The sequence below is a fragment of the Physella acuta genome, unplaced genomic scaffold (assembly GCF_028476545.2).
Source record: "Physella acuta isolate Inbredline_101_S28 unplaced genomic scaffold, ASM2847654v3 ptg001096l, whole genome shotgun sequence".
NCBI lineage: Eukaryota > Metazoa > Mollusca > Gastropoda > Physidae > Physella > Physella acuta.
Window position 1 is genome coordinate 2,613 of NW_026732613.1, and position 136,577 is coordinate 139,189.

At 36.1% G+C, this 136,577-nt stretch overlaps 8 protein-coding genes and 1 pseudogene across 13 annotated transcripts; 6 read left to right on the forward strand and 3 right to left on the reverse strand.

The window, feature by feature from the left end:
- Positions 1 to 1,071: 1,071 nt before the first annotated feature.
- LOC131955710 (protein IWS1 homolog) lies at positions 1,072 to 1,462 on the forward strand (annotated as a pseudogene).
- Positions 1,463 to 7,876: 6,414 nt separating this feature from the next.
- Positions 7,877 to 22,117, reverse strand: LOC131955714 (UDP-glucose 4-epimerase). 4 transcript variants are annotated; one of them, XM_059319941.1, is made up of 10 exons: positions 22,094 to 22,117; positions 13,523 to 13,669; positions 13,199 to 13,296; positions 12,929 to 13,045; positions 12,494 to 12,670; positions 12,024 to 12,204; positions 11,715 to 11,800; positions 11,351 to 11,428; positions 10,226 to 10,340; positions 7,877 to 9,710 (listed from the first exon to the last, which is right to left on the reverse strand). In XM_059319941.1, exons 2-10 carry the CDS (start codon positions 13,659 to 13,661, stop codon positions 9,637 to 9,639), a joined length of 1,065 nt encoding a protein of 354 aa, XP_059175924.1. In that variant the 5' UTR covers positions 13,662 to 13,669; positions 22,094 to 22,117; the 3' UTR covers positions 7,877 to 9,636. The 4 variants fall into 4 exon arrangements, with proteins under 4 accessions (XP_059175924.1, XP_059175922.1, XP_059175923.1 ...); XM_059319939.1 differs by lacking the exon at positions 22,094 to 22,117 and adding an exon at positions 19,448 to 19,541; XM_059319940.1 differs by lacking the exon at positions 22,094 to 22,117 and adding an exon at positions 16,908 to 17,015.
- Positions 22,118 to 25,191: 3,074 nt separating this feature from the next.
- Positions 25,192 to 26,604, reverse strand: LOC131955716 (uncharacterized). Its single transcript, XM_059319945.1, has 3 exons — positions 26,258 to 26,604; positions 25,390 to 25,505; positions 25,192 to 25,248 (listed from the first exon to the last, which is right to left on the reverse strand). The coding sequence occupies exons 1-3, from the start codon at positions 26,406 to 26,408 to the stop codon at positions 25,192 to 25,194; spliced, it is 324 nt and encodes a 107-aa protein (XP_059175928.1). The 5' UTR covers positions 26,409 to 26,604.
- Positions 26,605 to 29,160: 2,556 nt separating this feature from the next.
- On the forward strand, positions 29,161 to 38,807 carry LOC131955713 (sterol carrier protein 2). Of its 2 annotated transcripts, none has more exons than XM_059319937.1 (8): positions 29,161 to 29,360; positions 34,333 to 34,449; positions 34,808 to 35,035; positions 35,559 to 35,830; positions 36,127 to 36,300; positions 36,402 to 36,530; positions 36,984 to 37,185; positions 37,953 to 38,807. In XM_059319937.1, exons 2-8 carry the CDS (start codon positions 34,347 to 34,349, stop codon positions 38,114 to 38,116), a joined length of 1,272 nt encoding a protein of 423 aa, XP_059175920.1. In that variant the 5' UTR covers positions 29,161 to 29,360; positions 34,333 to 34,346; the 3' UTR covers positions 38,117 to 38,807. The 2 variants fall into 2 exon arrangements, with proteins under 2 accessions (XP_059175920.1, XP_059175919.1); XM_059319936.1 differs by having other exon boundaries at positions 29,161 to 29,314.
- Positions 38,808 to 45,625: 6,818 nt separating this feature from the next.
- On the forward strand, positions 45,626 to 52,681 carry LOC131955711 (peptidylprolyl isomerase domain and WD repeat-containing protein 1). The gene is made up of 17 exons (XM_059319934.1): positions 45,626 to 45,769; positions 47,286 to 47,388; positions 47,690 to 47,793; positions 47,964 to 48,059; positions 48,231 to 48,318; positions 48,567 to 48,672; positions 48,834 to 48,977; positions 49,281 to 49,355; positions 49,451 to 49,531; positions 49,809 to 49,902; positions 50,066 to 50,119; positions 50,455 to 50,695; positions 50,944 to 51,010; positions 51,123 to 51,205; positions 51,427 to 51,539; positions 51,830 to 51,981; positions 52,356 to 52,681. Exons 1-17 carry the CDS (start codon positions 45,637 to 45,639, stop codon positions 52,497 to 52,499), a joined length of 1,878 nt encoding a protein of 625 aa, XP_059175917.1. The 5' UTR covers positions 45,626 to 45,636; the 3' UTR covers positions 52,500 to 52,681.
- A 5,204-nt stretch (positions 52,682 to 57,885) lies between these two features.
- Positions 57,886 to 68,054, forward strand: LOC131955712 (polyadenylate-binding protein-interacting protein 1). Its single transcript, XM_059319935.1, has 13 exons — positions 57,886 to 57,925; positions 58,211 to 58,419; positions 61,769 to 61,899; positions 62,337 to 62,468; positions 62,756 to 63,022; positions 63,372 to 63,484; positions 63,579 to 63,690; positions 63,957 to 64,082; positions 64,271 to 64,383; positions 64,792 to 64,909; positions 65,019 to 65,227; positions 65,639 to 65,831; positions 66,068 to 68,054. The coding sequence occupies exons 2-13, from the start codon at positions 58,221 to 58,223 to the stop codon at positions 66,224 to 66,226; spliced, it is 1,872 nt and encodes a 623-aa protein (XP_059175918.1). The 5' UTR covers positions 57,886 to 57,925; positions 58,211 to 58,220; the 3' UTR covers positions 66,227 to 68,054.
- An 8,710-nt stretch (positions 68,055 to 76,764) lies between these two features.
- On the forward strand, positions 76,765 to 78,975 carry LOC131955715 (uncharacterized). Of its 2 annotated transcripts, none has more exons than XM_059319944.1 (2): positions 76,765 to 76,931; positions 77,789 to 78,975. In XM_059319944.1, the coding sequence occupies exon 2, from the start codon at positions 78,446 to 78,448 to the stop codon at positions 78,953 to 78,955; it is 510 nt and encodes a 169-aa protein (XP_059175927.1). In that variant the 5' UTR covers positions 76,765 to 76,931; positions 77,789 to 78,445; the 3' UTR covers positions 78,956 to 78,975. The 2 variants fall into 2 exon arrangements, with proteins under 2 accessions (XP_059175927.1, XP_059175926.1); XM_059319943.1 differs by having other exon boundaries at positions 76,765 to 76,905.
- Positions 78,976 to 94,636: 15,661 nt separating this feature from the next.
- Positions 94,637 to 96,115, forward strand: LOC131955717 (COP9 signalosome complex subunit 5-like). Its single transcript, XM_059319946.1, is given in 4 exon segments — positions 94,637 to 95,007; positions 95,009 to 95,213; positions 95,358 to 95,469; positions 96,111 to 96,115. Coding segments are annotated over 4 exon segments (693 nt in total).
- A 22,894-nt stretch (positions 96,116 to 119,009) lies between these two features.
- LOC131955718 (collagen alpha-1(I) chain-like) lies at positions 119,010 to 120,104 on the reverse strand. The gene has a single exon (XM_059319947.1). The coding sequence runs from the start codon at positions 120,102 to 120,104 to the stop codon at positions 119,010 to 119,012; it is 1,095 nt and encodes a 364-aa protein (XP_059175930.1).
- Positions 120,105 to 136,577: the final 16,473 nt, after the last annotated feature.

Sequence of the window (136,577 nt, forward strand, 5' to 3'; positions counted from 1 at the left end):
ATGTACATAGGGGGCGCCAAAATGGGTCGGAAAAAATTATAAATATTTATAAATATAAAAAATATATGGGGGGGGGTGCGGCAAATTGAAGAGATGCCTGGAAGAAACTCTGCATCTGCCTAGGAGTTCGAACTCGGGACTTTTCGCTTTGGCTACCATAAGCTAACCAGTCCAACCTCTGCGTGGCTTTCAATACGTCTTGTTTACCCTGGCGACCACTTATCGCTTCTTTAAGATTATTGTATCACAACATTTAGGCTAGATGACTCTGTCAAGCACACACATTTAAAGCTTAGCTTGAGCTGCTACCTTAGGTAAAGGCTACACTTCTGAAGCTGTAACGTTTGACAAACAGCACAAATGCTAAAGTGGGCTGACTTTTTGAGACAAGGCCCCTCTTTCTGCCTGGCGCCCAACTACGCGCTGAGAATTAATCAAGCGACGAGTCGTGGAAATAAATTATATTTACTTAATTACACATAACTTATAATTGACAATTGAAATACAGTTGCTATCTAATAATTTCAAGTTCATAGTTGTTGTAAATACAAAAAAAAGGAGATGGTGTATTTTTTGTCATTGGAATACATCTTTAATTGAATTAATCAACGAAATATTGTCTTATGGGGGCGCTTCTCCTGCTCCTCCCCCCCCCCCCCCCCCCCCACAAGTCAATATCTACCAATTTTAAATTAATCAATGTATTAAAATATCAACGATTGATTATCTCCCTTTTACAAAACCTCAATTAAAACAAGGGAGATAGCAAATAACAATGTTTTCTACACTAGTTTAATTTTGAAAAGTTAAAGTTATTATGAAATTGCTTTTTTCTATAACAGCAATTGTGACGTCTATAGTAGAAAAATAGCATTAATACATAGTTTACTTCAAAAGTATTACATCTTAATGTTTTATAGATTTAATTTTGAGAACAAAAAACATTATTTTTACGAATTCTTTTCTTTTACATGTTCAATCCAGATCAAATTATTGTACTTTTGACTTGTAACTTTCTTTAGTGTTATAGAGACGAGATGTCAAAATACTATTTAATCGTGGAAAGAACAACAGCGTTTCTGTCGTCGTCCGCTGAAAACCACACAATTTTACAATGCCTGGAACAAAGGATGATGTTGCTGTTGAGTCAGAAACAAAGAGACAACAGAGCCAATTGTAGCAAAGACAGTTGAAGATGTGAAAGGCAAAGCTGATGAGGCTGATGCTGAAGCAGAAGAACAAACAGAAGAAAACACAAAAACAAAAGATTCAGAAGAAAATACAAATGAAAATGCTAGCTCAGAAGAGACAGAATCAAAAACAAGAAGAAACAACGGCAGAAAAGCGATCAGTAGATGAAAAAGAAAGTGAAGATGCAGAAGATGAAAGTCCGAAGAAAAAGGCAAAGACAGACTCAAATGAATCATCGAATGGCACCACAGAAACAACTGAATTTGCTTAGTTCTATTATATATATAATTTTTTTTCCTTTTCATTTTGAACTTAATCACAAACTTGTAAAAATGTGTTTATCATCATGATCAGGAAAAAACTGAGATATTTATAGTCAGGTTGTACACTTCATCATGGTTCTCATCATTTGTACTGTTCTTGTAATAAACATCTTAATGTATTTTTTTTTTAAACTATTTAATCAAATTTTGGTTCCCTATAAATCAAGGGATTTAAAAAAAAAATAGAGAAAAATAAAAAAGAATTTCAAAACAGACTAAGTCCTAAGTCACTGATCTCTTCTCACTTTTTAAATCATTACCAATGTATATGTTCAATAAGAATTAATATTGGATGGCCGACGTAGCATGTGTTTGTATATAGTGCTCCGTATATTTCAACTTTTAATATTTTATTCGTCACAATTTTTTTTTCAAAATATATATCTTAATGACAGTGATTCATTAGAGATACCCTTGTTATCTTAATTTAATCTGCGTGTTTTTATTTCGCTGTGTGGACTTCATTTGTAAGGTGATTTTTCATACTAAAAAAAACAATTGAAATTTGCTGAGTGTATTTTGGTCCTGGTGGGCCAAATCACAAAAACAAAGAATGGATGAAGATAACTTGTTCTTTGATGTCTGCATACCAGGTTTCAAAGCCTTCTACCACGAAGCAAATACGGTAGAAATTACAATCATTCAAGGCCGTTGGTTAAACACGATAACAAATGCTGAATTTCAAACTCAATTTGATAAAAATTTCAGGTTGCCAGGAGTTCAAAAGGGTCTATAACTATGGAGAAGTGAATGTTTGGTATGCCACATTGGGTTCAAGGAAAATTTACGAGAGTCTCATGATCACTGAATTCTACGAGCCAAAGACACTAACCAATGAAAGGACCCAGAGGTTAATAAGAGTAAGCGTCACTCCTGTAGACAATAAGAACTGTGTTAAAGGTACACTGCGATGTGTCCCCCCCTCTATATTAGTAAAGCTGAACTGGAAACAGCCCTTGAGGGCCTGTGAAAAGGGGACCACCCCAAACATCAAGACCGAAGACCGAGGGAACAACTATGAATTTATTATTAATCCCAACATGGAAAAATAAAGAATACCTCACTTAATAAGATTTAAATATGCTGAATGGGCGGCATAGGTGGCAGTTATCCACTTCTCAGAGAAAAGGATGTTGTGCCCCAATTGTAAAACAGATAGTCACTACCCCATCATGTGTAACCTACTTTTCGCCCGATTCATGGGCGGGATTCAAAAGAAAGACGGGATGTATAATGTAATAAAGCCTTGGGGAGAACAAGAAAAGGCAGCTCAAAGACAAAGCTTACAAAATGACTAGAGAAGTTTGGAAAGTTGGGACGAAGACGATATCTTCTTATGTTCTATGACTTTTTTTTTCAGTACAAGACTTTTTCTTTCTAAAATATGTGAGTGAAAAACCACAATCCATACTTTTAAAAAAATGATTGTAGAACAAATACTTTTACCAGTCTGAAACCTACCTAGTCCTTTCATTTGCAAGGATGCATTTTTTTTTGTTTAATTTATTAACTTAAAGTGTGGTAGTTGTAAATGCAATATTTCAAAGCGCTTGTTTGTGGCACATTTTTAAAAAAAGAGTATTTAATTTGGTCCAACCACCCCCCCCTCCTCCAAATCTGTATTTTAACAGGATAAAACATTGTTTTGACAGTAAATTACACTTTTATTCGAATCGTCGTCACCTCGTTCGGTCCGTACACCCCCCCCCCCCCCTTGACCCTACTATGTAAGAAAGAAGTCTAATTATCTCCTAATTATCACTTTAATTTACTTTGTGCCATTTTCAATTTCTTCTTTTCTTCTTTAATGTACTTCTTTAATTTATACTTTTATCTTTTAAAGTTGACTAAACTTCCAATTTAAAAACAAAAACAGTCATCTCAGAAGGAGCGTTGTTGTGAAAACAGCTGATTGCAGGTTAGAATGTCTGATTTGAGGTATCTCATTCTATTCACATGCCATCTCTGCTACTGGGAATATTATTTTCTTTTAAACCTAAATTTACATCAGCTCTAAGCTGTAAACACATCATCTTTTCCCGTTCTGGCCCATGGGGGCAGATGAAGTAGAGTTCATCTGTTTCAGTGACCTTGGCATATGAAGGGATAGCGTGGTCAGAACTTTGCTCTCACTAACGTGAGATAGGTACCCATCAGAGCTGGGTGGACTCACGGACGTTCTGCAGAATGAATTCAAACTCGAGACTTCGCATTAGCAGTCTAGCGCTCTACCGCTAGGCCACGTCGTCCCATCTGAACTAGTCCGAAAATGACTAAGATGTATAAACAGTGGATTTAAGATGTAAAATCGGTACTTTTTTCCTTAACCCTTGTCTATATTACCTGTATGTTTAAGTTTAATGCCTATTATTTTTTTGTTCTATTTTGTAACCTACTTATTTATTTGTCATGCTTTCTTATACATGTAAACATACTTGTACAGTTTGGACTGCCTGTAAACATACTTGTACAACTTAGACTACTTGTTAATATAGTAGTACGATACGCGACACCAGTTGATCGTGTGGAAAAATAGAACACATCACCTAGATTACTCCCCTGGGTATGTTTCAGATCGTTTTTATGTGCAAACGATATTCACCTCCCTCACTCACAAATACATCACGGTCAAGATACGCAAATATGAAAAAAAATAATTAATGTCAATTATAGTAACAACTGATTACCTCCCATTTACAAGAATTATTTAAATGAAATTGAATAAAGGGAGATACTTATAAAATATTTTCTGGAGCAAATAAAAGTGTAAATAAAAATATTATATCAAACATTACCTACAGTTTTTACTATAAAAACTGTTACATAAAATATTGTTCAAACATATTGAATCCTAATAAAAAAAATTCTTATATTACATTGAAAACAAACTTTATATTTTTAATGGTACACTTTAAATTTACAACTATTCTTTTCGTATTTATAATACACCACACTTAATTGTGTTACTATGTACACAAAAACGGTAATTACAGTAGTTTTTAAAAAGTTTCCAGATCAGATCAAAATACCAAACCCCCCACCCCCAGATCATTCTCAATAATTATTCTATAGACCAGGGGTCGGCAACCTTTTGAAGCAGAAGAGCCAAAAGTTACAATTTTCAAAACTTCCCTCGTTTTAAAGAGCCACTAACATTTTTTTTATTTCAAATATTTTATTTTTTTATTAAGATTAGTATTTGTTCAAGGAGCTGGAGAGCCGCATCTTGATATCAAAAGAGCCGCATGCGGCTCGCGAGCCGCAGGTTGCCGACCCCTGCTATAGACGATCTGCATTATCTCCCCAGCATGTATTCACCCCCCCCCCCCTTCCCCCCTCCCCCCCCCCCTCGTTTACCCCAATTTAAGCAACCATAAACCTTAAGATATCAGAAAATGGATGTGTTAAAATTTAGATGTGTTAAAATGTGCGTTGTTCTAAACTTAAGATGTGTTAAAATATGAGTTGTTTTAAAATTAAGATGTATCATAAGGATAATTTAATTAAAATGCAACCTACTCCTACTGCCTAAACCCCTGGCTGGAAGGGGAAAGCAGTAATAGAAGGGGGGAAAAACTATGTTTACAATTTATGATCATGTCTTTGAAACTGCTTGAAACTACAAAATACATTTTGAATTTATTATTATTTATGATTAAATTTGAAAATAAATTTATTTATAAAAATGTGGGAAGAATGTTTGATTTGATGTGTTTCATTGTACTCTGCGTGTCATCCAGTGCTTATGATATTTATAAGATTATTTTTTCTTTACTCCCAAATTTAGTTCAGATCTAGTCATGAGCCCATATCATACCCTCTCAACCCACCCCACCAAAAAAAAAAAAAATTCTATTCAACAGAGCACTGAATCACCATTTAATTACACATTTGCATTTTCAGGTTTTAAAATATAATTGTAATTAGACTTTTTGTATTATGTATAAGTTAATCAGTTAAATGAATGAAAGTACCTTTTAGAAAGAAGTATAACTATTGCAAATGAGTATCAGTCCTCACAAGCCGATGATGAAAACTGGAATACTAAAGCAAAAATGGCAAGGCAAACTGACACTGTAAATTACATGTCTGAAGCAACAACAAAAAAGAGAAAAAAAAAGAGAAAACAAAATATTAACTCCCCACAAAACAATAGTGGCTCAGGCAAGCGACCACCGCCCTGCAGTGGCTCACCAAAACAACGCACTGAGAAAAACAACAAATAGATAAATTCAGCTATCTTATATTATTATCAACAAGAATGGCCAGTACAACAATAATAATCATTAAAAAAGTTTTTAAAAAACCCACGTTTTCTGATTGAACTAAAAAGTAGAAAATAAATACTATACATCACAATAATGCAAGCGATCACTCTACTATAAGCTATCAAAAACGTGGGGCGCCGAAGTAAAAGTTATATTACTATTGATTAGATAATACTATTGACTTTTATTAGGGAGCTTATAGAGAGTCAACAGTATTAGAAACTGTAAGAAAATCACGGCGCCCCACGTTTTTCATCGCTTATAGTAGAGTGATCGCTTGCATTATTGTGATGTATAGTATTTATTTTCTACTTTTTAGTTCAATCAGAAAACGTGGGTTTTTTAAAAACTTTTTTAATGATTATTATTTTCTACTTTTTAGTCTTTGTCTGTTTGTTTGCATTAAAATCTTGCTATCGATTTTATCTTTTCACTTTTTTTTTGGGTAAACGAAGACAACTCGTAAAAAAGAACCCTCGTAAAAAACACGTTGTGTGAATACGTTACTGACTAGAAAACATAGATTTGAACCCGTGTCGAGTGGGATAGCAATCGTGTGCCCAACCACTCGACCATATAGTCTCCCCCATACTGGCCACCAGTTGTTAGGTTATGGTTGTTTGTACACAAACACCGCGTGACAACTACTCAATAAGCAAAAAGAGGGGGAGTGCCGAACCTTGTTTTCATCAAATTACAGTTACTGGGTAATGTCCCTTTTTCCCCACGTTTTTTGGTACAATTATATAGCGGTCTAAAATGATCAATAAAATGTTTCCATGGATTAATTTAGTAATAAAAACAATAGAATATTCAATTGTCATCCAAAACAAAGCTTCCCTGAAAATTTCAGCGCGCTAGCTAACTGGGAAGTGCCAGAAATTTCGATCGCAAGATTGGATTGGAAAGACAAACACACAGAGAAAGCAAGTTAAAGAAAACGTGGGAAAAAGGCTAACATACGACAACTCACAATAATTACCATATCGGGGAGGGGGGAAAGCAGACCTAATAATCTCACTTTCAACAGACTACATTCTTCTACAAGAAACCAACTTGTTAAATTCACCTATTACTTTTTTGGTTTCTACCATTGGTTTACATATTAGTGTATATTTTTATTCAGCAAAGGGTGCATTCTAAAGAAAGCAAGGTGTGAGAGACTTTCATGTTTAGAGGAAATAATGGGCTCGAACACAAGCACATGTTGTGATGTGTGCATGTATGTATTGGGGGGAGTACACATATTGGGAATGATGTATGGTAAATCACGCTGTTGTTACAAAGTTAATTTAAAAGTTTAACTTCACAAAACTTCTTACAGTAACAATCTTCTAGGCCACACTCACATAAAACAAAAAAACTTAATTATCAGTGAGATCACAGTAACAAAACTATTGTGATTAAAAATTTTTTTTATTGAAAATCAAAACCACAACCTTATGATAAGTGTAATAAAATAATATTTGTAAACCCATTTCCCAAAAGTTAGCAAATGTATTAATAGACAAACATTTTATAAAATTAAAACTAAGAACAAAAAACTGACCATAAAAATGTGGAAGTAAGGCCTACATATCTTGTTAACTTTTTTTTACTAATAGTAATTTAGATTTAAACTTTGGATTTTTTTAAAAACTATTTTAACAATAACCAAAAGAAAAATAATGAAGCTATTTAAAATTGTCTTGTTAAATGTATTTAAATGTTAATTAAAGTTTAATCTGAATCACAACCATGGGCACACTATTTCACTTTTTTAAATACAAGGGAAACAACTGCATTAATAAATTAGTTTAAATAAAATAAATTTTGTAAAACTAAAAGTATTATTGTTTTAAAAGTAATCATTCAAAAAACATTAAAGTATAGATACATTTGTAAACATATATATTTGTAACCATATAATAGTATAAAAACATTTGAAGGAATTTCTTTTTCATGTAAAACATTTTTATAAAATGTATTAAAACATGTCTATAAGATGTATTAAAACATGTTTGAAGGATGAATTAAAACAAGTTGAAAAGGTGTATTAGGAACTGGACAAGTAATCTTTGGTTCATATGACTGACTAGATCTAATGGTTTTGTAAAAAAAAAAATCTTGTCTTAGTTGCTTATTATTCAAATTTTTTCTTATAGGATTAGAGTACATAAATTATAGATCTAATATCAAAATGTTTAAGAAAGGACTAAGTATTTGTTGCAGTTATTGAAGATATGTGAAAAAGTGTTACTATGTTTGAGAAATAATCATCCCAGCAACATGAAAAAAGCTTAAACTATTCAAAACAATAAATGACTGAATCTAATTTTTGTATACATGATACATTTTTAAAAGACAATATAGAATAAAATGTACAATGTGTTTTCACATTAGTAGCAAAAAATGAAAAATGCACTCTTCTTAAATTAAAATATTTAGCTTAAGTTAAGCCTGAAAAGTGTAAAGAAACATAAAATATGTCATTTAAAATATCTGCTAAGGAAGATGAAAGTATCTAGTTAGTCATGGCTACAGGTCAGAGACCACTATTCTAAGTTATATCTCACTCTTTTTATATTTAACATCCATTCAGAAGAAAAACATTTCTGAACACTAACATCATATACAAGTATAAGTATAAGTAGCATAGCTAGTTGTGTTTTTTTTATAATCTCAGTATATAAACATGAGTTGGCTGTGTGACGAAAACAATAAAAAAATGTAACATACACAAAGCTAGTTGTTTCAAAAAATTTCTTTTAAGGTAACAAATTTTAGTCATTTTGATTCACCAGTAACATTGTGACATCCAGATGATAAATCGTTAAAAAAAATTATAATTTTAACAAAACATACATAATGCTAATATACATGTAATGTAAAAATTCAGTATGTAGAAAACTAGTTTAAAGGGCAAGTGTGGCATATTTCAAAACATGTGAACACATACAATTAAGAGATCTGATGTATAAAATGCATATAAAATTTTCGCAAAAAGATTGTGTGATTTTTACATCAAACTATCAGAATAAACCGATTAGAAACCAGAATTAATTAATATTTAATTAAAACATAAAGATGTTTGTTTTCTGTTTAAAACTATATGTTGATTAGGTATATATAATACACAGACAATGTGATACCTTATAAAATACATTAAGGAACTTGTTTGAACTACGAACTTCTAATGATTTATTCTTAAAATGATTCAAGGAACATCTTTTTGTTCCCAAAACATTTTTTTTAAAAATCAACAATATAATTAAAATGAGACAATTAATAGAAGTGATTCTTAAATTAAGTCCAAGATCCAATAATAAAGTAATAAATGTATTTTATATGGTGTATATTAGGATAATTAACAATAAGTATAATATCTTTAATTAAAATCTTTATCACATTTAACAATAAATTTGTAGGGATTTAACTGACAAAAAATAGACTATTTTTAGCAAAGTGCAAGGTGGAATTCTTTAAATGTTATGCAGAATTTTGAAGTGTTAGTACTATAATAAACAAAAACATGCACAAAACAGATCAACTCTCAACCCTCTCACCAAAAAAAAGTAGTTCCATGACCAATTAAAAAACACAATTAAACATCTTGTATAAACAAACATGAACAAATTTAAAAAAAAAAAACAGCAATTGTTCATCATTTTGGAAAAAAATACAGTGGCACCTGTAAATAGGAATGTTGTTTTTTCTAATAAAACTTTGATTTTGCTTTGCAGCAATGAAACATAACATCAAATGCAATAAAAATTAAAAAAAGGAGTACACAAAAATATGAGAGTCAGTGAAGTGTTAACAACCAACCATTAAAACAATTTTCTTAACAAATTTGATCCCTAGAACATTGGACATCAGTGTTCTGTCACACCATTCACTTTCTTAAAACCATTTGGGTTTTTGGTTTGCCAGTTCCAAAGGTCACGACCTGCATGATGTAAATATATGTATTAAATAAGGCTTTTCCAATTACGAGCCTTTTAAAATACTATGGTATTTACCGGTGTATTAGACGACTGGGTGCATAAAATAACCCCCAAACTTTCCAAGCTAAACTATAGTTTGATATTTAATCTACCTGCCTCGCAACACAAACCCCGATTTTTGAGATAATTTTCCTTTTTTAAAAAATATCATCTTATATTCCCGAAAATATGGTCAATCCAATTTATTTATTTTTCAAACAACTTTAAAAAAGAAAATAGCAAAGAATTTAGAACTTATTAGGGTACAATAAAAGTTTTTTAGAATAAAGTGTGCACATAAAGTTTAAAGTAATAAAATGATCTGAGATTGAGAAAATAAAATGTAAGCTTTCAACTTTTTATTTTTGGTTTATCAATCCTTCTTTAAAATTATTATTGAATAGTTGCAGGCTCTGAAATATTTAACACACAAAACTTTCTGTCCTTGACACTTAAGACTGACAGAGAAGGTACTCACACATATCATCAAGACTGTACTTTGCTGTCCAGCCCAGCTCAACCTCAGCCTTGTGGGGGTCAGCACACATGGTAGCCACGTCCCCATCTCTCCTGGCCACGATCTTGTAGTTGATCTGTTCAAACAAAGTTCTTTCACATTATACATGTTTTAATATTCAAAATGGGAGGCAATAAACTTAGAGCAAACAAATTTGCTACATTTAATAGACAATGTCATAATTTTTAAGTTAGATTTTTTTTTGTTCACTAGCATAAAAAATTTATGTACATTTTAATGGAGAATAAGTAATTAGAAAACACTAAAATTTATTTTTAAGTCAAGCTTATATTTTTTAATATATTTTTTTGTGTTTAAAGCAAACTAAAAAAAAAAATGTGATAAATAAAACAGTATGTCACAAATAATACACATTTTTTAAAACTGTTTTCTATCTGGTTCATGATTTAACATTCTACCATATTATAGAAAGTACAAATTATACATTTTGTTTACTGACTCAAAACAAAATAAAAAATATTTTGGCTACGATTTACTAGTTTAACTCTTTAATGTGGATTTTAATACTTGGTCACTTGTGATCCTCCATGATGGAATGAGTTACTTTGAATTGCGAGCTATTTTGGACTAGAGACAAAGATATGAGGAATCGTTTGGGATATTAAATTTAGGATTTTAGTTATTGCTAATTATTTATTTTATTTTGTAAATATGTTCTCACATTTGTGGAGCATTAAAAGACACTGAACTGAAAAGTTATCAATTTGTATAATACTTGGGATAAAGAAGCCAGAAATTTTTCAGAATCGTATTTTAAATGGAGTTAATAGTAAAGTTATTCACAGGTTATGATCTGATTCCTAAACAGTTTTCACCAATACAATTAGCATTAATGTTTTCAGACAGACTGAAAGACTCAAAATCAGTCAAGTGTGCTAAGCAACTCAAACTGTCGTGGAAGGTCCTGTTTTGAAAGTAATGTTTCTTTAAACTCCCAATCATTAGTAGGATCAAAGCATTCAGAGATTTAACACAAAAGAAAAAAAACCTTTTTAGTAATTTTAGTTACTTTTTCAAATGAATAAATTTTATCCAATAACAGAATAAAAGACAACTTGTACTTACTTTCCTACCAGAAACTTTCTCAAATGATTTAATGACATCTAAAACAGAAGAGCCCTTGCCTGTCCCCAGGTTGTATGCCTAGAGGTAAGATAAATATTAACAATTTTTAACTTAGAATTGTTTAGATAGAATATCTACTGTACAATGTCCACTCAACGCTACCAAAGAAGAAAAGAATCTACCTAAATAGAGTTGAATTTATATAGGACATTTAAAACTAATGGTTAAACTATAAATATTCTGTTGATAAATGATATGACAACACTTTTACAAAACTTTAGTTGAATGAAATTCAATCATTGAAATGATAACCAAAACTAGGTACAAAGAAGAATATAATAGTGCTAAACTTTGGAGAACATACATTAAATCCTCTGGTTTGTTTCACTTTATTCATGGCCGCAATGTGTCCTCTAGCTAGATCTGTTATGTGTAGGTAATCTCTGACACCTAAAACAGAAAGAAAATCAGGCTTACTGTTTTCCAACCACTTTCATTGTTACTTAACATTATTTTCTGAGTTATTCATAAAATTACAATACTAGGGAGGGTCTCAGATGTCTGTGATATAGTAGTTATATACTAATTTTTAAAAAGTAGTATATAATAAAGTACTCACCATTTAATGAAACTATGCTAATTGTTTGTTTGTTGTTTTAGATAAAAATCTCACCTGTGCCATCAGGTGTATCATAATCATCGCCATAGACCAACAGCTCATTGCGTTTGCCAATGGCAACCTGTGAGACGTAGGGCGTCAGGTTATTGGGTACACCTTGTGGATCTTCACCAATAACACCAGAGCTATGAGCACCAACAGGGTTGAAGTAGCGAAGCACTACAGCACTCCATTCCTAAAAAACAAGTTTCAAATTGGAAATAATAAACTATATTTTACTATATAAATGCTAGACTGATCCAACTGGGAAAATAGAGAGATTTCTTTAAAAGCCTTCCATTTGTAGCAAGTTAAAATTTTAGTAAGAAAAATGAAAATAAATTTTTCTTTTAATGCTATAAAAAATTTCAAATGTCATTTTAAATGTCAGTGATAAAGCAAACTTGACTTCACATGTTCGTACAAATGTTTTTTTAAAACTATGTACTTTTTAAATTAATAATTTTAAACTTTAAAATAATTACTAGCTTAATCCTGCAAATGTCAAACAAAATTTCCTCCACAAAGTGTTTGGTTTTGGCATAGGGACTAGTACAGTTCCCCACAGGGTGCTTCTCATCCATGGGCAGGTACTTGGGGTCACCATACACAGTGGCTGAACTTGAGAAAATGATACGAGTGACTCCACTTTCATCCATTGCCTGAAAGGAATAACAGCTTGCAGCTAAAAAAAATAAGTCTACTCCACAGGTACTGACTTAACCTTTATCAGTTACAAGAACAAAATTATAAATAGCTAACTCATTCTTCTCCCTCATAAGTTTATTTGCAGTAAAAGAAAAGAAAAAACATTCACATTTTTTATTACTGTCTCAGAATTTAAAAAATAAAAAGCTTTTAAAAAATATAAATAAACTGAAAACTCAAAAGTTTTCGTGAAAATTAAAAGAGGATATTACCTCAACTAAGTTGATTGTTCCGAGGACATTCACCCTATAGTAAAGCAATGGCAGTTTCACTGATTCTCCCACGGCTTTCAAAGCAGCAAAATGTATGACTACAGATATCTCTGGGTGCTGTCATGAAAATGTTTTAGATTACTACAAACACTTTAAAATTGCTTTAACAAACAATTTTAGATAAAAGAGGCCAAAAAGAAAGACTACTGGTATTGAATTTTAATGGGCGTAAACAATAGTTTAAATAAAACACTAAAATGACTTCCTTACTTTATGAAATACGCTAAGTATTTCATTTTTGCGCAGCAAATCAACGTTGTAACAAGGTACTTTTTTTTTGGTCAGAGATTCTATTCGATGTATACTCTCTGTAAACAAATAATGAATGTAGTTTAGATTACACAAGATCAACAATACTAAAATGATATCTTGAAAAATACTGTTTCAAAGAAATAAAATGTGCATAGTATTTAAATACAGAAAAAAAAAATTTCAGATTTTTTATAATGTAATGAGAATTACAAAAATAAACTTATAAATAAGCATTTTCATATTGATTAAAACGCTAACAGCTGTATACATTGCTTTGCTTACCTTCATTCCCATTAGCAAAATTATCTATAACGACAACATCATAATTATCCTCCAACAGTGTAATCACAGTATGGCTGCCTACATAGCCAGCCCCTCCAGTCACCAAGATGGTTTCCTTCTTTCCAGCACCAGAGGCCATTTTCTTATCTGTTGGGCAAAATACAATACATAATAGCAACTATAAAAAATATTACTTAAAATATTTATATAGCCCATATAATTCAGTTTAAGATTTTAATCACTGGATTACCAGTCAGTGCCAGATTTTAATCACCGGATTACAAATGAGTCCCAGGTTTAATCACTATATTAAAAAAAACATTTAGACAAGAACAGAATGGCCTAAAGGAAGACTATATTATCCTGCATGGATTAGCATGAGTTCCTAAAACCTTATAAATACATTTTTCAAAAAAATAATAATTTCTTTTTAAGCAAATTAAAATACACATCAACACTGGCATATATCATGTCACTACAGCTGGTGACTTGTGAGAAACCTCTGAAGAAAGTTGACACTACTGCTTTTGCTTCATCACCTTAGCTAAGCTATGGGCCAAATAAACTATTACAAAATAACTAAAAGCCAAAAACTGATATCATGAACCCTTTACACATTGATTGCTTTATCTTGAAGTAGTTACATAAAACAACACAATCTTTGGTACAGGTTCACATATGTTAAGTATGTGGTAAAAAACATCAAGGAAGAAAGTCAGAATAGAGGATATATTTTTAGATAGATGTATGTTCTTTCTAACTTTGCTCCACTCTTTAGACATAACATAGCTGTAACAGTTTTATACAGGAACCCTGTATGAAATTTAAAAATTAAATTTACAGACAAATGAAAAACAAATAATATGCTAAATTAAATAAATATTAAAACATTGTGAACATACAGTGAAATCTAAAAATCACAACAGCAGGATTTGTTGAAAACTATTATATTTTAGAGATACAAAATTGTGTACACATGCTCGTGACGCTCTGAAATCATCAATACACAATTACCTGCAAGTTATGTATATAAAAATCAATAAAGCTTTGACATTTATAGCCTCAAACTCAAAAATGAATAATATAATTTTTCTTCTCTAACAAATGTCATTATTTCATTAATGCACTTTTTACAAAAAATATATTCATATTCAGATTTGTTTGGTAAATTTAAAAAAAAACAAATGGTTGGCTTGTTTTAAAAAAATAATTAAACTTATAGTTCTCAATGAATGGTACAGATTTCTTTTTAGATATAATTAAGAGTGAGAGCCATAGAAAATTAATTTAAGAAGAAAATTTAAAGACTACATTTGATTTTTGCTTGTCTATGCATGTTTCAATTATAAAATAATCAATATAAGTAGTAGCATAGCCTAAATTCATATTGACCCATTTCGTGAGCTTGATAATGATGCAAACTAGGGTTAAGTGTAGTGGTGGGAATTCATGTTCACTGTTATGACACATGGGGTCAAGGGATTGATTTATTGGGGATATGAGGGGTAGAAGAGTGGGTTAAATATAATATATTGTTGTGTAATATTATAAGCTACAACCCTCCAAGTCCTTAATCCTGATACCAGTTTGTTCAAATAATTTAAGATATTTTATAATCATCTTTTCCCATTCAAGTCCAAAACACCCAGGGGAAGGTGAAGTAGAGCTCATCTATCTCAATGACCCAGGCAGAGTGTGGTCTGTGGAGGTTATTTTAATATACATTGTTTGTATAGTTGGTCATTACCCTTCAGTGCGGTGTGTGACAGTTTCTGCAGTGTGAAATTACAACAAATGACACAGTTCCAAGTTCAATTATAGCTAAGTTTTTTATTATTAAAATTAATTAGACCCTATCTCTAAAGATAGGGAGGATCATTTTTGCTACTGTTATGGCCCAACACACAACACTATGCAGTGCATTTACATTTTTTAAAATCTATATTTAACTGAATGCAACAAGCCAGCTGGTTGGTTGAGGCCAAGGTTTGTTCTGTTAGGGATACAAAGGGTCTACTCAATATATCTACCCCTCCATCTAATTTATTATAATATATGATAGAAATATATCACAATATACTTGTATTAAAGTAGCCATATTAATGTGTCACTAAATGTGCAAGAAGAAAAGTTATAAAGTACACAAGTAGATCTAAATATATCACAAGCATTGTATGTTGTTCTTTTTTTTTAAATTTTCGTGGTTTAGGGCCTAGTTTAGATTTTTATAAATATTTTTAAATCTAAACATTTTTGCTCCTATTAATGCTTGCTCATGTTTTCTTGTCAGCAGGAGAAAAATCTCATGTCAGTCGACAAGTCACTGTGAGTTCATAAAGAGAATATTATAGTAGACAATATTTTTAAAAATCTAGATCTATATTTATTATCTACATCTATGTTTTAAATTCTAAGCATTGCTGCCCACTTCTTGCCCCCTCACTTTTCCTGTGAGCATGAGAAAAATAGGTCATAGCTTGAGCAATAACAATATGACAAAATGTGCTTGGGGTCATTGTGAATTGTCTGCTGGAAAAATTCAGCACCAATTTAAACTGTAAACATTTTTAAAAATCAACAAAATTTGATATTTATATGATTAAAAAATAAATCATAGGCGGCAGTAATAATACAAAATTTCTTTGCAACAATCCAATATAAAAGCATGTCTAGCAACGGAATATCAAAATTATAGGCCTAACAATACAAACTACAAACTAAACATGGATGATATTAGAAGTCTGCAGTTCCATTGTACGTCGGAGGGGGGGGAGGGGGCAATATAATTTTCGCAGATATCTTCGCATTTTACCCCCATAGAATAGAATATAGATGCAAGAAGGGAGGGTGAGGATAACGGATAATCATTAATCATCCTTCACGAGCTACTGATAGTGTTTTAAATAATAAAATATTTTTAATCAAAGCAATATTTTCATCAGTCGCAGCATACTCATTGGTAGTGTTGAATTCACAAATTATGAATTACTGAAAAGTAGAAAATAAAACAACTAGGCCTAAATACCTAATAATAATAACTTAAATAACTAGGCCTAAATAGTAAATAAACTAAATAGCTTCTTTCTACTAGAGATCTAGATCTAGATTTAGTAGTAAATGAGTAAATAGATTCTAGCGGCGTTTGCGTACGGCGCGGGTCAGTTCCAGAGTTCCTAAACAAATATTAGGCCTAATTTAATAATAATAATAGGCCCTAATATAAATATTTAATAGGGCCTAATATATAAAATAAAAATATATAGTATACAGTTTATATGCCTAGGGAGTATTTCAAATAAAGCAGAAACCACACAGTGACACACGCACAACACACCGCTAACTAATGATCACAAGCAAATCATATTGAATAGATATTGATTGGTACCTGCAGAATGAATAAGGCTTGTATCCCGTTAAATTTAAATCTAAATCTATAATAAGTAAGAAGATTTAATCTCAATCACACGATGGACCCGACTAAAATCTTAACTATTCTTAACTACTAAGATTAAGAAATCTTACTTGTTTTGTTTTTTTAATTCGTATCCGGTTGGGTTTTTTACTATTTATTTTTAGGCCGTACTTGTAGATCAAGTAGATTCGACTTCTTTCGAATAAATCGAAATTTATTTAAGCCCATTTTGTTTACTATCTACATTTTAAATATTTCGTAGGTCTATTTTATTTGAAAACAAGTTTAAACAATAACTTGATAAATGATTTCAAGCTTTTAAAATCCCCCCTCAATTTTTATTTCAATTTACATTTTCAAAGACATTTATTAATGCAATAATTTAATAACTACCTGAATCTTATCAGATTTTTATTTTAAAAATATGGCTCCATAGTCAACTCTAATAGATCTAGAACATTGAATGATTGCCCATTGGAAATCCAAGCTCAACATCTATACGACTTTTAAACGCAAAAAAAGCCTACATAGCGAAATTTTCGTAACTCCGCCTTATCATCGTCACCAGAGTTTCTTCCAGGCATCTCTCGGTCTAAAAGAAACACTATGATCGTCACAAAACACCAAATCTCCTTTCCCCCCCCCCCCATCAGAGTTTCTTCCAGGCATCTCTTCGAGGGGGCAAAGCCCCCCCCCCCCCCCCCCCCCGAAATTTTTTTACCACCCCCCCCCCCCCCGAACGAAATGAAATTTATATAATTTATATAGAAAATATATACTTTTAACAGTGTCCGCCCCCCCCCCCCCCCCCCGAAGAAAGTTTACCGCCCCCCCCCCCCCGAAGATATCAAGTGCCCCCCCCCCCCCCGGAGAAAAAAGTCTGGAAGAAACACTGCCCCCCACCCCTAGCCCTAGGCGTTTGGCGGCATTAATGGTGGGGGGGGGTGCAGCGTTTGTTTGGTTAGGCCTAATTGGCGATTTTTTAGCGTAGGCATTCAAAAAGATGTAATAATTATACATCGGGGTTAATACCCCTCCCCCTCCTTTGTCCTTCACCGCTCGCTTACCGCAAAACGCACACTTTAAAAAAGTTTCACTAGCTACTGATTAAAAAAAAACAACAAGCATAATTGTTCAAAATGTATAGGCTATACATTTGGTATTCAGCATAAATTTTTTTTTTGTAATTTATTAAAAGCATTTTGTCAAAAAAAATTTATGATAAATTTCACATGAACCGACCCTTCCCTGTATAAGATGAACCTTTACAAAATAACTGTGGGGGAAAAACAACCTTTAAGCCTCCTAGGTCTCGTTGCAGACCTATTCAAAACTGTGATAGATATAGATAGCAATCTGATCTATGCGGATCTACGTTTTATTTTATAAAGCCTGCCCGTTGATCCCTTAAGTCAAAGGTCAATTGTCGCTGTCATCCTGTTTAGTGTTCATGTTAGACTTCACCTGGGATAAACGGACCACTACACCTTGTTTGTAGCTTGATCAGGAACTAAAATACTTAACTAAACCACTTCACCTATGATCGTGAATGTTGCTTATATTGTTCTATGTGTGTAAGCGCAACAGTGCAGTAAGATATGGTGAGATTTATGGAATGGAAGTGGGACATAACAAACATAGAAACGTGGGTTTTCCAGTGTTAGATTGGGGGATTTTGGGAAGGTTGCGGAGGTGTTGCGTTAAAAATAAAATCTGTAAATTTTTTTATTACATAACATAGCACATTAAAAAGGAAGAAGTGTTAGTGTGTAAACTTTGTAATAAAAGCAGAAGGGTGGGATGTGTGTGGATGTGTGTGTGTGTGTGCATGAGAGAGAGAGAGAGAGGTGAAGTGGTTAAGATAAGTAACGTTGCTTACATTTTAATCTTTGAAAACATTAGTGCCTTAAACATTTCAAAATGATAGGCTAATTAAGTAAAAATCCACTTACAAAGACTGTCAAGATTTTTCGTATAACAGAAAAACGTTGTTTTGTGTGTGTGTGTATATAAGCAGTCCTTCTTCTTCACCGTTCTTAACTTCAGTGTTGAAAAGGATTCTCTCCAACACATTTAAGACCGTTGACTCCGATTCCAGCCTGCTTTTCTTTTTGGATTTCTTCCATAGCTTTTGTCCAACAAAGAACAAACTACAAGGCAGTTTGATTGTGGAGTGGCTGTCCCCATCTATCGAGCCTCGTCTGCCCGGGGGTTCGAACTCAGAACTTATCGGTTCAGCAGCCATATTTTTAGAGAAAAAAAAACTTTCCTTCTAATTCTGTCTGCACAAATTATTATACTGAAAATGAAATCACACTTGTTTTTTTTTTCTCAATTAGCCATTATGCTAGATAAGAACAACTTTAAACCCTACATCCAGTGTGTGTTTCTTCAGACGTTTTGTCTAAGGGAGGGGGTGGGGCAATGAAGTAGGTGGCTGAAAGAAGCACTGTTAAAATCTGTAGGGTATATATGACAATATGACGACTGATATAACGTAAGAAACATTTTACCTTCACTAAAGTCTTATACTCGATACAGCGTGTGGACTGTGGTATAGCATCTCGATATCACAAGTAGACCTACTCGATGAGAGGGTATTTTTAAGGGAGTGAGGAGGAAATTTATGACATCTGTAAAGTAGTCAGATTTTTTTAATCCCATGTTAAATTGGCGAGAATAGGTAGCAGCCATTGGCTGAAATCGCGTTGACGTAATTTAATGAACTAGCCCAAAGCCAAATTACATTGTTTTGTTTAAATGCGAAGTGGAAGGGACGAACTAGTTAAAGTACGGTACGGCTGTAAGTGCAGTGTTTCTTCCAGGCATCTCTTCGGGGTGCTCCGCCCATCCCCTCCCTCCCACCCCCCCCCCCCCGACCCCCCCCCCCCCCGAAGAGAGTCTACCGCCCCCCCCCCCGAACGAAATGGAATTTATATAGAAAATATATACTTTTAACAGTGTCCACCCCCCCTCCGAAAATTTCAAGTCCCCCCCCCTCCCCCATCGGAGAAAAAAGTCAGAAAGAAACACTGCGTAAGTGGGTGAGAAAAGAACAATAAATACTTTAAAATACTGCCGTTATTTTGGTTAGGCTATATTTTTCCATGACAAAAGAAATGAATTAATTCATGCGTTACAGTTAGTGGGCCTATCTTTAAGTTTATGGGGTCATCCATAAATGACGTCACGCTTTTTTGACGATTTTTACCTCCCCCCTACCCTCCATCACACGTCGTCACGAAAAGCCAGACCCCCCCCCCTAAAATGACGTCACACCTCAGCCTACAACCCCCCCCCCCCCCTCAAAATTGCAGTTGAATTTTTTTAAACAGCTATTTTTCCAAAATCTTGTCTGAACTCTGTCAAAATAGAGTATTTTAATCAATTGTTATTACAATTTATTAAAACAGTTTTCTAAAACGCAAAATAACGTCTAAAATTCGTTTTCTAACATTGCTTTTTTATAGTGCAAACGTGTGACGTCGCACCATCTCTCCCCCCCCTTCCCTCCCCCTCATCACACACCGTCACAAAATTACGGACCCCCCCTCTTATGAGTGTGACGTCATTTATGGGCGACCCCTATGTATTAGGATTGCAACATAACATTTTATAACCGATCTGCTTTTATCGCACGCACTGCCATCTTTGTTTGTAAACAATGTAGCTTGCTGGGTTGAAAAATGCTAGATGCAATGCAGTAGACAGTGGCGCAAATTTTTTTATTTACTCTATATAATATATCTTGCAATTTTTTTGTCTTGGTGTCACCACCCTAAATGGTGTCACCTGGTGCGGTCCGCACACCCCGCCAACGCATCGCGACGCCTCTGGCAGTAGGCTTTACTATTTTACTTTGTATGATGGTAGGTTAGATTATTGGAGGGGCAAGCAGGCTTCTATTAAACGTATTAGGAATAGGATATGATATTTCACTGTCGCCCGAACTAAAATAAGTGCTGTTTTAGTTTTGAGAATTATAACTGGGACCTTAAACCTTATTTCTCGTTACTTTCTCGTAATCTCACAGCCTCCTGGGGGTTCGGGCCCTAACTCGTACGACCCTCCGCATCGACAATCTCACAATTTGGAAAAAAAAATCGATGCAAAACGGACCACTCAATCAAGTTGTGAAGGTACCGTTTTCTTTTAGACATTTTTCTCCAGGGTGAAACTATGGGGGGGGGGGGGGGGGGAGCGGATACTTGTTGAAGTATATATTTTGTTCAGGGGGGGGGGGTATGACCCACATCCGCCCGTAATGTTGTGACGATGTGTGATTATGTAAAGAAAAAAAAGGGCGCGGGGGGGGGGGTCAGAAAGTGTAACATCACACTTCTACGTTTGCGTTTTAAAAAGTGAATGTTAGAAACTGATTCGTGGCCGCTATTTCGCGTTTTTGAAAAGTGTTTTTGTAGATTTAATGGAAATTGATTCATATTCTGTTAAATATTTAAGAAGAAAAAAAAATGTAACTGCAATTTTGAAGAGGTGGTGTGTGTGTGTGTGGGGGGGGGGGGGGGGGGGGGGGGGGGGAGAGGGTACTAAAAATCCAAAAACTTTGAACTAGAATTGCTGTTTCAATCATGTTTTCCAACAACTCAATGAAAATACTTGAATACTGTCTGAAATTCAGTGACTAATTCGTTAAAAAATCAATCAGAGCAGAACCCATCCATCCATCCTCATCCATTACAAACTTAATATCGGGCTTTAAAATCTTTAGTTGAAGTCCTAAGAGTCTTAAATAACCTCAGAAAATTTTAGACCCTTTCCCCTCACCTTGGGGAGAATAAATAAAACCCCGCCGAAACGGGCCTCTCTCTAAAACTACAACACCACTTGTAATCCCTCACCCCCTTTTCGTTACAATAAAAATAATAAATATTTCATAATTTAAAAACAAAATAATTGAAATACAAGATATACGCAGCGTTATATTTAACACCCCCCCCCCCCCCATTGTCAATAAAGCCAGAATGCATAACGACATTATTTTTGTTTGTTTGGACGATCGCTTTGCACTATTTGTGTAAGATTATGAGCATTACGCTACACAACACACCCAACTCCCTACGCTTACCTTGCCCTTCCCGTCCTTTATACTTATACGGTAGGCACCTACCTTAGATATTTTAATTATTTAGTAGGCCTACCCTGTGGTGTGGATCCACTCAGTACCGTTTAGTTTAGTTGCATCGCTGATTTCAAACTTCTTATATAATGTTTCTATCTATAAGTATACTCTATAGATAAACCTTTGATTGCTATGAATTATGAATAGTATGAAGGAGAAGTACGATCTAGGAATCTATATTTTTTTACTGCTAGTTCTGCTTAACAATAACGCTCGCATAAGTGCCATCATGATGTTATTTTTATACAGTATCAAAATAAAAATATTATTATTATAGAGAAAATGGATTATACAATTTGGGATTTACCACATAACGAAGAAACCGCTATCAAATTTCTACAAGAAAAAGGTATTATCCACAAGGAACGGTTCTGTTCGAATAATCATCCCATGAAATTAATTATTAGTGCTAACACCAAAAAAGTAAACACGCGATGGCGTTGTGGCAGAGGTGGTTGCCGAGAAACGAAAGGGCTGCGTAGCGAAACATGGTTTGAAGGTTCACGCATCCCTATCCTTACAGCTGTTCGATTTATTTATTTATGGTGTCAAGAATTAACATCAGGGGAGTTTTGCGAAATGCAGCTCGACATGGACCGCAGCACAACTGTGGATTGGAATAAATATATGCGTGAAGTTTGTGCTAACGCTTTGATGTCTCGTCAACAAATTAAAATCGGTGGCTGTGACAAAATTGTTGAATTGGACATAACAGTTTTTACTCGTGGAAAGAAAAAAGATAATCTACCACCACAATGGGTGTTAGGAGGACTATGTAGAGAATCAAAAGAATGTTTTCTTGTTCCAGTAATCGATTGTTCAGCTAAAACGGTAATGACATTTATTGAGGGAAATGTAGCTGATGGAAGTATTATTTATTCTGATTGCTGGAGGACTTATAATGAAGAAGAACTAAGAGATGCTGATTATGAACATTTTGCTGCTAGTCATAACTACAATTTTGTTGACCCAGAATCTGGTTCAACTGGTTGCCACACTGTAAATCAATTGTGGGGCAGTGCAAAGTGGCGCAACAAGCGACAGCGAGGAACAGCTCGACAACATTTAGAATCCTATTTGGTAGAATTTATGTGGCGTCGTTTACATCCAAAAACTGAACTCTTTACATCTATGATGTATGATATTTGTAATTTTATGCCTGCTGCTTAATTTATTTTTATATTTAATATAACAATTAATAAATGATCTCCTGCCATAAAAATTCCAGTATCTGTGTATTTGTGATGACAGTTTTTTCCTGTATTTAAATTTATTACTGTATATTGTAGAAACTATTGCTGAAAATAATTAACTGTTTATTTTAACCCTATTGTAAACAAAGGGAGACAACTCTCTTACTTGATTAACACAAACTACCTTTTCCTGGTCCGTTTACTCTGCACATATCTGTCATATATGTAGTAAGCAATGAAAGGGATGGAGGAGGGGGGGGGGGGGCACGTAAGTCATGATCAAGACCAAATACACACTCATCAACCTCTGCACAATCTAGATGTCAAGAGCACTGTCTACATGTTCCAAGATCTGACTATGCCCGATGATAGTAACATGAGTTAAATCTGTTTTTTTCTATTGTCCAGAGAGGTGAAGTATAACACAAATAACAATCAACACCAAACTGGGAACAATCAGCCAAAACCCTGTAGGACATAATATACATAGGTGCAAATGGGGGTGGCTTGAATGCAAAAATTGTGAAAAAAACATTGTCACACAGATATTAGACTCTAGACAAAGACAAGAGAAAAGGTGGTAGGCCAAAATAAAAATGGGAGAAGTCAGTTTAGTGTGGCACAAGTTGTCAGAATGACATGGGCTTAGCTTAGGGAAAACCCCAAAACTGAGTACCCTGGAGAGTCATACATATATGAGTAGGTATTCAAAATGAAATTTTTATAATGAAATTAAATAAAATTTAACACTTCCACCTGATAGAGACTGTTTTCATCAGAACAGAAACACCAAATTTATTGATGTATGTCCATTTTTAAAAAAGTTATGAATTTTTTAAAACTCAAAAAATGCGTTCGCTTTTTGAACAGCAAAGGGTCTATTTGAGACCCCTACTAACTTGTACAATAACTAAGTTAGAACTCTCAAATTTTCTTGCACACACAGCCAGTAATACAAATAGCAAACCCAATTTTTTTCAAGGTAGTCAGACAGATATAAATAGAAAATTTATTCACATAAAAATGAGCCAAAGCACAATTTTACCGAAGTACGAAAAGGGAGACAAAAAGTTAATTTACAGTCATTTTTAAAAAATCATAGAAAATCAACTAATTAAGCCACATTAATAATATAAATGTTCTAAGAAAGGAAATTCAAACCATGTTAATATAAAATAAGCAGGTAAAGAATTAATAAAGAAAGTAATTAGCGAGACCAGATTTAGCAAGGTCAGTTTATAAAAATTAGAAATTTCATCCTTTTTCAAAAAATTATTAAAAAATATGTAAGTAAGGTATCTTAATAAATTTTACACAAACTTAAAGCACATGATGTTCTTAATATATAATAAACACAGAGACATAAAATAATCATTCTGCAAAACAATACAAGGCATCCTTCCTTAACGCCCAAAATCAAGAATTTTCACTACCTAACATTTTGCAAAAAGTGTTCTTACTTTTAAGAAATTAATATAAATTGTGTAGGAAACATGTTAGCATTACTTTGTTATAAAAAAACTAAATAACTATACTACTACTTTACTTATATACTATAATAAGAAATTCCATGCATTTTAAAAACTGACGAAGTAAGATAACTAATTAAACTGAAATTCTTTTTAAATTACCCTAATAGAGTTGTGATGTTCACCTAGTTTTGTTACTCTGGTTCCTAATCATGACTTGTTTAGCATAAATTTACTTGTTACTAGTATATTTATTTCTTCTAGTTAGTTATTGATCAAAGTCAACTTCTGGAAATGTCTAGGTCCTAACTTATACAATTATCAGAAATCTTAGAGCAGGTTCAAAAAGACAGGTCAATATCCTGATTGGGAAAGTTCTCTATGAGGTTGGGTAGCATTGTAATTAATAGTCAATATCCTGGTTGAGTTTGTCTTCTTCAAGGTTACAGATCAAATTATGGAATCCAGTAAGAGTAAGGGATCCTTCCATTGGTCCAGAGTATAGAAAATGTCTGTGAATAAAAACAATTAATTAGCATTTCAAATATACTGACTTATATATAGCAGGCCTGTATATCTTTATACCAACTTAGATATCAATCATGTAACATTACATCATTATAAATAATAAGCAAAGTGCATACAATACTAACATTTGACATATGGTTTCCTTCAAAAGTATTCAGGAGTCCTGTTGTTGCTTTCACAACAATACAAAATTTTTGGTAGGCCAATGAGTTTCCCCTTTCTTTTATGCTAATATCTTGCTCTGTAAATAGAATAATAATAATATTAAAAGTAAGGCTGCTCAATGCTTTTTAGATATTAAATGTAAGCACTATAGATAGTTCTACTACTAGATCTAAATATTAACATGAAAGCAATAGTGAATCTAACTAATGTTAAGTAGATCTAGACTAAATCTAGAAACAACTTTGGACTAAACTATTATGGAAGGGGGGCTACATTTTATTTTAAGTCGTCTTTACAATAAATCTAGAGATAAAAAAATGTAAAAGATCGTAATATTCTAAATTTAATGTAACTACTGCACATATATAGAATAATTAACTATTAAACTAGGAAAGACAGAAAAAACCAATGCTACAATAAATTGAAAGTATGCTGTTAACCGCTGCGGTAATATAATAGTTGAACCCAACACTACGAGAAAGTAAAAAAAAACATGGCGGACAATCGGCTTGAAATATCGACAAAATATTGATAGTTTAATAGGCCGATGTTATTAACTAACATAATTTACTAAAACAAATTAAATTCTATCATCCTTTTAAACATCTTTTTGATTTAATTGTGCATTCCTTTTTTATTTCAGTGACCATAAATTAAATACAACTGACTTTTAAAACAGGCTAGATAATTTTTTGGGAAAAATTTTTTTAAGCGTGGAACGGTGGAGCAATTACCGATAAGCGGACACTAATATTCAAATGTATTAAAGCAGCAGTTAATCATAAATAAATAGAATATAGCTAGTAATATAATGTGCATTCAACTTACCTGCACGTGTTTTTAAATCCACTGTAATCAACGAATAAACACAAAATCTTGCTCTGAACCGATGTCGGGTGTTCCGGAATTCAACAAAATCTTGACTCAAGCCGGCGAAATTTAGATGCGGGTCGTCGCGATTTGTATACATTGGTTTCATTTACTGCGGTCCGACCCCATACATGGAGTGTTCATTAAATCGTAACAGTTTTATGGCAAATTGGATGCCCTTTCGGAATATATAACTTTGGCGGCTGTAAAATTATTTTTTCATGGAAAAAAATCATTTTAAAATTTTAAATTGAACATTTTTAGCATTTAATTATATTATACAGCTGGTAAAGTTATACCATCTTAAAGAGCTACCACTCTTCTTTCTAAATCAGTGGTTTCTAATTGCGTATGTGTTATGGGGTCGGACCGCCGCGCGATGCCGCAACGCGACCAAAAAATTTTAAAACCGGCTTAAATTTTTCGGCTCATTTAGAATACCTAATATGAGGTCCATATTAGTAATGATGATTTACAATTTTTATAGCCTACTCACTTAAGTCTAAGGATTATGTATGTGTAAATTGTACACTAACATGGGCATTCATTTTAAAACATCTCTATTCAAATTAATACAATAACTTTGATAAAAAAAAAATAGCTTTATTTACAATCTTCTATTTCATACTTCTACCCTTTACTAGAGATTGGACCTAAACGAAATAACATGATTTATAATATCATTCAAAATTTTAAATGCCCTTAGGGGTCGTCCATAAATGACGTCACACTCGTATGGGGGAAGGGGTCCATAATTTTGTGACAGTGTGTGATGAGGGGGAGGGGGGGGTTAAAATGGCGTGACGTCATACTTTTGCATTACAAAAAAAAGCAGTGTTGGAAAACGAGTTTTAAGCCGTTATTTCGTGTTTTAGAAAACTGTTTTGATAAATTGTAATAGGAATTAATTAAAATACTCTGTGTTGACAAAGTTCAGACAAGATTTTGGAAAATATATCGATGTTTTAAGAGCAATTCAACTGCAATTTTGAGGGGGGGGGGGGGTTTGTAAGCTGAGGTGTGACGTCATTTTAGGGGTGGGGTCTGGCTTTTTGTGACGATGTGTGACGGAGGGGAGGTGGAAGGCAAAAATCGTCCAAAAAAGCGTGACGTCAGTTATGGATGACCCCTTAAAACAATTACAATATAGATCTAGAATAATTGTGAATCTGGTAGTTTTTTGTTTAAAACATAATCCCTTATTTATTGCTGAAACAATCTTACTTTTCTAAATAAAGGAGTTATCTAAACTAATGATAATTAGAGGGAAATTGAGGAAAGTAACTTTTCTGCTTCTCTTAATTATTATTTAAATAACACATATCTAATAAAGAATGACAGCTAAAAAAAAGGAATTTAGGATCATGTCCAGATAAGCCCCGCCACTAATGAAAAAGTGCTTTTTCGTTAGTGCTCGCCACTAATGAAAAAAACTCATGGCAAGTCCCACCACTAGTCCAATTTATGCACGCACGCAACCTTGACCAATTTCTGATGTCTAGACATTGCGCACATCATTAAAAAAACAACCCATCCGCCGTTAGGGTTGGGTTAAATGGTGTTTTATTTATTTATTATTTTTGTTGGGTGCCGGGGGGGTTAATTTTCTTGCGGGGCTAGATCCGAAACGAATCTGTCGAGCACAAAATGAGCTAAATCATTCTTTACACTCGATTATTTCGGACCCGAAATAAGCTTGGGGCTATTTTTGTGTGGCCTGTTGTCTAGTTCTGCCACTGCTGCTCACCCGAAAAGTCTTGAGTTCCGAATCGGGTTCAAGTCCTTAGATCGTCCCGGAATCCACGTGAGGGAAAGTAAAGACGGCGGGTCATAATGCTGACCACGCATATGCTGAGGTCACAGAAAAACTACTTCACTTGCGCCATTGACCGTCAGGTTCGAAAGCCGAGGGGTCATCCATAAATGACGTCACGCTTTTTTTGACGATTTTTACCTCCCCCCTCACCTCCATCACACGTCACAAAAAGCCAGACCCCACCCCCCTAAAATGACGTCACACCTCAACCTACAACCCCCCCCCCCCCTCAAATATTGCAGTTGAATATTTTTTTTAAAAATCGATATTTTTCCAAAATCTTGTCTGAACTCTGTCAAAATAGAGTATTTTAATCAATTCCTATTACAATTTTTTAAAACAGTTTTCTAAAACGCGAAATAACGTCTAACATTCGTTTTCTAACATTGCTTTTTTATAATGCAAAAGTGTGACGTCACACCATCTGAACCCCCCCCCCCTCCTCCCCCTCATCCAGTGTTTCTTCCAGACTTTTTTCTCCGGGGGGGGGGGCACTTGAAATCTTCGGGGGGGGGGGGGGCGGTAAACTTTTTTCGGGGGGGGGGGGGCGGACACTGTTAAAAGTATATATTTTCTATATAAATTATATAAATTTCATTTCGTTCGGGGTGGGGGGGGGGGGGGCGGTAAAAATTTTTCGGGGGGGGGGGGGGCTTCGCCCCCCCGAAGAGATGCCTGGAAGAAACTCTGCCCTCATCACACACCGTCACAAAATTACGGACCCTCCCCCCTACGAGTGTGACGTCATTTATGGACGACCCCCGAGGGAACTTAACAAAATAAATTGGTACACCGCGTTTACATTTGCGAGCTGTAGGCTATAGGCCTACTAATACTTATAGGTAATTTTATCAGAACATACAAAATATAGCCTATAATATGGGGGCCTACTCACTTATTGCGAAGTTTTTTTTTCCGCTCTTACAAAAGTCGAAAAAAAAAATCAAAATCCGACTCTCGCTTTAGCATTCCTATGTGGCAACTCAAAACGCATACACGCGTAGTTATACGCTTGACCTCGTCAACTTTGAACCCAAATGTTTTTATCAACTTTGAACTTCGATTACGATTAGGATGCACATTGAACCGAAGTCTGTGCAAAGTGTAGTGTAGAGAAGTGTCAGCCAGTAGTACAGTTGGATCTACTAATCTACACATTCATAACCTGCACACAAACAATAACAAAGGAGGGTGTATTGGTATTACCTAGATCTAGACTAGATCTATGAATTCTATGTACTAGGTGTACGTCACAATAGACTATAATAATAATACTAAATAGGCCGGTAATCTATCGTTTTGGGTACGTAAAATCGCCCGCGACTAGTAATGTGAAAAACAGGTGACTCCTTAAATTTTAATAATTATTTCACATTTTGAGGAGGATTTGTGTTTTGAAAAATACAAAAATGTTTCCTTGTTTCATTTATGTACCTGTTTTCAAACAATTGAATTAAAACTTTTCAATAATAAATGAATACTAGCGATGTTTCCAACAGATGCAACCATGCTCATTTACTCTAGCAGCCATCTTGTTTAAGTTCTTTCTTTGTTAATTTATAGCGCGAGATCAGGGGAAGGCAACTCTATTTTACAAATGGCTGCTGTTTATATAGGAAATCCTGCTCGCAAACACTGCTGTTAAAAGTTAATTTCTTGCCTATATTGATATATTTAGCTATTGATTTAGGTTATTTATTCATTTATCTATAATATTTGACACAAATATATCAAAATATACTTCTATTAAAGCCTTGACAATGAGGTAACTTTTTCGTACATTACTAGCCGCGGGCGATTTTACGTACCCAAAACGATAGATTACCAATAGGCCTATTACTAAATATAAGTAAATAAACAATAAATAGTAATTACTAATTACTAATTAGGCCTAATACTAATATATTAATATAGTAGTTAATATAGTTTTAGACTTTAGAGTTTAATAGAAGCCTTTAGCCTAGGGCTTTAAACTTTAATATTTAATATTACATAGATTCTAGGAGCCTAGGCCTAAATAATAAAAATTAATAATATTGAAATAAGTAATAAATAATAACTAGGGCCTAATTATTTATAAATAGTAAAAGTAGGCCCCTAAAATAGAGCTCTACCAGAGCTGATTGGCAGAATCGGTTACACGTCTGACTTGATGCATGGAAGGCGAGGTGATTCGGTGCCGTGTGGAGTGGTAGGTTCGGAACCCGTCGGGTCTGTCTGTTCTGTCTTAACTTGGACTATATTCTGTACCTTTGTCTACCCTTGGCGTTGAAATAACACTTTCTGTTTACATTGCTATTTCAGTCACAACGCCTGCTTCCACCCCTCACCACGTTTTAGTGATGAGTAGTGAGTAGTAGTAAATCTAATTTAATAATAATCTAATTGTATTTAAAATTAAGGCTAAATTAGTACTAAACAGTGCTAGGACTTTAGTTGGACTTAGTGTCTCAGGTTCAAATCCATCAAATCAGTGGCGGAACTAGAAAAAAAAGGCCCCCCCGCAGAATTTTTTTTTGGGCCCCTATATATATATATATATATATATATATATATATATATATATATATATATAATATATATATATATATATATAATATATATATATATATATATATATATATATATATATATATATATATATATATATATATATATATATATATATATATATATGGCCCCATTAAGTTTTCGAAGTGAGAAACACCGACTCTCTAAATCTAGCCCAACACACTAAACTGACGATGATTTTTAAGAGGCTTTTATCAAAACGTTACCAACCGTGTATTTTTAGACGTGTGCACTGTTTACCAGAAGTTGAATTAAATATTAACAATTTCGGCAGTTCATTTCTACCAACTAGACACGACAAGGCATGCTGTAAGTCCTTCAGCGACGGCCCAGGTGTCAGGGGAGTCACGGGGCTTTTGGGAGCTACCGGTTACATTCAGAGTTTCTTCCAGGCATCTCTTCGGTGGGGCCAAGCCCGCCCGAAAATTTTTTACCGCCCCCCACCCCCCCCCGAACGAAATGAAATTTATATACTTTATATAGAAAATATATACTTTTAACAGTGTCCGCCCCCCCCCCCCCCCCCCGAAGAAAGTCTACCGCCCCCCCCCCCCCCCCCCCCCCCCCGAAAATTTCAAGTGCCCCCCCCCCCCCCCCCCCCGGGAGAAAAAAGTCTGGAAGAAACACTGGTTACATTACTGCACAGGGGATGGGCGCGACATATTGTTTCTTCCGGCAGTCTGGAAGAAACATTGGTGCAACACTTGATTAGATTTAGTCATCGAGTGTAGTAGCGAGACTTATTCCTAGTGTTGTGGGAACTTTTAAACGACTGTCTGTGGGGGCCAACCTGCTCATATGTGATGCGCTCAGGATGACACTGTCGCCGGTGATTTCAAGTAGTAACCTCATCCGCTTATGCAAGATCTAGGGGCGCTAAATCACATATTTCCGTTGGGCGTCCCCACTCCAATATGTAAACAAATGTTAGCCTATGACAGAAACCTTTGCGTGGCTGTCCTCAACAGCTTCCAAAGTTTTCATGGCGATTGGGTAAATGATGCAGTAATGCAAAATAGACAGAAACATGTTTTTCACATGTACAACTGTATGTGGCCAGCTCACGCGTCGGATAACCTTCTGATTTAGGGGGGGGGGGGAAATCCACAAATGACGTCACATTTTTTAACGACTAACAAAAAGCCAGACCCTCACACACCCCCACCTCAATAACGTCATTTATAAATAGTAATTGACTATTAATTATATCATAATGTTCAATTAATTCTAAACGTTCTAATTAATTTCTAAATAATTATATAAAAAATAATCTTACCTTCCCTGTTTTGTGAATTAGATGTGCCTAATACTAATAGTATGCAAGCAAATTAATATCTGTTGACTAGTGCTGTCTAGTGTCTGACAAAATGTGCTAAAGTGGTGAATCGTACGGTTAGGAAGTAGTTCATAAACGATACATTGATCTACTCGATACTTGCGAGGCTAAAAAAGAGGGATGGGATGGGGGTCGGCTCGGGAAAAATCTTGAAAGAGACAACAAAGCGCCTATGTACCATCGCCCATTGTAAAACTTACTCAGGGGAGATAATTCCAAGTATAGGCCTTAAAAGTTTACTATGATATTTCTTGTAAAAGTAAAAAACAAGTAAACGTATATAAAAATGAAGTTTCTAGTATTATATTCTTTTTTATTATTTGTAGGATACAAGATAGTACAGAATACAAATTCAACCACTATCACTAACACATATTAACATTGAAAAATGTTCAATGGATTTCGGCGGGTCCCTAACTAATGCCGCAAAGAAGAACCGCGCATCATTAAAGCCACTTCATATGTAGCGGCTTCTCGTGCTATGGTCTTTGTTTTTTTTTTAAAAAGAATTTTGCCGGCGACAGCGTGGGGAAATAGAACTCGGCCTTGACGATGGTTAAAAAATACAACTATAAATAAAAAGAAATGTTATCCCCATCCCCTGCCCCATCCGCCACAGTACACTTTGGAGGATCGGTCAAACAGTTACGTGTCCTCTATTTAGCTATCAAAGGGGAGCAACGAGTCAAATGTGTCATTCAAATTTGAAGCGTTGCCTATATTTTACACTGTATTTTGTGTACTGGATTTTATTTTTTTTTTGCTGAAGAGCGTGGTATAGTGACTGTAAAATAAAGATAATCGTACCGCAGCTACAGTGTTTTTCTTTTACAAACTGAATAACAAGGCAAAAATGCACGAAAATTAAATTCAAAATTAAAAAAAATACTAATTATGGTCAGCAGTGGGCCCCTAAACGGCCTGCCCCCCCCCCCCCCTACCCGCATTGCGGGGTCTGGGGGCACTGTAGTTCCGCCCCTGTATAGATCTTTTGGTTGTTTTTAGGCTTAAAAGCTAGATCATTGTATCCTAAAAAATTTTAACTTTAATGTATTTAGTGTTAATAACTAATGTTCCATTAATACGTGTACTAATTATAAAACGATTAATAATATAAAGACGAGTCTTACCTTCCTTGTTGTGTGAAATAGATTCGTCAACGAAATACTTCATCAGGTAAATGAACAACTACTGACTAGTGTCTTTAACAAAATGTGCAGAATTGGTCAGTTTACAGTTCAGTAGTTCATAAACGGTTCGTTAATCTATGCATTACATCTTATTGTAAGAGTAAGGGTGTGGTGAGGGGTAGAGGTTAGGGGGATGGGGGGAGGGTAGAGAGTTGGGAAGGTTCAAGGGAAGGGGACAAGAAAGCGCCGATGAACATCTACATCAATAGTGCCGACTTTTTTCCGGTCGTCTAGAAGACCAGGATAGTCGCCGCACCATTTCCCCAGCCCGATTTTCAAAGCTTTTTTGTTCTCCTAATCGACGCCACTAAAAAAGAACGGTAGGCTGCGTCTTTGAAGTTGTCTATATGTCTGGCGGTCTCTCGAGCAATAGTCTGTGCATTTTTCTCAAAGACGTTTGCCGACTATCGTGTTTGTTTGTAACTGTAGAAGAAAGATAACTCGACATCCACCTATTTTTTTAAAATTAAATTTAAAAAATAAAAATAAATTTGTAATAATTTAGCCAGGATTTTTGGGCCCCCAATCGGTCTGGGCCCCCCCCCCCCGCATTGCGGGGTCTGGCGGCACTGTAGTTCCGCCCCTGCATCAAATGCTTGCTTCTATAAAGGTGTCATTTTAAAATCACAACATTGATTTTTACTGTTATTCTGTAATATACTGTTATAAAAGGGTGACTTTACTTTTTTGTAAAAACAATTTAAATTGTGTAGGGCTAATTGTAATTTCTTCTCACTGTGACGTGATTGTGAGCATATTTGTATGAAGAAAGGAAAAGTCTCATTCCCTAGAGTAAAAATAGCAATTAATATTATTAATATCTAATTAAAACATACATGCTAATTCACCTTAAAATTACTCTTAATTAATATTTTCCACTAGAGTAAAGTATAATATGTTATTTGATTTTAGTGACATAATGTCAATTATTCCTACAGGCCATTAATGTTAACACATTTCTATAAATTGAGTATTTCCCTATAAAATTTGAGTATAAATTTAAGATGATATTTTAGCCAAAAACCATTAAGGCTTTTGGTATGAATTAGCAATTGAGTGTTTAATAATACAGTGCTAGTGTATGAGCTTTTTTAAAAAAATAAGTGTGTACTCCTTCTAGGTTAACAGATAAACATGGCGTTGAGCAGTCGTACATACATTATAGGAGTTGGAATGACCAGCTTTGTCCGACCATTGACTAAAAAATGGGATTACCCAGATATGGCACGTGAAGCAGGTTTGGAAAAAACAAACTTCAAATCTTCAAATACTCTATAATTGTTACAATATTGCGTTTTGTACATATTATGTGAACATTTATGAAAAGTCTATACTTAAATCTTAAATTATAGCGACATAATTATTGCAATTTAGTACCTTTTTTAATAAGCATAATCAATTATTGTACACATTCCTAATCTTCTTATATACTTAACCAATGCTTGGTAATCTCCCTTACTTTAACCATTTCTCTTGCTACCATGATAAGAAAGCTGTTTTGTGCTTGTTAAAGTTTTATTGTAATTCTTTCTAAAATTTATTTTGTATGATGTTGTTGCAGGCCATTTTTACAGTAAACCTTTAATGCTTGTTAGGTCAGCTTGCATTACAAGATGCACGAAGGCAATACAAAGATATTAAAGCTGTTGTTGCCAGCTACTGCTATGGCGAACCAACCTGTGGACAGAGAGCTGTCTATGAGCTAGGGCTGACTGGGGTACCTGTTTACAATGTGAACAACAATTGTTCGTCTGGATCTTCTGCGCTGATGCTGGCAAGAAGATTGGTCATGAGTGGAGTGGAGGATTGTGTCATGGCTGTAGGTAAGTGCTTCAAGTGATGGTCAGTGGTCAGCTTTGGTCATGATGGTCAGTGGTAAGCTTTTCACATGATGGTCAATGGTAAGCTTTTCACATGATGGTCATTGGTTAGTTTTTCACATGATGGTCAGTGGTAAGCTTTTCACATGATGGTCAGTGGTCAGGTTTTCACATGATGGTCAGTGGTAAGCTTTTCACATGATGGTCAGTGGTAAGCTTTTCACATGATGGTCATTGGTTAGTTTTTCACATGATGGTCAGTGGTCAGGTTTTCACATGATAGTCAGTGATAAGCTTTTCACATGATGGTCAGTGGTATGCTTTCACAGTGAACTTCAATTTGAATTTGATAATTTATGTGTAAATGGCTAATCAATATTATCATTTAATATTTTTGGGTGATCGTTCTGAAGATAGATTGGTATTAACAATTTTTGTTACACTAAAATTTTGCATAATTTTCATTTTGACTATTTCACATGTCGGCTAAAAAATTATAAGCCAAAAATTTATTCTTTTTAAAAAGGGTTTGAGAAAATGGAGAGTGGACTTAGTGAAAAATACACAGATCGTGTGTCACCAGTGTCCAAGCACATGGAGCAGATGGTCAGTTTAGGGGGTGATAGAGAACTTATCAACCCTAAAGTAAATCAGTTTACATCAGATGTCATCAAACTGTTTGCCTATGCTGCAAGGGAATATGAGAACAAATATCCAACAAAATTGACTGACACCTTAGTTGACATTGCTTTCAAGAATAGAAAACAAGGGACAAACAATCCCAGAGCATCCTTTCAGGTATTTAAGAATTTTCTAATGTCTGTTTATTTTATTCATAATTTTTTAAAACAATTGTTTTGTTATGTTTTCTAAATAGTGTAATAATTTTTTAAACTTCAGTTTATGCTATACATTAATAATTATAATCTTATTTTAAATCAAATGTGTCTAAAATACTACTCCAGTTGTTATAAATAAAAAATTATAATAAAACTATGTATATATATATATATATATATACACTTTCTAAATATGTATATAATGATCTGCAGAATTAACAAACCATTCATTCTTTGTTATTATTTTCAATAAAGAATTTAATGAGTAAGGAAGCAATTGCTACCAAATCAATGCTGTTTCCACCCATTACATTTGGGATGAGTTCTGCAACAGCAGATGGCAGTGCAGCTGCTATTGTGTGCAGTGAAGAGTACATGACAAGAAACAACTTGCAAGACAAGGCAGTAGAAATATTAGCCCAAAACATGGTTGGTAAAATGTATTTTTTGTTTATTAATGTTCGTAGTCTTAGCAAGAAATTTTTTTTTATTACTTAAACTTAAAGATAAATATTATTTCTATGTTGCAGGTGACAGATCTTCCATCTTCTTTTGAAAAGTCTTTTATTGAATTATCTGGCTTCTCCATGGCAAAACTAGCAGCAGAAAAATGTTATGCCGAGACTGGCCTGAAACCAGATGATGTGGATGTCTTAGAGGTACATCTTACTTTTTACACACAGGTTTTGGTACTATAGATCAAGGTGTCAATTAGCTTTGAGAAATTTTTAAAAAATCAGCACACTTTTAGCTTGAAAATTTTAGAGAGCTATGAGCTTTATAACTATAATTGAAATCCTATCAGAGTAGCAAGTTACCTCCCCTTTCTGTTGATTCTTTTTTTTTTCTTTTCTCTCCTCTTCTTCTCCCCCCCCCCCCCCCCCAGCTAGATACTTAGTATTTATGGAATGCTTACATTGCGGAGAGAATTTAAATACACAAAAACCCTACTTGTTTTCCTTTACCCTTGATTTACTGATTTATTAAATTTTTTTTGATTATATGCCTGTCTTAAAGAAGCTTTCACTATGATTATCAATCATTGTTTAGCCAGTATTAGTCTTAACACTATATTAAAGCTAATTACTTACTAATGGATATTTTTTTATCAGGTGCACGATTGTTTTTCTTGCAATGAGCTCTTCATGTATGAGGCTCTGGGTCTGTGTCCACCAGGGCAGGGTGTAAACATGGTCAAGAACTCGGAGTGGAGAAGCAATAAAGATGGAGGGGAATTGTTGTACCTCAACAAAAAGTGGGTTGTTAATCCATCTGGAGGTCTTGAAGCCAAAGGTCATCCAATTGGCGCAACAGGTTCGTTAACACACAGGTGTAATTATAATTGTTTACCTATAAAGTTAATTAATTAATTAATGCAGCTGCAGAAGTGATTTAATTGTTAAAATATGTTGGACATAATAATCAAGCTGAAGAACACTAGATTACTAGCATAACTAGTTTGTGTAAATTGACATTCTGTTTCGAACCCAACTTCATGGGACAATTGAAATTAGGTCAACCAGTTCCAATGGGTATCTTACTTGAGCCTGGGATTATATATTGCTGACCACACAATCCCTTCAAACAAATAGTGTTAAAAAACAACTTAGATGTACTGTACTTCCTTTGCCCTTCAAGTCTAAAAAAACTCTCAGGCCTACTAATGGTTAAAATTGACATGTGTTGGATAAAATGACTTCAGGAAGCATATACAATAGTAAATAAGATTCTGTTGAGTTTTTTTGTGGTATATAAAAAACAAAAGATTCTTATTTAGAACTAGCAATCCATAAGGCAGATGTAGTAGAGTTTGTGTTTCTTGACCTCGGCATTTAAAGGGGAAGTGCAGTCAGCAATTTACCCAGCCAGCTTTACTTTCCCTAACATAAGTTAAATACCCATGAGAGCTGGGTGGACTCAGGGACATTCTACTGACTTAGACCCATATTTGAACTCAATACTTTTGGGTTAGCAGCCTAGAAAATGGTAAATAGATGATAACAATTTATTACAGTAAATATCTAGGAAGTATTCTTTTTATATTCTGCTTATAAAATATTTTTGTTTGTGTACCATGGCAGGGCTGGCCCAGTGTGCTGAACTAGTGTGGCAGCTTCGTGGTGAAGCGGGCAAAAGACAAGTTGAAGGTGCTAAAATAGCATTGCAGCATAATTATGGGATAGGTGGAGCAGCGGTTGTCACAATGTATGGTAAAAACAGAATGGAAACTACAGCAAAGCTTTGATTTAAAAACCAAGCTGTTTCATGTTATGTGTTAATTTTTTGCCTTTTGCTAAATTGTATAAACTAATAAGGCTGTGAGTGTGCTGAATGATTGTTTTAAATTTTACATACATTCAGGCCAAATGTATAACTTGGTTTGAATCAATTTTAAAATCTCAAAATCACATTGATTTTTTTTAACATTCTTACTATGAGTGCCATTCTATTTTTTGATTTATTGTTTATGTGCAAATATTAAAAACTATTTCAAAATTTTGTTTTTAAGATATATTAGGATCAGAATTTTAAATTGTACTTTTAGAAATTATAAAATCATGTTACATTCAAATGAATTTAGAAATTATAAACTCATGTTACATTTAAATGTATTTAGAAAGAATACATAGAATTTACAATTTTCTTTAACAGTTACATTAGTTTTTATAATTGCTAAGATCAGCTGTCATGTTTACATTGTGATTAGATTAATTTATAGGACTAAGTACTTCTTAAATTTAACTAAAATCCATGTCATGCTAATTGATTTTATGAGTTTTTGATATATGTAGATGACATTTTGTTTTTGGAATTTTGTTATATTGCCATGTTACCCATATATGAATCAATTTTAAGAACATTAGGAAAATAAGTAAAAACATTGGAGCTGTAGAGAACTTTGACTTTCTTAATTAAAATACAATGAACCCCATTGCTTTAAATTTTTTTGCAAGCTTTTTTGTCAGTACTAAATAGTTAATACATTATACTATTAGTTATCATGACTAACAGCCTATCCTGATTTACAGACTCCATTTTATTTCTTAGGTTTTCTTTGCTATAAATTTATTTACTTTTGGACAAAGTCGAAGATGACTTAGGTAAATAGTCCATCCATAGGAAATAGAGTCTTCAACTAGTTATAAAAAGCAAAGAGATTTTGAGACCACACTGAGTCTGCTACCTTTTATGTGGTATTTCGTGTCACAATAACAAAGTGGATTTTTCTTTAGTCAAAAACCTGAAATGACCAGTATTTTAACCAAGAAGTCATTATCTCACCTTCACATACAAGATGTTTCACTGATTTGGCCAAACATAAATACTTCCAATGCATGGTGAGAGGTTGTTAATTTTGTAAAATTAGTATTACTATAGGTGCCTGTGATAATGTACTGCATAATGTAGTATTCCAAGACTCCTGCACAACTTTAAAATAGTATTTTGAGTGATCTCTATATAACACACAATGGACTAGCTTAAAGCTGTGCATATGTTTTGTTATTAAGTTGTATACAATTTTTCCTCTCCATCATTAACACATCACTGACATCACAAGCTAGAATCCTGCTCCATAGAATGTCACCAAGTTCTACCCTCCTTCCCTAAAACATTGTTAATTTACTCTGCTAATGTAAGCCAACATGTCACACTAGTTCTGAGAAAAAACAAAATACATGCCCATTCACATGTGTGTCACCAATGGACAGCCCTTTATTTATTCAGGTCATTATATTTGCAAATATCAAATTTTTTCTTAGGTGAAGAGCTTTTCTCTAATAGCTAGGCCCATAGATCTACAGGGGTCTCCAAACTTTTCAGTCCGAGGGCCGCACTAACTATCAAATTTCAGTTCGGGGGTCAGTTTCTTCCAGGCATGTCTTTGATTTTTCTGGGCAAAGTTCCTCAGCCATCACCAACAAACGATTTTTCCTTGGACAAAAAGATCTCAGCGGGCCGGATGAGAGGACTTCGCGGGCCGCATCCGGCCCGCGGGCCGTAGTTTGGAGACTCCTGATCTAGAATAATGGTATAAAAACTAAGTTTTTAAAAAATTCAGATTGCAACATTCTAGTCCTACTAAACTGCTTGGTTACCGACTGAATATATTTGTTGCATAGTCATTATTAGTATAATTAGTCAAGAGTGATCTTAGTCAAAGGCAAGGGTGCTAATATCTTTAATGGCGTCAACTTGTTTACTTCCGGAATTGATGTCAACTTTCTTTCATAGTTTTTAGTGTTTTTATTCACTATTTAATCCAAATAAATCTAAGGGAAGTACTACTCATCCATTAGGGTTGAGAATGTAGTTTAATACTAATTTACTAGCCGGTTCTTATTGTGATATTTTAAGTTTTTATATTATTGTCTCATCCATTGTTAAAATGTAACCGGATATCTATATTCTTAGTTGTTGTAGATCTACTGATGATTCGTTTTCTTTTTCATCTATTTCTACTGATGTCAGCATGATATTTTAATTTTACTGGTGAGTGAAAATGTTAGGGACTGGTGTTGTCACCAGAAGCAGCAGAGCTAAGAAGTATCGTTTAAATAAAGAAAAAGCGATATCAAAAAAGATTGCTAACATTTGTGCAGCGGATGATATTCATTTTCAAAAGAAAGATGGAGGACAATGCGTTATCGTTGCCTTTAGAAACTCAATTAGCTATGAAAAAGTAAAAAGAATCTTCAAAACTAAATATGCTGGTGTTGTTGAGGAAAGAAGGGATGATGATGGCGCCAATGTTGAAGATATTTATAAATTACCAGGGCTATCTGTCCATCTGTACCACACGAATAGCAAAATTATGGTACAGGGAAAATCTAACGTTGTGTCTGTTTGGGTGGATTCGGAATTTTGCTGTATTCTAAATAACCTAATTACAACAGACAAAGCTGTCGACATGCCTCTACCCATGTCGCCGCCACTATCACTGTCACCACCACCTTCACTGTCCCCACCCAGAGTATTGGAGCTACCCATTTCACCGCCCATGATTATGTCTGCTTCCAACAGTGACAATCAATGTGCAGAGGATACGATCAATACCAATCCGTTAGATTGTGTAACACCTATAAATAACTATACATTTTCATCAAACCTATCTCAACCAACTGATTTGCTTAGTCCAAAAATATCATTTCTTCAAACCACACAACTGGATAATAACTTAAGATCGTTTATTCTTAACGAGATCACCTGTGTTAAAAAAGCTTTTAAAGCGGAGAAATTGCTGTTTAACAGCCAACTAGAACAACTCCGAGTCGAAAACGCTGTCTTAAGGGATGAAGTCAAGAGACTATCTAATGAAGTGCATAGCTGCAAAGATATACACGTTAACCTTAAGAAACGTTTGATTGATCAAGAAAATATTTCTGCGTCACTAAAGAAACTCCTCACAACCAAGAATCCCTCTTGCAGCACAATATCCACCTCAACATGTGAGGATAATCAACAACAACTAATAAATGATACAAAAATCACATCGGCAGGCATCATGCAAGAAGCTCCGTTCCCAATCCCTGTTAAAATTACGCAACGTGATGACAGAGCGCGAATCAAACCATCGGAACATTCGAGTCCCAGCACCCTGCAACGACCACGAACTAAAAGCAATTCTACACAATACAGCGTCCCAACGGTCAAGGCTGTTCATGTCCCTGTTGTCCAACGCTCTACTCACTATGCCACTAATAGAGATAGCACACAACATGTCGCCGCCCCCTACACCAACCAAACAACGAAACACCATCTGATCCTTGGTGACTCTACACTTAAAGGTCTCCATCCTGATATAATGGCCACGGATCATTACGAGCGTGTATCGGTAATAGCGCTGCCTGGGGCAAATTTTGAAAAAATTAGGGACATTATTAGTAGCCGATCACGTGACTCTAATACCACAACTGTAACCTTACATTGTGGTGTCAACGACAGTCTATCAAACGTCAGGCTGTCACAAGCGAATATGCTAGACATTGTGAGAAGTATCACTCACAAATTTCCCAACGCAACAATCCGATTTTCATCCATCGTACCCCCATGTCGGGGCAAGGGTAGGCAGTTGATAGATATAAATAATAGATTTTTACAGTCTTTCTGCATTAGTTATAAATACTGTTTTATAAACAATACACCTTTTTTCACTGCGAAGTCAGGAGCCCCGAGACAACGCTTGTACAGTGACAGTATTCATTTGACTAAAATTGGAAGCAGCATTCTTGCTAAAAATATAAAGTATCCCCAAAGAGCCGTCAGCTTAACAGATAAAGACCATGTGCAACTTTCAAACGTAAAAGGTACAACGTCTGATTTGGTTTCGACTGTTGATTTGCTTCCAACAATATCTTCAGATCAATTGAACTCTAGCCCAGGCTTACATCACTTAATGGGCTTTAGCCCTTTGTTGCTTCATCAAGCTCTAATGTTGTCGCTTAAGCGCCTTCCCGGAACCTAACTTTTTTCACTTACTATTTACTAGTTTAGCTCACTGTACTATTTTAATTATAGTGTAGGCAGTGTGAAGAGCAGCGAGTGTTTGTTTATTGGATGACAAAGCGTGTAATTGTAAGACAATTATATTGATTCTGTTTAATTAGTTCATTATATTGATTTTTGTTTATAACATCTCTTATTCATTGATATTTTATTATCTTTATGCATTGTCTATTTTCATCATCCTGGCCCTCACAATGTGGGCTAAAATTGGGTCATTTAAATATTTTCCACATATTTAATAAACACCATGAAGTTCTAAAAATTTTAAACAATTCCAACAATCCTTTCCATATCTTTGGTTTCTCTGAAACTCGATTACAATCTTTTATAAATGATGTTGAGATATCCGTCTCTGATTATAACCTAATACGCCGAGACCCATCCTTACACAAAGAAACTGGCCTTTGTGTCTATGTCCACTCCTCAATTCGTTTCAAGTACAGGATGGATCTGTCAACGGACAATATAGAATGTATTTGGATTGAACTCGAAAAAAGCAAACACCATCCGGCAATTTTAATTTGCTTCCTTTATAGAAATCCCTGTGAAAACATGGATTGGTATGATCGTTTTTGCTCCATGATGGATACCGTTTTATCTACTAACAATGAATATATCATATTGGGAGATTTTAATATAAATTTATTAAAACCTCAAGGATATTGGCAAGATATTATTGATTCTTTGAATCTTAAACAATTTGTGCACACGGCTACCAGGGTAAATGATAAATCTAGTACAATAATTGACCACATATACGCATCACCTGACTGCAACCTAATAGAGGTCTGTGTTCCCTCTTGTGGTGTTAGTGATCACTTCCCTGTTTGCTGTACTTTTTCGACAAAAAGATTATGTGTACCTTCGCGGCAACACATAACTATAAGTTATCGCTCTTTTAGAAAATTTAATGAAAATCTTTTTCTTTCGGATTTATTGGCTGCCCCCTTCTGCAATGTATACAATTATAATTGTCCCGATCTTGCCATTTCTGAATGGCTGCGTATTTTCTATACTATATATGATAAACATATTCCTAAAATCTCTAAAAGAGTTAAGACTACATACAAACCTTCTTGGTTTAACAACAATATCGAATCTGCAATTAATAAAAGAGACTGGCTTAAACGTCATGGAACTTCTGAGGACTTTTGTAGGCAGCGAAATTATGTCAAACTGCTTGTGCGTAGGTCGAAGAAAGAGTATTTTAATAAGCTGCTGTCAGGCAAACCTAATTCCAAATCTATCTGGACTGCTATAAATCAAATAATTAGAAAAAAACGCACATGTAATACAGCTGGACATTGCCAGATATCTGCTGATGACTTTAACAATCATTTTATATCATCTGTAGCGCTCAACACAGATGCTGATTACACAATCAGTGAGGAGCTTAAAAATTTTTGTAATTCTGCTCACCGTGGTAGGACAGAGCTGATCATTCCGCTTCTCACTGTTCATGAAGTTTATGTTAGCCTAAGATCTCTTAAACCGTCTTCAACAACTTCGTTTGATGATATTTCTAATAATGTATTGAAGATTTCAGCTCCAATAATTTCCGAAGTTTTAACCTATGTCTATAACCTCTGTATTGCCAAGCATTATTACCCGACACATTTTAAGCATGCAAAGGTTATACCACTACACAAAAAAGGTAACATCCAAGATGCTAATAACTACAGGCCAATTTCTATACTTTCTTCCCTCTCCAAGCCACTAGAAATACATATAAACAAATGCATTTCATATTACCTAGAAAAGTTCAAGCTTTTCCATAGTAATCAGTCTGGGTTTAGAAAGTTTCATTCTTGTCACACTGCTCTGATTAAGATGAATGAAAACTGGCTTATAAATATTAACAAAAACCTACTCTGTGGCTCGCTGTTTGTCGATTTCAGAAAAGCCTTTGATTCTATTGATCACGCCATACTTCTTAAAAAACTAATTCCATACAAATTCCACGACTTTACAGTTAGGTTACTTCACTCCTTTTTATCTAACCGATCTCAACGCGTGTTTCACCTTAATACCATCTCTTCACAGAAATATGTTAATATAGGGGTTCCACAGGGCTCAATCTTAGGTCCTTTACTTTTTTCTTTATACATTAATGATCTTCCATTACATATTGACGCTGGTCAGTGCGAGATGTTCGCTGATGATACTTCTTTGCATGTCTTTGCAGACAGTGCTGAGTCACTCAGTTACAAACTTCAAACATGTGCCAATCAGCTTGCAACTTGGACAAAATTTAACAAAATGAAACTTCACCCCGATAAAACCAAGTCAATGTTTATTACAACTCATCAGAAACGCCTTCGTCTTCCATCCACCGCATTAAACATTACTATAGACAATTCAAACATTGAACAGGTAGACAGTTACAAATGCCTAGGATTGTTTATAGATCACAACCTCACTTGGTCTGACCATATTCATTTTCTAAGAATGTCCTTATTAAAGACAACCTTTCAGTTAGCAAGGATAAAGAACTTTCTCAACTATAGGAGCAGGCTGGTTTTTTATGAGGCTTTTATTCAATCCAGGTTGGATTATGCTTCTGTAGTGTGGAGCGGCAGCTTTATATCTAAGCAGCGTCCTCTTCTTTCTTTACAAAAAAGGGCTATAAAACTGGTTACTGGCTTGTCTAGTAGTATGGATTCTTTTCTTACAACTAAAATACTTCCATTAAATAAAAAGATAATATATACTAAATCAATTTTCTTATATAAAATATTCCACGAAACAGCCCCCTCTTACTTATCAGATCTATTTTCTTTTAACATAAAATTAAATCGTCGTCTCAATTTACCATTCCCTTATTCAACCTTTTTCCAAAAACATAGCTTCGCCTACTCTGGTTCTAATTTGTGGAACAATCTTCCTAATAAAATAAAGCTATCTAGATCTGAAAATATATTCAAATCTAAATTAAAACTAAAATTATTTAATGACCTAACTGACTCATTGTAACATTTCTCATTCATCTATTATATTCTCTTTTTTATCTCATTATGTATGATAGCTATGTACCATTGTTTCTTTATTCCACATTTTCAGTGCTATGTGTTACTGCTATGTGTTATTGAATTGCTTTATTTGTTTAAACGGCCAATGTGAAAAAAGGCCTTTGTGCCTACAATTGTAACCGTTGTTTGAATAAATTTGAAATTTGAATTTGATGCAATCCTGACTGCGACACCGGTCGATATTTAGTAGCTCTTGTGCATTGAAAGTTTAATAACAAGCAAAGTTTTCAAAATGGCAGACAAACCAAAAGGAAAACGAGATGCAGACGAAGGAAAAGACAAATCTAATGAAGATAATAATGACAGTGATGATGGTTGGGTTGGACCAAGTCCTAACGAAGCTGCCAAGACTAAAAAACGCAAAAGTATGTTCTATTCAAACTTAAATGATTAATGCAACCTTGTGGCTTAGCTACTGTTTTCCCCTCAGCTCAGCCTCAGGGCTATTGACAACATGAACGCTGCCACAGTACCAGTACATGAGTACCAGCAGTACAGAATTTTTTTCACACTCGTTAGTCTTAAATGCTGATTATCATATGATAAATGAGCTATGATGAGTATGCTATGTCCAGTTCAGGAATTATCATTTCAGAAATTTCTCAAAGAAATGGCTCTCTAAATAATCCAATTCTAGTCGGAATAAGATACGCATGCGATATGCATGCGCAATGGAGAGAAACTACGACTTGCCTTAGCGGCAATGTTTTCGATGGTACTGCGCATGCGTGTGTTTACAACCGCAGAACCCTAACACCAACCCTAATCCTATCCTTAACCCTATCCCTAATCCTATCCCTAACCCTAACCCTAGCCCTAATCCTATCCCTAACCCTAGCCCTAATCCTATCCCTAACCCTATCCCTAATCCTAACCCTCATTCTAGCCCTAACCCTATCCATAGGTCACTGCGCATGCGCAGAACTATCTTTTGCCGACTAAATGGAGATGTTGGGGAGAAAAAATCTTCTTCCGAGTAGACACTTCGCTCAAAATAACTGCCGTTTTTTTACTCATACTTAGAAGAGTAGAAGAGCATTACTAAAGTGGCAACCAGTTTCACTTTCATTATATGGTAGAGGGATAAAACTAATGATTATGAAGCCATCGTCAATTTTAGAAATCAAACTACCCGTTTCTATTTAAGTCTGTTATTTGAGAATTGTCAGGTGTACTTTTTATCTAATTTCGTTGTCTCTCAAGCGACGCTTTAGTAAGCCAACTATATGTATTCTTGTATTTCTGATCAAATAACTGATAACTCTAAAATACCACTTTGATTTCAAACCAGCCTGTGTGAATAATATACCCGAAAGCCTTAATTTTACACACATTACAATTTGAAATTATTTACTCTGATTTGCTAAATCTAAGTTTATAATCATATCTATTTCACAATAGTGGCCATTTTTAGTTGTGTTTACCTCTTACAGTTTGTCCATAAACTATAAGCTTACATCACTTACAAAGTTAACCATAACTAATTATTAACCCTATACTCTGAAACTAATGTACTATTCTACTGTTAACAATATCCCAATTCAGTCCCTATTCCATTTTGTAAGCCACTGTGGTTAGGTAAATCATTTGGATTTTATTACTAAATTCATCTTTTTGAACCAATTTTTGGCTTAAAATACATGTTTAGTAGCAGCTGTTTTTGTTTCTTTAGTTACAGTACTTGATAAGCTTAAGAATTGTTTTCTTTTTTTTTTAACTTGAGAATTTGTAGTAAAACTTAATGACACTTGAACTCAAGCACCAAGCTTCCCACACCTCAAATACTAAAATGACTGACACGTTGTTATTATTAAAATAGAGGTTAGACCTTCAACTGCATTAAATTTCACATAATATAGACATTTCCAATCATTATTTTAGCCTTGGCATTTGAGCAAGTATATTTAGACAGTCTTCCCTGCGCAGAATACTATGAGAAAAGTTACATGCATAGAGATGTAATCAACCATGTAGCTGTCAGCAAGTAAGTTAGCACATTTTTTTCTTTAAAAAAAATAATGATTGTATTCAATTAAAATATAAACTCCTCTTTATAGCATATGTTTTTTTTTTTTAAATTTGAAACAAAAAATGTCTTACCCAGTTTTAAAAAAGAATTACAAGGCAATTAAAGCTATGAGACTGCCTTTTTCTTTTACTGAAGTAACTTTTATACAGCTTTAACTTAAAAATAAAACAAATGTCTTTATTTGAGCGATATCTCAATTTTACTTGTATTAACATGTTAGTTTTGGTCTAAAATTTAACTTTGCTTTTAAACACAGAACTGGGTTTATAATCACCGCCAGCTGTGATGGCCATGTAAAGTTTTGGAAAAAATCAGTCGAGTCTGGTATTGAATTTGTCAAACACTTTCGGAGTCATCTAGGTAAAAGAAACAACACTCTAACTACATTCTGTTTTAAAGATAAAATAAAGCTATGTAAAACTTAGCTTTACTATAGATTTAATTTTATTATTATTTATCTTAATTATTAGAATAAAGCATTTTTTAGTATGAAATAAAATGCTCAACTGGTTATATTTTTTTTAAAACAGGCACAGTGGAAGATCTGGCAATGTCAGCTAATGGTGAACTCTGTGCAACTGTTTCATCTGACAAAAATGCTAAGGTCTTTGATGTACTCAACTTTGGTAAGATATATTTAATGTTGCATTAAGTAAGTGGGGAAAAATCATCACTAGCAACTAGTTATTTTATAACTAGCCTTTTTGACACTTATTAATCAAATGCTCTATTGTCCATTCATAAAAATCTTTAAACTGACATGATTTTTTACTTATCTTGATTTATACTATCTACAGATATGATCAACATGTTAAAACTGGGTTTTTATCCTGGATGTGCTGGCTGGTTGTACAAAGCTGGGGACCCAGTATCAACACTTGCAGTGTAATGACATTTCACATTACGTAAAAACACTACCAAAAAAAAACTTCTTTACTGTAGTAGTGTTTTTTCATTGCAGATATTTTAAAAATAAACAAGGACCCGTACTTTCCTGTATAGAATTATTTTTTTATTGTATTTTATAAGTAATCTCTTGAAATAGATAAAATGCTTACTGCTATTTCATTCCAGCCATCGTTTTATTCTTTGATATCTAATTAAATGGTCAACTTCATTGAATAATTTCACAGATCAGAAAAAGACACTCCAAAAATTTACATTTATGATGGACGAGGGACAAGTACACCACTTCATGTTTTGGAAAAACTTCACTTTGCTCCTGTTGTTCTTATACATGTAAATATTGTTTGAAAAAAATATTTCTAATAGTTTTGCCTAATATATTTTTAGCTAATAATTAATAATTTACAATTTTAAAAATCTTCTTAGTGGTGAATTCTTACATTTTTGTATGCAGTTCTATATTTTGAAACACATCTTTTGTAATGGAATTTCAGTATAACCATATTCTTGAGTTTGCTGTTTCTACGGATAAAAAAGGCATGGTTGAATACTGGTCTGGTCCTAAAAATGACTACGGCTTTCCTAGAAATCTCAAGTGGGAGTTTAAAACTGACACTGATTTGTATGATTTTATAAAGGTAAGTGCTAAATGTTAAAAGGCTATAAAGAGATCATTGGTTAACAAATTTTGTTTCCTAGTTATATAAGTTATGTCTCAACTAATTTTTGGGTTTTATCTAGTTATTTAGCAGCTACAATTTATACATTTACCAAAAAGCTAATTTCAATAATAATATGTTGATCAAATGTTATCAGAAGAGTTTGTGAATATCAGTGATAATGAAGTATTCTTAAAACTCTTTGTTAATAAATGTAAGGTTCTGTTTTAGAAAAGAAAGTATTTCTTATGTGATAATATACTGTATATTTTCCCTCTCCAGTGCAAATGTGAACCATTATCTGTAACATTTTCACCTAATGGTCAACTCATGGCAGTTTTAGCCACTGACAGAAAAGTAAGTTTTGTTTGTTTAGAAAGTTAGCACAACACTAAGTACATCATCTGAATGAAAATCCCACTAACATTATTAACGTGCAATACTTTTTACAGATTCGTATTTATAAAGTTTTGACCGGAAAGTTATGGAAAGTTTTAGATGAGTCGATTAAACAGTTTACAGAACTACAGCAGGTAAATTACTCTTGGCTTATCAATTGTTAATGAGGATCAATACAATAAATAATGGTATTTTGTCTTGGGTAAAGCAACAGCATTTTAAAAATATTGTTTTGCAAACTTGTCATGGCTGAAAGAATAATGTTAGGAGGCTAACATTTTACCATTTGTTTGTTAACACTAATTTTACGTGTTTATTAAAGATTTGTTTCCATAAGGCTTATTCTTTTTCTTAAACCAAATGTTTAAATTTAAAAATAAAATAAAAGTCTAATAACTCATTTTATTTCAGCAAAAACAACAGATTCCTAATATGGAATTCAGCAGGAGAGTGGCGGTTGAAAAAGATTTAGAAAAATCCCCAACCTATCATGAGTGCAACCTAGGTAATGCAAAGTTAAATACAATAGGTTTAAATATTGACTTATTGATTTTAAGTCCTTTTTTTCTTATTTTAAGGTGATTTTAAAATAAATATTTTAGTCTCAAATTTAATTTTCTTTAAGTAAATGTTTATACAGCTCAACTTATTTTCTACTTAAATTTCAGTTTTTGATGAGAGTGGATATTTTTTGTTATATGCAACTATGTTGGGAATCAAAGGTGAGTCCTTTGATTTGATCTCTTATACCGATTAAACAATTGAAATAGTTACCAATAAAGAGACCTTCATAATAATTGTAAATTACTTCACTCAGCTTTGCCTTGTATTTCATTAGATTCACTCTCAGACATAGTACCATACTTTTTTTTCAAATATTTAAAAAAAAACTACCTTATTTTAAGTATAAAATTTTTATATATATTTATATATTTATTTAATTTATATTTAAAAAAAATACTCTTATTTTATTAAAATCTCAGTAATAGTCAATAAAAACAACCTATTTTTTTGTTTAAGGTAAGTATTAAATTTTCTTTTAAAAATTTGTTTGCAGTGATAAACCTTCACACCAACACATGTGTCAGATGGCTGGGTAAATCGGAGAACATCAGATTTCTCCACCTGGGCTTGTTTCAGGGTGCAGGGAAAACCACTCAGCCCATCGACGCTGAAATGGCAGCCTCTGATAACCCCATTCTGAAGAACGTTTTCGTTGATCCAATACTGGTGTGTACAGCGTATAAAAAGCCCAGGTTTTTTTTGTTCAGTAGGAGAGAGCCTGATGATTCAAGAAGGTAGGGATGTTTCTAAAACTATTGATAAATTACTGTTTATTTTGTAAACATTTTTGTAATTGTTTCACTTAAGTTACTAAAAATCTAGAGAAAAAAAAAGTGGTAGAGGCAATTTTGAAATATTGATAATTATAGCTAAAATAAAAAAATCATTTAATAAGTTAGTTGTAGATGAGGATTAAGAAATTGTTTTTATTTTACTTTATCATTTAATGTAACTGACTGATGTTTTAAACTTTTTGTTGTAGTGCTGACAGTGAAAGAGATGTGTTCAATGAAAAACCATCAAAAGAAGAAATTATTGCAGCCACCCAGGTTTGTCATGTTAACAAATTGTGTTCAGAAAACTGATTACCCTCACTTTAGTTTCCATCTTAAAGCTGGCCTGTCAAGAAGTTTTGTTGAATTTTCTGCTTGTAATTTACAGGATGCCTCATACATGCGGGTTTCAGAGAACTGTGTTATTCACACCACACAAGGAGACATTCACTGTAAAATTTTTGCCAAAGAGTAAGTCCTTTGCATTATTTTAAGTAAATATATTGAACATTTCTGACCTTCTTGAGTTATTTTGTATGAATGTGTTTTATAAGGCATTAAAAATGTTGCCAGCTCTCTGCCCAGCCACCTTTACGTTCTACGGACTTGAACCGCAGTCATTTGTTCTACCATGTGACCACACTGTCCCATAAGATAAAGTAAGGCTAAATGTTTTGTTTTTGTTCTGACAGATGCCCAAAAACAGCAGAAAATTTCTGTGTGCACGCTCGCAATGGTTACTTCAACAATCATTTGTTTCACCGAGTCATCAAAGGTTTCATGATTCAGACTGGAGACCCCTTAGGTGAGAAAAACAAGTGTTTGATTTTTAAATTTACTTTATGGAATAGAATTTGTTAGCTCTCACAGGATTGATTTCTCATTGTAATAAAATAAAATTATTGATTCTATCATAGATTTATTTTGGTATTGCCATAACATTGATTGAATTACTTGATTATTTAATTTTAAAACTATTTTTAATTGAATCTTAAACTCATAATTTACTTTGTTTTACTTCTGACATTGATTCCAACAGTAGTTTTCATGCTACAAAAAATACAAAAGCTCATTTTACAAAATGTTTCTCTCTAGGCAACGGAACTGGTGGTGAGTCTATATGGGGTGGTGAATTTGAAGATGAATTTCATCCCAACTTGCGTCATGACAGACCTTACACGTTGAGCATGGCCAATGCTGGACCAGGAACTAATGGATCTCAGTTTTTCATCACAGTGGTTCCAACTGTGAGTAATTAAGGGCATTAACTCAGTTTAAAAAAAAAACATCTTTTAGAGTGCAGCAATGTGCAGTCTTAACCTGAACAATTGCCAATTAAGTCAGTTAAGAATTATACTGACCACACTATTCTTTTATAAGCAGCTACACCAGAAACAGATCTGCTCTCTAGAACTTGCGTGCTTAATTTTTTCATGCTATAATAAAAAGTTAACATTAATAAAAATTTGGAGCTACACTTTTATATTTTATAGGAAATTGTAGAATTTCTCACCTATTGTGTCATGATCACAATTTATCCACATCATCAATTCATCCCAATTGAAATTTAAACATTTCAGCACCATTTGTTCTTACAGTTGTTATTTTTCTATTCCCACAGCCCTGGCTGGACAACAAACACACAGTGTTTGGTCGTGTTGTTAAAGGCATGGAAGTGGTTCAGACCATCAGCAATGTTAAAGTCAACCCTAAAACGGATAAGCCTTATGATGACATAAGAATCATTAGCATCACCATTAAATAGTCCCTGACAATTTTGTTGCTGTGTCTGAAGTTCTTGTTTCTGTATCAATATACTACACATTTTTGTAAATACTTTTACATGGAACATTACCATTCAAAATTGGTAAATACAAAAAAATAAAAACATCTGACAAAGTATTTCCAATGTTGAATAAAAAAATCATTTTTATAATAGGTGCCATGTCAAATTTTTTTGTTTTTATTTATGTTGGTTGCTTTATATTCTTACACAACTGGGTATGAGGTATGAAATTGAGTTAAATGAATGTGTTTGTGAACATTTGCAACATGACTTCACTCAACAAATATAGAGGGTGCTCATTGAGATTGCTAAGCATCTAATCATTGAATGTCATATTACAAGTCATGTAAATAGTATTACACATCTGGTATTGACACTGCTTTTATGCATCAATTCTACATAAAGTACAAGCTATCTGATCATGTTCGTAGAATCACATCAAAGATGTCTTATTACATCCCTTGATAAACAAATTCTGACTTCTATTCTTAATCAGTCTTTTTAGCACACTAAATCACAACTTAATTAGATTGATAAAGCCAGGTTAGCCTGTAAATGTAACTTAAAATGTACTTGCGAAAATGGCAATGAACTGTTGATTAAACTTCAAGATAATGTAATCTTGATGAAAATGTAAACTGTTCAATTAAAGAGTATTTTTAAAAAGTCACCCAACCTACTTTTTGTTTAGTTAACTGTTCTTAAAAAACATCAGACACATCAGTGGAATGAGGGGGACTAGTCCATGTGTGCCTACAGTAGGCTGTTGTCAGATTTTGTTTCTAAATGGAAGACATTGACATTTTCTGTTGTTAAAATCACATTTAACCACTTCTTAAGACTTCATCATTAAATAATTTCACGCTTTACCTTCTGGTTCATGGTCACATATCATAAAAAAAAATCAGACGTCACACATCCCCACCTCATTGAAATTTCTGTGTGTTTTGAATATGGAATATCTTTTTAAAATAGACATCAAATTATTCTTGATCAACTTCATTTGGATAAATCTCTCTTAGATCTTATTATTAATGTTTGGCTCTTGGTCTGTGTCTGTCCTTTATGAATTACTATACCATTCATCCCATCGCCATTGAACTTTGGGAAGTTGATGAGAATACTCCCCAAGGGCTGTCAGTATAATAATATTAAATAAGGAATATTAATACTTTTTGATTTCAAGGGAATTAACCTGTATAGATTATTTATCGAAAACAATATAACTTGGTTATTTCCCTTTGACCGCAAAATTTCAGAATTGAAAATAATAATATTAAATAAGGAATATTAATACTTTTTTATTTCAAGGGAATTAACCTGTATAGATTATTTATCGAAAACTATTAACTTGGTTATTTCCCTTTGACCGCAAAATTTCAGAATTGAAAAAAAAACAACAAAGGATGCAGTCGTGTTTCTGTGCATTACTATACCATTAATCGCATCGCCTTTGAACTTTGGGAAGGATTAGAATACTCCACAAGGGCTGTCAGTGTAATAATATTTAATTAGGAATATTAATACATTTTGAATTTCAAGGGAATTAACCGTGTTTAGATTATTTAGCGAAAATATTAACTTGGTTATTTCCCTTTGACCGTAAAATTTCAGAATTAAAAATTATGATCCAGTCGTGTTTCTGTGCATTATTTTACCATTCATTGCATCGCCTTTGAACTTTGGGAACTTGATGAGAATAATCCACAAGGGCTCCCAGTATAATAATATTAAATAAGGAATATTAATAATTTTTCGAATTTCAAGGGAATTAACCGTGTTTAGATTATTTATGAGAAAACTATTAACTTGGTTATTTCCCTTTGACCGTAAAATTTTAGAATCGCAAAAAAGGATGCAGTCGTGTTTCTGTGCATTACTATACCATTCATCGCATCGCCTTTGAACTTTGGGAAGTTGAAGAGAATAATCCACAAAGGCTTCCAGTATAATATAATTAATTAAATAAGGGATATTAATACTTTTTGAATTACAAGGGTTAACCGTGTTTAGATTATTTAGCAAAAAACTATTAACTTGGTTATTTCCCTTTGACCGCAAAATTTCAGAATTAAAAAAGGATGCAGTCGTGTTTCTAGGGGAGTCACGGTCCCCTGAAGAGAAGCCTGAAAGTAATTCTGCCAGGAGCTAGTGTGTTGTTGGGCTACACGAAATTTCCTCCGCGGCTACCTAACTGGGGTCTGGGGTCAGTTGCAAATTGTACCACAGTGCTAGCCACCTGGATGTATTAAAAACGTTTTAACAACAATCTTTATGTAATAATGCACTTAAAAGGAAGAAATAAATTATTTTCTTTAAATATATAATAATACACTTCTATTTAAATAACTATAAAGAAACGCGTTTCTTTATAGTTATTTAAATATTATTTATTTTAAAGAAAATCATTTATTTTCTACTTTTATTTCATTGTTACATAAAAGCTTATTATTAAAAAAAGATTTGTATGAAATTTCTTTTTCAGTACTTTAAATGTTTTATTTACAATAGAGTTGCATGACTAGAATCTATTGCGCACGAAATGAACATGATAATGCGCGTACGGTAGTGCGAAAAGAGTAGTAGGACAGCCTACTAGTTTCAGAAAATTTTAATTAATTCATAAAAACAATTTAAGTCAAATTTAATGTTATATTGCATTATCTTTAAGTCTTTTACCCACGTGCCGAATTTAAGAGAAAATGGTCTGTTAATAGAAGTCTCCGAAATTTCGCTCGCCCTTTTCTATCTATGACGACAGACTGACAGACGAAGCAAGTTAAATAAAAGGGGATCCGGACAAAAGGCCGACATGGACAAAAGGCCGACATGGACAAAAGGCCGACACGGACAAAAGGCCGACATGGACAAAAGGCCGACAAGACAAAAGGCTGACAAGACAAAAGGCCGACAAGACAAAAGGCTGACAAGACAAAAGGCCGACTGCCAAAAGGCCGACAAGACAAAAGGCCGACAAGTTTTATAAAACAAAAAACAACAATTACAGACATGTTTACTATCTAAAATATGTTATTATATACGACTGTTTAATTTTCTCATTAATGATCTTCTTGCCGATATATGTTTGTCCATATATAGGGAAATCACAAGTTTACACAAAAAACAAAAAATAACTTATTAATTTTGGCACACTTGTATCACAATGACAACAGAATTAATGAATCCATTTCACGCAATTCGCAAACATAATTCAAAGTTTGTCGGTATTTAACATGTGGTCCAGTCAAGTCACGTGATCGGTCTACTTTATTCGGTTTCTTTGATTTCTTTGCGAAATATGGTGGTAACGCCACCTATCTGTTTATCCTTTGTACACTCCCGTCATCTCCATTGTCCACCTTATAAGGATCGCAACTAGCATTGTCTCTTCGCGTTCCACCTTGTTGCATGTGGGCGATGATGCCGGCGGCTTTTGACTTGGTTCTTTGATGGTTGTCTCACCTCGTTGACATAGAAGGAGCTATGAAAGACAGCAGTGACAGCATTTTGCAATATCTAGGTGTTAATCCCGTAATCTCCAGTCGTTTGACCCGATGGTTCACCTTATAAGGATAGCAACTAGCACCGTCTCTTCTCTTGATCGTTTCACCTTATTTTTATGCCTTATTTCGATGGTTGTCAAGATAAGAGCTACGCAGTAACACATATTTTGCGATATTTGTATTTTTTATGCTTTTCGGCCTTATGGTTTGTCGGCCTTATGGTCTGTCTGCCTTATGGCTGTCGGCCTTATGGCATGTCGGCCTTTTGGCTGTCGGCCTTTTGTCCATGTCGGCCTTTTGTCCGTGTCGGCCTTTTGTCTTGTCGGCCTTTTGGATGTCGGCCTTTTGACCTACACCCAAATAAAAGATCTATTTATCGTTTTACGGTTAAAGGTCTAGATCTAATGGTTTTGAAAAAAATAAACCGGGAGTGATCTCCCCTAAACTTTCTCAAATATCTATATATATAATTCTCTTCTTGGAGACGCTAGAAAGCAAGTTGTAAGCGCGCTCCCTACCACCGCACCCCTACATGGTCTGGTGAGCTGTGGTTCACGCTAAATGTTTACATTCGTAGAGCCGGGTTTAGTGACAGCTATTAGGGGCAGATATTTAGTTTGAAACGATTGTAAACTTAGGGGAGGTAACTAAGAGGAGGCTGCTTTCACGGGGGGGGGGGGGGGGTGTAGGGTAGGGTAGGGGTTGGGGGAAAGGAGGGTGGGGGTAGTATCGTCCTTAACGACAAACTGATAGTGTTTTAAAGCAAATATTTTCAGTGGCAGCATTGGTACTGTCGAATTCACAAATTATGAATTACTGAAAAGTAGAAAATAAAACAACTAAATAGCGGCGTATGATATGCCGCGGGTCGGCTCGTTCTTATATAAAACAACAGGAGATGGGAACTCGAGATATAGTTATGATTTTTAATCCATTTTAAATACTTAAACTTTTTAAAATAGAATAGAATCTCATAGAAAAAAGAATTGCGCACCAAGCGAACGTCAAATAAAGATGTTTATAATAGTGCGCAATATTATTAGTACTTTATAAATTTACATGCGTTTTTTGAGAAATTGGAAATAGCATAAATTAGTACTTCCGGCAAACGGAAATTACTCAAGATTTGACAGAAGGTAGAGAATTAGATCTTTTACTTACATGTGAGATTTCATTTATCTATCTGAAATAGTACTCAAGTTATAGGCTTTTGAAAAATTCATAGTAGAAAAAGTACCACTTTCGGTTATCGGAAATCGCTCAAAAGTTGATAGGGATCTACGATTTTGATAAAATAATTATATATGAAATTTCATCAACCTAGCTGTAACGGTGCTCAAGTTATCGTGTTTACACACACAGACATACGGACAAGATTGCAAAATTATGTTTTTCCGTATCAGTGAGGTGTAAAACGTCGAGATTTGCAAAAATCTCGATTTTTTTTTTTTTTGCAAAATTACAAGACTTTCTATATACTTTCTATATACTTCGTATATACGAGAAAGAAAAAATTGAAACTAGATCTACATACCTATAAAATGTCACTAGTTTTATGCTAATGCTTAGATATCTAGAATGTTTGATAGAATAGCCTTAATATCTAATACTACTAGAATCTATATTTAGATCTAGATTAGAATCTACTATCTTAAAGAATATTTCAACCATCATTTAAAACCGAAAAGAAACAAATCACATTTCAAACATAAACTCATAAAAATGGTTGCCTGCACACAGCAAGCGAATAAAAAATTCAGTTACAATTATTTACGTGTGTAAGTTCATAACACGTACAACGCCATAGTATTTTAAAAAACCATTTTGGTCTGTAACAGTTTTTCTGTACTAGGCCATGCTAGGCTGTCGAGTTATTGCCCAATCTTCTGCAAGTACCAGGAGGTATTTTTAAAACCCTAGATAACTAACATTACACAGATCACGTTAAACAAGATTTTAATGCAGCCTTTTAAAAAAAAAACTTTTTAAGATTCAAAATAAATTATTTATTCATGCGCTTAGTGTATTTTTAAGTTAAAGATTTTTAATTTTTGCACTTTAGAAATGGCCAAAATTTGGCCTGAAATGCTTACAAAATGGCTAACAAACTTAACTAAATAAGCTTATGGTAGGGAACGTGTAACTCATGCTTTTAAAATAACGTATGTGATTTCATAATCTTTAAAGTTTCAACACAATGTCTTCTGGAGAAAATACGACGAATGGCCAGTTCTCTAACCAAAGATGGAACCATAATTCTGCGGCGGAAGGGAATACTAATAATTCTAGTCCAAGACCACCGAAAGTTATTACAGAAAGTCGAGTGCTAAGTTTAGTTAGAGAGCGTGATCAACAACAGCAACAACGTCAAAATTCAGAACCCCAGACAAAACCTGGTAATCAACTTATTATTATTAGCCTATGTAAAAAAAATATTATGGAATAACATTTCCATGTTACTAACAATTATTGCGGGAGGTCTAAGCCAGGTGATCTAGACATATGCCAATCTGGTAAAACTCCATTTTAGCGTATTTTATTCTCCACTTGTCGTTTACCTCCAGTCGAGCGTATTTTATTATAACAGCCGAAACACACCAAAACATTAGGAAAACACGATTTATATATTTGTATTGTATTTTTGTTTTAACAAATGAATTAAAACAACAAAGAGACTGACTGAATTGCTTTGTTTGTTGGTTACAAAAATAGAGATGCACACTTTGTACAAATAAGTGTTCCGATTTCAACTAAACTGAATAGAAGTATTAAAAGGCATAAGGGGTCGTCCATAAATGACGTCACACTCATAGAGGGGAGGGGGTTCCGTAATTTTGTGACGGTGTGTGATGAGGGGGAGGGTTCAGATTGTGCAACGTCACACTTTTGCATTGTAAAAAAGCAATGTTAGAAAACAAATTTTAGACGTTATTTCGCATTTTAGAAAACTGTTTTAATAAATTGTAATAGGAGTTGATTGAAATAATCTATTTTGACAAGATTTTAGAAAAATATCGATGTTTTAAAAAAAAATTTAACTGCAATTCAATTTTGTGTGTGTGGGGTGGAAGGTTGTAGGCTGAGGTGTGACGTCATTTTAGGGGGTCTGGGTTTTTTTGTGACGGAGGGGAGGGGGGAGGTAATAATCGTCAAGAAAGAAAAATAAAACCACTCGTGGTGTTTCCTATGTGAAAAAAATAAAATAAAGCACAACTGATTTACTTCGGATTCAAACTCTGAGCTTCTAGGTCACCTACTGCCTTGTTCTGTTTACTCTGCCACACCACGATGTATTGGTAATAAAATATTAGACATTTTGTATCAATAGACGGCTAAAAGGAAATAAATACTACTTCATTAATTGATATCGCTGTACGTAGTAACTACGTAAATTTACACACAATTCGTATATTTTTAACTAACACAACAGCAGTAACGAGGTTGTCCAAGTCTAAAAATAAAACATTGCCAGTAGGTCTAATTAGATCTAGCACAAAAAGGCACAGAATAAGCATTGTTTAAAATACAATACTTAGGCCTGATTAAAAACTACATATAATTTAATATAAATTATATAGACGGGTAGGCCACGAAGTATGTAGTATTTACAAGCTTAACGACCGGTCACGAACTATGTTCAATGAAACTAACAGTGCAGTCGGGCTACTTGCAGGGAAGAAAAAAAAATCAATATTCTAATAAAATTACTAATTCTTTAATACAATAATGATGTCCACAATTTTACATTTTCTGCTAATGCTACAACAGAATTATAATTAAAATACTAGACTTCACAGTTCATTCCGCAAAAAAAACAAAAAATTAGTTGTTGTTCATATCTCACCACTATCGCAACAAGGACGTAATGTTACTAAAAATAGCAGAGAAAAATTGTCACATGGTTACTCATGTGGGAATTGGATTTTGGAAAAAGTAAACTGCATTAATGTAATTAATCATGGTAAATATCTCAAATATATATTAAACTGTCTGGCGCTTTTGCCCGGTGGTCGGTCGTTTTTCGTTGCAGTTCATTTTTTCCTGAGAGTGCTCCACAAAAAATGCTTGTATTAATTAGAACTACATATCTCGCAAATTTTTCTGGCATTTTAAGGCATGGTATTCATTTTCTTAGCATCTCTCATTAAAATAATGATGAGATTTTGCGAGATTAGCAGTTTTCATTTGTCTTATATAGGACCCCCCCAAAAAAACTTAAAATACAAAAAAAAAAGGGACCGTGATGTTTCAGGGTCAGGTTCTGACTTCCGGTTTTGGTAACGAGACGAACTATTATAAGAGGCATTTAATATTAAAAATGTCTACGGCATGAAGCAATGTAGTCGAGGGAAGTGCGCAGCTGTCGTGCTGGAAGTTGCTGGTTTGAACCCATCAAATGCCTTCATACATTTGGCTGCTATTTTAATATTCATAACTTTGATTTTTTTCTGTTATTCATGAAAGGTTAAAAAAAATTCAAATTGTATAGGCTTACCTAGACCTATTCTAATAGCTATTTTTTCTAGTTAGTGACGTGATTGCAGGCATATTTGCTGAAAGAATAAAAATCACTAATGCTAGATTTTTGCTAAGAGAGGGGAAAAAAATATAAAATATGATGGAAATGGATCTATTAGGCCATATTCATCATATTGGCCTAACTGATTAAAACTAATTTAAAATGGGCATATTTCATTGACAGTTGAATAGCATTGTGCACTGCTAAAGGTAATGATGCATTATTATTAGGCCTAATTAAAACATTAGGACACTATCAAACCCTCGATAATTATTATATCTTTAGAGTGCATGGTTTACAAACGTAAAGCTTATTACTTTTTCTCATAAAAATACAACAGAATAAATAATAGCACTGCTAGCACTGTTTTCTTAAATATATCTTATTTTCAAGTCACTTTAAATGCTTTTGTTATTGTAAGAAATCATTGCATGAAATAATAGCCGTATTGGGGTTAAGTTGAAGTTGTTAAAATTGTTTATCAGGGGGCTTAACTAATATTAACTTTGTGTATCCCTATAATTGCCCTGTAATGTAAATAATGTATATGGACTGTCTGTGTCTCATTAACAAAATTATATTTTATCCTAATTTAACCTATACCATTGCAAAGTAGAGGCCATTTTCTGCAGTGCAGAAATGATCTCAAACTAAAACATTGGTTGGACGACTAAGAAAACTAGTTATTATAAATTTTTAGTTAAAAGTTACTACTGAAACTTAAAACTACTACCTTGGCTCAGCTTTTTTCATTTCACTTATTGTCCATGGAATTATTACCTAGAAAATGATACTTTTTATTTATTGTTAAACCTTAACAAAATTAATGTATCATTATTTTAACTTAACTATAAAGCTGACACCAAGTGGTTAGAAAGTATAATGAATATGAGCATGGCAAGTCAAATAGAGCCTTAAATATAAGTCTAGTGTAAGATTTTCGGTTGTTAGGTTAGGTTTCGGTTTACAATTTTTGCTTATATTGTGGTGTGGATCTTGATTTCGCTTATGATCGGTCTATATTTTGTTAATTAGTTGCTAGAAAGTCCCATTTTAAATCAGTAAAGAATTAATTGTATGATTTACAGATCTCTTCATCATCATAAAAAAAAAAACTAATTAAATAAATGTATGGTAAATGTCATGACCACAAACTTAAATGCTAATTAAATCCTCTAATTGTAAGTAAACTTAGTCAGCTATAGCTTTTGTTTCTTATTTTGCAGATTACTCTCAGCCACCACCATCAGCAAGTAATTTTGTGCCACCAGCTGCATATCCACAACCATTGACACTCCCTGAAATCAAAAGCCAAAAGCTATCTGCAGATGCTAAAGAATTTGTTCCTCGGGCACAGGTTTATTTTTCTTATGATTTTATGCATCTTGTTGAGCCTGCTAGTCAAGTCACTTGGTGTTGTTGCCAACAGAAATCTTTCTGTTTTACTTTTTATCACATAAATAAATTTCTGTTTTACTTTTTATCACATAAATAAATGCTCAGTGGCACAGACCAGTTTTTTTTTTTTGCTGACTTTAATAAGGGGCAAATAAATTTGTCAAATATTTTTTTTTTCCTGGCTTGAAATTATATTTAATATACTACTATAGGTAATTGAAGTAAAAGTTAAAAATAATTTGAACAAGAAGAAAAGTTGACAAGTTGATATAGAATTTGCACAATGTGTAATTTGAAAGCTGGAAGATGATTGAAGTTATGCTGGTAATTTTGGATTTAAAAAAAAGTGTACAACTGGAACAGTTTGGAACTTTTTTTTTCTTCCCATTTTTCTAGCCCGTTTATCAGTCGGAGCATTATGACAGCTCGCAGTATAACTCAGATGACTCCTATGGCTTGTCGGTTAGTGCTGAAGAATTTGTGCCTAGAGGCCCAGAAGAGTATAACTCTTTTGACCAATGTTATCAAGTATGTGTTCCAGTAGCCCATTTCTAAAGCCATATTTGTTTTTGTAAATAGGGAAAGAATTGGATTAAAAGTTTAAAATTTCAAAGTAAATCTCAGTGCATGTTTTAAGTAGCCATTCAGGTATAATGATAGATGCGTTCTAAGTTTGCTTTTGAACATTCATAAAGAAACAATGTAAATGGTTGCTGTAGAAGATAACTTACTGGAACCATATTTTTTAAACACATTTACAAAATTGTTATTTGTTCATCAGATTGCTAATTTAAGTTTCTATACTTTTTTTTTAGAATTACTCTTATGAAGTTGACAATACAAGCTATTACTTCAACCAAATGAACCTGCAAGACTCTGACTACTCTGAATATTCAACATATGACGCACCATCAGAAAGCACTGGTAACCCTATTTTAGATAGGTTTAACCACTCTTTGTATGTACTGAACATGCATCCAGGAAACATGGAAGATTACTTGCGCCCTGTGTGTGAAATGATTCAGCGCAATCCCCAATGTACAGACATTGTAAATGACATGGTTGAGAATTTGTTTAAGCAGGTTTGTTTTGAATTTATGTTGACTCAATTGTTAACAGAGTATACTTCACCTTGTTGACGATATTTTTAATACCAGTTTACAACCTGTAATATGTTAATACTTGTGCAGTAAGTGGTACATGTGAATCAGTTAAAATCTTTTAATAACTGGGAAATATATAAAAATTTACCAGTTGCATTATTTTGAGAATAATGAGCTTTCCAGGTTCCATCTTTTTATTACGAAATATTATTTCAGTTAAAAAAATATTGTGCACAATTTAAAAAAAATTATTTTTAAAATGAACTCTTATTTTTGTCACAATTTTTAACTACTAAATATCTTTAAAACTGTAATGTCTTCATTCCAGAGTATTCAAGAGCAAAACTTTCGCTATACTGGTGCAAGAATTTGTCAGTATCTCACCAGCAATTTAAAAAGCAATCCTTCATTTTCGGGATTTAATAAAATTTTTATGAAAAGGTTAGATCTTATTAAAATCATTTAGCTTGTTATTGCTAATTAAACTACGCTTGGAGCAATGAATTACCTCTTTTTATATATTATTTTTTTTCAGATGTCAGGCAGAGTATGCCAAACGTGCAGATTTTATTCAGGGCGGTCGTGAGGATCAGGATAGACTGAGAGGATTATCAATGTTCATGGCTGAAATTTTCCTAAATGTAGAAGTAAGAAAGAGTTGGTCTAATTAAAAAAGCTATTTAACTTTATTATTTTTTTTTTATTTATACATTTGCTTTACCTCATCAGCAAGTGTCCTATTTAGTTCAATCATTATCACATTAACAAGTGTTAGATTCCTATTTAGGAAACTTTAGTTAGTGCTAGGTTTTAATTTTTTGTTCAAAATTATAAAACTCCCGTCCATGCTCTTTTGTTTTGCTACAGTTTGTTATTCTCTTTGACAACTACACGTTTTTACTAAAAAAATTAGGTGGAAACTCCTGATGGCAGTCACCAGCCTCTTCAATTTCTTCCTGACATTCTAATGGACTTGATCCAGACTTTGCTTTCTAAACCCACTGAGCAGAATGTGAAATGTTCATGCCATATGCTGAAGGTAAATTTTGGTGTTGCCAAGTAGGGGCCTACCCAATCTATGTTTATAATCTCAGTTAATCATGGGTCTCTTAAAAATTTACAGGTAGCTTACATTTTTTTATATCGGTTGATATCTTTAGCATAGTCACAGTTTATAGCTAAATTTGATGTTTTTATCCAGTTAATAATTTATGTATTAATTACCAGTTGTCTGGAAGTCTGATGGATAATGTTGTAAAAAACAATCCAGTACAGTGTGGGAAATTTGTCAGCATTTTTGATAGTCTTAAGTCATTACAACAGAGTCCTGATTTACCTGAGTAAGTTATTAACTTGCAGTATTTTAACTAACGCAGTGTTAGAATATTTGGGTTGGGGTGGTTGAGTCTATAAAGCTCATGATTTCTTAACCAAAAAGTCTAAATTGAAACCCCGGACAGAAGAGGCTCGATAGCTGGGGACAGCAACTTTTCTAGGAGAGTCAACTCCAAATTCAACCAACAGCTGCCTTGTATTTTGTTATTGGTTGGACACAGGCTATTGAAGCAAGTCCAAAAAGAAAAGCAGGTTGAAATTGGAGCCAACTGCCTGTATGGCACAAAACAAGTTGATACTTAATACTTATTTGTGTTGGAGGGAATCCCTTCCAATATTAAGAATGAAGAAGAAATTCAAAACCTTTTTTAATACATGTTAAACATTATGACTAGTTATTGTTATGCTTTTAGGAATGTTAAACTGCTTATTGGAAGTGTCATAAAACTGAGAGATGGTGAATGGAACAGAACTTCATCTTCTCCACCAAAAAAAGCTTTTCAATTTACATCAGACACTAATAATTTACAGGTAAATGCACGAGTTATATTTAAAGTTAACCCACAGTTTTCTAATAGCATTAGGAGTTTTGAATATTTTCATGATATTAAGTTTACAAATACTTTTCTTTGTATATTAGGGCCTCGAGCCAGTTTTCTATAACCATGATGGCAGTATATGCAGTCGAAGAGAGGCAGGTTTACCTGATGAAGAAACAGAGGAAGGTGCATATGTCCTGAATGAAGAGGAAGAGGAAGCTTTCTTGCAGTGGCAAGCTGAACAAGATGGGTTAACAGGAGAGGCTGGACCATGGAATTACAATGATACTGGCTATGAATCTTATCAGCTGTAAGTTGTTTTTTTTTACCTAAAAAAATTAAAAATATAAATAGTTTTCTAAAATTAAAAACTTTTTAATGTGTTTTAGGAACGGGAATAAATGTTGAGTATAAAACTTTTTCTTTAAACTAATGCAGTTTGACATTGCCGGCAGTAAAAATAAATATAGCAAAGACAGCCTAAATAGTTTCAGAAATCTAAAAATATTTTTGTTTATATTTTCAATGTGCTCTTTGTATCCTCTTTTCTCAGTGTGAGTTTAAGATTTTATAGCTCTGTCTTTGATTTAACCACATAAAGTTCTGTCATTGCTGAAAGTGACCATCCTTTGCAGTTAATTTTCTGTAAAGAATTCTCATCTCGCAGCAGTTACTTTGTCTCTGTTCCCTTTGAGTATACTACATAGATTTTAATGTGTAGGATGATGCTTTATTTCAGTGATGATGTCAACGATGATGGAGGGATGGGGGATGAAGTGGAGGCTGCTTATGAAGAGTTTCTGCAGGAACAGAATTATATTCAGAGTTATCAGCCTCCCCCTCCTCCAAACCCACACATAATCCCACAGTCTCAGCCACCAATTATTCCTCATCAAATGCATCCCGGTTTCCCGGTAAATATAATAGGTGTAATTTTCTAATATAGATGAATGTTTAAAGAATTTTTCTACCGCCAATCAAGTTAATCAACTCAAATTTAAAAAATTTAAAGTTTTTCCAAATTAAAATTTCCAAGTCACTGATGTCTATTAAATAGCGCCATTAGTAAATTTTTTTAATATATCTTGCAATAACATTAATTTTAAAAATATAGTTCTATTTTAGTAATAGATGACATCTCATTTTACAGCCATTGCCAATGAATTACTATGGCATGCCACCCAATGCTCAGCCTATGCACCCACCAATGATGCAACCAAATCAGCTGCCTCCCAACCTGGATCAGCAACAACAACCATCTCAGTATCCTTACAACAACAGCAATGACCCTTATCATTACCACAGGTGATAAGCTCTGGGTTGCTCACACGCTGAAGCTGTTATCTAAAAAGCACTGCTCGTTTTTTTTCTCTTATGTTCTTGTGCTGGTATTATGTATTTCCATTTTGTTCTTCTTGTCTGTGTTCAAGTGCTATGCTTCAAAAGTTCATTAGTGCTCGCAGAACTATTGGAAATGGTTTATTTACCTTTCACAGGGTGTGCACAAAGCATAATTGTTTATTTGAATGGGGCGTACGTATTGTAGATTTGGAGGCGTACATAGTGCAGATATTGGGGGTTATAGACAGGTTGAAATGAACTAGTGCAGAGGTAATTGTTATAATTAGTTTTTTTTGTTTAACCAGACATGTATTTTTTTGTTTATATGGTTGCCTCTAGTCTGCAAGTTGAAAGCATTTTTTTCTGTAGATTGATATGTTCATTTATTTAGATTTAAAAGAAAATCAAAATCTTAAATAAGCTAAGCTTGTATGTCAGTAATCTGATCTAGATTTAATTTATAAATTGATAATTCAAATCCAGCTTTCTGTTTAAAAAAAAAACTTAAGATTATTTTTTTAGAGAAGTCATTGTTATAGTGCATGCAGATGCTATTTTATAATGTTGTGTGATGAAAAAATTAACACACTGTCATAAACTATGCTATTGTAAACTCAGGTTGTTAAGTAATGTATAGTTTACCAAACCAGATCTAAATTTATCAAAGTTGTTCTACTTACTGTGCCTATTAAGTTTTTAAAAATTTACCCTGATTTGGCTACAACTGAACAAGCAATATATAGTTTGATCTGGATTTTTTTTTTAGATTTAAAATGTGTAATTTGTTAAATTAATTTTAACAACCTGTATAGTTGATAAAAGTCTTGTTAATTTTAATTGTATTATAGGCTTGTATTTTATATGCTATTAATTTTTTATTATGAATGCCATATGTATCAGGAAAAGATGAATAATACTTAAGAAACTGCCATCATTCAGATAATTGTTTAGTCATTTTCACCCTCCCTATGCTTGCCCCCTGTGATATTATTTTTCCTCGCATTTATTTATATACCAAAATAAAACCAAACTGGCAGCTTATACACTTTTAAACTCTGATGTAATAATAAGCACAATAAAACAAGTCTCAGAGTTTAAGTTCACTGCTAAATTACTTTTGCATAATATATATATTTTTAGATATTATTTTAGCTCATTTATTCACCTTTTTTATTAAAATTAATCAAACGTAAATTCTGTTTCTTCTAAAAATTATTTATTAAAGCATGAACTTCTTACAAGAGGCTTGTCTTGTGGTGCTTATAATACAATTGAGATTATGTACACATATTTTGTTTAAAAAACATCTAATAAAGGACAAAAAAATACAAAAAATTTCATCATAAAAAAATAATAAAAATCATGAGAGAAAAATTAAAAAAAAAAGACAAAGAAATGAAAGAAGAAAAAAATAAATAAAATTACTGTAAAAAGTGTTACGTTTCTTGTATTGGAAATGTTTTAAAGATCTACATATGGGAGTCTGTAATTCATTTTCTTATATATTCTTTTTTTTTTTTGTAAGTTATAATTATTACGAATTCATTTTTATTGTTTAAAATTACGTTGGTTAATTCAGTGTGCTGCAATATTGTTATGTTTGTTGCTCCCCTCCCCCCAGTTCTTGATGCCTACAGGCTCTAGTGCACTATGGTTAAGAATGTTTAGAAACCTGGGTTTGATAAAAGAAGACTGACGTACTTGTAGGAATGTAAAGAAATTAAACTTTCTGTAACAAGCTGTGTAAAAGGTAAAAATGTTAATGTTGGGCATTAAATGGTGAAGTCTATGTTGTCCTCAGTCGTTATTTTTTTTCGTTTTGGTTTGTTATTTTGTCATGCTGTCCATGATTCCATAAATAAAAAAAAATAGTTATAGTTAGTTGTCATTTGTTTATGGAGAGTTAATTTTTTTAGGTTAAGCTTGTTTGCTTTGGTTTTTTAGGAGTCCTAAGGCATCGTTCGTCCATAAGCCTACCCAATGCAATGCATGGTCTCTTATACAAAGTGATGCAGAATATTTAAACTTAGTGTTAATTTTTAGCCATGTTAACTAAAAGAAGGGACAACACTCATGTTACTCCCAGATTTACGGGTAGCCTCCCTTGGTTTATAATCTATCAATGTATCATTTCGAACTTGGAGGTCGGTTGATTTTAAATAGGGCCACTGGAGAGTACTTGACTATACATAAATATAATGACAGACTGAATATGTACACGTTGTTCAGTTGAAGGGGGGGGGGATAAATAAAGGCTAAATGGGTTAATACTAACAGTTATTCTTTTTTGTTGAAATCTACAGTAGAATTCTCTGAAGTTCTGGTCTTTAATGTTAAAGCCATACCAGATTGTTGTTTCTGTTGATGAGATCTTTACACACATGGCTAGCGGTGTGTACAAGATTAGTGGGGGGGGGGGAGGATAAAAATTACATGTAGGATATTTGTTAAAACTCTTTCTTAATGCTACGTTTATTGGGGGGGGGGGGGGGGGTAATAGATCTGTGATGTAAGGGTGAAAATCGGTCACAAGGAAGTGACGTAATTCGAGCCTATTGATATTAGTATTTTTGGTACGGCCCTTGACTACCTTCTTGTAAGGCTAGTACAAATACTATGCTACTGATATAAACTAACTAGAACTTGTCTCACTACTAAAACCTTCACGGTAGTTCTAAACCTAACTTTAATGTGGCTCATCGATTAGCACTTGTATACTCCCTATGGTGGCTCATTTGGAAAAAAATAATATTCATTGGTTTTGATAAGCACTTAGCTTAAGAAAACATCACTTCGCCCTGTGATCAATAGAACAGGAGTTGAACACAGTCGGTCGCAAGAACACCCACTGGGAAGGAATTAAAAACAAATTATGCATTACAAGAAAAATAAAACGGCGTAAAATTTGTTATGACCCCGTTGAAGGTGAGTCCACCCATGGAAATATTTTCGTTAATAATGATTTAATATAATGATCGTGAACACATTTTTAATTAGTTACTTAAAAAACTTCGCACAGCCGATTATTTTCATTAACCAGAATACTGTAATGTGAAAGCGCAAAGGTTAATGATTAAAAAATATATCAGCCAATCAGCGGATAACCTTAACAAGAAATTCTATCTAAAAAATTGTTTTCATAAAAACTACATGTTGTATAGCTATGTAGTAGCCCAAGCACCAAATTTATAACCTAATGGTAAGAGAAAGTAGCTTTATTTGATTTAAATGTTTAACATCCTGAGTTATCTCATTTCATCAAATTTTAAATTGTAGGCTATCTAAAATTTCTAGACCTTAGACCTTTTCCTCTTTGTCATATTTATTTACCTTTATTTATCAGAACCTACTTTTTGAAAGTTAGCTGTCTTCTGTCAAGAGCTTGTTTAAAAAAAAAAAAAAAAAAACGCACTGAAGGTGAAAAAAAGTGCTCGCGAACTGCAGAAAGTCAGACTGGCAAGTCAGGACAGGCCACCTTGTTCTACCTCCACGGTGCAACCTGGCAAGTTCGAAGCCTTTTGATATCGCCTTTTGAAATTGTCATGCAGAAGGAAACCGGCATTATCTCGTTAGGCGAGTTCAATTGGAAAGGGTTGGAGGGTAACACATCACATCATCCATGCCCGTAGTTCGAACGATTTTTTTTTATAGGTGTTAGGGGGGATACAGTGTTAGAGCGCAATGATACAGTATTTTCATGTATAGAATCGAGAAACGGTAGGCTTGTTATGCTGGAAACGGAACTTGGAGGAAATTAGACATACCATATTTTGTGTTTGCTGTAAGAAGAAAAAAAAAAAGACAGAAATGTAATCTTAAAATATCACCCAAATAATTTTTTATTGGTCTATGCTAACAACGCCCTGTGGTATAGTGACGTCACATGCAAGGGGTGTGGGGGGTGGGGGTGGGGTAGAGGGATCTTTATCCTACACATAGACATAGCACATGAGTTTATTTTTGTGATACAATTTTATAGGTTTTAATTAACAAATGCACTGTGCTTAAAAATGAGCTTCCCACATTTTAGAAGTAATAGCAGATTTTTCTAGAACTTACGCCTTTGGAGATGAGGGCAGCCAAGTAAATTTAAAAATATAAGCTCTTTAGTTAAAGGAGAGAAACAACAATGTTATAATCCGTTGGAGGATTAAGTATGCGTGGAGCCTCTTGACTAAAATGATCATGTAGACCTTCTTTGTATACACACACACACACACACACACTCACACACACACATATATATATATGCAGTGGCGTAGCGAGGTCGGGTGTCACCCGGTGCGGAACTTAATGGTGTCACCCCTTCCCAGGGACAAACTTTCAATTTTCGATTTGCACCCCCCCCCCCCTCAAACTTTTGATTTGCACCTCTTAAAACACTATTTAATGGTCTCACCCGGTGCGAACCTAGGGGTTCGCACCCCCAGCCCCCCCCTCGCTACGCCTCTGTATATATGTATATATATATATGTATATAATATAGTCTCCTATGTTATGAATTTGTTTTTAGCTTTACTTTAACTTATTCAGAAAATAAATATGTTAATAATGCTCTTGTAAAACAGTTGGGGAAGAACGTATTTATTTGAAGTACACGTCTTTGCTAGTTGAGAACCACCGCAGATGTTAAATTTTCAGTTAGTTTATACAGGACAAGCCAGTCTAGAATAGGGCTGAGCCGCCGAGAGTAACCGTGAGTTATGACAACAGGGATTGTATTGGATGGAATACAGTGGTTCTGATTCTATGAGACAAAAAATACTAGAGCATCGATTTAATTAAAAAGTGTTCATTTTTGTTGCATTGTACGTGGCATAAATACACGACCGTGAAAGCGGTTTAGAGTAACAATCTGGGCTGGTAGACTGTAGTTAGTTGTTAGCTGGCCATTCGTTGGCTATTCGTAGTCAGAATAGCATTCCCCCGATCAAAATTAAAATATATATAGTAATATATACTTTACAGGTGTCCGTCCCCCCGTCCCCCCTCGGAAAATGTAGTCAATAGTGGGTAGAAACTAGACCTTCAAGACAAGTCTAAGGCGGAAGTCGTAGGTTTAAATCTGAATATGGTTTCTTCCTACCTGTTGGTTTTAAAATTATGTAAATGTAGCTTTAATTTGTATGGTTTTGGGTTAGCGATTTTATTGTTGTATGTTGGTGGTTTACCTATTATATGCAGTTTATAATACGGGGATTTAGCTGTTGTAGGTGGATTGTTCTATTGTTGTGTGTTGGTGATTTGCGTGTAGTATGTTGGCGATTTGTTGTATGTTGGTGATTTGGTGCATGTTTGTGATTTGACTGTTGTACGTTGGTGATTTGAACATATGTTGTATGCTGTTGATATGACTGATGCATGTTGGTGATCGAAATGTTATTAAATTTATTATTTTGGCAAAGGTAATATCGTAATATGTTATTTATTTAATTGTTGGATGCTGGTATATATAATTGTTGGTTGCTAGTGATTTAATTTTTGGATGCTGGTAATATATTTGTAGCATGTTGGTGATATAATTGTTGGATGTTGGTGATATAATTGTTAGATGCTGGTTATCTACTAAGGGGGCTTAATAAAACCTCTTTGAGAACCACTGATGCCGAGGGAGACAGGTCGGATGTAAAACATCTGACGCTACTTTTGTTTATTTATTATGTCATCCTCCACCCGAGTTCCGGCACCAGAAGACTAGACACGTGACTCGCACATCAAAACCTGGAACGAAAAAGAATACGGAACATATCATATCTTTTGTGGCTTTATATCAAAACGAATACCGTTAGACGTTTTTTTTTTTTTTTTAATTTTTTTAGTCTGTTGATATGTTAAAGATTACTAGATCTTAAAAATTAGTTTTTAAATAAATTTACATCGTTTTCCTGTGTTTTATACAAAGACTGTTTTAGTATGAACTCAATTGGTATTTTTTTAGATCACCAAAAATTATAAAAGTCTTTAAATGCGCCCCCCCACCAAAAAAAAAAAGAAAAGAAATGCACCCCTACCTCCAATGTTTATTACAAACAGCATGTTCCATGTTAATGGAAGTTGTCAAAAATACATTCGTTACTTGGGCTAGGGAGCGCCCGGGGGTGCATAACCCCACCCCCTTCCATAAAAAAACCCTCTTTTTTCGTCACACGTAAAGTGACGTGAAAGTGTTCCAACTTTACCACGTAACATTTGCTACCCCCACCTCCCTATCATTCTAAACACAGCGTCATAGAATTCTTTTCCCCCTAATAAGAAACGTGGTGCCATTTATGAACGCTTCCTACTGATTTTTATGGAATCGTTGCACAGGTTTCTGTACTTGTAAAGTTGGGGGCCGCTCTCGTGGGATTCGATCCAGGTCAGAAGGAAATATGAACAATTGCACCGGCCCTAGGGACAGAACCACGGAATGTTGGGTACAAGTATTCGACCTTCGAACTTTAGCCTGGTTTATTATTTTTAGGTGAGACGATAGAATGGCTTTATCGTGAGTCGGACGGGAGGTAACTCGGAATAACGGTGACGTCATCACGGCGGGAGAGAGACGGGCGTTTTGTTGGCGAACGGATGTTTCCAGATTTTCTTTAGCCAGTAGACAGGCATGACAGTGTTGTCAGAGATCTGTTTGAAACTAGCAGGATTTTAATTTAAATGTCAAGCCCTCGATAGTGGGGCGCAGGATAAACTGCTGTTAAAATAAAATAAATTTTTCAATTATTTTAATGAATGTATACCATTGATTTGAATTATGACCCCCCCCACCCCCGTTTCTTTCAGGCATTTCTCCGTGGAGTACTGCCCCCTTTCCTTACCTACTGTTTAACCGTTTCAAAATAAAGTTTGTTATTATTATTATTACCCAGTATTTCTTCCAGTGGGGGGGGGGGGGCACTTTAACATTTTCGGGGGCGGGTGGGGGGGGGGGGCGGAGCCTGGAAGAAACTCTGTTATTACCCCCGGACGAATTAGGAAAAAAATTCAATTTATATAGAAAATATGGGTCTATACTTAAACCATTGTCTGCTCCGCCGGGAGGTCAAAGTGCCCCTTCCTCGAAGAAAAATGCCTGAAACAAACCCTTCCCCCACATACAACATCTCAAGTCATTATTTGCTGTATAGAATTGGGAGGATTAGCTATTAATAATCCTGTACACAAAAGCAAAGGACAACTGTTGTTTTAAAAATTCAACCTGCTAGACTCGTAGAGAAGTCTAAAATAAATGTGGTGAACTTCTAAACTCGATTAACACCTTGTATGCATTGTTGAAGAATGTGTGTAGAGTAATGGCAAGGGCAATGCTCGTTGTGTTTACCTCCCTTGACTATTCGAATCAGAATTTGGGTGATCTCATAGAAATTCTAAGGTCCTATATCATCAGAATTTGGTTGATCTCATAGACATTCTAAGGTCCTATATCATCAGAATTTGGGTGATCTCATAGGCAATGTAAACTTTAACCCTAACATAACCAGATTATGAGTGATCTAAAATTTCGCCACTGGAATCATTAACCCTATAACCATCAGAGCTAGAAAATGTTTCACGACTACAATTTTTGCCACACACTTTTGAAAGGTTTATTTTCGGTAATTAAAAAAAAAAGCTTATATTATGTTTGTAATTTAAGAATTAATTTCTCGTATTTTAACCTAATGTAAATATGTAAACAGCCTAGAACAATATTATAAAATTAACAAATGCTGATACATGGAAACTGATTTTGGAAATTATTTTCTTGAACGCTCATTCAAAAATAAAATAAAATAAAACTGAGACATTCGTCATGTAACATTTGAAGCTCACACGGCGTAGACAACCAATCAGAGAAGGTCCTACGACTTAGACACCCAGTCAATAAAGGTCTCAAGACGTAGTCGTTCAGTCAACAAAGGTCCCTTGACATCAAGACATAGTCAACAAACGTCCCACGACAGACACCCAGTTAACGAAGGTCTAATGACGTTGGAACCCAGTCAACAAAAGTAGTCACCTGGTCAACAAAGGTCTCGTGACGTAGACACCACCCAGCCCACACTTGTCAAAGGTCAAATGACACAGACACCCAGTCTACAAAAGTCTCATGACAATGTTGTGAGACCCCGAGGAAGGAAGAGGGCGTTGTTGTTTGCCTACCGGTCTGGTTGTCTTGGCAACATGTATTTCACGCCGCGTGACCCCCAAAACAAGGAACAAGGTCAAGGTGTCCAAACAGAAGGCGATGACTCCTCGAGCAGAAGACCCACTGGCGCGCATGTCAAAACATGTCACGTGGGATGACCTCACAAGGAAATCAGCAGCATGTGGTAGAAGATGCTCCAGATTTTGATTTCATTCTAGCAGATGTCAAGTTTCTCAAGATCGCCCCCCCCCTCCAATTTTTATAACAAGTTTTATATATTCCCAACACAAAAAAAAGTTTGGCGAACTTTCCTGGTGTTATTCTTGGACCATGACTTCAAAAAACACGGCTTAAGAAAATTTTATCTTTTCTACCTTGTTTTGTGTTTGTTCTTATTGTTAATAATTCCTGTGGTACAACATCAGCTGAGTCATAAGATTGGTTTAGATGATTCGTGGGTGTATTAGGTCAACTGGGGTGATGGAGGGGGGAGGGCAAAGAGGTGATAGTGTTGAATTTTGGCATTGGATTCTGGTTAGCTAGACTTTAATACCTTTACATTAACTATACAGGTTAGTTTGTAGAACTGTTTATTGAAATATGAAGTGTTTTTTTTCTAAATGTATAGTAAACTACAACTGTCAAATGATATAATAGGTGAAGTAGAAAGAAAATTACTGTTTTAAAAGGAGATAATGTTCATTTACCCCATATCACTGTTATCACTCCAGTTTTTGCTCTTTTAAAAAAAATGTTTTTGTATTTACAATTTTTAAAATTAAGCTTCGAGTCAATCGCCTAATTGGACAAATTTTAATTTTATGTCAAAAAATACATTACTAACATGATACATTTTTTCTCCGTTATTTATTTCAAGCCTAAGTAAAGAGTTGCAGTTTAAAAATATCAACACACCAACCACTTGTGCAAAGAAAGTATAGATATGTGCTTTATTAATATGGTTCAGATATGTGCTTTATTAATATGGTTCAGATATGTGCTTTATTAATATGGTTCAAATATGTGCTTTATTAATATGGTTCAGATATTGCTTTATTAATATGGTTCAGATATGTGCTTTATTAATATGGTTCAAATATTGCTTTATTAATATGGTTCAGATATATGCTTTATTAATATGGTTCAGATATTGCTTTATTAATATGGTTCAGATATGTGCTTCATAAATATGATTGCAGAAGAAGTGTGTGTGTGTGTATGTGTGTGTTTGAGTGAGCTACTGTTAGTTTCTATATATAAGATGTCACTCACAACTGGCTCAATATTTAAAATGAAATAAAAAGCCGCACATTCCCATTGTTCTAAATGTGCTAATGTCCTCACGATCGCACAATGTTGCATCGATCAAGTTCAGCCAACCGTGACCCGCTGTTTCTGTTTTAATGATCGGAGCAACAGCGGATGCAATCATTAAAATACAACCGTGGTCTCAACGCTGAGAGGGAGGTGATGCTGTTACCTACACATCATCGCAATGTTGGCTGTAGTCAAGTAAACGTAATGTTACACTACATCCCATTGATAGGAGTAACATAGCAAATTTGATGTTACATAACGTCTCAATGTTGGCAGTTGTCTAGTACATGTGGTGTTACACTACATCCCATTGATAGGGGTCACATAGCAAATTGGATGTTACATAACGTCTCAATGTCAAGGATTTTCTAGTAAATGTAGTATTACACTACATTTTGATGTTAGGGGTATCTAGTAGATCCGTTATGTTATCAATATTATGTGTATTTAAAAAAATTGCGAAAAGTTATTCAAAAATAAATGATATTTTAATCTATGCGTAGTAAGATGGCAGCTCGTACGAAAGTCTCGAGTTCGAATCCCAGGCTCCAGTATGTAGGACGTCATTGAGTCCACCCACCTCTGATGGGTACCTAACTCACATTAAGGAAACACAGGCGGCTGGCATATGCTGACCCCATTATGCCTCAAATGTTGAAGTCCTTGTAAGAGCTTAATTCTCCTTAATCTGCCCCATGTGCCTATGGTACGAGCTGGAAAAGACGATGATACATGAATGCCTTACATACGGGACGTCGTGGTTGAATGGTAGCGTGTACCGACTACTAACCCGAAAGTCTAGAGTTCGTACTTCCCTGAGTCCACCACACAAATATTCTTGATGCTATTTGCTTCAATTAAAGTTATAATTTTTTTTTTTAAATGTAGGCCTACACTATTTGAAAACTGAGTACAAATTATATTCGAATGACACTCGTCTGTCTGTACAATTATAAAGTAGCATATTACTTGTAACTCAAGCTGATGGGAACCGCGTTGCCCAATCAAATATAATTGCGGTATTTAGTCCAACCCAAGCTACACGGCCATGACACGTCTAACACAGTCGCGAGACGAGCTAATAATCTCCAACCACCAAAAATCGAATGTGTATGGGCTGGCAATGTGTTGTTTTTCTCATAAAGCAACTACTCGCAGCGTGCAGCTGTTGGTTGTGTTCTGCGTCAACCTTCGATGTAAAGAATTTGGTTGGTTGGATTTTTACTTTTAAATAGTGAGTAATTTGATACACAGGTGAGCTGGTAAATATGTTTTTTCTCAACCGATGGCCCTTAGGATGGATAAAGTTGATAAGTTACTCGAATCACGGTGGAGAGATACTGGCAGTATATTGTTGTGTTACTTTTACTTTACCTGAATTAGATTCTAGTTCCGGTTCGGGCACAATGAAAGGAACTTGATAGCTTTGAGTTAGTAGTACAGCGCTCTACCACTGCACCATGTTATTATTGTACTAGCACATAGGTAGCTAGGGACGGTGTGGTCGAATGGTAGAGCATTCGACTGCTAACCCAAGTTCGGATCCCGTGTTAAAGTCCGTACGACGTCATTGAGTCTACCCAGCTCTAATGGGTACCTAACTCACGTTTGGGAAAATAAAGATGGCTGGGTATAGTGTTGAGCACACTATCCCTTCATATGGCAAGGTCACTGAAACACTACTTCACCTGTCTCATGTTCGTAAGGGTACTTTACTCATTTACGTGTAGCCTTAACAGTCCAGTTTGTTGATAGGTTAGATAAAACCGTTCAGACAGTGGTGTAGACAGGGTGGTTGGTGTCTCTGGGGGTTATAACCAGTTTTTCTTTCAGACTTTTTCTCCGGGGAGGGGGATCACTTAAAATTTTCGAGGGCTGGAGTGGGGGACTAGTTTTCCGGGAGGCGGATTTTAAATGGTAAAAGTGCTTGTGAAATTTCAAATTCTTGTACTTAAGCAAATCTTGTTTGCCGTGTGCAGTGCCCGTGATAAAAGTTGGTATTAATACTAATGCTACTGGTATTTTAAAGCGGTACTTTAAAAAATAATAATTTATACATAATAATATACATTTCTGTAATTTTATTTTCAGTAGGAGGCAAATAAGAATGGATCACATACAACGTAGGATTGATCCAAACAGGGTTCTGTGAAACACTTAAACATGACGACAAATATTTTGCTTATTTTAAAGCAAATGTGACATTTTCATCTTTATGCATAAGTCATTTATGTTGATGTGAAAGTCAATTTGTAAGTTGAATAATGCATCAGTGACAATAGTAAGAGCTGTCATTGATAAGTGACAATAGGAGGAGCCGTCACTGACAAGTGACATTAGTGGGAGCCGTCATTGACAAGTGACATAAGGAGCCATCACTTACATGTGACAGTAGGAGTCGTCACTGGAGCCGTCACTGACAAGAGACAGGAGAAGGAACAGTCACTGACAAGTGACAGTAGGAGCCGTCACTGACAAGTGACAGTAAGAACCGTCACTGACAAGTGACAGTAGGAGCCGTCACTGACAAGTGACAGTAAGAGCCGTCACTGACAAGTGACAGTAGGAGCCGTCACTGACAAGTGACAGTAGGAGCCGTCACTGACAAGTGACAGTAGGAGCCGTCACTGACAAGTGACAGTAAGAGCCATCACTGACAAGTGACAGGGCTGTACACGAGAGAGAGAGAGAGAGAGAGAGAGAGAGAGAGAGAGACAAGCCCACCGGATGTTCCTCTGACGCATCACCATGACAACGCGATGCAAAGTCTCCGAGCCGTGCCTGAGCGACACGGCCCTGGGGTTCATCGTGCTGGGCACGGTCCTGGTCCTCCTCTCCTTCTTCTGGCCGGCCGACCCCAACTACACGCTGGACATGTCCGTCTCGGCCCAGCAGAACGAGCAGCAGGCCCTGGCTCACCAGCGGCTCATGACGACCCTCTACTCCATCGCCGTGGTCGGCATGGCTCTGGTGCTCATCGGCGCGTGCATCGTGTCCGGCCTGCTCACCCACATCCTGCTGGCCAAGGAGTGCCAGGGTAAAAAAACCCAGGCGGCGCCCGTCGCTCAGCAGGTGACCTATGACCTGGACGTGCCGATGAACAGCAGGTCAGTGAGCTGGGGCGGGGCCGGCAACCAACCGGTCCACGCCTACTACAGCAGCAACAGGGAGCTGGAACAAAACCTGGTCAGGTCGGATGAGCTGGAGATGAATCGGTATTTTTCTTCGGTGAAACCGTACGGGACGTTGGGAAATTGAGGTTTGTATAACAGTGTTTCTTTCAGACTTGTTTCTACCGGGGGGGGGGGGGGGGGCAGTATATGAACATTTTTGATGCGGAATGGCGAACACAAATTTTCGCGGGGGGTGGGGGGGGGGGGTGCGGACACTGGTAAAATTAGATATTTTCTATTTAAATCATATTTTGTTTGGGAGGGTGGGGGAAGGAATTGTCAGTAGCTGTGCCCCCACCCCACCCTGAAGAGATGCCTGAAGAAACACTGTTTGTATAACACTAGGGCGGTTAGGAGATTGATTTTTGTAAAGTATTAAGGACGTTAGGAAATTGCTTTTGTACAACTTAATAACGGGGTTCTTAAATTAATTTTGTGTGTGTAGAAAACAAGGGAGGCTAAGAAATTGATTTTTGTACAACACAAGGTAGGCTAGGAAATTGATATTTGTATAAAATAACGGAGCCTAGGAAATTGATTTTATATGAAACAACGAAGCCTCAGAAATTGACCAAGTCATATAAGTTTATAGCTTATGAAAGGGTAACCTAATACACCTTTTCTCAGGAGATTCCATTATTGTTACATGAACGGACACTTGGATTGAATACAAATCCAAAAATTATTAACGCTAAGCATTTTGGATTATTCTTGATACAATCGGGTTTGACCCATAATATTTCAGTGGAGAATGTGTGTATTGTTATATTTATGAAAGTTAAACTGAAATCCCTGTGCAACAAAAAAAAAAAAAAACTGACAGAGACGCAAATGAAAGATGAACTTAACAAAATACTATTTCATGTGATATCTTTACTTGTGATCATGTATTTAACTATTATTGATTATTCTTTCAAATGAGTGTTCTCAATTATTATGTTTATTTTATTGAGAGAATTATTTTGCAAAACACGTTTTTAAAAACAAATTGTGTTACTATTTTCTTACAAATAAATTTATTTTTTTGAAAACGAATTCATCTTTTCTTTAATTCCATATGAAACGTTTGAGTCTAGCCAGCAATAACTGTCAACTGATACATGTTATGGACAGTAAAGACGGCTGGGCTTAGTGCTGGCCACACTATTCCCTCCAAATGAACTCTGCTGCATTTGCCCAGTTAATCTACTGGTCTAATAGAAAACAATACAATCATACGGCACTCCCAATTATGTGCATAACAACGATTTCGCAGCCTTGATGTATTTATTTTACAGAGAAAACAATGCAGCCTGGGTTATTGTGGGGGGGGGGGGGGGGGAATGAGGGGGTTGGGGGAAGCCAATCTACCCCACCGTAGAAAACGCCATTGCGCCCCTTAAATGAATTTCCCCCTCCACCCCCATTACTAGATGTGACGGCGAATTTTTCGTGACTTAAAAACCACCTGTGGTTATGCCTGACACATCGCTTTCTTTCCTCAGCCACAAACAGCCTATCACGTGACAGGACACATTCACAGATAAACATATGTTGCACGTGCTTGTATCGTCTGATGATGTCACCGTGTGCTCACGCGCGCGCGTGTTAGCAGACGACAGAAATCAATTTTTGTTATACAAATCCTTATCGATGAAATACGCGCATATGAAATCAAATTGTTGAGCACACAGCTGATACTCGGCAATCAAACCGATATCTTTATAAGTCTCAACACAGCAATCTTCGACTATCTTCATAAGCCTCAACACAGCAATCTTCGACTATCTTCAAAAGCCTCAACACACCAATCTTCGACTATCTTCATAAGCCTCAACACAGCAATCTTCGACTATCTTAATAAGCCAGTTAGTCGGGCCTGTCTGACTAATGGTCAGTTGGAGTTTTTTTTTTGGCCTGCTTGCCCAATGGCCAGTTAGTCTGAGTTTGCCGTGGTGAGGTCTGTCTGGCGAACGTGAGACGGAAATGGTACTGCGTGGCCTAGAGGTAGAGGGCTAGACTGCTAACCTGAAAGTCTGGATTTCGAATACAGGTTCATGTCAGTAGAACGCCCCTGAGTCCACCCAGCTCTGATGGGTACCTAATTCACTTAAGGGAAAAATAAAGGGAGCTGGGCATAGTGCTGACCACACTATCCCTTCATATGCCGAGGTCACAGAAACAGGTGAACTCTTCTTCACTTGATCCATAGACCGCCAGGTTTGAAAGGGAATTTTTTTTTTACTTAACACATCAGCAAGTAGACTATACTGCAAGCATAAAGATTGAGATAATCTGATGATGTCCCATTTAGCCAACTGGTGAGGCATAGCGTAGATGGAAGAGTTAAACAGACATACTACAATAATGTTTGGCCCGTATAGAGCACTTCTGTCCAAGTTATGCCAGATCATAATGACAGCTGGATGAACTCAATGAAAAACTTACAACTGAAAATCAGGTTTGAACACTATTCAAAACCACGAACCGTTGTGATGATATTCACGATTAACATCAGGTTAAACAAATAGAACATGATATAACACAGTAAACAATAATGAAAAACATTAATTTCCGTATTAACTATGGTTAATTATGTGTATGTGTGTGTGCGTGCGTGCGCACGTGCGTACGTGCGTGCGTACGTCCGTCCGTGTGTGTGCGGGTAGATGGTGGTCTGGCTTTTTGTAACGATTGGTAAGACTACAATCAGGTTTCATAGTTTATTTGCCCATAACGGAAACAAGTCATATCACACGAACAACGATCCTAACCCTTAACACACTGAACCAGCCATATCGCAAATTTGAGCAGTCTTTCTTTCAGGCTTTTTTTTTTTCTCCAGAGGGGAAGGGGGGGGGGGGAGGGGCACTTGACATTTTTGAGGGGGCGGACTAAATTTTCCGGGAGGGCGGACACTGGTAAAAATATATATTTTATATATACATTCCATTTCATTCGGAAGAGATGCCTGGAAGAAACTCTGTTAAGTAGGACGGGATGGGGGGGGGGGGGGGGGGAAGGACACACACAGTCTCCGTACCCCCGGAAACGCTGACAACGTCCCCGGCATGTCTTCCGTACTTTGACCCGAGATTCCTCCGTCAGACAACCACGACAAGATACAGTAGTCAACAAATGTGCCCAGACAACAGCGCAGGTTCTAGAAGGTTGGGCGGCCATCCGTTGGCCTGAAACTGATACACCGGCAGTCACTGGCGACAAGAGGAGGCATCGAGTTGCCGGCCCTTGTGTCGCAGAATGCGGAAACGTCTCGTTTACAATACAAATAGACGGCAGCGTTGGTAGATAGAACATGCGAGGATTTGTTGCAGAACAAACAAAGATTTGTTGCAGAACACACACAGATTTGTTCGGTAAACATATGTTAAAACATAAAGGAGAGTTATAAAAAGATACGAGATACAAAACGCTTTAATCAACACAATTAACGATCTCATTTCATTCTTTTGAACAAGGGATACAGTCTTGGATGTGTAAGAAACTAATTTAAAATAAACCGGTAGTGATCTCCCCTAAACTTTCTCGAATATTCTTATATAAAACAACAGGGGATGGTAACTGGGGATATAGTTATGATTTTTAATCCATTTTAAATACTTAAACTTTTAAAAATAGAATCTCATAAAAAAAGAATTGCGCACCAAGCGAACGCCGAATAATTATTAGTACTTTATAAATTTACATGCGTTTTTTTGAAAAATCGGAAATAGCGTAAATTAGTACTTCCGGTCAACTGAAATTACTCAAAATTCGACAGAAGGTAGAGAATTAGATCTTTTACGTACATGTGAAATTTCATTTATCTATCTGAAATAGTACTCTAGTTATAGGCTTTTGAAAAATTCAAAGTAAAAAAAAGTACCACTTCCGGTTATCGGAAATCGCTCAAAAGTTGAGTACTCAAGTTATTGTTTACACACAGACAGACAGACAGACACACACACACACACACAGACATGCGGAAAAAATTGCACAATTATGTTTTTCCGTATCGGTGAGGTGTAAAACGTCGAGATTATAAATTGCACATTATTTATTTCATGAATCAATTGTTAAAATTAAGAAATAACAAATAGGGCCTATATATTATTTGATTCGCTGAATTCGTGATTAATTAAAGTTATGTTTGTGTGCATGTACATTTATAGACGTTCATCACCCCTTCACCGGAGGGGGGGGGGGCACTGTTATAACTATAAGTATATATTTTCTATATAAGTTCCATTTCTTTCGGGGGGGGGGGGGGGGGAGGGCGATAGACTCCCAGCGGAAGGCGGAGTAACCCCCCCCCCCCCCCCCCCCCGAAAAAATGCCTGGGAAAAAAACACTGCCCCCCCTTCCCCCCCCCCCCAATTGTAATTTTTTACTTAATGAACCTTATTGATAAATTAGTCTCAGATTAATAGATCTTAAGTAAGGATTGTAGAACATCAAGAGACTTTTCAAACAACACATGTAAATCAAGATGACAGCACATTCAGGCGTTTTAAGAAACACCATAACATTCAAGGGACACAATTCCATGTACATGCCACCACTTTCTGCGTCCCTTTAGTCCACTAAAATCTTTGTACTTCACGGCACGCGAGAGTTCCGCTATTGTCAACCCTCGGCCCGCGCTCGCCGTTCACGCTTACCGGTCGTCAAAGCAGCTGCAAGTCCCCTACTTGTAACTGGCCAGATGTGCTGACGTGCTGGGGTTGTTAAAAAATTTAAACCGGATTCTACAAACGAAAGAAAAAAAAAACTTGAGGGATTTAAGAGATTTATTTAAAAGTGGCGTTTGAATTCCAAAAAGTCTAAGCTGACGTACTTTGCCAGATTTAATTTTAGACTCCGCAAAACTGACTTTATAATAGACAAAGGGAAGGGTAATCCCTTTAATAGCAAATGTTAGTAAATCAAGCTCTATTATGTCCCTTTGTATTAGTCTAATTACCCAGTTAATTAGGGAACTTGTCAAGTTAACAAAGAGGACTGACTTAAATAGCGGGGCTGTTTAGCTACATGTGAATGTAATCAATTTACAGCTTACATTAAAAACAAAAGACAAATACAGATGTAAGCCTCGGTTGTAAGGAGACACATTCCATTATTTACGTTGAAAAGGTAAGTTTATAAATTAATTCCTAACTTAGCCCGTAGATGGCTGGTCCGACAATATCTTAGCAAGCAAATAGACTGGGGAGGGAGATGGTTTTCGTGGGGACAGGTTGCTACGCTAGTGGACAGCCGGTAGCCAGAGCTAAGCTAGTTGGAGGCTAGTGTTTAGCTAGCGAGAGGCTAGTGTTTAGCTAGAAGGAGGCTAGTGTTTAGATAGCGAGAGGCTAGTGTTTAGATAGCGAGAGGCTAGTTTTTAGCTAGTTGGAGGCTAGTTTTTAGCTAGCGAGAGGCTAGTGTTTAGCTAGCGGGAGGCTAGTGTTTAGCTAGCGAGAGGGTAGTGCTCGAGTTTACCTAGTTGAAAACTAGAGTTCAGCCATCGAAAGGCTAGTGTTAATCTAGCGGTTAGGTAGTATTTACCTATTTGGACGCAAGTGTGTTTAGTTAGATGGTAGCTAGTATTTAGCTAGTTGAAAGCTCACCAGAAACTAAAAAGTAGCTAGTATATAACCAAGCAACAGGCTTATGGAAAACCAATAAGTAGCCTTAATGTAGCCTTTGCCAGATCAAGTAATTTGCTGGTCCTATCCGAGACAGAATCTTGCACCATCTACCACACACGACGAAACGACCGTTGGATCTCTTAGAAAGATTGCTTTACCGTCTTTTCGCGTCATTTTCGTTTACTCGCGTAAATTAGTCCGCTTTAAAATAATAATCCCCGTCGCCTGACGTCACACAAGTCATAGCTATGTGCTGTTTGTTAAATTTATTTTATTTAATTAACTAGAGAACACATTTTAATCAGAGGCGTAGCTACACATTCCGGCGCCCTGGACTTACTATTAATTTTGTCCCCCCCCTCTCCTTTCACGCTTTTACACCTCACTGACCCATAATACTTTTTTATTTCGTGTTGCACAATTGATAAAGTAACCAGTTAAATAAGTTCGTTAAATAAAGTAGCAGTCTATATTGTTAACTTCGACAGTGTATAATTCACTGTCGAAGTTCAAAATAAGCATTTCGTATTTTATTCAAACCCTGTTTGGCGCCCCCCCCCTTTAGTGTCGGCGCCTCGGGGTGACTGCCCAACCCGCCCTCCCCTAGCTACGCCTCTGATTATAAATTCCTACTGCTTCCATCAGAAACAAATCTTCGCGCCCTAGAAAAAATTTGAAAACTTCCCAGGTTGACAAATTAGCCCAGGGCTGGTCGTTATGTCCTCCTCACGGTCAAGATGACCTCACAGTTGTACGTCTGGCGCTAAGTTCTTTAATTATTTTTTTTTTAAAGAAACTTGCGCGGTCCTGTTCAGAGGGATGTCACAAGTAGCTGGGGTAACTTAACTTTAGGAGTCTGTGGCCTGGGTCACATTACTTTAGATGCTAAGGCCTGGGACCATTTATTTTAGACCTGGGTCACCTTACTTTAGGTTCTGGGTCCATTTACTTTAGACCTTGGTCACTACCTTTATATACTAAGGCCTGGGTCCTTAACTTTAGGTTCTAAGGCCTGGGTCCATTTACTTTAGATGCTAAGGTCTTGGTCCATTTACTTTAGATGATAAGGCCTGGGTCCATTTATTTTAGACCTGGGTCACCTTACTTTTGGTGCTGGGTCCATTTACTTTAGACCTTGGTCACTAACTTTATATACTAAGGCCTGGGTCCTTAACTTTAGGTGCTAAGGCCTGGGTCCATTTACTTTAGACCTTGGTCACTAACTTTATATACTAAGGCCTGGGTCCTTAACTTTAGGTGCTAAGGCCTGGGTCCATTTACTTTAGATGCTAAGGCCTGGGTCCATTTACTTTAGACCTGGGTCACCTTACTTTAGGTTCTGGGTCAAATTAACTTTAGACCTTGGTCACTAACTTTAGATGCTAAGGCCTGGGTCCATGTACTATAGACCTGGGTCACTAACTTTAGGTGCTAAGGCCTGGGTCCATTTACTTTAGGTGCTAAGGCCTGTGGCACTTTCATTTTTATAAGTTTACTGTCCTGTTTTGTAAAAAAAAATATTTATTTCAATAAAAGAGTCATAGAAATATAATTTAAAGCTTAAAATGACTCGAATGAGCAGCATACAAAAATTATTAAGCCGAATGTATTTTAATAAAAAAAAATTATTCACAGATTTCTACACGCATCTCATTTTTACCCACACTTGTCTGTGTGAGTAATTTTCTGTTTGCACAAATTTAAGTTTGCGCAATATTCTTTTTTTCTGTTTGTGCAAATTTATGTTTGCGCAATGTTCTTTTTGCGCAAAGTTCTGTTTGCGCAATTTTGTGTTTGTACGATTTTCCATTTATGGCCACATTTAACCAACATTCTCCGTACAACAAGTTGGTAAACAAAAACTTTAGCCACGTACTCAAGATAAATTTACGAAATTTAAAAAAAAAAATAAACTTAAAAAAAAAATCTAGTCACTGAAGCAACTGGCCTCCCGAGTCTACATTAAGTTGTTTATCGTGGGTGGCCATTGTTTTTTTTTTGTCACGACTTAAAGTTGTTTATTGTGGGCGGCCATTTATTTTGTTGACACGACTAAAAGTTGTTTATTGCGGGTGGTCATTTATTTTGTTGACACGACGAAAAGTAGTATTTTATGAGTGGCAGTCAAATCAAGGTCAGTTACTGTAGTTTCATTCACACCTGTCCCTAGTTTCTTACACGTAATGTCAGTCTCTTCACCTAAAACACTGTCAGCCCCCCCCCCCTGCACACAGCCAACTTATATTTATAATTTTAGGGAAAATATGGTAAAACTCTCATCTTTGAGAACAAACCACCCGCATCCCCCTACCATAACACCTCCCCCCCCCCATATCCCTACCGACCGTACCACCCCTATTCCTACATACCTTACCACCCCCACCATCCCCTACCCCTACCTACCAAACCACTCCCCCATCCCTACCTAACATAACACCACCCCCATCCCTACCTATCATCCCGCCACCTCCATCTCTACCAACAATACCATTCCCCATCACTACCATCCTCCCCCCTTCCTTACCAACCATACCACCACCTCCATCCCTACCGACTATACCCCCCCCTCCTCTAGTCATCCCCACCAAACCAACCACCTGGCGTATAAAAAAAAAACCAACTCGTGTCGTAACCCAGGCCTTAAATCGTGTCCGCTGATGTTGTGTACAGGTGTTCCACGACGCTAATGAGACCAGCGACCTGATGTCATCAGTGTCATCAGACAGCTGGAGCATGACATGTGTCTCGTGAGACCCGTCCTGTCTCACCCAGACCCTCTACACTCAACAAGCGGACATGATCGCTGGCACTACAAGAAGGGAAATAGGAAGATCAAGCAGAAGTAAAAGAAAAAACAAGGCTACTATTCATCCCGGCGGCATATACAGAGTTTCTTCCAGTCATCTCTTCGGGGGGGGGGGGGGGGGCTTTGCCCCCCGAAATTTTTTTACCGCCACCCCCCCCCCCCCGAACGAAATGAAGTTTATATAATTTATATAGATAATATATACTTTTAACAGTGTCCGCCCCCTCCCCCCCCCCCCCCGAAAATTTTAAGTGCCCCCCCCCCCGGAGAAAAAAGTCTGGAAGAAACACAGGGCATATATATATATATATATATATATATATATATATATATATATATATATATATATATATATATATATATATATATATATATATATATATATATATATATATATATATATATATATAAGGGTAGATAGATAGCTAGGGGAGCGACCGAAGTGGGCGCCTACCCCGGTTGAAGGGGGGGGGGGTGGCAAACTGGGTAGGAAGAAAAAGCTCATTTTAAGCTTTACGTGAAGTATGCACTGTGAAATGTAAGAAAAGAGATGCCTCATGGCGTTACATACTTATTTGTTTTTTACATCGACTTTGAGACACCAAAGTAAACATTGGTATAGTGCCTGGTAAAAAGAGCCCCCCATCTATCCTAATTTGGTGAAGGGGGGGGGGGCATTTTTTTGGCCAATTGGAATAACTATATATTAGCTTTATTAGTGGGGGGGGGGGGCGAAAAAAATTGATTTTTCGCCCTAGGCGCCTGAGTGGGTCGCTACGCCTTTGGCTAAAGATTCCGAATCTAGAAGTAAGGTCCATCAATACCCAACATTTCACACACACTCGAGAAAGATGATCCCAAAATAACCAGAACAAAAACTGTCGCTAGAAGTACTCTTGTAATTCCCAAATGATAAAACTTTGGCCTATTCAGAGCCCAGAACTGGCTGGCCAATTAATGTCTTTGTCTACAGGCCCAGACATCGAGTTAATTATTAGCAGACGAGTGTCAGCGAATGGGGCAACCGACGTCAGAGGTGGAAGAGTTAGGAGCATCCCAGGCTCGGACCCCATTTGGTAGGTTCGTTATAGAATGATGTGTTGAAGGGACACCATTTGGTAGGTTCGTTATAAGGTTGATGTGTTGAAGGGACACCATTTGGTAGGTTCGTTATAGGGTTGATGTGTTAAAGGGACCCCTATGATAGCTTCGTTATATGGTTGATGTGTTGAAGGGGTCCCTAGCTTAGTTTTATGGTTGATGTGCTGAAGGGGTCCCTAGCTTAGTTTTATGGTTGATGTGTTGAAGGGGTCCCTAGCTTAGTTTTATGGTTGATGTGTTGAAGGGGTCCCTAGCTTAGCTTTATGGTTGATGTGTTGAAGGGACCCCTATGATAGCTTCGTTATATGGTTGATGTGTTGAAGGGGTCCCTAGCTTAGTTTTATGGTTGATGTGTTGAAGGGACCTTTATGATAGCTTCGTTCTATGGTTGATGTGTTGAAGGGGCCCCAATGATTAACTTCGTTTTATGGTTGATGTTAATAGGTTAGTTTTATGCCTTTAGTTCGACTGGGACCTCAATAACAGGTTAGCAGAGTTTCTTCCAGGCATCTCTTCAGGGGGAGGGAAGGTTCCCCGCCGAAAAAATTCTACCCCCCCCCCGAACGAAATGAAATTTATATAATTTATATAGAAAATATACACTTTTAACAGTGTCCACCCCCCCCCCCCCCCCGAAAAAAGTCTACCGCCCCCCCCCCGGAGAAAAAAGTCTGGAAGAAACACTGTAGGTTAGTAGTATGCCTTTTAGTTTGATAGAGACCTCTATAATAGGTTAGTTTTCTGCCCATAGTTTGATAGGGACCTCTATAATAGGTTAGTTTTATGCATTTTAGTTTGATCGGGACCTCTATAATAGGTTAGTTTTATGCCCATAGTTTGATAGGGACGCACATGATAGTTTAGTTTCATGCCTTGAGTATGATAGCGACCCCTATAATAGGTTATTTTATGCCCATAGTTTGATAGGGACGCACCTGATAGTTTAGTTTCATGCCTTGAGTATGATAGCGACCCCTATAATAGTTTAGTTTCATGCCTTGAGTATGTTAGCGACCCCTATAATACATCTGATTCATGGTTCACGTGTAGATGGGACCCTTATAATATTTTATGGTAAAACAGATTAGAAAGCACCCCAAGAATAAGCTTTACTCAACGTTTGCTTATTGGCAGGGACCCATAAATCATGGGGATTTGTTTTGAATCTACATCCTACGGGTGAGGCCCCTATGATAACGTCTTTAGATTGCTAGTGACCCTTATAATAGGTTCATTCATTAGCTTAATCTTACGGAAGCGACCCCTAGATATATATTTGTTTAATGGTATAAAAGTTCGGTAAGGTCCCGTATAATAGGTTTGTTTTATAGCTTGAGAGTATGGTAAGGACCCTTTCAACAAGTCGACAGTTCTTCTCAAAATATGCGTGAATTGTTAATGAGGTCAAGTCTGTGACCTAGTTCACATTTTTTCTTGACGTTTAGTTAAAAAAAAAGTTTTCTGAGTGTTTATACATTTCTAAAACTATCACTTTAAATATATCAACCAACTTTAAATATAAATCAACATCAACACAGATTATAAAACAATTCACTAGATACAACAAATATATCAAAGAAAAAAAAATGGTTTGATTTATAAAGGCAATCTCTTCTAATTTATATCTTTTACATCTTTGCTCGTATATAAACCCAAGTAAAAACGTCTACATTCTTACACATTTCATTCCACCGCGTCTAATTTATATTTTCTGTAACGACGACGTTGCATATTTTTTATAATATAGGAAATCTCTTATGTCCAGTGTTTTGAAAAATATTAGAAACTATTGTGTTAGGGCTTCGTAAAATCGTTTTAAGAAAGTGAAAAACAATTGGGAGTCTTGCCACTTTAATGATATAAAAATTAGTATGTAATTAAACATACACTGATTGAATAAAGATTATCCTGTTTAACCAATGCAACTTGACAAATGTTATTCACATGTGTCACAAAGTTATTTTCCATCCGTTACATGAGTAGTTACGTCATTAAAAAGGTAGAACTCTTAATGATGTTGTCAAATATTGTATTTGCTCTAATTAATTCCGAATTTAACTTTCTCTTATGTGGGTTTATTAATTATAGTTTTCAAGTTAATTAAGTATCCAAAGAGCTGGGAAACCGTGGAATTGCATACCTCTTTGGTGACCCTCTTGGTAACCTCTTTGATGAACCCATGGCGACCCCCTTCCGTGACCCCTTTGACCCATAATGTGCCGCCCTTGAGCTCCAATGATCCGCACGCATTCTTTTTTTTTTTTTTTTTTTTTTTTTTTGCTAATTTGTGTGTCATCTTTTCCCAAAAGAAAATCTCCGACTCACACCCCCCCCCCCCCGTCCCCCAACTCGGAGTTTAAGTAAACAAAAATGTTTTCCCAATATCGTCTGTCCCTGTTCGGGCAGAGGATGACCTAATTGTGGACAATGCGACAGGGCTTTTAACGTTCATCAAAGGTGACAGGAACGTGGTGTGACCTACTTCCGATCTCGTTACTAGGGGGGGGGGGAGGTATTGGAGAGTTCAACAGGCAGACGTCCATAGAGTCCGACATTGTCTTAGACCAGGGGTCTCCAAATTTTTCAGTCCGAGGGCCGCATTAACTATCAATTTTCAGTTCGGGGGCCAGTTTCTTCCAGGCATGTCTTTGATTTTCTGGGCAAAGTTCCTCAGCCATTACCAACAAACGTTTTTTCCGTGGACTAAAAGATCTCCGCGGGCCGGATGAGAGGACCTCGCGGGCCGCATCCGGCCCGTGGGCCGCAGTTTGGAGACCCCTGCCTTAGACAGTCATACAGGACTGTATGAAGTCTTTGTCAAACTAATGTTATGTTTGACAGTCATACAGGACTGCATGAAGTCGTTGTCAAACTAATGTTATGTTTGACAGTCATACACAATTACAAATGGTCTCTGTCAGACTAATGTAACATATGACAGTCATACACACCTATCAAAAGTCTTTGTCATACTAAAATAACGTTGGAAGTCATACACAGTTTCCAAAGCTCTTTGTCAGTAACAAAATGCAAATAAAAAAACAAACAATAGAATATAGAGTACGTTTGTACAAAATAAATATCGCTTGTAACTAAGAGATAATCCAACAATCTAGTCTGTAAATAATTGGAGATAATCCTATAATCCAATAACATCGACAACGCTATCAGATCAAAATTCAATTTTGTCACGGAATATTGTTAAAGCTGTTCAGAGGCGTAGGGACCCCTCCCGGCGCCAGGGGACAAACTTTCAATTTGGCGCCCCCCCATATATTTTTTATGTTTATAATTCAAAACTGCAGCTAAAATTAGCTTTTAAATTTTTTCCAACCCATTTTGGCGCCCCTAGGGTCGGCGCCCGGGGACATATGTACTCACCCCCCCCCCCCCTTCGCTAATCTTCTTGAGCTGTTATATAGTAGAAATAAAGCTGAATAACTTATTCTCTCTCCAGAGGCGTAGCGACCCCTCCCGGCGCCCGGGGCGAACTTTCATTTTGGCGCCCCCATATATATATATATATATATATATATATATATATATATATATATATATATATATATATATATATATATATATATATATATATATATATATATATATATATATATATATATATATATATATATATATATGCGTGTGTGTTTGTGTGTGCGACAGTCTGGAAAAAAATTAACAATTACGCTGATTGTCGTTCCCTAAAACTTCACTGGACGCCAGTTAAATTCCCCTTAAGATGCCGAAACGAATAAAAAGTAGAAAATCAAAAGAGCTTAGAACAGTGGGCTCCATCGAACCCGAGAGGTTTGGTAATTCAGTCTCAGGGTTTCCGCGGATATCAAGACCAGAGTTTCTTCCTGGCATCTCTTCGGGGGAGGGGGGCAAGGCCCCCGAAAAAAATCTACCCCCCCCCCCCCCAGAACGAAATGAAATTTATATAATTTATATAGAAAATATATACCTTTAACAGTGTCCGCCCCCCGCCCCCGAAGAAAGTCTACCGCGCCCCCCCCCCCCTGGAAAATTTTAAGTGCCCCCCCCTGGAGAAAAAAGTCTGGAAGAAACACTGGTCAAGATGCACACCCGACTCATAAGATTCACGATCGGATTTTGTCATTGTGGACGATACAACTATTAAGGAGGGTTCGGTGATTGCGCATATGAAACTGGTTAGGTTCGGTACTCCAAAAAGTTAAGAACCACTGCTTTAGAGTGTATTTTGTAGAAGGTGCAAGCCTTATTTGGTCTACTTTTGGTCGTGTCTTTAGAACAATTTCAATAATAGTAGGCCAATATTGCAATTTAGAATTATCAGTTAGGCTGAACAAAGTAATAATCAGTGCAATATACTAATTTTCTTCTCTCTTAAAATTTTGGCAAAGAGTGTCGCTTCCCATCCACCCGCTAAGACAGTCTGCTAAATCTTTTTTATGTTACACAATCGTAAAATACTCTTTAGTTCAATGTGTTTCTTTTCTGGGCGATATCGGTTTATTCCTTAATCCGGTGTGAATTGTTCAGATTTTAGTCTTCGAAAAAGCGCCCCCCCCCCCCATCTAGTAAAGCTGGAAAGCGGTTTTTCCAGTCACTGTTTCTTAAAGATATACGTTTTACAGTTACACAACCAAGGTAGAAAACAGTTAAATCAGTATGCAAAGGCTCTCAGCCGTTAAATGTCTTTACTTTGACTGTTTATAATTCAAAATTGTAGCTTAAAATGAGCTTTTAATTTTTTTTTCTACCCCTTTTGGCGCCCCCCTAGGGTCGGCGCCCGGGGCGGCCGCCCTCCCCGCCCTCCCCTAGCTACGCCTCTGTCTCTCTCCAAAAGTAGACGATTGTATAGGCATTTTAACCAGTCGTGAACTTTAAAATCTTATACAAAAGAAAACACAAACACACGTATAAAAAAATAGTTTGAAATAATAATCATTAAAAAAGTTTTAAAAAACCCACGTTTTCTGATTGAACTAAAAAGTAGAAAATAAATGCTATAGGCCCTACATCACAATAATGCAAGCGATCACTCTACTATAAGCGATCAAAAACGTGGGGCGCCGAAGTAAAAGTTATATTACTATTGATTAGATAATACTATTGACTTTTATTAGGGAGCTTGTAGAGAGTCAACAGTATTAGAAACTGTAAGAAAATCACGGCGCCCCACGTTTTTGCTCGCTTATAGTAGAGTGATCGCTTGCATTATTGTGATGTAGGGCCTATAGCATTTATTTTCTACTTTTTAGTTCAATCAGAAAACGTGGGTTTTTTAAAACTTTTTTAATGATTATTATTTTCTACTTTTTAGTCTTTGTCTGTTTGTTTGCATTAAAATCTTGCTATCGATTTTATCTTTTCACTTTTTTTGGGTAAACGAAGACAACTCGTAAAAAGACAACTCGTAAAAAGACAACTCGTAAAAAGACAACTGGTAAAAAACTCGTTGTTTGAATACGTTACTGACTAGAACACATAGATTTGAACCCGTGTCGAGTGGGATAGCAATCGTGTGCCCAACCACTCGACCATATCGTCTCCCCCAAACTGGCCTACCTCCTGTAAGTTTAAACTCGGTTCAAGCTAAATTCTCTGCCCCTAAGCCTGTGGCGACATGTGATCGTTCGCTTCACTGCGCGCGAGGTACGTGTCGCTGGTTTTTTTTTCTAATGGCTAGCAGAGGAGAATTATATATATAGATTATATAGCGGTCTAAAATGCTCAATAAAATGTTTCCATTGATCAATTTAGTAATAATAACAATTGAATATTCAATGGTCATCCAAAAGAAAGCTTCCCTGAAAATTTCAGCGCGCTAGCTAACTGGGAAGTGCCAGAAATTTCGATCGCAAGATTTGATTGGAAAGACAAACACACAAACAGAAAATGGGAAAATAAACAACGATGACCCCAAAAAACCAAGGGCAATAACCGCGACTTGAAAACAATGGCCGGCCACTACATTTTTTCTTTCTTTTTTGTTTGCTCTTTTTGTTCTGGACGGCGTCTGTATGTTTTTGTGTGTTTGTATAAAGTGTGTGAGTGTGTGGTTAAATTTCAAATATTAAACATATAAAAAAATATCTAGTTTGCAATAAATATATTTTTTAAATTGTCTTCAATAGAATATTAAAAACACATTTTGTTTTAATAAATATAGATGATTAAATATCACTGAACATAAAATCTGATAATTTTTTAATGGAAGTTGATGTCCAGCTTTAAATTTCTGCAAATAAATTATCAATACACGTAAATGGTAATGCATGCCCGATCGGGCGGTAACCTTGAAGTCATGGGTCTTCTGTTAGGGAAAGTTGATGGGAACACCATGATTGTTATGGATGGAGTGGCATTGCCAGTAGAAGGCACAGAGACAAGGGTCAATGCTCAAGCCCAGGCTTATGAGTACATGGCTGCATACACTGAGGCTGCTAAACAGGTGAAACGCTTAGAAAATGCCATAGGCTGGTACCACAGTCATCCAGGATATGGTTGCTGGTTATCTGGCATTGATGTGTCAACACAGATGCTTAATCAACAGTTCCAGGAACCTTTTGTCGCTATTGTGATAGATCCAGTGCGAACTATATCTGCAGGAAAAGTTAACATTGGTGCATTTAGAACACCCAAAGGGATATAAACCACCAGATGAACACCCCTCAGAATATCAGTCCATTCCTCTCAACAAAATTGAAGACTTTGGTGTCCATTGTAAAGCTTATTACCCATTAGAAATGTCTTACTTCAAATCATCCATGGATCGGAGACTGCTTGAATCTTTGTGGAATAAATACTGGGTCAATACCCTGAGCTCATCTAGCCTTCTTACAGTGAGTAAAAAATTGCTTCTATCAGTTTTTATACTATTCATTTGTACCTGTAATTACTTGGCTGTTTATTATATTGTTGTTGTTTTTTTGTCAAATTGATGCTTAAAGTCATTACCTTTCACCTGACTAAAATAATTATTGCAGAATGCTGATTACACAACAGGAATGATATTTGATTTGTCAGACAAGCTAGAACAGTCTGAATCACAGCTGGGTCGTGGCGGTCTCATAGGCACTGATGCACAGGATCAGAGGCGTAGAGAGGGGGGGGGGGGGCGGGGGGGGGGGGGACATATGTCCCCGGGCGCCGACCTTAGGGGGGGCGCCAAATTGAAAGTTTGAGGGTGGGGTGCAAATGAAAAGTTCGAGGGGGGGGGGTGCAAATCGAAAGTTTGAGGGGGGGTGAAAATGAAAAGTTCGAGGGGGGGGGTGCAAATCGAAAGTTTGAGGGGGGTGCAAATGAAAAGTTCGAGGGGGGGGGGTGCAAATCGAAAGTTTGCTCCCGAGGGGGGGCGCCAAATTGAAAGTATGTCCCCGGGCGCCGGGAAGGGTCGCTACGCCTCTGCACAGGATAAGAAAACTGAAGATAAACTCACCAAAGCAACCAAAGATGGCTGTAAAACAACTATGGAGGTTTTACATAGACTCATGTCACAAGTGATTAAAGATCGGTTGTTTAATCAAGTTCATTGCAAACCTGCTGAGCCAGATCAAGCACAACAGCCGCAACAATAGTTTGTTTCATTTATAATTTCCATTACTTAAAAAACTGTTATGCTGGTGTGAGAAAGAAAAGGGTGCTGGTGTAAATGTTTACTTATCTTGTTTTGATGACATTTATAAGGTAATTTAGATACCTGGTGAATGTTTTGATAATTTTGTTTTGTTTTTCTGCAGTTTAACCTAAACTAAAAATTCAGTCTTTACTTAACTAAAATAAATCATATACAATTTTTTGACCTTTAGATACTATTGTATATTTTCAAAAAGTAATACTTGACAGTTGAAAAAATGTTCACTTTGAAATGTGTATTTATTTTAAATTAAAAAACAAACAACTTTAAAAAAAATACGTCAGCGTAAATAACTTTGATCGTTTACAAAGTTAAAATGTGTGTGCTACACAAAAGTCGCCTGATACAACTACAAATAAATTAAACTTCGAATACTAATAACATTAATATAATAATTACCTTTTAAATGCACTGAAAATAAGGAACAAAGAAAACAACTTTCACTCATTTAGAAAAGACACATGGTCGCTAAAAGTTGTAAACGATTTTATCAACACAATAATTAAAAAAAAACATTTATCAGCTGATAAACACCACATACAGTTTCAATTTTTTTAAAAATAAATCATATCTTTGGTTTTTGTTTGTGATATTTGTGATGTCGAAGGGGAAGGCAACTGGATTCCACCAAGCTACACTTTTTTCTGTCTTCTCAAGAAACTCTGTTCTGTACCTTTGTCTTCTCAATAAGGTGTTGTAAGCAATTATTATATGTTTCATCTTGCCTGTTCTGTCCCAACGCCTACTCCACGAAAGTGATAGAATATATATATATATATCTTTTTCTTTTCGTGCCCAAGACACATGTGTCAGAGACCTCGGCATATGAAGGGATAGTGTGGTCAGCACTATGCCCAGCCAGTTTTGTCTATTATTTTTTTTTGCAACTTTTAAAGGCAATACGAAGATTTTTTTTGTCCTAAGCTAAGGCTAATGAACTTACTTGTAGTCTCACTTAATAAATGCAACAAGAAGAAGTTTTGGCCAGTATTAAGGGTTCAATGACTAAAAATTTTTTTGTATTGATGTATTTATGATAACACATTTTTATGTAATTTAGACTCCATGTTTACATTTCATTTCAAATATACTTTCAAGTTCATACTGCTAACTATTCAACTCTTTTTCATAACAAAAAAAAATCTATTCTAGAGTAGTCTCCCCTTAGGGTCAACAAGGGTAGCCGCCCTTGGTCCGCCCACCTCCAGACTTTTGTTTATACTGCAGCTGTTTATAATAAACTTAGGACTGTTACAACGTGTTGACGACATTCCTCGAATACTTTGACGGTTCATAACTATAAAACTGCCACAAGCATTGTAAGGAATAAACTAATTATCAACTTTTAATTCTTTCTTTATAGCAATTTTTTTTTGTTTCACTGTATCTAACACTCCCATTTTTTTTTGTCTTTATCTTTTGTGTTGCACTTTTATTTGCACTCGTCTTTGATACACATAGTCTACCTGATGCATTCATTATTTTCGGTTAACTCAATGAGCTAGTTATATTTGTGTATAGCCCTTTGGGTAGGTGATTTTAAAATATGCATTATTTGTTTGTTCTTTGTATACTCAATAGTGAAGGTGATTGTATGATATACATAATTGTTTTTTAATATACCCAATTAGGTACCTTTAGGAGCTACCCAGTTCGTTATCTGTTTTGGGACCCTTGCTATTGTTTTTTGTATTTCGGGTTTTCTATACTTGATTGTTATGGGTAAACCCGGGGGTAAGCCCAGGGTAAATCTGGGGGTAATTTCAAGATAAATCTGGGGTAAGCCCAAGGTAAATCTGGGGGTAAGCCTATGGTAAATCTGGGAGTAAGCCTAGGGTAAATCTGGGGGTAAGCCTATGGTAAATCTGGGAGTGAGCCCAGGGTAAATCTGGGGGTAAGCCTATGGTAAATCTGGGGGTAAGCCTATGATAAATCTGGGAGTGAGCCCAGGGTAAATCTGGGGTAAGCCTAGGGTAAATCTGGGGGTAAACCTAGGGTAAATATGAGGTGAGCGAAAAGTTGAGAATTCCTATTCGTGGCCAACAGGACGATTAGCGTATGACGTCGCATCACAAAATTCACAGGCAGCAGTCTTTGTTCTTAGGGTTAGAATTTAACCGGACATGATTTCCGGGTCGTAAATCACACTTTGGTACCCGGATTGTGACAGGGAAATAACTCTTCCATAAATCTAACTATCATCATGTTGTTGTCAAATCGGGATAAAACCAACAGGTCGCGTGTTCCTTAAATAAAATTGCTGAGAAAATAAAATTTAAGGAGGCAAAATAATAATAATAATTATAATAATAGAGCAAAACATTTAGACGTAAAGTGAAAGATAAACCCCATCTCCCACCTCCGTTCTTGACTTAGTTTAGGCCTTGTACAAGTACAGATACTGAAGTCGATCGATGTCTGACTATTTGGATGGCGCAGGTCAACGCTGTGGTTATAGTATGACAACACAACATTCATGGTACAATGTAAATCTGCAAAAGTATACTTATATATATATATATATATATATAAGGGGCGTAGCGAGGGGGGGGGGGGCGGGGGGTGCGGATCGCACCGGGTGACACCATTTAGGGGGGTGTCACCAAGGCAAAAATAGCAAAATATATAGAAAAAAACTTGAGGGGGGGGGGGGGGGTGCAAAACGAAAGTTTGAGGGGGGGGGGGGGGGGACAAATTGAAAATTTGAAAGTTTGACCCCGGGAAGGGTCGCTACGCCTCTGGGGGGTGACACCATTAAGTGCCGCACCGGGTGACACCCGACCTCGCTACGCCACTGATATATATATATATATATATATATATATATATATATATATATATATATATATATATATATATATATATATATATATATATATATATATATGCTTCTTTAGCACTGCCCAGAGTCAATATGCGCCACCCATTTTGAAAACCGCCGATTTAAGATCTCTTTTTTATCTTATAAAAATTATCTAAATTTTAAAATGCTTTTTATTACAATTTAATTAACTTTTAATTTCTCCTCTCCCTAAGACAAGAAGAGATACTATATTAATCATCTCCACCGGCTCTGGGCGACTATGATAATGTTATAATCCCTTTGAAGTCCCCAGGCTCCACCTAGCGGTAATATTTTAATATTCACCATACGACGTTCTGAGTCCTCGGGACCCCGTGCATTATTTAAAAAAAATATTTTTACTCTTCCACCGCCATACCGCAACAAGGGGCAACAACTCCCCTCGTCAAAGCCGGTGTAATGTAAACGAAAGGTCCTGGTTTGTTTAGCGACTACTTTCTAATTCCCCGATGTAAGTTCTCCGCAAGCTCTTGCCTTCACTCACGTCCGCGTCTTCAACGGTGGCCCGCCCACTACTTTTCTTGGGGATAAGGGGGAGGGGGGGGGGGAGATAGGATACTCACCTGTATCTTGTAATTCCGGACTAGGATGTACCTAAAAATTTTCCGGCTTCCCGTTCCTTTGATGTCTGCCCGAGCTGGGGGAATGTTTAAACAACGTATTCTTACGGGCTTAGCTAGTGCAGACACAAACACAGACAAATAACAATACATGTCGAATGTTGTTTTTTGTATGCGTCTATATAGCAATAGATTTCGAATGTTGTCTTTTGTATGTGTCTATACAGCAATACATTTCGAATGTTGTTTTTTGTAGGTATCTATACAGCAATACATGTCGAATGTTGTTTTTTTTTGTAGGTATCTATACAGCAATACATGTCGAATGTTGTTTTTCGTAGGTATCTATACAGCAATACATGTCGAATGTTGTTTTTTGTAGGTATCTATACAGCAATACATGTCGAATGTTGTTTTTTGTAGGTATCTATACAGTAATACATGTCGAATGTTGTTTTTTCGTAGGTATCTATACAGCAATACATGTCAAATGTTGTTTTTTTGTAGGTATCTATACAGCAATACATGTCGAATGTTGTTTTTTGTATGTGTCTATACAACAATACATTTCGAATGATGTTTTTTGTATGTGTCCGTAGAGCAATGCAGACGAATGAAGGTGTATTTTTTAATTTTTTTAAGTTAGTGTGTCCTTACAGAAATATAGAACAATACTGATTCATTTAATGTTTTATCTTTGGTTTCCACACAGAAATATGGACAAATACATACATTTTAATGTTGTTTTTTTTCGTTTCCCAATATCATTAACCTGACCTTGTTTTCTGACTCATGTCCATCTGTAACAGCACCCCAGTAAAGCCACTTGATATTGTTTTAAACTTTCAGTTTTCTTTAGCATTTTACCCACACTATCCCACACAAAAATACACACTTGAAATCCGCCTATGTTTCCATATTTATTATCTGGGATGGAATTATCATACGGCTAAAAAATTTCGCAAAGCGGGGTGGGGTTGGGGGTAGTGTACATTTGTATACATGAGTATGAACAATAGTGGGAAATAGGAAAACATTCAAACCCCTTCCATGATGTATTACTCCTATAATGGGGGTGCCCATAAATCTCCTTTAAATAGTTTTGTGCTAAGTAATTTAAAAAGCAAGCGCTTCTCTTAATTTTGATTTAAATAAGACATACGACATACTATAGAATTTAAATAGAATGACATAGTCATAAAAGTAATGTATCCAAAATTAATAATAAAAATATAATAAAATAGTGTGGTAAACAGAACACAGGAAACTATTACACATACTAAGCCCCCGTATCTCATATACATTTGGCCGGCTTGTCTGATACAAAGTTTCACTTTTCACAACTTTCAGAGGGCTTGATACGAAATACAAACATTTTTAAAACTCATTCATCTCAGGCCCAAAGTAAGTTTGGGCATATTTTTATGTGGCTTGTTGTCTCTTCATAATTATACTTTGCAATGCAATAGGATAGATAACGAGCTAAGGAAAAAGAGTAATAATTTATAGTTAAGTATATATATATATATATATATATATATATATATATATATATATATATATATATATATATATATATATATAAACAGGACAGGAAAAACATTTGCGACGGGGGGGGGGGCGATTCCAGCTCCGCCACTGCATGCCATAATTAAATTTCTTCGAAACTTTTATAACGATTGAAGAACGTATCTTTAGAAAAGTATGGTCCTCCTGTTGGGTCATAAATTTTTGTTTTCTCTGCCTTAACTTCACCCCTCTCTTCCAACCTTTTAGTGACAGTCCCGGGTCTAATCCATAGGTACACATCTCACCATTCAAGACGCACCAGACTTTACTCAGTCATGTGACGGTGGCCTGGTAGAATCTATTTTAGCTTTCGTGACGTCACGTTCTATGCCTGAAGGTGTATATGTTCCAGTAAACACATCATTTTATTTTTGTCTCCTCAACATATTTTAAAGTAAACTTTTTGTATTTTGCCACTGAGATTTACCAATATTCACATTTCGTATTTCCACTTAGATTTACCAACATTCACATTTCATATTTTCACTTAGATTTACCAACATTCACATTTCCAGCTAGATTTACCAACTTCACATTTCCAGCTAGATTTACCAACATTCATATTTCCAGCTAGATTTACCAACTTCACTTTTCCAGCTAGATTTACCAACATTCACATTTCCAGCTAGATTTACCAACTTCACATTTCCAGCTCGATTTACCAACATTCACATTTCCAGCTAGATTTACCATCTTCACTTTTCCAGCTAGATTTACCAAACCTAAGCCAGCAGTTTCCAAACTTGAGCCTCGCCTTTATTTGGGGGGGGGGGGGGGGGGGAGGGGAGTGCGAACTAGTGCTAATTTTACTTACAAAGTTGTTTAACAGAAATATAAATTTTAAAGATATATAGATATAAGTAAATATGTATTTATAATTATATATGTAATTATAATATAGAAAAGAATTTTGTAATTAAGTATTTAATAGTTTTTTTTTGCAATTACTAAATATTTTCACATGAAATATTTAATGGGAATTTATTACCTCCCATTAAAAATAAATTAAAATTTACCAAGGGAAAAAACCTATTATCAAGTTTCCAAATGTTGCTAGAAATTCAGAGAAATTCAAAAGTAAAAAAGTAAAACAGAAAATCAATTTTTATTATCTATTAAATATGAGTGCTCAGCAATTTATAGGAAACTGTGTTTGTATTTTATACTTCATAAGTTTGATAATTATTATTTTAGTTTATTTTAAACAGGAAGCCCGTATAATTTAAAAAAAATGTTTTTTAGAAAAATGTATTTCAAGTAATCTATATGATTTTTTGTAGATCTCTACCATTGAACAATTTATTTTACTTTCTCAAGATGATTCCAGCATTTCAAAAATAGCCTACCCAGGAGTCGGCAACCTGCGGCTCGTGAGCCGCATGCGGCTCTTTTGATGTCAAGATGAGGCTCTCGAGTGCCATGAGCAAATATTATTTGTTATATTATTTTATTTTTCAAAACTCATGAATAAATATTCTGCATCACTCGGCAATGAACGATATAATAATAAATATAAACAATAAACACACGCCATTTAATTAGAATATTTAGTTTTTTCCCTATTTCAATGTACTTCCTAATAAAGTTTCTTCCCAAATCGAAAAATTCATCGTAATGGTGGATATCAATAAGAAACTAAACGAGCTAAATGTAATACTGCAAGAAAAGGAAAACCCAGCCTATGCCTTGCTGGAAGAAGTGGATTGTTTCGAAAAAAATTACTTTGTTGAAGACACGGAGAGCGGTAAATTACCTAATTTCCAAAAATCTTTAAAACAGAATGAAGGATGGATTCCTGAGAGATTTGAGCAATTAAAAAAAACGCAAGTACTATGACGTTTATGGTAGATTCTCTCAACACAAAAACAAATGAGATCAAAATTGAGCCATTTGGAATTGATGCTTGCTCGCTTCAAATGGAAAAGCTAGATTTGAAAACCAAACTTTTGTGGAGTGGTAAATTCACAGAACTCAAGAGAAAGTTGCAAGAGTTGGAGGTTAAGAAAAGCATGCAAGTTACACTTCACAAGTACATAGCTAAACTAGCTTTCAAAAGGAATGCAAGGCCAATGCTCCAATTCATGTAACTAATATTAAATGATTATAGTTTTATTTTTTGATTAATACTTTTTTTAAATTTTAGCAGAGGTAGCTAAAATACTTTATTATGTTTTGTGCAAAATCTTACATTGAGTAAAGTAACAAGAGAAATCCAGGATGCTACTAGATTAATAGAAACAATGCGAGGTCTTCAAAAATTGAGGCTTATCAGAAGAGATGCTGCATAGCGAGCAGATACTGAGTTAGGTGAATCTAGACACTAAACAAACATTTGAACAGAAAATTGCTGACATGACTAGATGTGTCCAGTCTCAACTAGAATTCTATAAATAAGAAGATAAGTTAAAGCTAGTGATTCGTTCGGAACAAGAAGAAACATTTAAAAAAGAAAGTATACAAAGAGCTGAAAAAAAAAACAGAAACAGAAAGAAGATGATGATTATCTTGAAACATTTCTTTTTGGCCCTGAAAGGGAAATATTACCTCCTGATCCACTGTTGCCTTTTACACAGTATTATAAACAAGCGGAAAGCAGTCTTCAGGCCTTCATTCAAATTAGGAGAGAATGGTATGTTTTTCTTGTGCCAAAAAAATACTCCAGCTTCAAGTCATCATGGGTCATACCTGAACCTCCCAGTAGTTTATCTTGGGCAAGTGTATTACACTAACAACTGATGGATGCAACTTTCATGTTTTCATAAATAAAATTGTTCTAAAATGTCAAAAAATGATATTTTACTTTATCGTATACCAAATACAGAGGAAATATTGTAATCGTGCAAAAAAAAAACAAAAACCAACAACACATAGCTTTGAAAATGGTTCAGTATGTCTGAGTGTGTGTATGTGTATCTGTGAACACGATAACTTGACTACCGTTACAGCTAGGTTGATGAATATATATAAGTATTATATGAAATTTTGTATTGTTTCAACTTTTCTGCGATTTCCGGTAACCGGAAGTTGAACTTATTCTACTTTCAATTTATCAAAAGCCAATAACTTGAGTACTGTTTCTGATATGCAAATTCATATGTAAGCCAAAGGTCTAATATTCTCTGCCATTTATAAAATTTTGAGTAATTTCCGTTGACCGGAAGTAGTAATTTACGCCATTTTCAAGTACTATTATTCCGCACTATTATACATATATTGTTTGGTGTTCACATGGTGCACAATTCTTTTTTTCTATGATATTCTATTCTATTTTTAAAAGTTAAAGTAATTAAAAATGGATTAAAAATATTGTCTATAGTCCGAGTTGCCATTTTCCGTAGTGTTATATACGTATATTCGAGAAAGTTTAGGGGAGATCACTCCCGGTTTATTTAAAACAAAATGCTATATTTCTTCTATCGGGTATAGTTTAGAGGAGCTGTATATAAACAATAGCTCAATATTTCTCAGCATTTTCAACAACTAGGCTGCTCACAACTTCTTCTTCATCAACACCAGTAGTGCTAGTAAATTTCAACACCAAAGAGCACTATAACGTACGAGTCCACATCATCAGACAACTCATCATCCAACTACAAATCTTACTATTTAACTACGGTGTGTATCGTCCAATAGGGTGCCCTGTCGAAACGGCCCGGGACAAATCGGCCCCGTCAAAACGGCCCCGTTAATTTGACCCCGTCAAAGCGACCCCCGACAAAAAAAAACCCAGTCAAAATAGCCCCGTCAAAAGGGCCCCGACTTATTGGCTCCCGTCAAATGGGCTCCCGTCATATTGACTTGCGACATATAGGCTCCCGACAAATGGGCTCCCGATATTTAGGCTCCCGACAAATGGACTCCCGACATATTAACCCCTGACAAATAGGCTTAGGACATATTGGCTCCCGACAAATCGGCTCCCGACATATTGGCTCCCGACATAAGGGCTCAAGACAAATGGGCTCCCGGCAAATGGGCTCACGACATATTGGCTACCGACAAATGGGCTCCCGACATATTGGCTCCCGGCAATTGGGCTCCCGACATATTGGCTTTTGACAAAATGACTCCCGACATATTGGCTCCAGAAAAATGAATGATATGACCACTATTGGCATAAAAGTAACCATTGTGTCCTACCTCCAATACCACTATAACCTTTTTTTAATGTTCGAATGAAATTGTTTTTCATGAACCAACATTAATTCACAAACAAATCGAGCCCTTAACAGCTAAATTCCACCAATTCTAAAGTTTTGATAATGTTTAATTTACAACAGAAAAGATCTGTTGTAAATGTATGATATACATGATGTTTACATGATAACAGCATTTTGTTTTGATAACCTACAAGCATACTGCAGTTAGGAAGGTACAGCGTGGACCCTTCTCCCCACACACTGAGTTGGAACAGCCTATAACCGACTCAATTATGGATGTCATAGATAGATGACCCTTAAATTTAAAAATACTATCTATATATATAATTCTCCTCTTCGAGCCGTTAGAAAACAAGCTGCAAACGCTCTCCCTACCTCCCCACCCCTACATGGTTTTAGTGAGCTGTGTTCACTCTAAATGTTTACAAGCAGAGCCAACGATTTTAAACGTAGTGGGGGGGGGGAGGGGGGGAAGGAAGGGGGGGGGGGGGTTATGGTCCTTAATGAGCTACTTATAGTGTTTTAAAGAAATATTTTCAGTGTCAGCGTTGGTACTGTCGAATTCACAAATTATGAATTATTGAAAATTAGAAACAACTAAATAGCGGCGTATGTTATGCCGCGGGCCGGCTCGTATTTTATAATAGATAAACTAATATAAAAATAAGGCCTGCCGAACAAGAGATGCATATGTTGTATTACATAAGAGTGTTGGATAAGCTAACTCTAAAGAATATTGATGAAGGGGTCCCACTGGTAGGTGTCATATTCAATGAGACCGCTTTGCCATGAGACTTAGTCTCTACAGAAACGGTATTGTCAGTGCAGTGGCGTAGCTAGGATTTTTGGGCGCCTATGCAAAAATTATCAGTGGGTCCCTTCGTCAGCCGTTAGGCCAGTGGCGTCGCTAGGTCGGGTGTCACCCGGTGCGGCACTTCGTAATGTCACCCCCAGAGGCGTAGCGAGGGGGGTGGGGGTGGGGACATATGTCCCCGGGCGCCGACCTTAGGGGGGGGGGCGGCGCCAAATTGAAAGTTTGAGGGGGGGGGTGCAAATGAAAAGTTCGAGGGGGGTGCAAATCGAAAGTTTGAGGGGGGGGGGGGTGGGGGTTGTCCCCGGGTAAAAATTGGAACCCCCCTTGAGACGATCCTGGCTACGCCACTGGTTTGACCCACACACACACTCTGAATCCCACTGACAAAACGGTGGGGGGGGGGCTTTTTTTAAAAAACTTTTAACCTTTTTCTTTTTTTAAATTATTAAATGTAACAAATATTAAAATTCCATTGTAAAAGTTTTAATGTTTTATGAGGGAAAAGGGCTGCCTTGGGCCCCTATGCCTTGCTTACGCTAGCTTTACGGTAGCTACGCCACTGTGTCAGTGGTCCTTTTGTCTGGAGCCGAATTGACAGGAGCCTTTTTGTCGTGAGCCAAAATGACGCTAGCCTATTTGTCAGGAGTCGTAATGACGGGGGCCGTTTTGTGGAGAAACTAAATGGCGAGAGCCTATTTGTCGGGAGTCGTAATGACGGGGGCCGTTTTGTGGAAAAAACTAAATGACGGGAGACTATATGTCGGGAGCCAAAATGACGCTAGCCTATTTGTCGGGAGTCGTAATGACGGGGGCCGTTTTGTAAAGAAACTAAATGGCGGGAGCCTATTTGTCGGGAGCCTATATGACGGGGTCCATATGTCGCTGGTCCTTTTGACGGGGCCGATTTGACGGGGTTGTTTTGACGGGGTCGTTTTGTCGGGGTCGTTTTGACGGGGCCGTTTTGTCATTGGCCGTTTTGACGCCGCACGGTCCAATAGCTTTGATGTAACCACCATGAACATCACCACCAAGACACATGGACCATAACCTTATAACTCAACACCCAAGACAAGACCATATTTAATGGCACTCTGTGATGGTTCCCTCCCTTACACCAAGTCGATACACTTAAATCAGTCAAAAGGAACATTCAGTCAACGCCATCCCTTTATATCAACAATCGCAGCTTCACCATCTATACAGACACACCACCATCAGCCATCCTACGCTGCATTAAATTGAATAACTACAACGAATCTATCAACATACTCACACCCATTTCTGGTAGAAAACATGCGTGACAACACCGTGCCTCAACACAGCACTGGACAAACCACAGCAACACCCACCCAAGGCAAAACTGTTACAGAAAAAAACCCGAGATACAATAGAAACCACATGCACACTACAACCAAACCTCAAAGGCAACACCGCCACAACAACTCTACTAACCACAGCATTTAGCCGAGGGGGACAAACTAGTTGGATACCGCTTGCATATGCAATGGCACAAAAAGTTTTGTAGAACAACCCCCTTGACGTTGAACACAACTGCCAACAACAACCACCAACAACAACTCCCCACAACAACTACTACAACAGCTTTACCAACAACTACAACAATAGCCTTCAACAACAACAACCTACAACTACAACAACTACAACAACAACAATAGCATACAACAGCTGGCAACACCATCTACCTACAACAACAAGCTACAACAATTACCAACAACACCTACGATAAGCAACTATAGCTACCTACAACAACTACGAACAACAACAACTACCTTCAACATCAACCAACAACAACTACCAACAACAACACCCAACAAAATTGATGAAAAAAACAAAACAACCAGCTTCTGCCCGAGTGTCACAATCGAAATTTGACATTTCCGTGACAAGACCGAGTTGACAGCCCCTGGTCGGGGTTCAGATGCCACAGAGCCCTCTCGCCAATCACTGCTAGGAAAACGGAGATTACCGTTCTAAAACAAACACAAACATGGCCAACAGACCAGTGAATTTCGGTCAAGGTCGTTCGTCTAGGTTGGACGAGGTTTAACTGTTGACCGGACTTTCTTTACGATCCTCTACTTTCCCTACTTATTACGATTCGATCCGCTTATCAGTAGTTTGAAGTATTCTACTTGCATTTGTTAAGGAATTTTGAAATATTTTGGAACTTCAGGAAATTTAGAACTGTTGACGCAGTCCGGTTTTTAAACTGCTGGAGAAACGATAGATTTTTTAATTATTCAACTGTTCAAACGAAGGTTGATTTGAAATATTTGAACACTCGTTGTTTGGAACTATTTAAACAAAAATTGTTTGGAACTATTTGAACAAACGTTGTTTGGAACTATTTGAACAATCATTGTTTGGAACTGTTTGATCAAAATTTGTTTGGAACTATTTGATCAAAATTTGTTTTGAACTATTTAAACGTAATTTGTTTGGAACTATTTGAACAAACGTTTTTGGAACTTATTGAACAAAAGTTTTTTGGGGGTATTAAAAATATTCTTTTTTTGCTTATAATTAACTAAACAAACGGCTTTTGAAACTTTAGAAACTGTATAAACTGTTGAAAGAAACTGCCTTTGGAAACCTCTCGACAAACGGTCTACAGATTCAGGGACTGTTGGTACAAATACCGCAGCTTCAGATAAAAGCAGCTTACATACTTAGAGTGTATCTCGGCCATAACATTTTTAAACACCCTTTTCTCCGTTAAAGTAATTTACAAATTTACTTCCCATCGCCTGGGAGAATTTGATGACTTTCATTTTGTCACCCCCGGACGTCCTAATTCAATGTTCCAAACCTCGCCTCGTCGCTGTAACATTTACCATTGTACACAGGTAACTCGATACTCACCAACGCAAACACCTAGGTATACGCCTCACTGCACATCCAATCAGGCACTGTTAGCACGTGTCTGTGTGTCAGGTCCCGACCACATTCTCAAGACGGCGTGCCGACATCTCGATGTCGCCGACGTGAAACTCGGCCAGGGGAGGACGCCCGAGAAACTAGGTCAGTGGGGTTTGTTTGTCCGGTACACCGCAGGTTGACCTCAGGGAACTGAGGGGGGGGGGGGGGGGGGGTCACGTGTACCTGAACAGTGGCTAGAGGTGAGAGTATTGGGGGGGGGGGGGGTCAATCTCAAGACGCTGACACCAAAATAGTTTTGGATATTTAAAAAAAAAAAACAATGTCCTCGATGCACACACCGCGTTTTACAAGTACTGTTCTTGTTAAAACTCAGCATTCAGCTGTATTAGTGGTAGTTTTAAAATAAAAATAAAAATGTTCCGATATAAAAATTTGCATAAGGCTCCATCTAGATGTTTATTATTGCGCTCTAAATGTAAATAAACATTGACGAAACAAATATATAACCTACACATGAAGAGCACTGTTTTTGTATATATATATATATATATATATATATATATATATATATATATATATATATATATATATATATATATATATATATATGTTGAATCTTAAAATTCATCTTTGTTGCGCTGTTGTCGATTTATACATCGTGAGGTAGGTAATAACATGCAGTCTCTTCCGGTAATGAAACTAGCCAGAGTGATGACGTCAATCCTTCTGTTTACAATGGTAGCAAATTGTTTGCTATTCACGTCATAGACAAAGAAACCTTTTAAAAAAATTGAACAGGTTTTTAAAATAGGCTACCCTCGTTTCATGCATTTAACAATAAATGCACACTTTTATAAATGCGTACATAAATTATAGCTGTTTACAATAAGCTTGAAAAGTCTATGTAATCATACTAAATTTTTAAAATAATCTTTTTAAAAAATATAGCACGTGATAAAATTATATTTACATTTAAAAAAAATAAAGCCATTTGGGAACCATCGATTACACTCATTTTCATATTTTTGTATTAAAGAAAAGCCTTTGAAAAATAATTTTAGAAATATTTTATCAATTTAAATATTTAAAACAACCGCCCTCAGCCACTCATTGAAATTAACCTGCGTGGTCAGTGTAAGTAAAACAATGAAAACTCACAACAATTTTTTTCCATGATAAAATACACAATAGCGGTCAATGGGGTTTAGCCTAGTGGTTTATTTATATTAAAATATATATATAATTCCCTATCATCACAACACCCTGACTCTTCTAATGCAAATAAAAAATAATAGTGTTTGGTGAATTACTATTATATTACGAGTAATTATTTATTTGACTCTTTCTAGCCCTAATAAAACCGGAAGTAATTTTGTACTTATTTCACAAATGTAATAGCATAATCAATTTTGGTTGTAAAAATATTATTTCTGGCAATAGCCATTCTGAACCTTTTGGAACCATTTGGAACCATTTGGAACCAGCTTTCCAAGCCTATCGGAATCTTCGCTCAAAACATTTGCAGGGAGGTAGATTCAACAGCCTATTACAAAGAGAGTCACTGTGATCAAATCGCCATGTAAAAGGCTGCCATAGGGAACAGAGCAATAAATCGTACGATAAATATTTGAATATGTGGATCGTAGTAGCTTTCCCATTTATTGTTATCATAAACTTAAACATTATCTATGTATAACATCCTATACTTTAATTTTATGTATGAGTAATATTAGATGCTTAAATATTATGTAAGCATAACATTATATAACTTCAATGTTGCGTAACTTAAATGGTAGAAACGCATATAATTAAATATTATGTAAGCATGACATCATATACTTAAACTTTATAGCTTAAATAGTATTAACGCATAACGTCATGTAATTAAATGTTATGTAAGCATAGCATTATATCCTTAAACTTTATATATGCCTGACATCAAGTACTTTAACTTTGCAAACACGACGGACCGTAACTTAACAGGAATTCCTTTTTTTCCTCTTTTAAAATTCTGTAAAAAATATTGTGTTATATATCCTGGTGTTATGTCACAATTCCGTTAAACGTAACAAGCGAAAAAAGATGAGTAACTCAACAGAAGACGACACTGTTATCTGGATGGTGTAAAGAAACAGGCGATGTGTTGGAGACAAATGGAAATACAAACCTCAAGAGTCAAGGGAGATAATCTTCTCGGGGACTAAATACAAGGGAAACAACCCATTCGCTGCGTGCTTGAGTTTTAAAATAAATATCTTATCAAAGGAAGTGGAATAGTTTACGACAGTTTAAGGTGTTAACTTTCACACTCCGATGCCATGGATCAAGTCTCTTATTTTAAATTTATTTCATAAAAAAAATTGCTAGACACTGATAAATAGCATAAATCAAGAATACGCCGGGAATAAAAAATTATGTGGACAAAATTTGAACAATTTTTTATGAACTCCAGTTATATTTGGAATGTTCGTGGTTTGTTAAAGAATCTAGCCAGACAGATATTTCTCGAGGGCTAAATTAAAATATGAGATTTGATGTATAAGAAGAAGGCAGAATTCTATACTGTCTTTGTTTTAGATAACTATTATATAGAAAGGTTAAAATAATTGTTGCTCGGCCTGTATTAACTCGATCGTTTTGAAGCTAATAGTGGTGTGTAAATATTATTTAACAAATTAGTGATATATGCGATATGTTATATATACATACATACATATATATATATATATATATATATATATATATATATATATATATATATATATATATATATATATATCAAGAGATATATACACATATGATAATAAATGCTATCTACAATGATTTTAATAGTATTACGGCACTAAAACTTATATGTTTACATAATGTATATATAAAAATGGTTTATGAAAGTTAAAAAAAATAATAAGCCATTTTAGTCGCCACTGCACACACACACAGACACATACATACACACGCACACACGCAGACACACACATGAATAATCACATTTAAACAAGAGAACGCTACACGTACTTGCAATAAAATGCAACACAATTCCTGCCCAAAAAATGCACTCAACATTCCTCGTTTGATCACTCATCAATGACGGCGCACCTGACACATGAAGGTCAACTCCCTGACCTACATTACCCCCGGTAGACAACGGCCCCGCCCTGCCCCGTCCTCGGGTGATGAGCTGTCTCACATCACCTTTGGGCAGGTGAGTCGCCGCTAGTGTTGATTCTCGCGCCGCTGACGGTTCCAATGTTGTCTGCGGGCCGAGGTCTTGGAGTGGTTTCCTGCTCCAGCGGTCCACCTGCGGCTCGGTGTGGCATCAAAGGAATTCACCGGGAACAGTGCATAGAGGTGCATCTTTGATTCCGGATTTTTTTTTTCTTCCGTAGGCGTGTCGTCGTGAAGATCAACCATTGCAGTGGTAACAGAATAACATTTGGTAACAGAATAAAATTTTGGTAGCAGAATAAAATTTTGGCAACAGAATGACATTTTGGTAACAGAATGACATTTTGGTAACAGAATAACATTTTGGTACTAGAATAACATTTTGGTATCAGAATAACATTTTGGAAACAGAATAGTATTTTGGTACTAGAATAACATTTTGGAACTAGAATAACATTTTGGAAACAGAATAGTATTTTGGTACTAGAATAACATTTTGGTACTAGAATAACATTTTGGAAACAGAATAAAATTTTGGTAGCAGAATAACATTTTGGTAACAGAATGACATTTTGGTACTATAATAACATTTTGGTACTAGAATAACATTTTGGAAACAGAATAACATTTTGGAAACAGAATGACATTTTGGTACTAGAATAACATTTTGGTACTAGAATAACATTTTGGAAACAGAATAACATTTTGGAAACAGAATAACATTTTGGAAACAGAATAACATTTTGGAAACAGAATAACATTTTGGTACTAGAATAACATTTTAGTACCAGAATAACATTTTGACAGCAGAATAACATTTTTGTAAAAAAAATAACATTTAGGTAACAGAATAACATTTTAGTACCTGCGTAAAAAATAACATTTTGACAGGAGAATAACAATTTGATAACATAATAACATTTTGGGTGAGCTAAAATCAAGCATTGCAATACTTGATGTGTATTTTAAAATTCGCAATTTATATTGCCACGGTTGTAAGTTCTTAAAACTTAGATAAGAAAAAACAAAACAAATGAAACGATGGTCGAAACAACTGATGCCGAAACCTGTTGGTGGAACCAGGCAAAGGAAAGGTCCGATAACTCTTTGGTTGGCTGTTCATACACTTACAGAAAAGACAGTATAAATAGAAGACGATAGATGGAAATGATGAACATGTTTGATGAAGATGTTGATTAGATTGTGATAGTGAAAAAGTTGATGATGAAAAAGCTCATGATGACGATGAGAAGTCTGATGATGAATATGCTGATGATGTCGATGATGATAAGATGCTGATGATGAAGATGTTGACGAAGAAGATGATGAATAATCAGCTGCCGTTGATGCTGATGTCGGCGATAATGATAATTAAGTGGAAGATGAAGATGCAGCTGATAAACGAAGATTTTGAAGATGTTGAAGATGCTGAGGATGATGATGAATGTGAAGAAAATACTGATATTGTAAATGCTGTTGACGATCAGTCATCTTGTCGTGCGCCTCTCCAATCTCTGTCGTACAGAATCTTATTGTAAAACTGAGAGCGCGGCCAACACTCAAGCCTCTTACTGAGACTACATGTCTATAGATTATTGAAGTACGAACAACACAGGTATTTTCCCACGTTTTCTTTAACTTGCTTTCGCGTCCGGTTCTCCAATCAAATCTTGCGATCGATATTTCGGGCACTTCCCAGTTAGCTAGCGCGCTGAAATTTTCAGGGAAGCTTTGTTTCCGATGACCATAGAATATTCAATTGTTATTATTACTAAATTGATCCATGGAAACATTTTATTGAGCATTTTAGACCGCTATATAATTGTAGTAAAAACGTGGGGAAAAGGGGACATAACCCAGTAACTGTAATTTGATGAAAACAAGGTTCGGTACTCTCCCTCTTTTTGCTTACTGAGTATTGTTCACGCGGTGGTAACAACTGTTGGCCATTATGGGGGAGACGATATGGTCGAGTGGTTGGGTACACGATTGCTATCCCACTCGACACGGGTTCAAATCTATGTGTTCTAGCCAGTAACGTATTCACACAACGTGTTTTTTACGAGTTGTCTTCGTTTACCCAAAAAAAAAGTGAAAAGATAAAATCGATAGCAAGATTTTAATGCAAACAAACAGACAAAGACTAAAAAGTAGAAAATAATAATCATCAAAAAAGTTTTAAAAAACCCACGTTTTCTGATTGAACTAAAAAGTAGAAAATAAAAGCTATAGATCACAATAATGCAAGCGATCACTCTACTATAAGCGATCAAAAACGTGGGGTGCCGTGATTTTCTTACAGTTTCTAATACTGTTGACTCTCTACAAGCTCCCTAATAAAAGTCAATAGTATTATCTAATCAATAGTAATATAACTTTTACTTCGGCGCCACACACCCCCACACGTTACGATAAACATTTGTGTTACATGGGCTGGCTTCTACCAACACAGACATCGTTGTGATACATAGAGTATCTTTACTATAAATAGGGTTCGATACCTCACGCACACCACACCCCCTCTATGCAACATCAAAACTTTACACCCCCCCCCCCACACACACACGCACGCACAATTATCATTTGTGTTACTTCAGTCGGCTTCTACCAACAAAGACATCAACATGATACATCTACTTTCTTTACTATAAATACCTTACTCAACCCCCACACCCCCCTCTATGCAACATCAAAACTTTACCCCCCTCCCCCACACACACAAACACATTTGTCATTGGCTTCTACCAACAAAGACATCAACATAATACATCTACTTTCTTTACTATAAATAGGGTTCGATACCTTACTCAACCCCCACACCCCCCTCTATGCAACATCAAAACTTTACCCCCCCCCCCCCCCACACACACACAAACACATTAGTCATTGGCTTCTACCAACAAAGACATCAACATAATACATCTACTTTCTTTACTATAAATAGGGTTCGATACCTTACTCAACCACCACACCAACCACTATGCAACATCAAAACCTTACCCCCCCCACCACCCTCCAAAGACACATTTTCTATTGTTCGCCTAACAGATTACGCAACCCTAGGTATGCCACGGCCGGTGTGTCATTACCCACAGGTAGTCCACATGCATTGCATCCCCGCTTACCTAGCTGCCATTGATAACGCGGGGCAACATGGGATACCGGAAGTAAGACCAGCGAAAACATCTTCCTCCATGTCAAAGGGGAATGTGGGACGTGGAGGGAAGATAGACTTTTTTGTGCGTAACCTTCACATGTGCGAGGTACGGTATTGTCTTCCACTGCCGGGCTATTATTATCACCGTGGTTTATCATCTAGGCGTGTTTGCCATTTTCAAACACCAAATACAAGATGTTAGTTCCGTGGAGTATCTTAGATCTGACTTTTTACAAGAACAATTTTTCTGGATTATTTGTTTGTTTCGCGTTAGTTGCAATCCTTTTTTTTTTAAACAAAACAAAAAAAAAACTGCTTCAGTCAACTTTTTGTGGTTGAACTATGACCTATTGGAAGAGAGTAATGTAAATATATAGTCCAATGTTTTGTCTGGGAGCTTATTTTATCCCCTGTGTAGCAAAGAAATATGGCTGGGTGAACACATTTAAGATTTTGTTTATTTGGGAGAAGGTACGGCTGGTGGTGCCAAGATTTGGAATGATTGTTCTGAAAAAGCGTCGTATTGTTGTTATTTTATAACATAAGTAGAGTTAAAAATTACTAGTTATAGCCATGGTATTTTATCTTCATCAACATATGAAGTAGCAGCATTTTTTAAAATTTTCGTTGTCAGTATCCTCAGCATTTTCAAATAGACGACAAAAAAAAACAACCCAAATTTTGGTTTAAATTTAACAGGATAATTAAATCAAATAAAAAAAAAAACCTTTATAGCAACACGTTTTAAATGCACTGAAAATAAAATTAATTTGTTTCCTTTAACAACAGCTTTGGATCATGAGATCGTTGATACATTTTTGCGGCAAAAAACTTTAATTAAAGAAAGTTAATTAGCTTTTTTTTTGTTATAAAAAGTTGTTGCTTTATAAAGGTTTTTTCTACACTTTTTATGATTCCTAATCTATGAACTCGACAAGACTAAAACTATTTGCTTTAAAACGCGATATCTAAAAGACGATTGTCTGCCCCGTGAATATAGCCGTCCGTGACCACAATTTACAGACAGCAGCAAGCTGATGAAAAGAAGGATAGTTCTTAATATTGTTTCCCCTTAGTTTCAAATCATTTAAACTATATTATCTGCTTTCACTAACTCGACCCGGCTCTATGATTGTAAACATTCGGCGTGAACCACAGCTCACCAGACTGGTCGGGTGAAAGTGTCTAGATATTTGTCTCCTTTTCTGTTATTAAATATAGTAACATTTTGACTTTCTTCTTCTTCTTCGTTATTAATTTTTAGTGTTGGAAGGTATCGAGCCTTATCTGTCAGAGGGTTTGAATTTATCAACCATGATCTTTTACCGACTCGACCACGCCTCCATCACAATTAAAGATACGTGTCACCTGGTTATGCGCCATTGAGACTGCTTTTCTTTTTGGATTTGCTTCCATAGCCTTTGTCCAACCAAGAACAAACTACAAGGCAGCAGTTGTTTCATTTTGGAGTTGTCTCTCCTTGAAGAGCGGCTGTCCCCAGCTAACGAGCCTCATCTGCCCGAGGCTTCGAACTCGAGACTTTTCGGTTTAGCAACCATGAGCTTTACCGACTCGACCACGCCGACCCCTACATTTTGAGTGATTTAATGTTGTTATGTCCCCTTAGTTTCGAAGCCGTTTGTTTATTTTTTAATTACCAATTAAGCATCAAATTAATGTTGTTGTTTTTTTTAAAGATAGATTTGTATTGTCATCGAAGTGGAACGTATCTGGTAAGTTTGAATGAAATCGCTGCATTAGAAGTGGGTTAACAGTAAATTTTCAGTGACATGCCGTCAGTGGATTGTAGACGTGGCTAGTCCCCTTAGAGTTGAATGATGTCAATATGACGTTGAGATTGAGGAGAGAATATCTATCTTTCAGTTGCGGTATTAGGATCTGTGTTGTCATTGTAAATTGTTTCTTTGTTTTGAGTTAGTCATACACTAAAGGACAATTTTTTTTTAAAAATGTGATGTACCACTCCTATGACGTAAAGCTAAGTATATCACCAGTGTCTCACCTTCAGTAGCGTAGCGAGGTCGCGTGTCACCCGGTGCGGCACTTAATGGTGTCACCCCCCAGAGGCGTAGCGACCCTTCCCGGGGATAAATTTTCAAATTTTCGATTTGCACCCCGCCCCTTAAACTTTTGATTTGCACCCCCCCCCCCCCTCACGTTTTTCTCTATATATTTAGCTATCTTTTGCCTTGGTGTCACCCCCCCCCCCCCTAAATGGTGTCACCCGGTGCGATCCGCATCCCCCGCCCCCCCCCCCCCCTCGCTACGCCTCTGCTCACCTTCATGCTAAATTATTACATAACCCATGGTGGGGGAGGGGGGTGCAGGTGTACCTCATCCATCTAAAAAATTTCGAAGACTACACGGTACTCATATTTTAGTGTACACAAACTGGTCAAACGCCTGCAGTATCGACGCTACTACACAAAAACTATACTGAGGACGCCGTAGATTAAATCCTCGAAAGAAACGGAGACGCCACACTCGCAGGAACCAAACAGAGCAGTACAGAAATATAGATCAGGAAAAATAGGATCAAGGGACTGATATTACTACTCCCATTGCTTATGTTGTCGGGTGTTCTCTGTGGAGTTAAAACATTTATGCTTTATGTAATCAGTAGTGAGTACTTAAACCTCAACTTTTTTTTTTTGGCTTTGAAAATTGATTGTTGAACATCTAAACTAATAAAAAAACAATGTCCACAAAAGACGTCACCCCGCCCACTCCCACACACACACATACGTGATGAAAACTCACTGTTTAAAGTTTAAATAAGAAAAAGTTAACAACAATGGTGTGACTTCTTTAACGGTATTTTCGTCATAATTTATCCATACGGCAGCAGTACACATTCAGGCTTGTTTAGCGTTGTTTCATTGCTTGTACACAAGTACCAGAGTTTCTTCCATGCATCTCTTCGAAGAGAGTCTACCGCTTCCCCCCCCCCCCCGAACGAAATGGAATTTATATAGAAAACATATACCCCCCCCTCCAAAATATCCAGTGTCCCCCCCCCCCCAAAAGTCTGGAAGAAACACTGACAAGTACACATTAAAATATATCCAACTATTGTAATAGTGTCTCTAAAGATTTACACATTCATACTAGAAAAACCTATTTTTATAGTGCCTGCGCACAAATACACATTTAAAGTATAACAGCTTTGTTATATCGCCTCTGTACACATTCATACAATAACATCCTTGTATAAAGCCTGTGAAAGTATAACCTTTACATCCAACCAGCAACTGCCCCCTTATAGCCAACAAATTGTTGCCATAGGAAACAATTTAGCGTAGGTTGGGCTGTGTTCCCCGCATGTAATTCAGCTCCAGAACATCGGATTGTATTAGCATCACTCCCGTCCCTATTTGGTTTTAATTTCACTCGTCAAGTTTTGTTTGGTGGTTTGTTGTTTCTGTACAATAATTTTGCATTAATGTGTGAAGCAAGAGGCTAAAAGCGGTAATGGGGAGGTGTGTGTGTGTGTGTTGTCTCTCTCTGTATGTGTGTGTATGTGTTAAGAAAGGAGTGTGTCTTCCTTAAAGGGAGATAAGTAACTTCTAATGACGGTTGAGATTTTTTTTTTCTAAATACAAATTATGACTGTGGAATTTGTTTCATGAACTTTGTACGTAGTAGTTTAGACATTTTAAAAATTCATAAAATTATAATAAAACTTTCAAAAGAATGTTTGTGTGTCCAATACTTAAGGACTTATATGTTTTACTTGACAAGAGTCAAAAGGCATTTGGTTTTTGCTTGACTACGACAAAATGGCATAAGGATTTAATTTAAATTCAGCCCAAAACCATTCAAGCAACAGAAAGTACCAGTTAGGTTGTAGATCTCTCGACCAAGTGACTTCATCCGTTCTATCCACGCAACGGTTCTCCAAATATCCGGACCCACAGTACCCACAGGACCCACAGGACCCACAGGACCCACAGGACCCACAGGACTCACAGGACCCATAAAATCCATTGTGCCCACAGTGCCCACAGGACCCACAGTACCCACAGGACGCACAGGACCCACAGGACCCACAGGACCCATAAAATCCACTGTGCCCACAGTACCCACAGAACCCACATTACCCACAGGACCCATAGGATACATAAGACCCACAGTACCCACAGGACCCAGAGGATACATAAGACCCACAGTACCCACAGGACCCATAGGACCCACAGGACCCAGAGGATACATAAGACCCACAGTACCCACAGGACCCATAGGACCAACAGTACCCACAGGACCCTTAGGACCCACATGACCCACAGGACACATAAGACCCATAGGACCCACAGGACCCATAAGACCCACAGGACCCATAAGACCCACAGTACCCACAGGACCAATAGGACCCACAGGACCCACAGGACACATAAGACCCACAGTACCCACAGGACCCATAGGACCCACAGGACCCAGAGGATACATAAGACCCACAGTACCCACAGGACCCATAGGACCCACAGTACCCACATGACCCATAGGACCCACATGACCCACAGGACACATAAGACCCATAGGACCCACAGGACCCATAAGACCCACAGTACCCACAGGACCCATAGGACCCACAGGACCCACAGGACACATAAGACCCACAGTACCCACAGGACCCATAGGACCAACAGGACCCAGAGGATACATAAGACCCACAGTACCCACAGGACCCATAGGACCCACAGTACCCACAGGACCCATAGGACCCACATGACCCACAGGACACATAAGACCCATAGGACCCACAGGACCCATAAGAAGCATAGGACCCACAGGACACATACGACCCATAGGACCCATAGGACCCACAGGACACATACGACCCACAGGACCCACAGGACCCATAAGACCCCTAGGACCCACAGGACCCATAAGACCCACATAACCCACAGGACCCTTGGACCCTCAGGACCCTCAGGACCCATAGGACCCACAGGACCCTCAGGACCCATGGGACCCACAGGACCAATAAGACCCACAGGACCCACAGGACCCACATGACCCACATAACTCAAAGGACCCACAGGACCCACGGATCCACAGGACCCGCTTCAACATCCAGCCACTTGTTCCACCAGCAGTGTTACACCTGAAGCCAGAACGGCCAACATTTAGACACGTTTTCACCACCTCGACAGCTCTGGAACCGTTTGCAGGTAAGTTGTGTGGAGGCTGAGGCATGCTGGGATAATTTGACCGGTGGCGAATATATGAGGCCTTTAAAAAAAGATGATAGATTATGACAAGCTAAATATCTAAAACATATCTCTTATGAGCATCAAGTAAAAAAAATATATTTCCACTTTTAGATCTAACTATCTAAAAGGCAGATCGAGAAGAGTTCACATGTTTTCAACTAGGATGGCGTGGTCAGCACTTTGCCCAGCCGCCTTTACTTTCGCTAACATGAATGAGGTACCCATCAGAGCTGGGTTGACTCAGGGACGTTCTACAGTCACAGATCCAAATCGAGATCCGAATCGCTATATTACTCGATCAATCCGTCCAATACTTATAAGCATAAAACATACACATATTACATTGTTATTACAGGTTGTGGAAAAAGGATTTTGCTGTGGACACACACATACACACACACATATATATATATATACATACATACATATATATATATATATATATATATATATATATATATATATATATATATATATATATATATATATATATATATATATATATATCATACACAAAAACACTTATACCTTATACATATATTACGCACGCGTATATATTTATATTTGTATAAGAATATAAAGTCTACTTTAATATAAGATCGTGCGGGTCAATGACTCAGCTATTAAAATATTGACAAATGTATTCCCTCTATAAATAACTGTTTATTTAACCGTGAGTCAAGCCAAACTCTGCTGGTCTGTGTGTGGTACTGGGCCTTCAGGCAGGGAAGTGAGTGCTACAAACGTGCAGACATACACAAAAACACGTGCTATGTTGGCGACCAGTCCACCTTCACTTCAGGCGCTCCAAATGCAAAGTGATGTTTGGTAAATTAAGGCACACTAGGTTATCTGCACAACATATAAATATATTTATAACACAGACAGACAGACAGACAGACAGACAGACAGACAGACAGACAGACAGACAGACAGACAGACAGACAGACAGACAGACAGACAGACAGACAGACAGACAGACAGACAGACAGACAGACAGACAGACAGACAGACAGACAGACAGACAGACAGACAGACAGACAGACAGACAGACAGACAGACAGACAGACAGACAGACAGACAGACAGACAGACAGACAGACAGACAGACAGACAGACAGACAGACAGACAGACAGACAGACAGACAGACAGACAGACAGACAGACAGACAGACAGACAGACAGACAGACAGACAGACAGACAGACAGACAGACAGACAGACAGACAGACAGACAGACAGACAGACAGACAGACAGACAGACAGACAGACAGACAGACAGACAGACAGACAGACAGACAGACAGACAGACAGACAGACAGACAGACAGACAGACAGACAGACAGACAGACAGACAGACAGACAGACAGACAGACAGACAGACAGACAGACAGACAGACAGACAGACAGACAGACAGACAGACAGACAGACAGACAGACAGACAGACAGACAGACAGTCTAGAATAATTTGAGTGTGATATACTTTTTGTTGTATTTCGTTTAATTTATTATTTTGCTACCTAGTATAATTAGCACCAACTTTGTTCAATAGTTTTCTTGCAAATACCAGCCGTCACATCTTATTCATTAGTCGAGTTGCTAAGATTGTCAACTCTGAAATTTAACAATTGATTTATAGACTTCAACCCGTGGGTAGCCTTTAATGTGGTTAAAATAAAATCCAAGGTATCGATGACACCTGTATGAGGTACCTGTCAGATTTTATACTCAGATGTCGGACAGTACCAGTGGAGTTTAAAGCCCTAATCCGGCCCTTGATCCTCCCAGCGGTCTCGTAAAACAAGGGGAACTACTCTAAAACACGGCGAGCAGGTCGCGGTTTCGCACGGTGGCTCGCGACCCTGCCAGCGTTATCTCCCCGTGGCGAAGTGTGCCCTATTGTATGACGCGACACCACGCAAGGGAGAGAACTGTGTAAAGGGGGGAGAACTATGAAAACACCAGCAAACAAGTGGGGGAAAAAGAAAGAGGGGGGGGGGGGGGGGGAAAGGGGAAGGGGGCTTGATTAAACAACTCGAAAGAAAGTTTTTAAAAATAGAACGAACCTATAAAATCCCATGTCTTAAACGCGTTTGACAATACGGCATCTTGAAACGGATTTAGTCAAAAACACGTTCAAACAACATACATTCCAAATTTAGTTTTTTTCAACATTTTTTTAAACGTTCACAAAATCGCAAAGGGTGAAAAAAAAGGGCCCATTTTACGTCACGACCAGACGTCTGCCTCACTTTCGCTGATTAGTCTTTTTTTTTTCTGTTTTGAAAAATCTGTCTTTTTTTTTTTCACGTAGCGCGTCTGGGCGCAAATCCCGCATTTTTAAACGGCGGAGTCGCGATAAGGGGCAGAGCACTGGGAAGGACTATGACAGACTTTGTGCTTACGGGACACATTTGTTCGTGGATTGTTTCCTTCATGGGATACTTGTTGTAGCCAATTTTTTAAAAGGATTACTGAAGTGATATTCTGCTCGGCTGTTTTGTAATTTTTTTTTCTTCGTGATTTTTAAGGTAAGTGTGGATTTCTTTTTAAAATATTTTTTTTTGTATTAAATTTTTTTTATATAATTTAAAAAAAAAAGTTGAAGATCGATTCTAGAATTATCGGTGGAATTATACATTTAAATATAGAATCTAGATCTAGTTAACAATGTTTTTTTTAAATTAAATATATTGGTCTCAACTAACCTTATGACAATCTTTGGGCAAGTCAATTGTCTTAAGCTGTGACTTTGATTTAATCTTGTCTTAGTCTATAGGCGGATAAGTTGTCTTAAGCTCTGACTTAATCTTATGTCTTAGTGGCCATATGGATAATCCTAATACCTAATCTTGATTTAGTCGTTTGCCAGGTAAGGTGTTTTAAGCTGTGACCTAATCTTGTGTAGTCTTAGAGTCCCTATGGATAATCCTCATCCCTAATCTTGATTCAGTCTTTAGAAAATTAAGAAGTCTTCAGCTTTGATCTAATCTTCTCTTAGTCTTTGACTAAGGTAGATAATCCTGTTGCCACTTGGACATTTACCTGTTATCTAAAACAGTATATGGGAGATCGATCTTTTTTTTTTGTTCTTGGTGCTCTGGCGTCGTGTTCTGTCGGATAATTAATAAACTAAATTAGATAATTAATAAAGCTATGCGTGTCAGAGGTCAAACTCAAAGCATGCATTAGCAGGAAGGTAGAATTTTAATTGGTTAAGTTGATAATAAGCGCTGGCTTGTTTTAATGACTGATTAGTTTTCATGGTCTTTGTGCTTAATTAGGGCATGTTTTTAAAAAAAAATGTGATGCGCTTATGTCGGCTTAATGTTTGCCCGATTTCTGGATTTTGTCTTTCGTGGGATTGTATCCATTTCGCTCTGCCTGTTTCTGTTTTGTTAAGACTTTTATTTTTTTCCCACCGGCTTCTATTTTTTTTCCCAAGCCTTCTATTTTGTCCTACCGCCTTCTATTTTGTCCTACCTGTTTATATTTTGTCCTAGCCTTCTATTTTGTCCTACCTCCTTCTATTTTGTCCTACCGCCTTCTTATTTTGTCCTACCTGTTTATATTTTGTCCTACCTCCTTCTATTTTGTCCTACCGCCTTCTTATTTTGTCCTACCTGTTTATATTTTGTACTAGCCTTCTATTTTGTCCTACCGGCTCCAATTTTGTCCTACCGCCTTCTTATTTTGTCCTACCTGTTTATATTTTGTACTAGCCTTCTATTTTGTCTTACCTATTTCTATTTTTTCCTACCGGTTCCAATGTTGTCCTACCGGCTCCTACTTCGTCCTACCGGCTTCAATAATTTCCCCAATTGCTTGATATTGTTATACGGATTAACATTGGGCGGTTTATTTCAAGCAATTTTTACATATCTATACACGGGGGGGGGGGGGGGGGGGGACTACAGCCTGGGGCGGGCCACCCCTTACATCGTTCGCACACTCATGAGCATCGCCATATCGACTAAAGGTTATCTTTTTTATTAAAAAAAAAAATTTCTACAGGTTCATTTCTATTTGAACTTTGACCTGCTTATGTTTACATAGTTGTATACATTGTTAACAATACTACAAAGCAACCATCATAGGACGCAAAAGAAAAAAACAACAGCACAAAATCAAAGAAAACATAACTCAGCTAAAAAAAACCTATAGAGTTATGTCCCTTTCTATAAATTCGCCCATTATCTTTGTTAAGGGTGTGAAACAAAGGCCAGAAGACCCAACAAAGTGAGGTGAATCTTTGATGATGTTATAATTTATGACCTTATGTTATCGACCGATGGTGTTATAATTTACGATCTTATTGAATAAAACACAGAGAAAAGGTGATATGGTTGTTAGAATTAGCTGATCCTTTCTGTAGAGTGATTGATTTATGTCAGATCTGACTACAGAGCAGGCTGTAGAACTCACCTTACACTAGTGTGGGTGTTTGTTGTTCTGAAGTATGGTTTGTACTTCCAAACGAGGTGTTGGTTGATATGAAGTATGGTTTGTACTTCCAAACGAGGTGTTGGTTGATATGAAGTATGGTTTGTACTTCCGAACGAGGTTGTTGGTTGATCTGAAATTCTTTTTTTTTTCGAACGAGGCTGTGGGTTGGTCTAAGGAATATTTTTGTTTTTCCGAACGAGGCTATAGATTGTTGTGAAGAATGTTTTACTTTTCCGAACTGAGCCTGCGCTGAACATAGTTGATGAAAACATTTTATTGCAAGTTAGTAGGCCCTATTTGGTTATCGAAAAAAATCCGACAATATTTTCAAAGGCGATACAATATTTCAAGTTAAGTAAATGAAATCAAGAACAAAAACAAAATGGTGTTGTGTTGATTGTAGGAAAAAAAGTCACAGGAAAAAAAAACACAGGAAAAAAAAAACACAGAAAAAAAGTCACAGGAAAAAAAGTCACAGGAAAAAAAGTCACAGGAAAAAAAAATCACAAATATATATTTTCATGATATTTGTTAATACTTTTATGTATTAAATATTTAGAGAGTGCAAATTAACTTAGGATTAATTAAGTGTAATGTAATGTGTGTAGGCTGTATATGCATAGTAATTTTTATAATTAATCTAAAAATACTTAGTATGAAGTATGTAGATTGTAATTATGTTAAACTTAAGATTAGTGGCATTTAATAGAATGCTCCAAAGTCCACGGTTTTCATCGTGTTGTTTTTTTTAATACTAACATTAAATTACCGAGAAATAGTAAGTTCTTCTGACTTGCTGCCCTCAACTCATGGCAACAATATGTTTAGTTCAACCACCTTTACTGCCCACATTTATCACGCTCATTACATAACAAAACTTAGGATCAAAACAGAAAGCCGACAAGGTTCAAAGGCGGTCATTGACGCATAACGTCAACAACACAAAATATGTTCGGACAATGCCTACTGAGGAGAGGCCGACCAGAGAATAGCCTACGGCCAAATTTGCCTAAATTTCTTTTGTAATTAACTTTTCTACCGCGTATTTAACTAAATACGTAACAAAAGTTGAGATTGTTGTGTAAATTATCTAAGAGTATTTTTACTTACAATTGTTATAAACCATAATGCTTTTAACGTCTATAAATAATTTATGCCATCAAAAAATACAACCCACAACAATAAACATACAAAATTTTACAATTCTTAACAAATAAATCAAAATATTTCTAAAACGTTTTTGTGACTTTTTTTCTGTGACTTTTTTCTGTGACTTTTTTTCCTAGCAAAAACTGTGACTTTTTTCTGTGTTTTTTTTTCCTGTGACTTTTTTTCCGTTTACCGTTGTGTTTGGGGTAGGAGGTCGTGTTCCTTGTGGGTGACTTTGTATTGTGGTCTTATATATATATATATATATATATATATATATATATATATATATATATATATATATATATATATATATATATATATATATATATATATATATATATATATATATATATATATATAATGTGTATTAAGATCAACCTCCTGATCTGGCCAACTATCGGTATAAATGTATTGCTGACTCAGCTAAATCTAGACTCGCCATCACAGTCGTGAATTGGCTCTCAGTGTATGTCACACGTAACACCAAATGCACACGCATTTTTTGTGCGACATTACACAACAAAGTAATAACAGTGAGTCTGTCTTTTTATTTTGTTTGACATCGTATTCCAAAAAAAAAAATCAAACTTGACTGCCGAAGTGCAGGCGTCCCTTCCTGACATTTTGCGTTTGGTGAACCGTTAGATCACGTGACACGAGACATACGGGTCTAACGTTTCCGTCGTGTCCTCGTGTACTGGGGGGGGGGGGGGGGCAGAGGCGCAATTTTCTCAATGTCAAGGTAGAGCGAGAGGTCCATTTTTGTGAACACGAAGGTAATAATCATGACGTCAAAGCTTAAAAACAATTTGATAGTCTGAGGAAACGCTATGCACGCTAACAAAAAAAAAAAAAAACCATTGCAAATTTTTGTTCCAATTCCTATTCAGCGTGACACGTCATGTATTTTAAAACGTTGACCCGGATAGGAGTTCTTCAGACAAGCGCTGTTTAGTCTGCTATTTGTCTGCTATTTGTCTGCTATTTGTCCATCTCGAATGCGTCCAGTGGGCATTGGTTGTTAAAGGGCCTTACCCCCCCCCCCCCCCCAATCACTTGACTCGCAATGCGATAAGTGTTTCCTTGTAAGTCAAAGCTAACCGCGACGTTCGTGTGGTTTTCAAAGTTTGAAAGTTATGAATGTCTTCAAGTTACATGCAGGCACACATACACACACGATGCGCACAAACACGCACACACGCACGCAGGCAAACTTAAACACACACGCGCACACACATGCGCACACATATATATCAGCCAACTCAATTTCTATTTTTATGTACAGTTTATGCAGAAGCAGATAACTAGACCACGGAGTTTCCGTTTATAACATCCCGCCCCCACCCACCCACCCACCGACATTCCAGACTCAATTAAACAAAAATATATTTACACGCACAATGTCGCAGGTACCTGCTCGTCATTAGATCACCCTAACCCACCTCCACACACACTCACCCCCCACACACCCACACACATAACATGCGCCACTCAAACAATTAACGATTGGAATGTGCCACGATACGTTGCGTCTGATCACTCAGGGATATTTATCTTGCTCTCCTAGCACATGACGCGATCTTCGTCTATTTATGGTAGGAGGGCGGGCGTCTCATCGAGACAGGTGAAGTAGAGTGTATCTATTTATTTCGTTTAGAGTGTATCTATTTATTTCGCTATGATGTTTGGAGAGGTGGGTGATGAGTCGAAATTAGTTCAACGTGAAATAGACCTACAGTGATGGCTAGTTGATACAGGTGTCGATTTAGCTTTCATGTGTTGATGTCATACTACATTGATTGAGGCAGCAGTTCTTTTGTATTACCTTGAGTTTTTTCACTTACTATTTACTAGTTTAGCTCACTGTACTATTTTAATTATAGTGAAGGCAGTGTGAAGAGCAGCGAGTGTTTGTTTATTGGATGACAAAGCGTGTAATTGTAAGACAATTATATTGATTCTGTTTAATTAGTTCATTATATTGATTTTTGTTTATAACATCTCTTATTCATTGATATTTTATTATCTTTATGCATTGTCTATTTTCATCATCCTGGCCCTCACAATGTGGGCTAAAATTGGGCCATTTAAATATTTTCCACATATTTAATAAACACCATGAAGTTCTAAAAATTTTAAACAATTCCAACAATCCTTTCCATATCTTTGGTTTCTCTGAAACTCGATTACAATCTTTTATAAATGATGTTGAGATATCCGTCTCTGATTATAACCTAATACGCCGAGACCCATCCTTACACAAAGAAACTGGCCTTTGTGTCTATGTCCACTCCTCAATTCGTTTCAAGTACAGGATGGATCTGTCAACGGACAATATAGAATGTATTTGGATTGAACTCGAAAAAAGCAAACACCATCCGGCAATTTTAATTTGCTTCCTTTATAGAAATCCCTGTGAAAACATGGATTGGTATGATCGTTTTTGCTCCATGATGGATACCGTTTTATCTACTAACAATGAATATATCATATTGGGAGATTTTAATATAAATTTATTAAAACCTCAAGGATATTGGCAAGATATTATTGATTCTTTGAATCTTAAACAATTTGTGCACACGGCTACCAGGGTAAATGATAAATCTAGTACAATAATTGACCACATATACGCATCACCTGACTGCAACCTAATAGAGGTCTGTGTCCCCTCTTGTGGTGTTAGTGATCACTTCCCTGTTTGTTGTACTTTTTCGACAAAAAGATTATGTGTACCTTCGCGGCAACACATAACTATAAGTTATCGCTCTTTTAGAAAATTTAATGAAAATCTTTTTCTTTCGGATTTATTGGCTGCCCCCTTCTGCAATGTATACAATTATAATTGTCCCGATCTTGCCATTTCTGAATGGCTGCGTATTTTCTATACTATATATGATAAACATATTCCTAAAATCTCTAAAAGAGTTAAGACTACATACAAACCTTCTTGGTTTAACAACAATATCGAATCTGCAATTAATAAAAGAGACTGGCTTAAACGTTATGGAACTTCTGAGGACTTTTGTAGGCAGCGAAATTATGTCAAACTGCTCGTGCGTAGGTCGAAGAAAGAGTATTTTAATAAGCTGCTGTCAGGCAAACCTAATTCCAAATCTATCTGGACTGCTATAAATCAAATAATTAGAAAAAAACGCACATGTAATACAGCTGGACATTGCCAGATATCTGCTGATGACTTTAACAATCATTTTATATCATCTGTAGCGCTCAACACAGATGCTGATTACACAATCAGTGAGGAGCTTAAAAATTTTTGTAATTCTGCTCACCGTGGTAGGACAGAGCTGATCATTCCGCTTCTCACTGTTCATGAAGTTTATGTTAGCCTAAGATCTCTTAAACCGTCTTCAACAACTTCGTTTGATGATATTTCTAATAATGTATTGAAGATTTCAGCTCCAATAATTTCCGAAGTTTTAACCTATGTCTATAACCTCTGTATTGCCAAGCATTATTACCCGACACATTTTAAGCATGCTAAGGTTATACCACTACACAAAAAAGGTAACATCCAAGATGCTAATAACTACAGGCCAATTTCTATACTTTCTTCCCTCTCCAAGCCACTAGAAATACATATAAACAAATGCATTTCATATTACCTAGAAAAGTTCAAGCTTTTCCATAGTAATCAGTCTGGGTTTAGAAAGTTTCATTCTTGTCACACTGCTCTGATTAAGATGAATGAAAACTGGCTTATAAATATTAACAAAAACCTACTCTGTGGCTCGCTGTTTGTCGATTTCAGAAAAGCCTTTGATTCTATTGATCACACCATACTTCTTAAAAAACTAATTCCATACAAATTCCACGACTTTACAGTTAGGTTACTTCACTCCTTTTTATCTAACCGATCTCAACGCGTGTTTCACCTTAATACCATCTCTTCACAGAAATATGTTAATATAGGGGTTCCACAGGGCTCAATCTTAGGTCCTTTACTTTTTTCTTTATACATTAATGATCTTCCATTACATATTGACGCTGGTCAGTGCGAGATGTTCGCTGATGATACTTCTTTGCATGTCTTTGCAGACAGTGCTGAGTCACTCAGTTACAAACTTCAAACATGTGCCAATCAGCTTGCAACTTGGACAAAATTTAACAAAATGAAACTTCACCCCGATAAAACCAAGTCAATGTTTATTACAACTCATCAGAAACGCCTTCGTCTTCCATCCACCGCATTAAACATTACTATAGACAATTCAAACATTGAACAGGTAGACAGTTACAAATGCCTAGGATTGTTTATAGATCACAACCTCACTTGGTCTGACCATATTCATTTTCTAAGAATGTCCTTATTAAAGACAACCTTTCAGTTAGCAAGGATAAAGAACTTTCTCAACTATAGGAGCAGGCTGGTTTTTTATGAGGCTTTTATTCAATCCAGGTTGGATTATGCTTCTGTAGTGTGGAGCGGCAGCTTTATATCGAAGCAGCGTCCTCTTCTTTCTTTACAAAAAAGGGCTATAAAACTGGTTACTGGCTTGTCTAGTAGTATGGATTCTTTTCTTACAACTAAAATACTTCCATTAAATAAAAAGATAATATATACTAAATCAATTTTCTTATATAAAATATTCCACGAAACAGCCCCCTCTTACTTATCAGATCTATTTTCTTTTAACATAAAATTAAATCGTCGTCTCAATTTACCATTCCCTTATTCAACCTTTTTCCAAAAACATAGCTTCGCCTACTCTGGTTCTAATTTGTGGAACAATCTTCCTAATAAAATAAAGCTATCTAGATCTGAAAATATATTCAAATCTAAATTAAAACAAAAATTATTTAATGACCTAACTGACTCATTGTAACATTTCTCATTCATCTATTATATTCTCTTTTTTATCTCATTATGTATGATAGCTATGTACCATTGTTTCTTTATTCCACATTTTCAGTGCTATGTGTTACTGCTATGTGTTATTGAATTGCTTTATTTGTTGAAACGGCCAATGTGAAAAAAGGCCTTTGTGCCTACAATTGTAACCGTTGTTTGAATAAATTTGAATAAATTTGAAATTTGAACACTTATTGTGTCGTGATTTCTCGATTTTGTCAAACTGATTGTATTGTATTACCTAGATTGTATCACACTACTTGTGTTGTATCACCTTGATTGTGTCTTAATGAGTGTGTTGTACTACCTTGATTGTGTCACACTGATTGTGTTCTTCTATCTTGATTGTGTCACACTGTGTTGCACTAGTTCGATTGTGTCCCACCAGTTATGTTGTACTAACTTGTTCGTGTCATAATAACTCGATTGTATCACTTAGCTGTGATTGTGTCAAATTACCTAAACGCTTACACCTCGCTGTGTCACCCCTGCTTGGGTCACCCCATGCACCTCTCCTCTACCCTTACATTACCAGTGTATCATCTTTTCCCATCAGAGACCAAAAATTCATATGGGGCAGATGAAGTAGAGCTTAACTGTTTCAAAAACCTCGGCATATAATACGGTCGTGTGATTAAGCGTCATGTTCAGCCGCTTAAACTTTTTCTAACGTGAGTGCTTTGTGGACTTAGGGACGTTCAACGGACTCGAGCCCAGGATCCGAACCTGAGGCCTTCGGGTAAGCAGTCGTGCGCTCTATCACTTGACCACGCCGTCCCATTATCTGAAAAACATGATCTGTATTAATCAAACCACAATTTGTTCGCCGTAGTTCGCTACGTGACTGAAAGTCACCGATCCCTAAATCTATTATAACGCAGCGAATTGAATCTTTAAACTTCCAAACGGAACTCTCACCCTATGCGAAAATACAACAGACATTCTTTAACCTAGCACACTAGCTAATCTAGCAGTCACTTTAGGTTATGGCCGACTTAGTCAACAATGTTCTAAAAGTCTTGTGGTATTTTTATAAACTCCCGTAAAAGCCTTATCGCGTTTAGTAGATTTATTGCCCAATTTCCTTTCGTCCTATCATTTACTACAAAAGACGAAATAGTGTGTTGGTTTTTATTAGATCACTGGCCTTAGGTGTATGGGAGAGGTGGCATAGAAATGGAAACATCTGGAATAAATAGCGTTATAGAAGAGGTAAAAGAACCTGATACAGTGAAATGTTCCTGAAAATTGGGTGGGGGAGGAAGAGTAAAAGATGCCGATAGATTTTACTGGCCGGCATTGTAATGTTTATGTAGACAAATACAAGTAGGTCTTGTCTTGGTAAAGGGGGTGGGGGGTTAGTAGGTACTAGTACTTAAAGAAAACTGATGTAATTGATACGTTAAACTGGGTGTTATATATATATATATATATATATATATATATATATATATATATATATATATATATATATATATATATATATATATATATATATATATATATATCTCAAAACATTTAATTTCGATAAATTAAACGTTTGACGTCTTACTGTTACTTGCTCATTTGCTTGCTTTAATTTGATGTTTTTTATCACTTGATTTTATCGCACGTAAATTACACAACCCAATTAAATCCGAGTTTTTAACAGGCCGGTGTATGTAAGCTCTGTTGCTGTAGTGTCCTCAGACCTGTGAGGCTAATTATGGTACGACCTTGAACTTGGATCTTTCCTTAACAGTGTTTCCATTTACCTGGTCAACCCCCCCCCCCCCCCCCCCCCCAAAAAAAAAATCTTCATTAATGTAGAATGCCAAATATTTGAACATCTGAGTTTTTTTTTTAAATCCCCGCATCTAACCTAGGACAAACCTAGACCACAAGGGTACACCCCCTCCCACCCCACACACCCTTTGGATCCTGCAGCAAGCAATAAAACCGCAACTGATCTCACCACAATACAACGGCTCGCGTGCACGCCCAAGAGCACCCACACCCCAACTAATGAAAGACATAATTACACGCATGTAAGGCGTGCATGTAAGCCAGCGCACGGACCATGATTCATTCATTGACAGCCAAATTAGCTCCAGCCAACAACCTCCCCCCTTCCCCCACACCCACCCTTCTACTCATATTCTGCTGGCTAAAACAGTTTGGCTACGCGTGTAGCACACGGGTGTAGCCATATGGTAGCCACTCACGCTTTTATTGTAACATCCCCACTGCCGGCCCATCCCAGACTTGATGATGTAAGTTGTTGAAGTTGATTACCTCCCCTTCTCGTCCCCCGAGTTAGCTCCCTGGATACGCAGGCCCTTGCATCAGCATGATGTAAATAATTCCCGCGCCGTATTTACAAATTGTCATGTCTATTTGTTTAACAAGAAGCCGACAGGTTCTATACGGTGATGTCATAATGCGTGAATTATGGCTGTATGTTTTACACGATGACGTCATAACGCATTAATTATTTGTATTTCTTATACGATGACGTCGGAATGCGTGAATGATGGTGGTATATTTTTGTACGATGACGTCATAATAATTGAATTATAGTTTCATGTTTTATAGTAATACAATGACGTCCTAATAATGGAATTACGGTTTGAATATTTTTATACGATGATGCCATTAATACATGAATTATGGCTGTATGTTTTATATGATTATATCATAATTATTGTATTAAGATTGTATATTTTATACGATGTTGCCAAAATGAATGAATTATTGTCGTATGTTCTATACGATGACGTCATAATACGTAGGTTAAGGTTTGAATATTGCTTACGACGATGTCAGAATGTTTGAGTTATGGTTGTATGTGCTATACGATTACATCATAATGAGTGAATGATGGTTGTATGTTCTGTACCATGACGTTATTATGCGTGAATGATGGTTTTGTGTAGAGAGTTCCCTATTGTTTCTTCTATGTAAAAGGTGTGTGGGCGTCAGGTAGGCTATTGACCTTTGACTGTGTGAACTATTAACCTTAACACCACTAGATATAGCCGATTATGAAATGTTACGTAAAACAATTATACATCTAGAACATGGAATACGTAAGTTCTACTGCTTAAAAAATATATTTTCTCGAAGTGTTGCTATAGAGTTCGAAACGAAGAAAATATTTCGGACCTTTTTAAGCGTTTCCTGAGCAGGTGAAGTAGAGCCCGTCGGTTTCCGTGACTAACGGCAGAAGGTCACTCATCCAAATGCGATATCCATATTATGCTGAGTACTCATTAAAGCTGGATGAGCTCAGACATACTCATGAAGCAAGCGAAAATACTTTTTTAAACCAGTAGTTCTCGCATTATGGGCACATGTATAATCTACTCCCCCCCCCCGACCCCCCACAAACACACAACCACACACCACCAATTTTTGCAACTCACTCTTACATTACACACATTTTCTCTCAGTCATAGGTCATAACCGCTTTTCTAGTATTTGAAATTATTTAGCTTTAACCATTGGAGTTAAAATTTGGACTAGATTCAGGGTTGTTGTAGTTTCGCTAAAGCTCAAAGACACACCTCAACAACGTCATAGTGAAAACCAAGCTCATAACACTTCACTAAAAAAAAACATCTATTTTAAGTTTGCTAAGAGATTCAGTGGCATAGTTAGGGGAAGGCGGGTGAGGGCCCAAAAAGGGGTAGAAAAATTATTTAAAAGCTCGTTTTAAGCTGAAGTATCGAATTATATACATTCAAAGCAACGAAAATAAACGACAACAAGGTTTTACATACTGGTTTAACTAGTTTCCATATCACTTTTGGGGCACTGAGAATGTTAGGGATTGTAACTGGGGGGGGGGGGGGAGGGGCGGTTTTATATAGACATATATAAAATACAAGTTGGAGGGGGGGGGGGGAGGACAAAAATTATAGTCAGCCCCGGGCGCCGGAATAGGTCACTACGCCTCTGAAGAGATTTTCTACTAAAAAAATAACTAAAACATAACAATGGGGGGTACAACAGGAAAGTGAAATCTAACAACAGCTTTATCAAGAGAGTTAACTCTTGCTGAGGTATGACGTTTTCATGTGGGTTAAATAGACGGAGCTGTAGCATATGAAGTCTTCATACGTCAGTCACCGCGATCAACTTGACACAAAAGACAAGCGTGTGTCTAGTTTAACAGGAATAAAAACTACTTCGCTGGATAATTGGTTGCAACTTTAAAACTCGCTTTTAGAAGTTTTTAATTTAAAATGGAAATCGTAAATTTTGTTTAGCAATGTCGCCTGTACATTTTGTTATTTAGAAATGTTAACGTTTAGAAATGTTAGCTTTTAGAAATGATATTGTTTAGAAATATTAATTTTTAGAAATGCTATTGTTTAGAAATTTTCAGTTAGAAATGTTAACTTTAGAAAAAAAAATTAACCGTAAATTTTGTTTTGAAATGTCAGCCTCTATAAATGTTATCAATTAGAGACTTTAACGTTTAAATATGTCAATTTTCATTTACAGACTTTAGAAAAGTTGTTTAGTGTATTAGGCTCAGCCGTCTTTACACTCCCCCTCCCTGCCCCCCCCCCCCCCCCCTTCCACCCCCACCAACACCAGTGTACAATAACGGAGACATTTTTTAAAAATTCTTTAAATGTTTTTAAACGGTCAGAAATTAAATTCTGAAAAAAAGCTTGCAATTTTAAAATAACATTATTTAACTTCGGAATCTTTGAGAAATTTGGTCCGCACATTACAATCATAACCTAAATTGTAGGCCGTTACGATTCTGCGACATGTTGCTCCGAACTTTACAGGCGTAAACTAAATCTTATTCCCCAACTCTACCCTATATCCACCTAACCGAACCCCGCACATACAACCCCCCCCCCCCACCTCCATTCCCCCACCCCCATTTAAATTCTGGAGCCAGATCTTACACGACAGCTATTAGGGCGTGTTCCACAGATGGAACTTTCTTTTGTTCTACCTCGCTAGTAAGCGTCTTGTGTTTTTCTTTGTACGCTGTTACATCAGCCACGCGTGATTGTGTTATTGATGGCTAAAAAAAATGTTCCACTTAACTTTTCTTGGCGCAAGTACATTTCGCCCTAGGCGCTGGGGAAATGGAAACACTCAAGCCACAGCAGAAAGGATGAATGATATTGTAGGACGAAATGTCGCACCAAAGTGCCAAATGATGTAGTAGGACGAAGTGTCGCACCTAAGGATATATGATGTAGTAGGACGAAATGTCGCACCTAAGGATATATGATGTAATAGGACGAAATGTCGCACCAAAGTGCCAAATGATGTGGTAGGACGAAATGTCGCCCCAAAGTGCCAAACGATATAGTACGACTAAATGTCGCACTTAAAGATAAATGATGTAGTAGGTCGAAATGTAGCACCTGAGGATAAATTATACAGTAGGGCAAAATATTGCACTAAAGTGCCAACAATATAGCAGGGTGAAATATCGCACTAAATTATGTATAAAATAGTAGGGCGAAATGTCGCACCAACGAGCAGTACTGTACAATAGGGCTGTATGCCACAATAATAAAAAATGTATGATATAGTAGTCCAAAGTTACCCATTTTATCATGTAAATTATTGGTGTCCAAAAGATAGTAATTGCTATTATTACAAAAATTGTTAAAGAGATTCTTGTTAAGATTACCTCCCATATGACCCTAATTTAAAACACTTG

Coding starts and splice junctions, on each gene's coding strand:
- LOC131955714 (XM_059319941.1), bottom strand. CDS start 13,661: ATGGCCTCTGGTGCTGGAAAGAAGGAAACCATCTTGGTGACTGGAGGG. Junction 11,429..11,714: donor AACAAACCAGAGGATTTAAT/GTATGTTCTCCA, acceptor TCTTACCTCTAG/GCATACAACCTGGGGACAGG. Junction 9,711..10,225: donor GTACAGTCTTGATGATATGT/GTGAGTACCTTC, acceptor TACATCATGCAG/GTCGTGACCTTTGGAACTGG.
- LOC131955716 (XM_059319945.1), bottom strand. CDS start 26,408: ATGAAACCAATGTATACAAATCGCGACGACCCGCATCTAAATTTCGCC. Junction 25,506..26,257: donor GGATTTAAAAACACGTGCAG/GTAAGTTGAATG, acceptor TTCTATTTACAG/AGCAAGATATTAGCATAAAA. Junction 25,249..25,389: donor AAGGAAACCATATGTCAAAT/GTTAGTATTGTA, acceptor TTTTATTCACAG/ACATTTTCTATACTCTGGAC.
- LOC131955712 (XM_059319935.1), top strand. CDS start 58,221: ATGTCTTCTGGAGAAAATACGACGAATGGCCAGTTCTCTAACCAAAGA. Junction 64,083..64,270: donor GTTCATGCCATATGCTGAAG/GTAAATTTTGGT, acceptor ATTAATTACCAG/TTGTCTGGAAGTCTGATGGA. Junction 64,910..65,018: donor CAGACACTAATAATTTACAG/GTAAATGCACGA, acceptor TTTGTATATTAG/GGCCTCGAGCCAGTTTTCTA.
- LOC131955711 (XM_059319934.1), top strand. CDS start 45,637: ATGGCAGACAAACCAAAAGGAAAACGAGATGCAGACGAAGGAAAAGAC. Junction 49,532..49,808: donor AGTTTACAGAACTACAGCAG/GTAAATTACTCT, acceptor ATTTTATTTCAG/CAAAAACAACAGATTCCTAA. Junction 51,982..52,355: donor TCATCACAGTGGTTCCAACT/GTGAGTAATTAA, acceptor CTATTCCCACAG/CCCTGGCTGGACAACAAACA.
- LOC131955718 (XM_059319947.1), bottom strand. CDS start 120,104: ATGGGTCCTGTGGGTCCTAGGGGTCTTATGGGTCCTGTGGGTCCTGTG.
- LOC131955715 (XM_059319944.1), top strand. CDS start 78,446: ATGACAACGCGATGCAAAGTCTCCGAGCCGTGCCTGAGCGACACGGCC.
- LOC131955713 (XM_059319937.1), top strand. CDS start 34,347: ATGGCGTTGAGCAGTCGTACATACATTATAGGAGTTGGAATGACCAGC. Junction 36,301..36,401: donor AAATATTAGCCCAAAACATG/GTTGGTAAAATG, acceptor TCTATGTTGCAG/GTGACAGATCTTCCATCTTC. Junction 37,186..37,952: donor TCATCCAATTGGCGCAACAG/GTTCGTTAACAC, acceptor GTACCATGGCAG/GGCTGGCCCAGTGTGCTGAA.